The 124,110-nt window shown below is 39.8% G+C and overlaps 5 protein-coding genes across 9 annotated transcripts; 1 reads left to right on the forward strand and 4 right to left on the reverse strand.

Moving 5' to 3' along the window:
- Positions 1 to 4,015: 4,015 nt before the first annotated feature.
- On the reverse strand, positions 4,016 to 35,065 carry LOC137278432 (uncharacterized). 3 transcript variants are annotated; one of them, XM_067810757.1, is made up of 3 exons: positions 34,961 to 35,065; positions 23,702 to 23,742; positions 5,733 to 9,846 (listed from the first exon to the last, which is right to left on the reverse strand). In XM_067810757.1, the coding sequence occupies exons 2-3, from the start codon at positions 23,721 to 23,723 to the stop codon at positions 8,771 to 8,773; spliced, it is 1,098 nt and encodes a 365-aa protein (XP_067666858.1). In that variant the 5' UTR covers positions 23,724 to 23,742; positions 34,961 to 35,065; the 3' UTR covers positions 5,733 to 8,770. The 3 variants fall into 3 exon arrangements, with proteins under 3 accessions (XP_067666857.1, XP_067666858.1, XP_067666859.1); XM_067810756.1 differs by lacking the exon at positions 23,702 to 23,742 and having other exon boundaries at positions 4,016 to 9,846; positions 34,961 to 35,056; XM_067810758.1 differs by lacking the exons at positions 23,702 to 23,742; positions 34,961 to 35,065 and adding an exon at positions 14,207 to 14,255 and having other exon boundaries at positions 8,682 to 9,846.
- A 7,434-nt stretch (positions 35,066 to 42,499) lies between these two features.
- LOC137279028 (putative inhibitor of apoptosis) lies at positions 42,500 to 51,364 on the reverse strand. Its single transcript, XM_067811513.1, has 3 exons — positions 50,867 to 51,364; positions 47,113 to 47,374; positions 42,500 to 43,644 (listed from the first exon to the last, which is right to left on the reverse strand). Exons 1-3 carry the CDS (start codon positions 51,362 to 51,364, stop codon positions 42,611 to 42,613), a joined length of 1,794 nt encoding a protein of 597 aa, XP_067667614.1. The 3' UTR covers positions 42,500 to 42,610.
- A 6,515-nt stretch (positions 51,365 to 57,879) lies between these two features.
- Positions 57,880 to 63,976, reverse strand: LOC137277064 (putative inhibitor of apoptosis). 2 transcript variants are annotated; one of them, XM_067808726.1, is made up of 3 exons: positions 63,860 to 63,976; positions 61,745 to 61,913; positions 57,880 to 59,361 (listed from the first exon to the last, which is right to left on the reverse strand). In XM_067808726.1, the coding sequence occupies exons 2-3, from the start codon at positions 61,911 to 61,913 to the stop codon at positions 58,385 to 58,387; spliced, it is 1,146 nt and encodes a 381-aa protein (XP_067664827.1). In that variant the 5' UTR covers positions 63,860 to 63,976; the 3' UTR covers positions 57,880 to 58,384. The 2 variants fall into 2 exon arrangements, with proteins under 2 accessions (XP_067664827.1, XP_067664826.1); XM_067808725.1 differs by having other exon boundaries at positions 58,091 to 59,361; positions 61,745 to 61,931; positions 63,860 to 63,948.
- Positions 63,977 to 64,345: 369 nt separating this feature from the next.
- Positions 64,346 to 71,812, reverse strand: LOC137277065 (putative inhibitor of apoptosis). Its single transcript, XM_067808727.1, has 3 exons — positions 71,762 to 71,812; positions 69,792 to 69,965; positions 64,346 to 65,469 (listed from the first exon to the last, which is right to left on the reverse strand). The coding sequence occupies exons 2-3, from the start codon at positions 69,949 to 69,951 to the stop codon at positions 64,562 to 64,564; spliced, it is 1,068 nt and encodes a 355-aa protein (XP_067664828.1). The 5' UTR covers positions 69,952 to 69,965; positions 71,762 to 71,812; the 3' UTR covers positions 64,346 to 64,561.
- A 14,223-nt stretch (positions 71,813 to 86,035) lies between these two features.
- LOC137278419 (baculoviral IAP repeat-containing protein 7-A-like) lies at positions 86,036 to 92,383 on the forward strand. 2 transcript variants are annotated; one of them, XM_067810732.1, is made up of 2 exons: positions 86,036 to 86,121; positions 88,186 to 92,383. In XM_067810732.1, exons 1-2 carry the CDS (start codon positions 86,102 to 86,104, stop codon positions 89,162 to 89,164), a joined length of 999 nt encoding a protein of 332 aa, XP_067666833.1. In that variant the 5' UTR covers positions 86,036 to 86,101; the 3' UTR covers positions 89,165 to 92,383. The 2 variants fall into 2 exon arrangements, with proteins under 2 accessions (XP_067666833.1, XP_067666835.1); XM_067810734.1 differs by lacking the exon at positions 86,036 to 86,121 and adding an exon at positions 86,659 to 86,786.
- The last annotated feature ends 31,727 nt before the right edge of the window (positions 92,384 to 124,110 follow it).

The raw sequence follows: 124,110 nt of genomic DNA on the forward strand, positions 1-124,110 counted from the left end.
GCTATGAAGAGGCATAAAACAAGACTCACTCACTCACTCACTTTGTCTGGAGAATAAACCTGTCTGGCTGTAGTTTGACTATCAGCTGATTTTCGCTAACTGAGGTGGACCTGACTTGAGGAAGTGATGAGAGTTAGTGTTACGCAATAACTGACTATGCATGGTGAAAAGAAAGACATCTGGCAGACTGTCAAACAGGACGTAGTATAGGAAGGAATATTTTATGTTATGAATCTTACGGAGTGCAACCAAGTTGTAAAATAACATAACAGTTTATTGCAAGCATGCTACCATTTTGTTTCCTATATTCTCTAGGATTCATTATCACTGCAACACCATATAACCATATTTAAGCTGAATTTGAAGACCAAATAAAGGTCTGTGGAAGGTGGTCAGCTTATCTATGACATACAAAGTGGACAATTCAACTGAAAATGTTTTGTTACTAATTTCAGTGTTATGTCATCAAACAGTAATTTAGATTGGTGACTGTCAGTGTAATCTATGTGTTTAATGGAAATCAGTTTTCACAATGGCTGTGTACTAAACTGCCCAAGTAATTACATAGTCATGTTAATTTACTTTTGGTGTATGAGTTCCATAACAATGCTGGCTTGGATGTTGGATGTATAGTCCTCTTCTCAGAGTGGTGCTGGACAAATTTGGAAATAGGATGGGTTCTCCAGCAGCTGTAGGACATGTGTTGGAACAGTATTCAGGTTGAGAGACAGATGAGGAGAGCTTGCGTAGGATGTAGCTTGTTGGTATTGTAGATAGTAGTGGAGACACAATCATAGCTTATGGTCTCTAGATAGGGTCCTTGCATGATCACGATGTGCCTTATCCCTCCCAGTCTTTCAGATTGTTACTGTCGGCACCCACTCAGAGCTGTAATTCTGGAGTAGATAATGATGATATTTTAGGGTAAAGTCTTGTGAGGTTGTGTTCTGTTGATAAAGTAAGAAGCCATCCTTCTTTATTTTGAGATCCCTTTTCAGAAATGATTAAATTTAAATTCATATATTGGGAAGTAATCGATTGGGTGATGAAATTAATATTTCAAGTTCCAAAATAGAATTTGAAAATTAGTTTGTTTGGTTTTGATAATTTTGGTCCACTGATGTTTTAATAAAGTTACTAGGAAATAATATTGTGAAAACATGGACATGACTGAAGTAGATTTTCCTATACGAAGGTCTCTGAAAACAGTCTTTGTTTTGATCTGTGCACAAAGTACAATGATTGTTTTTGTTTTTTCATGTGTGGACCTGTTACCAAGTCTTGAATAATTGTCAAGATATGAGACATCCTGAAATATCCAGGTAGCATTTCTCTGCTTCAGTGATAGATGCTTTGAAGTACTATAGTTTTGTGTGGACTGACATAATGGCGAAAAAAAAACCCACCCCACCCCATCCTACCCAGAACATTACTACTAGAAGTAGACTGTTAATTTTTAAGAGCCATGCATTTCAACATGAACCACAAACACAGAATAATATATAAAGTCTGTAGCCACTATGTGGCTTTTGAGATGTTCCTTTTTTCTATGGTAATGTGTGGGTATTGGGGGTTATGGCGTGTCCATTACACAGAATGGATGTCAATGTTCCATCATTCTGTGTAGACTTTCTACTGTGTCTCCACTAACTACTTCCTTACCACTTTCTAAGTACCTTGAATAGCTAAGGAATCTCCTTAACATGTGAAACTAGTGATCAATTTTTGTCCAGATGTTAGATAACATCCAGATTTTGTCCAGATTTTAGATAACAAAATAGATATGCGTGTGATTTTGCTAACCAGAAAATGATAAATTGTTAAAATTAAGTCAAAACTATTGTTGAATTTAGTAGCAGTGAAATGTGTAGAAAATATATTAGAAAAGTTTAGAAAGACTTAAAAATTGTGATGAACTGTGACAGATAAGTATCCATAACAGAAGGGAGGTAACTCTACATGTTATTTTTCTGGTTCTTCCAACTTTTACCTCTTTCCAAAGTAAGTAAGTCAGTGTACAACAAGTAAGTGTACAAGGTTATCCACATCGCACAAGGGGATTGTGTTATGAAATAAGCCTTTGTTTGTATGGTTCACTATGCCTAATACTTGATATATTTATCCCTGTACTAATAGTTTACATGTATTGTGCTGCCATCTTGTAGACTTCAGCTGCATGAGTTGAGTGATGTAGACTTAATGGTGAATATTAAAACTTACAAAGAACACCAGGTATTTCAACATAGTGGATTGTGTCTCTTTCAGTGCCAAATTAATGTCCTTGATTTTGATCTATGTTGTCTTGTAAAATTATGCATGTTACATATTAATCATGTGTAATTTAAATCATTTGCTTAGATTATTAACACATTATATGCAACTACTTGAGTTAGTAAAGTAAGGCCTTATGTACATACTCTATGCATTAGGTGAGACACAAGTGCTATACTGACCGTTGATGTCCGTGATTGTCATCAACATTGAGAAGCATTGGCATGTCGCAAAGATGCCTCAGGTCAATTAGCGATGTGATGCTTAGGTATTATTTGGTGAGGAACACCAGAAAATGAGTGAATATGACATGAGCAGTGACTAGGAATAGGACATATCATAAATGTTTCATATTTGATACAGCCATGAAAGTTTAATGGTAAAATCCTTTCCTTATCCTGGTGACAGACATGATTGTACATTTCAGAAAGGCCAGTTTTGAAATATTTCCTAATTCTAATATTTTATAGAACTGATTGGTAGTGAAGAAAGATTTACTAATAAATCAAAATAAGTGAACTTGAATCCTCTGGTTACAAGGATTTCAGATGTATGTGAATATATTTTTCTTATCCACCAAGTTACTTTGAAATGTTTCCCATTGGTGATGAGTATCATGGACTGTCCTGTGGTCAGTGCTTAAAATAACACAGTCTCTCCATCTACAGTAATACTTCATCCTTCATCTTCATTTCAGCACATATTTTGTAAAATATTCATTTGTGAACATTTTCTTAATCATCGTTACCTGTAAATGTACTTTTAAGATACAATAAAAATAAGTCAACTTGATGTTGTAATTTTGTTCCCCAAGTATATTTGTGAATTGTGAAGAAGCATCCTATGAGTGAAGGGCTGACACTTCATACAGCAATGACCTGCCTCTAGTACCTGGTACATAACAGCAATGACCTGCCTCTAGTACCTGGTACATAACAGCAATGACCTGCCTCTAGTACCTGGTACATAACAGCAATGACCTGCCTCTAGTACCTGGTACATAACAGCAATGACCTGCCTCTAGTACCTGGTACATAACAGCAATGACCTGCCTCTAGTACCTGGTACATAACAGCAATGACCTGCCTCTAGTACCTGGTACATAACAGCAAATGACCTGCCTCTAGTACCTGGTACATAACAGCAATGACCTGCCTCTAGTACCTGGTACATAACAGCAAATGACCTGCCTCTAGTACCTGGTACATAACAGCAATGACCTGCCTCTAGTACCTGGTACATAACAGCAAATGACCTGCCTCTAGTACCTGGTACATAACAGCAATGACCTGCCTCTAGTACCTGGTACATAACAGCAAATGACCTGCCTCTAGTACCTGGTACATAACAGCAATGACCTGCCTCTAGTACCTGGTACATAACAGCAATGAGCGAGTTCAATTTTTTGCTGCTTTTAGCACACCAGAAACAGGCTTCATGCATTTAGCCTGGGTCTCCTTTGTAATGAGTGAAACTTGTACAAAGCCTGGCATCTGCTAACATGATCGATTGATCTACGTAATTGGGATACGATGAAATGTACAAACCAACCACAAGATCCTGTTACAGAAAATCAATTCAAATCCGGATGTTCACGAGTTGTGAGGTATGGCATGTTACTGGGCTAACACAACAGACCCACCACACACAGAAAAATGAACAATCATCTGTACCCTATTTCATCTCAATACACATTTGATGTGGATTTAAAATGGTTGTGAATCTCAAAAAACAACACACACACTTTGATTTCAGTTTTATATACCTTCCTTTTGCACAGCCAACAAAACACACATATTTGACTACATCAACACACAAGGGCAAAAAACATCTACACTAACACATACAAAAACATGAAAACCCCTTGTCTCTACAGCATGTTGAGACAAGAAAAGGCAGGAGACTAACACTGCTGAAAATGCCATTAGAAACAGGATTACAAAATTATGAATTGTTACTTAAATGTGATAAAACTCATTCTACAATCACAAGAAATACACTGAAAATGACCGTATAAAAAAATCTGTTTATGAAGTCTATGAACAGCATTTAGAAGTGATATACAGGTGAGAATTTATGGATGTCAACTTTGATATTTTGAGGATGACGTTTCAGAGTATATCCTTACTCCCTCATTCACCTGATTTAAATATTCACTCAAATGTCATGTTCCTCAAAGTAAATAAGTTGCCTTTATCTGTTTATGAATGTCTACGAATCATTCTCAATACCAAATACATTTCCTGCACATGGAACCAAGGACATTTTAATAGGTTAGCATATAACTGAACAAATACATCTAAATTTTCATAGAAATAGTGGAATGAATGCAATAGATTCTTTGTCTTTGGTAGACATGGGCTGATTTCTTCAAATGCATCCACCTAGGAACTGTTCAGTTTTGCTTAATGCTGCTCTGCTTAACAATATTCCAGCCATATCATGGCAGGTGACACCAGAAATGGGGTTCACATATTATACCCATGACGGGAATCAAACTTGGGTCTTTGATCGTGATGAGTGAATGCTTCAACCACCTGGCTACCCCACTACCCCTGCACACTTGTTAGGGTGAAACGTAACAACTCAGCCCCAAAAGATAGTAGAAGAATTTGTACTCAGTTGAGAGTATTACTCAGAAAGCATTATCTAAATTGTAGCATTTGTAATATTCATACTGAGAATTTCTTAGAGTGTTAAATTCGACATGTTAGTATTTTTCATGGCTACCAGATCCCCTTCTTTGATTGACATTCTAGAAGTATTGTAGATGAAGGATGAGGATCATGATCTTAATCCCTTATGTATACAACTATGTACATTACAGTCAGGCCACGTTAATCCGGACACTTCTGTTTTTCATCAAAAACGTTCGGATAGTGAAACGTACGGACTACTGAAACGAACTTTTATGAACACAACTACAGTAGGGTTACTTCCCTTTCACATGGCAATACAAAAACATACAAACGTATACAAGTTTCTAAAGACTTTATTACAGTTTGTAGACATAATAACTTGAATATTCATATAATAACCAATCAATGCATACAATCATGTCTGGATAGATTATACATACACGTAACAAAACTCACTTGTGAAAGAAATCTACATGACGGCAACAGTTCTGAATGGTGGAGCTTTTTGCTTCTTCAACTCGCAAGTGTCACTTAACAATTACCACTGAATGGAGCTTACGGTGCGAAGGGATTATCTGAACCTTTTTGATGTACCGCCGGATTAATGAAGCAAAACTATATGTAATTAGCTAATCTGTTACCGCTGATTAACGTCCGGATACGGAGAGTGAAGCACCGGATTACTCAATCAACAGGTAATGAGTTTACATAGTAAACAAGATTGGTTACAGCTTGCTATTGTTCGGATATCGCGGGAATCGGATTGTCGGGGTCCGGACTAACGCGGCCTGACTGTATATCTACCTATTTAATCCAGTATACTATCTGTGTTATCAACCTCTTCTGTAGTAGATACAATTCATATTTGAATCATCCCTCATCTTTTCTCCAAACATCTAAAATATACATATTAAGTAAAGTTACTTCTCATGTGTCACTTGCTTGATAACAACATTAGAATCCATGTCGAAACACCACCTATACAACAATAAAGAAGTTGCATATCCACAAAAATAGTCCTCAACCATTACCAGATCCCCTTTCCGAGTAGTAATACAAACTTCATCGCCTAGTTCTGGAACTAGACATGAGTAAAACCAGTTTCCCTTGTCAACAAATTTTACAGATGGGCTTTCAAAATATTACTTCATAAGTAAATTATATAACAGCAATTAGATTTCTATTCTTTTGATGTTTTCCAAGAATGCCTCTAAAAAAATCATGAATAAAAATTGATTGAATTGAACTTCACATCAGTAAATCTCATGAACATACATGATATGGTTGATGAAATATAATGATATGGTTTATGAATGTGTGTTCCCCAAACACTTAAGATCATATCACAGCCAACAGGAATGTCAGCATTGTTCGATAAAGTACTGTTCTCCCTCTACTCCCAGGTGCTATCTGATTAAATGACCTTCTGCTGACATTTTATTAATAAGAAAACCACACTATATGTGACAGACAAGGCTTTCAAATTTTGCTAATGGACTACAATCTCAAGTGGTTTGATTGTGATAAGTGCTTATGGTGGTTGACATTCTACAAATGAGAAAACTGAACTTTGTATGAAAATCAATTTAGATGTTAACCATTCTCAAACTTCTGAAGTTTTGAAATCAGGTTAGCTATGCATGAAACATTCCTTGCCCCACCAACTTCTTAATCCCTGTCTTGTCATATAGGCTATGATAAAAGTGAAGAATTTTTAAGGCTACAAACGTTTTGAAAATAAGGCCCCTGGAAGGAAGGTTCCTTTTCAAAATTTGCTTATGGTCTACAATCTCAACTGGCTTGACTTGTGTTCAGTTTTTATTGTCACCTGGTGATTGTGCATTATCAGCTGTTGAAATGAATGGGAGCTTGAAATTTGCCCTTTCAGCAAAATTCACTTACCCAAATTTTGTCTTGATGCATGAAACTGTTTGAGCATATAGATAAAACACAACATTTGCAAGAACACACTATGTTCAAAGTGTCTATCTATCACAGCAGTCAAGTGGCATGTGACAAGTTACAGATAGGTAAGTATGTCAATAGAATGACTGTACCCGGAAATCTGGCAGCTTCTATGAATATTACACCACAACAATACACCACATTTATTGAACACATGAACAAGTTGTAGGGACATAAAAATTCTACTAAATATTACATATATTTCCTGTAAATCTGACATTAGAATTGCGATAATTTATGGACATATATACATCCTCATCCACTGGGACTAGAACTGACATGGATACTCTGTACTGACATGACACAACCGTTACTGGATTAACGTCATGCAGACTCGCTCAAGAATATATATCTATTTTAGACTTTGGTTTATACCCTGAACAGAGATTGTACTTAAACAACTGTTTGTCGAGTGTTACCTGGGAAGATTATCTGAAGTTGAAAGAGACATGCATTACATCTCCTAAAAAATGACCATTGCAGTTTAAGATATGTTGACAACTGCAATAGTACTGCCAGTCTCATGACAATTGTCAACTAAAGCAATGGTACTCAATAGTGCCATGACAATTGCCAACTACTGCAATAGTGTCATGACAATTGCCAACAACTGCCATAATCTCATGACAATTGTCAACTACTGCCATAGTCTTATTACAATTGTCAACTACTGCCATAATCTCACAACAATTCAACAACTGCCATAATCTCATGACAATTGTCAACTACTGCCATAATTTCACAACAATTCAACAACTGCCATAATCTCATGACAATTGTCAACTACTGCCATAGTCTAATAACAACTGTCAACTACTGCAATAGTATCATGACAATTGTCAGCTATTGCACCAGTACCATGGCAATTGTCAACTACTGCAATACTTCTCTAATAGTAGTAAATCAGCCTGGTAACTACATGCATCTATGTAACAGACATGACAGAGCATGGCTACTTCTGGTCCCTAGTCCTGTAGACAGAGACCAATCTTTGGATTCCAAACATGCTGTCAGGTTTTCAACATCACATTCACAAATAATACTGAAACGACGGAAGACATTTCACTTTTCAAATAGACTGTACATCACCTGTATACGGAGACATGACATGAGCATTAAAACTATTATATAAAAAAAAAAATTTCTGTTAATTTATAAAGAAACAAGTGAACAGACACATCAGATCGATAATTGATCAAAATCCAGGAACACGGGCAAAAAGTAATTCTGGATATAATCTAAACTTTAAGTTATGGCCAAACAAAGAAGCTGTCATAAATTCAGTTTTATGTGCATGCAAATGACGTATTACCTCACCAGACAAATAGGGATCCATTCCATAAAGAAATCACAGCGATAAGATGATCTTAAGTAGCATTTTTTTACAACCTTCTATGACAACCATGCAGCTATGATTGCTCTGTGGGACAGGACCTCGGCACTACGGCAATCGTAACCTTGTATTCTTTACCAACCATTTACAACAATCGTGCAGCTGTGACTGCCTTTACGACAATTGTAGCGCTAACATTACTTGGTGGAATATGCCCTGGGCCTAGAGTTTTGAAGCTCACTTAGCGCGAAGATTGTCATGACATACATTTACATTAGCTTATGACTATGTAAGTACTAAGAGAGCTTCGAAAATCTAGGTCCTGACTGCCATTGTACAAAGAAACTTAGTGCTAAGACAACTTTGTAAAAAGAAGATCTTGGATTCCACTGTATAAAGCAATCTCAGAGCTAAGTAGATCGTAACTCCCATAGCTTCACATTGACTTACGACAGAGCTGAGATTGTTTTGTTGAATACAGTCCTGGCAGCTAATTCATGCAGGATGATCACATAATCCCATTAATGCTTAGAAGATATGACTGTCTGTGTGATCCTGCTGATCACTGTGTGAGAGTTATATGTGGGTATATCTGTGCCCCAGGTACCAACACTTTAATATCCAAGGGTCCCTTCAGGGACAGTTTGAAATTGAGATAGGTGTGAATCCAGTGATGTGTAGTAAATGCATATTTGTCCGATCTTTCAACACCTTTCAGTTTAAGATGCATACATGCCTTTTTCTGCAAATCACTGATTTTGTAGAAGTTTGCACATTGCTGTCGCATCCAGAAATGTTTAGCTGGATCTATGGAAGGGAAAAAGTATTCTGCTGGAGCTAAGTATGTCCCATTTATATGACTGGCTGGATAATGATGTGCTCTTAGAAACTGACGATACACAAATGTAATAAAATGAGGACCGGTTGAATCCAGAACGTTCCACATGTGGGAGAAAGAAGGGAGATAATCAATGACCATTTTAAAAAATGGATGACCCTTACGACATGCAATAAAGGCATTGATTATGAGATGTTCGAAGTTGGAATCAAGAATGGAATGTTCGTATGGTTCCTGTGCCAGGATACATGAGTACTTGTAGGTAATAGGGGCTAATGGTTTCAAACTTTCCAAGTCCATATCAGCATAAACCCCTCCATACTCATACAGAATAAAGTAACGCAATGCATCTGCTCGGCGAATTCCTTCAGAATAGTTGTCAAAAACAGGCAGAAAGGAAGGATATTTATCTGCAATTAGCTGTCTTGCACTCTCATCTGTCCACAGAATGTACGTCCAATCTGGGTTGTTGCGTTGCCAGGTTCTCACCCATTTTTCAAACTTTCGGGGTATTTGGGTATCCTTCCATGTTTGATGAATAATTTTTGGAAATTTAGGTTTGCCACTTGTAGGAAAACTCTCCATTTCTTTGATACCCAGTGGTACGAAGTCTTTAGAGATTGGGATCGTGAGGTCGGCAAAGTCGCCATGTTCTCGAATCTGTTCAAATTTAATGAGCCAGTGGAGGATGAATATTAATGTGAATCCGAAAATGAGAGTCTTGCAGGTTGATCTCCTCTTGTCTTCTCGGAAGATGAGGCTGCAGCAGAGGTTCAGCATCCTCCCGAAGCGATGTCGTGCTGGAACAGTAAGTGAATGTGTGAGTTATGCACTGTTTCAGTTACATCACAGTGTGCTACCTTCACATGGGAGGAGAGCACAAGTGATGCATACAATTTCTACTTTGGTAAAGTCAATGCACGCGGGTTCCCATAAACGTGGAAATGTGATAACATAATCAGGACAATCTGAGATTTGATCCCCTAATTACAGTTGTTCTGGAAATAATGCCATCTAAGAAACTATAATGCCTTTGAGAAGACAAATGAGTGAGTGAGTGAGTGAGTTAATATTTAACGTCACATCGGCAACAGACATAGACACATCTATACAGTGTGAGCAATAGCCACTGGGCTGCTAGCTAGAAAAAATCTCCACGATCACTGGTGTGACTGGCTAGTTAATTTTTCATGGGATTCATTTTGCAAATTTATCAATCTCTTTCCGGCTTGTTGAGTTATAATACATTTTTAAATCATACAAGATTATGGCCTGATAAAAGTGTTCATCACATTAGCAGCTTACAGATGAAACCCGTATGACATTCACACACACAGAACAACACAGCCAGTCTGCCAGCCAGACACACTGTAATGGCATTACAACTATCACGAGAGTGTACAGCCACATTACATTGTTAGTGTAATACCACTGTAATATGAGTAAACCAACTTTAAACCTTGGTACAATGTATCCACATACATCAATGTGAACAGAAATGACAGAGCATCGTAACCTTTGGTACCTCACCTTGTAGATAATGAGTCTTTGGATTCCATACATCGGTCTGAGTTTATGAGATCATATTTACATTAAATACATTACTAAATTACATCCAAATGTTACAGATGGAAGACATTTTATCTTTCATATTTTGTCATTCAAATAAATTGTGCATCACCAGTAGATGGTTGTAGTGCAAATTGAGACATGAGCATTTGATGGCTTGTATACAGTGTTTTTTTTAAGCACATATATATTTTCTGGCTAACAGGAATCAGACCAAAATTGTTTGGAGACCAGGTGTATGGAATAAGGAAGTCGTGAACAAAATCTAAAGTTAATTATTGTCAAACACAGAAGAAATTACACAACTTTTGTAAAGTCAGCATTATAAGCACACAAATGACAACTAGGGACCATTAAAAAAAAGTGATTTTAGCACAAAGATGAACTTCACTATCATTCTTAAATGACCATTTAGGACAATCATGCAGCTATGATTACTCTGTGGACAGGGCCTAGGATTTATAAGCTCTCTTTGTGCTAAGATAATCATAAGTACCATACTAACACTAACACATGACTGCCTTAACACTAAGTGATCTTTGAAAATCTAGACCCAGGATCTTAGTACTAAGACAATCAGACTGACAGACAGACATGCACCGAGAGACACACAGACACATACTTTACAGAACATGAATTTTTTAAATCTATTTTGACTGAGTTGTTAAGTCTAACAACTTGTGTCAAAGTTACGTCATCATGTCTTATCCCTTTATTACCAACATGGGTTGATTGTACTTGTCAGAGTTATTCTCAGTATAGTTGTATGACACTTCCCCCAATCTATGAGGACAAACAGGCATCACACATTGTATCCAGGGGTGAACTGTACTCAGATGCTTGGATTGGTTAGTGAATGTTTGAACCACTACGCTCCATCTCCAGAAGTACTTGTACTAAAACTAGACATGCAATAATGTTATTTTCAAGTAAACCAGAACACCAACAGGTTCTCAAACACAATTTGCTTTGACGAGCACTGTGCACATGTCAACTTATTATCCTCAAACTAGGGTGAGTGAGTCAATGAGTTTAGTTTTATACTGCTTTTAGCAATATTCTAGCAATATCATGGTGGAGGAGACTAGAAATGAGCTCTAAATATATATAGGGAACCGAACTTGGATTTTCGGCATGATGACTGAATGTTGAGACCTGGGCTGTTCCGGTCCACTTTCATATTTGGTGAATTGAACTATATCCCTTCAACAAATTCCCTTCGTTTGCTTGTGGTGATTAGGATGGAGTGTTCATAATTATTTTCTTTGAAAGGAATCAGAATACTTGAGTCTGAACTCGGTACAAGATATGCTGAATGGAATATACTAGTATTCAAACGAGGCAGGAAAAGAGCCAACATTCTCATATGTAAAGTGAATGAATTTCACGCTGGTTTTGGCACTATTCCAGCAATATCACGGCAGGGACATCAGAAATGGGCTTCAAACATCGTACCCATGGGGAGGGAACTGAATCTGGGCCTTTGTCATAAAACTTGATTAATATTAATGTAGTCATTTGTCTCTGTCAACTGTCACCATGGTCGAAACATATCAAAGAAATATTTTGTGAATATTTCACATAATATTTCACAAAATGCAATGAATAATACATCACTTGCTGTACCTTATCCAAGGTAAACCTTTTGTACACATAAATTGTCACCATGAGAGCACTAACTTTGATTAATTAACATTCATATATATATCTTACTTTTTGAGAATGACTTTTCATTTCTTATATATTATCTAAAGGCTATCAAATATGTCATCAAACTGTATTTGGTCAATACACAATGCATTTTTACATTTCTTGCATTTCTTCAACAGACACCAGTCCTATTTTAGCTACTGTCACATGACCTTGACTGAGGTAATATTGATGTTTTGGAACCCATAATGCAGCATAATGAGTAAGAAATATGCTCTGGAAGTTGTATAAGAACACTGGTTATAACTTATATGTACTTGCAGCTAATTCTACTTGGAGTAAGAAGTACAACATACTTATCTAAAAAATATTATGTGTAGATGCATATATATTTATAAACATATCTAATTCAAACAAGTGAGACGATATCAGACGAAGACAATACTATGACATGTTACTTTAAACAACATTTCCGTGACATACTGACAGGAAATACTGACAACAATGAAATAGAAACTAAAATAAAAACTACATGGACACATGTTGACTTAATAAGACTTGAATAATGCACTGACAATGAAAAAGGTCATAAATATGTACCATGATATTTCTAACAACAAAGATTTCTAAAAAAGAAAACAAATAAAATATGGTCAATTGCAATTCACCTATGTACCACATTATCTGTACCACATTATCTGAGATGTGACATTTGATTACAGCATACCAGTAATCTGTACAGCACAATCTGAGATGTGACATTTGATCACAGCATACCAGTAATCTGTACAGCACAATCTGAGATGTGACATTTGATTACAGCATACCAGTAATCTGTACAGCACAATCTGAGATGTGACATTTGATCACAGCATACCAGTAATCTGTACAGCACAAACTGAGATGTGGCCCTAGCTTTATGTACAGCACAATCTGAGATGTGACATTTGATCACTGCATACCAGTAATCTGTACAGCACAAACTGAGATGTGGCCCTAGTCTTATGTACAGCACAAACTGAGATGTGGCCCTAGTCTTATGTACAGCACAAACTGAGATGTGGCCCTAGCTTTATGTACAGCACAATCTGAGATGTGACATTTGATCACTGCATACCAGTAATCTGTACAGCACAAACTGAGATGTGGCCCTAGCCTTATGTAAAACACAAACTGAGACGTGGCCCTAGTCTTATGTACATCACAATATGAGATGTGACACTTCTGTACAGCATAATCTGCACTACACAATCTCAGACATGACACTCAGGTACAGCATAATCTGTACGACATAATCTGAGATGTGACTCTTCTGTACAACATGATCTGCACAACATGATCTGAGAGGTTACCACTCAGGTACAGCATAATCTGTAAAACACAATTTGAGATGTGGGGGACACTTAAGTACAACATAATCTGTACAACAAAATCTGAGACGTGACACTCAGGTACAGCATAATCTCTAAGACACAATCTGAGATGTGACATTAATTTTAGGTACAACATGATCTGTACAACACAATCTGAGATGTGACAGTCAGGTGCAGCATAATCTGTACAACATAATCTGAGATGTGACACTTCTGTAATGTGTACAACTCAGTTCATGTGCCTAAAGAATTGTCCCATTTGTGTACAAAACAACCAATGCAGCTGTTTTGGTAGTACCAAACGTCAAGATCTACAAAACTGTATTGCTTAACATATTGTGACTCTTTACATGGCAACAAAATTGCATCACTGCATGAAAACTCCCTCTCTCCCCCCCCCCCCCCCCCCCCAAAAAAAAAAAATAAGCAACAAAAATCAATTCCTACACTACAGCAAACTCACAAATACACCAAGCAAATAATAAGTACTCAGATCAAATTGATGTGCTTTTTAGGAACAAGACATGCAAAACAATCACGATGTCATATTTACTTCACGTCAATTTACCTGTAGAGAACTTCGTAGTCACGTCATGTAAGCTTGCCTGCAAAGTAAGCCTTTTGTTACTGTCAGTATGTCAGTATACTATCCACAGCTGTAGCGCTACCTTATACACCTACTAACATTCCATGATGAATATATGTACACAAAGATATGACCAACGCCCCACTGTAAACCATACTGGGTGTGTTATCAGATCAATGTGCGTACAACTGCAGCTGGTGTGGAAAGCCTCAGTTTGTGTAACTCAGTACAGGATATTTCACAGCCTTACCACGGACACTCACAAAGCAGAAATGAAGCTGTTGAAATAATTGTGTGTCTTCCGAAAGTAAAACCCTGTGCTTCACATTAACTGGTATTCGTAGTCACAGCAGATAACCTTGTGGCACAGAAAGTAGTTAAAATAATTTTGTGAGATTGACACAATACTGAAGACGCAACTACAGACACACTAACACCATTACAGAATCAGGTAACACCTGACTGGCCAGGTGTAATACAAATATGGGCTTGGCAGGTACAGGGAACAATGAGGGAACAAAGAGCACCTCCTTCCTGTTCTGCATGAACGGGATAGTTTGACAGGTATACAACATCCTAACCAGTTTGGTGACTGTGAGTAGTACGTATTGACTGAATCAACCATACAGCAACATGACATCCTTTCATACCGCTTAACATACTTTGAGGATTATTTCTGTCTTTCTAAAACACATCATTGGGGCAACAATTTTTTTTAAGCATACCGGTAATCATGTTCATCAAGAAAGAAAACAACTAAATAATTCCACTAAAAGCAAAAATTGGGAAAAATAAAAAAATTCAACGCATTTACAAATACTCAATGGTTTCATTTGTTTGTTGTGCTACCATTTTACAAACACAAGTGTGGGTGAGTTTTAGGCCAGGTTTTGTGATATTCCAGCAATATCACGGTGAGGGACATCAGAAATGTGCTTCACACATTTTACCCATGTGGGGAATTGAACCCAGGTTTTGATAACTGCAACTCCTCTAAAGATATGAATTCAATAAAGTCATCAAAGCTCAGCAAAATAAATTTGTTAAATCACCTCTTACAACCAGCCGATGTTGCTGGAAATGACTTCTGATTTATGGAAATGAAAACTGCTTGCACCTGGTGCAACCATAATGTTGCACATGACAAAGAACATGTTTTACCTGCTCCTCAGTGTGAGGCTATAGGTAAAGCAGGAGGTTTAGTAACAATGATTTAGACCATTAAATGTAACATAATTATTCTGGGCTGAATAAGATAATCATACCTTTCTTCAAAATTTCCTAATATGAACAGAAAGTACTTCAGTCACTGTCTGTGTAGTCACAAGAATCACAGCACCAAGTCAGTTCCTCATTGTTCCATTTTCAAACTGAGGTCTGTGTTCTTTGAACAGCAAAATATTAACAGGTTGGTCTAAATATGACGTTGTATTGTGTAGTTTCAGGTTTCACCAGCGCAAGTTCTAAATGCTTAAGGCCATTTCTAGTGCTCCCTAATGTGATGTTGCTGTAATATGGCTAAAGAAAGGCACAAAACTAAACTCATTCACTCACTGTAAATGCTTAATTTAAGCACTGAGAGTTAATCTTGAAAGTGGAACATTTATTATTTTGTAAAATAGTAAACAAGTGTTTTCTGTGGGTATTCTAAGTAGATGATGAAAACCAAGGAAGATGTTTGAGCATCACATCTTTTTGTCAAAGGGCATTGTTTTTCTATCCAATTCAGAGGAAACAAAAATGGTGTCACACTCAACAAATGCTCAATTTATGAACCTTGAGCACCTATTTCTTTTTGAAAATCATACTCAGCAAACTTTCAGACATTAATTAGTAAATAGCCTAGAGCAGACCAGACAATAACATGATTGATGCTTATCTATGTGTTTGGGCTATAATCTACCTGTCAGTCAGTCTGACCTCATTCTTAAATTAAGTGCCTCCAACGACAAGCACCTGCTACCGGAGACAGATTCTAAATTCTTCACTAGAGGATTTTACAGAGGTCCAATTGTCAGTGATATTTCAAATGAACTAGTAACATTAAGTATTCATGGTATGGAAGTGAAACATGATGGGATAATTTTAAAAATAAAAAAAACAAAAACAAACAAACAAACAAACAAACAAAAAACTATTAGAGCGAAAACGTTGCCATCATATCATCTAATATTCATCTTGGTATCTCGTTTTTCACCAAAATGGATGTAGACAAAGGCACATATTATTTTATACAGCACAAAGGATAAAGCTGTATTAGCTATCAGCTATCATTTAGCATTGTTGGGAGGATTTTGTCTTATCTTATAATGGAAAAAAAATGTTGCACCTGACATATCGCAACGATGAATACCTGGATTTTAAAAACATGGTGGGTATCTAAAAGTATAGATACCCGCTAGAAAATGGAAATACCCACTTAGTTACAAGTATATGGGTATTATACAAGCACGGCCAAAAGCTTATCTGGAGCTGTGATGTTTAATCGGATCATGTCTGCCTAGCCCCAAACTACTTTGTTGTATAAACAAACACATGGGGCTATGTGGGAATGATTTACACATCAGGGAATAGTCGTACTAAATAAACACAAACTTGTATACAGAGAGATTTAGCCCATGTAAAATGTGTAACTTAGCCAGGATTGAAGATGAATTTCATTTTGTTATGATATGCTCAGCTTATGAAAGCTTAGGATCTGAATACCTACTGTTTGTCTGGACATCCTATAATGTAAAATCTAGTTTTATTAACTTAATGGCATCTAGTGATACAAACATTATTATAAAGCTGCCACTTTATGTTCATATTATGCACTACGTCTGACATGTCAATTGTTGTAAAATGCAAATCTCAACCTGCTGGTTGTATGACCTGCACATGGGTGATATTATAATGTATTAACAGCACCACAACTGTGGAAAGTGTGTAAGTTAGCCATTATTGAAGATGAACTTCATGTTATGATATCCAGTGTATGACCTGAAATGATACCGTTTGCCTGTACATCCTATGATATAAACTTATAAACACAAATGTTATTATTAAGCTACATCATGTTTACTACGCACAAAGTTTGTGACATACACGTTTGTAAACATACAAAGTCCAACCTGCTGCTGTATCATCTGTATATGGCCGGAGGCCACACACTGAATGTGTAGACTGATGCTCAAGCTGTTGATCACATGATTATCTAGTTCAGACTTGACTACAGAATGCAGCTATATTGCTTGAATATTGCTGAGTGCGGCGTTAAACAACAAACAAATCAAACATAACTGACGGACATCTTAATCTGCAGTTTTATTTGCTATATTAATATGTGAATCTTTCGCATGAAGGCTACTTACATTTTTGATTAAATAATCATTGGAGTGTGGCGGACCATTGATAAAACATGGATGTCATACCAGATGCTGATCCACTGTCTGTATGGCATAATCTGTAGCACTACAGATATGTATTAATGAATAAATAGCCCTAGGAAAATTACAGGGATTTTACTGATGATAGCAGGTGGGAGGTGAAGCATGGTGGTGATTCCCTGTATAATGACTCATATGGCAACACAGGTAAATACTGGCAGGTGCAAATTCAAGGCTAAGGAGTGAAAAAGTGAGTGAGTATGATTTTATGTCGGTTTCAGCAATATTTCAGTACTATCAGGGCGGGGGACACCAGAAATGGGCTTCACACATAGTATAAATAAACTTCTTCGGGTCTTCGGTGTGATGAGAGAACACTTTAACCAATAAGCTACCCCACTACCCTCAAGTCTTTGCACCATTGATTTGTTGATTAAACTTGATTCATTTGAACCTTCCAGTGATACAAGTACTATGTCTGACGACTTATCCTGCTATTCAGGGTAGTATTGTTCACAAATGAAACTATTCCAGCTGAAATGAAATGCTATCATAACCTTGGAATTGATTTTCAGGAACCTGCTTTTTCTTAGGGGTGATAGTGCCATCTTAACCTAACCCATGAAGATCGGGGCTAGAATGGGTCTTCAGTAGCCCATGCTTGTCGTAAGAGGCAACATTCTGGATCAGACAACCACATGACTGATTTTGTGTGTAAATCCACATTGTTTGGGGCTGAAGACACATATTAAAATCATGGCACTGAACCTGACCACCAGAACATTCAGATGCCTCCTACAACCAGCATGTTACTGTGGAACTACTCTGGCACATTCATTACACATCAACTTACCGACAAAGAGATGTGAACCAAACTCACTTGTTTCAACCTCAGTGTAGCGAGATGTATTACTAGATGATAATTGTATGAAATAGTGTCAGCCATCATACAGTTTCAGTGCAGTATAACAATGGCTGAGAACCACTGAGAGATAACTGATGTCAAACAGAGGCGTGACATCAAATTCCAGGTCCGTGATTGGCTACTCCACAGTGATAACTTACTTTCTAGATTGCAATTAACTGATAAGTTACCTGAACTTTAGTAGAATACATGTCTGTGTTGAAACGTTACCACAATTATGGTCCTACAGGGGTAGTAAATATTCTTGTGTCTTATCTAGTATTTATGACTGAATTGTTTGTAATGGGTCCACTTCAGGGTTTTATCATGACCAACAAAATCAGGCTTCCTAACTACTGACTTCAGCTGGAAAATTAAGAGTCCTGGTCCCTGACTCTCCAACCTTCGTAGCCCTAAGAATTCTTAGCTTTGATCATAGCTGATGTGTTAAAAATGGGTTTAAAAAGTTTGTAGGGCTACAAATGTTTCGAGAAAAGCTATTGATTTTTTGGCACATAAGAAAGATAACAGCATTCGTGTATGTCAAATCGAAACTATTGGTCTTCCTCACTCTTTTCGGAGATTATAAAACTCACCTTCACACACATACCTTCTAAAACAACTCATAAGGTGAATGGTATTTCACACATGGGTACAGGCCTCTTTATTTTCTCACTCCCTTCATGTCTTTCAAAGATCAAGTCTAGACACACATTTCAGTTGACAACATGAAGAATACAGTGATGCATTCAGCTATGTCTACATTTGCTGTCTCACACTGTGCTGAGCAATATTCATGACAGCCTTGATCAGACAGTCAACTGATTGATATTGTGAGTGACAATCCACATTGTTTGGGTATGAAGATGTGTATTAAATCAAGGCACTGAACCTGACCACCAAAACATTTGGACGCCTCCTACGACCAACTGGTAGCTAGGGAACTATATGAACTCAGAATCACTCACTGGATACAGTCCGTGTTACTAGTGGGGACTGAAGGCTTGGGAATGGTTTAATACAAAACATGTGCAACAAATCTTTGAATGTCATTTAGAAGTGTAAATACATAAGAATGAAGATTTTATGGATATCAACTTCTTTATGAGAGAACACAACGTTTCGGAGTTAATGCTTACTCCTTCATCAGGTGATTGAGAAAGGGATACAGAGGTGTATTTATATGTACAGGTAAAACAATAACAAAGTAACAAGTGGAATGAGTTAACGAAAGCTAGTATAAACAAGCACTGATAGGAAGCCGATAGTTAAGATAACAATGATGGAAGCCAACGGTAATGCATTACAGTTGATTGGATATGTTTACATAACATGATTGGGGATAAGGATGGAAGCCAATGGTGATACATTACGCATGATAGGATGATGTACATAACACACGATAGGGGGTGAGCATGTTTACATGAGGGTTGGTGATGTACAAACACAAGTATGTACTCGGGTAGATAGGCTATACATGAATTACATAGATAGAATGTACACAGGTAGATGAGATTAATTTATCAATAAGTCCCAGGCACTTGGTAGGTACACTCCTTGGTCGCGGTTGATGGCTGGTTTCTGTCTCCGGATCTCGACACCCAGCTCACCATAGACAGCATCATCAACCTCGCCCGCAGCTGCTTTGACACCTCCTACTTCACATTCAATGGTAAGATATACAAGCAGATCCACGGTCTCCCCATGGGCTCACCTCTTTCTCCTCTCATTACAGAAATCTTCATGACCTCCTTCGAGGAAGCAGCCCTCTCCACAGCTCCGTTCCAGCCCCTCTGTTGGTACCGCAAAGTCGACGACACCTTCACCACCATCGCCTATGACAACGACCCCAATGAGCTCCTCAACCACCTCAACGACCAACATCCAAGAATCAAGTTCACCATGGAGACCGAGACCAACCAACACCTGCCCTTCCTTGATGTATCCCTCCACACCACAGACGATGGACTTAGAACCTCAGTATACCGCAAGCCGACGCACACCGACCAGTACATCCACTACAACTCCTGCCACCACCCTCAGATCAAGCAAGCTATCATCGCCACCCTTACCAGACGTGCCAAAGCCCTCTGCCACCCCGATGCCCTAAACAATGAACTGGACCACCTCAGAAAGACATTCACCACACTCAACGGGTACCCTCCCCAGCTCGTCACAGCCACCATCAACAAGACCCTTAAGGACCGAGAACCCCGCCCCAAACCTTCTCCATCACCCATCAGAGTAACCATACCCTACTTTGGCCCCATCAGTCATCAAATATCACGCCTCATCAAGACCAAAGCCAGCATCGATGTCACCTTCTCCAGTGGCAAGACCATCAAGACCTACCTAAAAGCCAACGGTAAAGGACCCAGCTGTGAACACCCTAACCCGAGAGGATGCATCTACCAGATCCCTTGCAACTGTGGCGACCTATACATTGGAGAAACGCTGAGACCAATCAACACCAGAATGAAGGAACATCAGACCTCAGTCAGGAAACTCGACCAGAAATCGGCCATCTCTGAACATATTCTCAAGAACCCTGAACACTCAATTCGATGGGAGGACACTAGGATACTATCTACCAACAACAACAACTGGCGCCAAAGGAAACTGCAAGAGGCCATCGAGATCCGGAGACAGAAACCAGCCATCAACCGCGACCAAGGAGTGTACCTACCAAGTGCCTGGGACTTATTGATAAATTAATCTCATCTACCTGTGTACATTCTATCTATGTAATTCATGTATAGCCTATCTACCCGAGTACATACTTGTGTTTGTACATCACCAACCCTCATGTAAACATGCTCACCCCCTATCGTGTGTTATGTACATCATCCTATCATGCGTAATGTATCACCATTGGCTTCCATCCTTATCCCCAATCATGTTATGTAAACATATCCAATCAACTGTAATGCATTACCGTTGGCTTCCATCATTGTTATCTTAACTATCGGCTTCCTATCAGTGCTTGTTTATACTAGCTTTCGTTAACTCATTCCACTTGTTACTTTGTTATTGTTTTACCTGTACATATAAATACACCTCTGTATCCCTTTCTCAATCACCTGATGAAGGAGTAAGCATTAACTCCGAAACGTTGTGTTCTCTCATAAAGAAGTTGATATCCATAAAATCTTCATTCTTATGTGCAACAAAGACAACAAAACATGCTCAAACACATTTCAAGTTATGTTTGTTCATTTGTAGTGTAACATTTCAATATTTCTGCTACATGGCAGTGGTCAATAAATGATCAAGTCTTGACCACACAATCCGGTGATCAACAGCATGAGCATCGATCTACACAATTAGGATATGGTGACATGTATCAACAAAGTCGGCAAGAATGACCAGCCGATCCTGTAAGCTGCCTTTTACAACAAGCATGGATTCCTGAAGATCAGTTCTAACCCAGATCTTAATGGGTCACATTCCAAGTTATAAAGACAGAAGATGGCACTCATTATCCTCCTGGCAATCCGATAAAACCAGGACTGGCATGCTCAAAGTCAGTTTTCTTTCTCTAAAATGAGTGAATTTAGTTTTATGATGCACTCAGCAATAACTGAGCCTGGACCAGACATTCCAGTAATCAACAATAACATGTGTCAACCAAGTCAGCGAGCCTGACCACCCGATCCTGTTAGTTGCCTCTTATGACAAGCATGGGTTACTGAAGGTCAATTCTAACCTGGATCTTCACGGGTCCTGTCTGTAAAAGGTATGTTAAACTAGATTAAGGTACCAGTATCACACTATGGATGCAGTATATGATCTGTACTAATTTGATTTCAACACATGTGCACACTACATTCATGCAAAAATGCTGGATTGTGACATAAAACCCATCAACACAGCAGCATGAAACAATGGGAACTAACTTAGGGAAATGTCAACACCATATTCTCAACAACAATAAATACATCAAGGCTGAACAGGCAAAACAAAAACTTTCTGTGCTGGTCAAAATTCAGTGCTCACAGGACAATCACTAAACACATTAGCAGCAACAAGAGTCAACACAACAAATAACATGACCATTCATGCTAGCACCAACATACTACCATGCACATGTATGCATACACAGGGATTTCCTTACAAACAACTGACTACAAATCTTGATACTTATTATTTATCATAAATAAACTTTTCCTCAAGTACCTGTACCAATTTCAGGAAAGAAATTCTCAGGAGACTTTGGACACTTGTTTCAACTAGTGCGAAATCTAGCTCCCTGAAGCACTTAGTAAGGGCTAACAACATTTGATTGCCACTTCAGCTGTCAAGGTCATGGCCAATGTGCAGAAACACCCCTAAATCTCGACTTCATCAGAATGTACATTGCACAGGATGAAAGTGAGGTGTTGGACAAATGTCTAAGAAAATGAGAGTGATTAAGAAGCAAAGTTTACAAGAGCCTGAGGAAATTATTTTATTGCAGCTAACAATTTTATTGGCTAAGTTCATAGGACAAGTGGAAACTGTATTTCATCAGCCATCTTAGCTTGTAGCTATCTAGCTTGAACAAGGCAAATATGTTAACCATGTTTATATGTATTATTCAGTTCAATTTTGTAGGGAAACTGAAGCACTGTGAGCTCAGGGATCAATTGAGGTTTATGTAAAACAACTCATGATTTTCACTACTGTGAGCCATAGCTTGTCATGCCAAAGACTTGTTAAATTCCCCATATGGGAACCAGGCAAGGCTGCAACAACTACAAAATGACAAAATATGACAGGTTTTACAAACGTATGGTGAAGAAACGGAATATTTACTTATGAATACTATATGTTTAATATTAATAAATTGAAAAAGTGCATGTCATACAATACATTGCCATAAATGTCATATGTAGCTCACAATTTATAGCTTAATAACCTTGCTGTAAGAGGATTTAGCAAAACAGTGATGCTACTTTGTGCCATGAATATATTTCATTTTGCATATCTCATAAATAAACATCTATGCTCCATTTTCCTAAAGATAATCATAATTACTCGATTCTTGTGACAACAAATAATGAATTGAATTCATGAATGGTTACGGTTTGAATCACAAAATATGCAAGTGAATTGTAACAGGGTTAGTACAAAGTGCTAAAAATAATCTAAATCTATACAATCCAAGTTATTTCTTTCAAGACACAAACATATGCAGTCAACATGCTGTGATAGAAAAAGTTGTACCTCTCACAGCCATGGTTCTCATGATGTCGCTGGTGACTGTGCTGCAATGAAAACATCCATGATGGTCAAGAAGAGGGGACTCCTCTTAAGCAAAGTTGTCAGCAGTAAAGTACCGTTGAAAATAGAGGAAAAAACAAACAAACTGTATTTAGGCTGTTACTGTATATCCCTAAAATTTACACATTTGCAAATATGTTAGTGTTTAGTGAAATGCGTAATACAATTATGATGCATAGAAAAGCTTATTCATTTGTAGAATCTGGCAAAAAATATGACAAGCTGCTGAAAACAATCGATCGAACTATAAATGGCATTCAGGTTGCTCGGGCAAGTATAATGACGGAGTTTGACTCAACTGGCACGAAATACATATGCTGCTAACAGGCACAAGGGGCCATCTCAAAGATATTTACGCTGTTTCATGTATGTTGAATATGTTTCAATTATTGATTAGAAATTTGCATGTCTTTATGGTTTATGTGATAGAGTATGATACCCATAGAAAAGCTTAAATCAGTCATCGCATCAAATGTCTCAAAGTATGTAGGTGACATCACCATCTGAAGGACTGGGTATTATTTGTAAACTGAGGTGATGCGTTAGGGGTACCTTGGGCCTTGAAAGGCCTATATGTGCCCAACACTTAACAAACTATTGTGTTTCTTCCCTGTTTCAAAGGCGAAGTCTAACACAGCTCTTTGTATGCAACCATACATGAAATTATTACTAAGTATTGTGTTCATGAGGATGAGGACTTTTATTGATAGACAACTTCCTTCTTGCAATGGATGTGACGTTTCGGTGTAGATTGTAACACCATTATCAAGCAAAAGGTGCAAATCATATGCACAGGGAGAAATATATACATGCAGGGATGTGAGTTTATACAGTAGAGGATGTTAGAAATACTTTATGGATAAAAACTTTTATATTTCTATGATGCGACGTTTCGGTATAGCTTCTTATAACATTTTCAAGCAAGAGTAAAGCAACAAAGAACAGAACCGGCTTATTTTTACATATAACAGGGACTAACTAAAACAACATAAAGGAATGCATTTAAGGGATTAACAATAACAACAATGGGATGGGTAATAATACAGTAACAAAGGGCGGATGTCAGTGTTGAGGAGGTGGAGCAAGGTATACATAGGGGAAACAGTGGGTAATAATACAGTAACAAAGGGCGGATGTCAGTGTTGAGGAGGTGGAGCAAGGTATACATAGGGGATACAGTGGGTAATAATACAGTAACAAAGGGCGGAGGCCAATGTTGACGAGGCGGAACAAGGTATACATTGGGGAAACAGTGGGTAATAATACAGTAACAAAGGGCGGAGGTCAGTGTTGAGGAGGTGGAGCAAGGCATACATAGGGGATATAGGGGATACAGTGGGTAATAATACAGTAACAAAAGGCGGAGGTCAGTGTTGAGGAGGTGGTGCAAGGTATACATAGGGGATACAGTGGGTAATAATACAGTAACAAAGGGCGGAGGTCAGTGTTGAGGAGGTGGAGCAAGGTATACATAGGGGATACAGTGGGTAATAATACAGTAAAAAAGGGCGGAGGTCAGTGTTGAGGAGGTGGAGCAAGGCATACACAGGGGATACAGTGGGTAATAATACAGTAACAAAGGGCGGAGGTCAGTGTTGAGGAGGTGGAGCAAGGTATACATAGGGGATACAGTGGGTAATAATACAGTAACAAAGGGCGGAGGTCAGTGTTGAGGAGGTGGAGCAAGGCATACATAGGGGATACAGTGGGTAATAATACAGTAACAAAGGGAGGAAGCCAGTGTAGAACTGGGTATACATAGCAGATGGGGTGGGCAGTAATACAATGATAATACGAGGAACCCAGGGTATACATAACATGTGGGGTGAAGCCAAACTATACATAGCAGATAGGGATTAATTGGCAATGATGGCTTTAGTGCCCTGTTCTGTTGTTTTTTTGTGAGTTCATTGTAGGCGGAGGGAATGAGGCATCCTTGGTCTCTGTTGATTCAAGGCCTGTACACTTATTGCTTTACTCTTGCTTGAAAACAAGAAGCTATACCGAATCATCGCATCATAGAAACAAAGAAGTTGTTATCCATAAAGGATTATACTTTTCCATTATCCATCAACTTCTAAAATGCCAATCAAACAAATCAGCAAAGGGTGTGCTGACATGAGGCTTGGTTGTGATGAGAGTGTCTACAGAAAACCATCCCACATGGATCAATATCTACACTTCTTATCTAATCGCCCACAACAAGTGAATGGCATAATCACCATCCTAGCCGGAAGAGCAAAAAACATCAGCTCCACAACCCAAGCCCTTGAAGTCGAGTTAGAACACCTTCGTCATGTGATCATAAATTTTAATCAGGACCCAGCTAACCTTGTCAACACAACAATCAAGGGCACCCTAAACCCAAAGGAAAAACTACCTTGTCAAGTATCAGCCTTGTTCATCATCAGCGTACCATATGTCAATACTATCAGCCACCATATCCGCAGACTACTTAAGAAGGAAGCCAACATAGATGCTGTGTTCCAGAGAGGCACATCAAGTCAGCATATCCTGCAAGCCAACGGTAAACCAGCTACAGGTAACAAAGAAGAACCTTCAGGTGTTGTCTACCACATTCATTTAATGCGAATGTGGTAACTTGTATGTAGGACAAACGTCCCGCTCCCTCAACATGCAAATCAAGGAACATAAGGCATCTGTCAAGAAAAAGACTCCAAATCAGCCATTTCCAACCACATCCAAGCCCATCCAAATCATACCATACTTTGGAAAAACATCAACATCCTAGTTACCATCCAGTCAGATTACAAGACAAGGAAACTCTTAGAAGCAATCAACATGAAACGACTCAGCCCGACAATGAATAGAGATCAAGGTTATTACATCCCTACGGGTTAAGATCAACTAATCAAATCTAATCAAGAATAACCCATCTTTGTCATCTCTTAACACAACCAAGGCTCATGTCAACACACTACACATCAATCTCCTCTTCTGTATAAACTCACATCCAGCCATGTATATATGTCTCCCTGTGCATATGATTTGCATCTCTTGCTTGATAGTGGTGTTAGAATCTACACCGAAACATTGCATCCATTGCAGGAAAGAAGTTGTCTATCAATAAAAGTCCTCATCCTCATCATATCAACTTCTAAAATGCCACTTAAAGAAGCTATAGTGTTCATTGTGAAAATGTTTTTGTTGACCAGTTACTTAAAGGTCACATGCAACGTAAAACACAACTTTGCATATTCTGATACTTTGCGGTAAGCACTCACCGAAACAAATCGTCAAAAACGCCAATTCAACCCATAAAGTTGAAAAAACATGCGATGAAAAAAAAGCCCGCGAAATCGGAGTTCAAACGATTCTCTAATTTTTCCCCACTGCTAGCGGGAAAAGTTTCAACAGATTTGCTGTGCTGCGCTCACAACACATGTGCAGTGAGTAGGTTCATGGAGATTGAAACAGTATGCTTGGTCTGGGGTATGAGGTCGTGAGCAGTGGTCTTATACTGGTTGTGTACATAAACAAGAACATAATCTACTCGTTACATAAAAAAAACATGTTGATTGTGATAAGCAGCCTCTGTCACAGGGAAAACTCCATGTCTGGTTTATTGACACCTATATGCCTGCCTGCCTGTCTGCTAATGACAATGTGAAATGCACAACTTCAATTACTAACCATTTGCAATTTGAAATTCACACCTATCAGGCTCATAAGCCATAAACAAAGAGCTGGTTAAGTGTATTAGCCTATGTCTTGGCATCGTTATGCGTAAGAGCACTGGGTTTGGTATCGTGACAGCTTCATTTCAAGCAATGTAAACCCAAGTACAATGTATTGTACTTTTGATTTGCTATTATAGGCTTATAATTTTGTTTATTTTTTTCATAATCACCCATGCATTTTATATATCATGAACAAGTGATAACAGTATTTGAATTATGTTAGATTTTTTGGTTGCATGTGACCTTTACAGAGCCTGTCATGGTTTTACATGAGCTGGACATTCAATGAGATAGTGCTGAGCTGTTTCTGGGCAGTATCTAAAATACTTCTATACGCCTTCAATCCACACTGTTCTAGCCTGAGGGGAGTTAAAATGACTTCATCTCTGCGACAATGTTTGCTACTTGACAAGCAAAGTACATGTGTTGTCCAGAAGTTTCATTTTCCCATTTAGTGTGCCAAGATGCATTTATTGATGATTAAATGACAGACAAGTAATCTCTTAGAATTCAATAGATTCATAATTCCCCAGGTTGATTCCCCTAAAGGATCATCTTATCTTAGCTGATATCTCTATCCAAATATCTAACCAGAAGCGGACTCCAGAAGCGGTCTGCGACACCCATCCTGATTTTGCTTTGGAAATGACCCCTTCTAACCCTTTGTCTTTATAGACAGACTTCATGGTAGGTACATCCTTAATTATCTTACCTCACACATAAATGTCACTTTTTGATTGGCTGAGTGTTCTTCTCCAATGTGCCCTTCTTACATAAGTTACAAGTGTCATTTCTATGTGTGCTGCTGTGAATGCTGAACTCATCTGGCACTTCAAGACTGTAATTCTTGGTCTAGAATACCACTGAATTATGTATGATATATGGAAATTACTGACGTTTTGCGAAAGCAAATTAATTGAAGGGAGATAATTCTAAATCTGGTCTTCTTGTCTGCAAAATCTAGTGATGGCTACAAAAACTTGTGTACGCATTGAGGTGTTCAGTGAGATAAATATGTTGTTCACGGGTCATTCAGGGCCTATTCGTTGATGCATCCTTGATGTACCCTTCACGTTCAGGGAACATAAACAAGCATTGAGGGTACATCAACCTATTTTCCCCATGTGACCAGTGAACAACCTATATAGTTTCAGTATTAAAGTATTCACTTTACTATATCAGCTATTGTTTATAATGAAGCTAAGCCTTGGGCATTTAAAAAGTATCTTTTGAAATGCAGTATCATTGCACACTAAACTGCATAAAGCCATGGTCTGTTCCAATTAAGTCTCTAAAGATACTGCATTGCTCAGTTCTGCACTAATCTCTCCTCTGTAAAATCATTTTATTATGTTTCCTATGTCTCTACTGTAGGTAGGCCGAACTTAAATTAACAGATACTGCACATTTGAACATATTAACTCCATAAATTGTAGACAAAAATGTGAAACACCATCTCCCCCCCGCAACCCCCACGTTTTTTCTATTTCTAATGTATGCGCAGTGCAAGACAATGAAACTGATTCCTCCTGTAGCTACTCATGCCTTGCTCTTAAGACTCTTCCATGGGCCCCAACAATGGCAAGGGACAGTCGTTTGCACTCATATATACTAATAGTAATATGGGTCAGTTTTCAGGATGGTGCTCAGCTTATCCTTGTTTGCCAGTACTAGCATTTCTCTGTATACAACCAACACTTGTGTATGTACAAAATGGTTGGTGCAGGATGCCTTCAGGCTGTACCTGGTGCAGGTAATAATTACCCTCAAACGCCTTATGTTCTAGCTGTCATTGTGTGTTTTAGTTGGAAAGTAAGTGGCAGGAGGCAACAAGACTTGATACAAGCATAAACATTTGTGTCCTCATTTATCAATTACATAGCAGTAATCAAATAATTCAGATATATAATATATTACAAAATTGAAACAGGATCACTAATAATTATTATCATGAAATCTGGTTTTGTTGAATGTATATGATACTGAGTGCCTGTTACAAAAATTGCTTAAGAAGTATTCATGTTACGTTTTAGAACCAGTGACAATATTTTCAATTTTTGTGAAACCAAAATTTTGATGGTGCAGCCAAACCTATATGCTAGGTTGCACTAACTGTAGGTACTGACCACCACCCCCTCTCACCCTCCCTGTCCCCCCACCCACCAACAACACTCTGATTTATCACCCTCATAACTATTTTGGTGGAACCATCACACACAGAAATGATGCTGACAAATTCTTGAGTAATAACAGGTTCCTGGTATGTAAAAGGGAAGCAACTCTGTACAGTAAACCATAACACCTTAGAGCACCTTGCCACATGCCTTCCAAAACATTTGTCCGTTGGTTCACCAGGTTGTCCAAACCAGCATTATATTTCACATGAAATACACACTGTTCAGTTTTCTTTCTCTAATATTGTGATAGAAACCAGCTACTGGCAACGGCATCAAATTGCATAGATATAGATCAGTTGCAAAACATAGGATCAATAGGATCAATAACATCCTTGGTCCTTTGATGGAAAGGTTTAATGACAATGTGCATTACTCATTAAATAATTCAGAATATTGCTGTGGAAACATGCCATGACAAATAGCAATTAAGAGATATGTAAACTGTTTCCAGTGCAGATGGGGCAGTGGGACAGTCTAATAGTCTAAGCATCCACTCATAAACTTGAACGCCTGGGTTTGATTCCCCATATGGGCAAAAAGTGAGAAAACCCATTTCTGGTGATCCTGCTGTGACATTGCTGGAATATTGCTAAGACCATCCCCTGCCCCGCCCACTCCAAACAAAAAAACGAAAAACATACTAACTCATTCCAATGCAGAGCTAGGTTACTGGTTAACAATTTTTCTAAGATGAGGTACACTGATTTAAGAAACAAAAAAATCTATGTTTTGATGATTCACCACATGGTACAAAGTGAACCCCCTCCCCCCCATTTCTCATGTTCCTTCCGTGATATTGCAGGAATGTTATTGAAGTGGCATAAAACCATACTTACTCCAATGTAGACCTAGGTTATGATTTTTGTCAGATTTTTGTCAGATGTAGTATATTAATTTAAGCAAGAAAATTTGTGTGTTTTGAAATTTGGTGTAGTTTAAGTGTAGAGTAGACATGTCTCATTTAATTCTTATACTGAGCTTCTTGTCATCTCACTACTAAATCTGTCAGGCTTACAGCCTAGGATGTCATTGTCATAAAATCTTTCTTCAATATCAAACATACTATATTTCTTTTGTTAAACCTTTGAGCATGTTTGAGTGATCGAGTTGGGTTTTACACATCTTTCAGCAATAGTCCAGCAATATCATGGCGAGAGGCACCAGAAATGGGCTACACATAATGTACCCATGTGGGGAATTGAACCCAGGTCTTAGGCATGACAAGCGAACACCTTAACCACTAGGCTACATCACTGTGCATGTTTGAATAGGTGCAGGTAAATGAATCAGTGTGTATTTAACAGACAAAGTCTTAAAGAAGAAATATGATAGAGTCATAGTCAGCCATTCTAAATGCTCTAGGAATGAAACTCTCAGCTTTGTGAAACTTCTAAATTTAAGCATAATAGGCTTTTTTAAAGGTTTCTAGTATAATTTGTCATTGTTGATAGGTATGACAACATGCACTGATTAAGGTTTGCCTCAAGCTGTTGCCAGCTTGATATCATATGCACTGAACTGAACACTTTAGAGTCAATTAGCTTACATCCACAGTGTTATCAATAGGCAGCTATCTTGTATAATCTGCATCAATGAGAATACTGTTAAACTATATTCATACAAACAAGCTTAAAACAATCTGACAGATATGATGAACTGTTTTTTGTGTGTTCCATTATTAGCTGTAAACAGTGTGAGAAATGGTTTCCACATTTTGCTAGCCAGTTGTGCCAGTTATGCCTGAGAGATAATGGCCCACAAAATAATTCACTTGCATGAAATTTGAGTGTAGACACAGGTTTCATAATTTTTGCTGTTAATATAATGAGCATTTTTAACATGCCATAATCTTGCATGATTTAAATGTGCTATTACTTTATGAGTCAGAGAAAGCGATATATCCACAAAATGAAAATTCAGTAGGCAGTCAGGCCAGTGATTGTGAATATTTACTGGCCCAACTTGATATTTACTAGCCTTGGGCTAGTGGACCAGAGGCTATTTTACACACTGGCTCTGCAGTGCATATGCGTATGCATACAAGAAACTACATTTATAATACTGGTATATGAAACTTACTAAGGGATTGGTATAGAGAACTTTTACAAAGCACCATCTTCTCACAATCATTAACCAGTTTTTGAATTTAGGGCCACTGCCACTGCCCTTGTATCAATAATAAACGTCAAGATTTTAATGCAACATATGTCATATTTGGGATTTCACTTTCTTAGTAAAGTACAAATTCTAGTACTTTTTCGGTTGAGTCCCATCCGGGATTTGAACCCGCACCCTCAGAGTCAGGCACCTAATCGCCAGTACACAAAGTCAGCCGCCTAGCCCGCTCAGCCACCGCGACTTCCACAAAAATGAAAGTCGGACAACTGGTAGTCTAGACTGCGTACTTTGTGTACCCCTCTGATGAGTGTAAATTGGCACGGCTCTCACGGCCGAAAGCTATGATTACACGATGCCATTTAGAAAGTGGTCAAATGCAACATATGTCATATTTGGGATTCACTTTCTTAGTAAAGTACAAATTCTAGTACTTTTTCGGTTGAGTCCCATCTGGGATTCGAACCCGCACCCTCAGAGTCAGGCACCTAATCGCCAGCACACAAAGTCAGCCGCCTTTGTGGAAGTCGTGGTGGCTGAGCGGGCTAGGCGGCTGACTTTGTGTGCTGGCGATTAGGTGCCTGACACTGAGGGTGCGGGTTCGAATCCCGGATGGGACTCAACCGAAAAAGTACTAGAATTTGTACTTTACTAAGAAAGTGAAATCCCAAATATGACATATGTTGCATTTGACCACTTTCTAAATGGCATCGTGTAATCAAAGATTTTAATGGGCCATTTTTTTTATGCTTATGTGCTAATCCCTGCATGGTTGTCCCTTTAAATATGTCCTAAATGAAGTTTATTGAACATGTTCCTGTCATATGTCAATACTCAACAGTTATACATACATCAGTGATCAAAATAACAACTTGCCGAGGCTGGCAATTTTCATGTCAAACTGCCTGAAAAACATTTCCACCAGCGCAAATATCTATCCAATAAGTTTTAATACTTCCGTTTTGGGAGATTCCTATGAATAACACCTGAGGATATACATTTGATGGCGGGTATCAAGAATGCTCTAGACATCAATAATATCACTGTAACCTTGCCAGGAGTATTCTCGCAGTTGTAAGAAGTAATTTCATTGGATAACGATTGGTTTCTAATGATGCTTTTTAAGCCACGATCTGCTATGAGGATCATACATGTGACCTAAGACGGCCAATCATATTACAGAAATGGACAAGTCCTCATGAAAGGTTTCCATAAAATTGTGATATTCTGAACTTGTTAAGTAAGAAATTGCTACCTATACATAAAATATGAACAATTGTGGGCTAGGTTGTTGCCTGTGACAACAATTTCATAAATGAGACTAATACACCATATCTCAAATTATAGATCATACTTTGTTTGGTCCAGAATTTATAAATATATATTTTATGGTATTTTGATGACAAATGTTGAACATTTGAAAATATGAAAGGTAGCCGTTGTTTCCAGATTATACCTTAAAACTCATTATGACAATGAAAAGTATCTCACGGAAATGGTCCTCGAGCCAGCAGTTGTTAAAATGCAAACGCCCTACTGGCTAGTGAACAGTATTCGCTGCGGAACAGTTGGAGTCAAGACATCAGTATCACATGTGCACAGTTCCCCTCAATAATAATTCGTGTATTTTTCACAACGGTATTTGACAACAATAAAGGACAGCAAAAGAAAATTCTTCATGGTAAGTAATGAAAAACTGAACATAAAGTTATGAACCCTATACATTTTTTAAACTTAGTCAGGGGGATGTCCCATGACCTGCATAATAGCAAATTCAAATATACAAGTGATTATAATTATTTCATTCCCTATCAATCTACTATACACAACACACTTAAATAGTCACACAATCACTTATTTGAGGTTACTGTATGATGTAAATAAATATTATTTCATGAATGGCATGAGAAATTCTTTATGCACTCATTCTCAATATATCGTTGCATTTGACATATTTACCATGAGAAAAACTAAAGTTTATTTCTGATAAAAAGTCTAATGTTTACAAAATATTCAATAAGTAAGGTAACATTTTCCAAAAAGAACAGGATATAACTTGCTTTCATTTTTTCATTACTTAGCATCTCACTTGGGATGTAAATACCACATCAACTGCCCCTGAAATGTACGTCATTTGGGCTCCTATTGAAGGATTTGTGTTCTTTATTCTTTTTATACATACACTTTTGGAATGATGTTTCTTATTATCCCATATGTACAAGACACAAGAGGAATGATTTTGAAAACAACATGAGGCATATGAAAAACGCCAAGATCAGTTGAAATGTGTTTTTTGACAGATTTTTTCATGTCCACTTAATAAAACCTTAATCAACGTTTTGTTGCTTTAAGATATAATGAACATAATGAAGGGTTGAATCAAACCAAACACGTTCTATATTAAAAGACCATTTGTGTTTTTAATGACAACGGTCGAAGGTCAATCACCTTATCTAAAAAAATGCAACTTTCATTTTTCAATCTGATGTAATCAGTAATGTATATTACAACCAAAACTCGTAAATTTCAAAATTGGATTTGGTCAATGACATTTACCCATATTGATATTAAACTAAAACAAAATTATGCTTTTCAATGAAGTTGAACATTGACATTGTTTGATCATGTAAAAAAGAACATGAAATGTTTATGTAACACACATTTCATCAAAATGCTTTACTTGTATTTTCGCACCATACAGAGTCTATCAATCGCCAATTCTGCTCATACTGGTTCTGAATTCTTTCAACATGTCCATTGAAATCATCCACTTGTGAAGATGGTGATAGGTTTCTTTGAAAAATATGTATACTCTGAGACCGGAGACCATAACATACACTCTGTTGAGACTGATCGTTGGTCCAGCTTGTCACTAGTGGCATCACTAGGTGCCAGTGAAATTGCCTCTGCTAAAAAAAATAATCAAAACATAAAAACAACATAAAAAACCCCAAACCCCCATTAAATCTGGTCCTAATGGAGCGATTTGACTAACCAAAAACATTTTAACCAAATGTGCTGGGGTAATTTGCAGCTGCGGCGATTTGACTGGCACCCGGCACCACTAGGTACACTCCGGGTCCTGAAATTATTAACACGAGATGCAAAACCTCGCTGCAGGCATAATGTTATCGGACAATTCAAAATGGAACTGTTTTTTATATCGTGTAGTTCCTGGGCAACAGTGTAAGAATCAATCAAATAATTACCAGGATCAACAGAATGCATTCTAAACCCTGAAGATCGTCTTGAAGTTACACCTTAGCAACTCATTTTGTGCATATGAGCCCGGAAGTGCTCTCATTGGATTTACTGACGGCAACGTGCCAAAACGGCATTTACAAAACCGGTCAAAGTAAAACCCAAAACGGCAAACATCGACCATTAACTTCGCATGTATTCACAATTTCACACTAAATTGTAATTTAAAAAATGTTTAAAAGAAACACATTTACACTTAAGATATTTACTGAAAATTTGAACGTATCTACTGAGGCATCTTTATAGAACATCTTTATTTACAACAGATGTTACCACTTTGAAACTTTTTCAAAATCGTATCGGTATTCAGATAGATAATGTAAGTGGGACAGTTAGACTTGTATTTAGTTTTAACAAAAGTCTTGACTGGATCAAGCCGCAAAATAAACATAACAGTTGTGTAATTGTATATGAGATGTCAGCTACCGTCGGGTTTATTCTGCAATTGCCGAATCTTCAGCCCCACTATATATAGCTCGGGTGCTAGTGATGGTGTTATGCAAAACATAATACAGTCTGGACCAGACAATCCACTGAATTCTGGGTAGGAAAGTGGACTTACTCCAACAGCTAATCACTGTGGTCATCGTACCAACACCATGTTAGGGACCTGGGGCTATGTTTTTGAAGTTCTCTTAGTGTTAAGTACTTTGTTAAGTAAATTAAGACAGTCGTAAGTTAATGTTAATACATTACACTTAAGACTATCTTAACACCAAGAGAACTTCGAAAATGTAGGCCCAGACTAGCACTGGTCTTCAGCGACCCCATTCTATACGAAGTAGGAAGATATGACGAGTAACCTCTGTGGGAAGAGAATGCAGCGACACATGCTTGTGGATTATTTACAGAGCACCGCGATGGAGCTGGAACATTGCTGAGTGCAGTGTTAAACAAGCAAATCCTTCCTTTGTCACTGTTGAGGGCTGGTTATCAGTAGGACGGATATTCTAACTATAATACAATAACATCCCAACAGTGGACGATAGTGTCTCGAAGGGAAGAAATGTATTAAATTAACTGGGTATTTTTTGTTTAAAAATAATTAGATGGCAAGTCCATAAGAAAGTATAGACACCCCCTGAACATTACGGTCAGGCGAATAGTAGCTAGGCTATTATCGAGCCCCTATACTTAGTTCCTTAATTCTGCCTAGCCTCGTCTGCAATGATTTCAAGCCCTGAATCGCCTTAGGTTCAGTTCTGAATCTCTTATCTCACTCGGGCTCCCTTTCAGCTCAAAAGGAAATATTCGTTCACATCGAAATATAAATTTAGAGTCTAAATTATCGCCTACCAAACCTCGCGCAGACGAGTCTGTCGTTGTTTCGTTTGCTGTGATTGGCGCGAAGCAGTGCGTACATTCATCAAATGTTTGCTGCACATAACGGTGACTGGCATATTGTGCCGTGGCCACAAGCCAATTTGTAATGTGCATTAACGGAACTTTCTAATCAGGCTTGAAAACAAACACGTTGATACTAGAATAATTATATGGTGATGTCTTTCAGTATGATTCGCTATAAAACCAAGCAAAGAAAAAACACACACCCCTCCAAACACCCACCAAAAACACACACCCACATTGTGAAAAAACATATGCACGCACATTCGGCTCAGTATCATGGTGGTGACCTGACATGTAAACGCTGAGAATATTGTGAAATACGGATATGGTGATGGATACTCTGACAGTTTAATGTATCGTTTCTTAAGCATCCGATATCAGGAACATTGTGCCGTTTACGAGAGTAAGTTTTAACCATTTCGTTTGTAAGGGAGTTAACTCTTCATACTCTTATTGCCTAGTCTGAACCAAAACAGTACCAGCACAAATTATGATCTTTGTACTTTGCAGCGAACAATACAAGGCAAAACTCAAACACAGAAATGTATTAACTGCCAGCTGGGCAGAACGCAGAGCATCTGAGGATACTCAAGTAACATATTCAGAGATAACATGTGCTCAGAAGCTGTGTTTGTTATTATTTTCATTAGGTTTACTTACATAATTGCATGTTTTATTGGCCTTAATCCCCCCAAGTCCCCAAAGTCTTGAAAAAGCCCCGAGAAAGCCTTGAACAGCCTTAAATTCTGTATACGTACGTGTTCACGTCCGGTTTGCCTATGGGGGTTGAATACACAATTCACCTATGGCTTAAGAGCTGGTATTCTGAAAAGATGCCGTCTTTGTTCACATCATCTCTTTATAACATCAGTCATGTGTTATTTGTGTTTCAACTGAAATCCAGTATTTTCGAGTGCGGTGTTAAGCAATAAACTTAAAATAATACCAACAAACACCACCCCCCCCCCGCCAAAAAAAAGAAAAAAGACAGGAACCAAATAAAACAAAACAAACAGGCTAACAAAAACAAACAAAAAACAAAAAACAACAACCCCAAAACAAAAACAACAACAATTAATTAAATAATAAAATAAAATAAATAAATAAATATCTTCTTCGACAATACTGTAAGGTGAAAATGCTGCTCGAGGTTGTCGTGGTAACTGTTCCGTTTTCATATGGGATATCCATATCACGTGCCTATATCAGGAAGTCATCAGGAAGTGAGACAGCATGATTTATTTAATGAAAACACACACTCAATGTACGATTTAACCGATGAATGTAAATAACTATTGCAATATCACTGTCTGAACAAATGTGAGGGTTAAAGTTGTGTAAGTAAAAACACATTTCAGTTTAGAACGGACAGTGAATGTCGTGACTGTAAGATGTGTGTATTTGATAACTTGTCTATAACAAGATCTATTCCAGTCATAATATTCTAGAAATCAGATTGAAAAAGGAGTATGAGGTTATGATGAAACAAAGTCAAATAAATACAACCCTTGACCCTGGGTGCAGAACACGTGACCTGGTGGCCACAAAGAAGGAAAAGGTCCACGACAGCGTCGTCCTCGCATACCATGCACACACGTCTCATTTTGAGAAGCTTGTTCTCCTCAGCCAACGCCCGATATGATCGTGGAATAGAAAGATCGATGCGAGAAGTAGACGATGTTGTGGCTTGGCTTATGTTCGAAGATGTTGATACTGGAAGAAGCGAAAGTGTGATTTTCTTCTGTATCCACACGACCGTCATCTGTTAATTCAGCCACTGTGCAAACGTCATGAACAGGTTGACGTTAATGATGTGTGTGGTTGACGTTGATGATGTGTGTGGTTGATGTTAATAATGTGTGTGGTTGCCGTTATTGGTGTGTGTGGTTGACGTTAATGATGTATGTGTTGGATGTTAATGATGTATGTGTTGGATGTTAATGATGTGTGTGGTTGCCGTTAATGGTGTGTGTGGTTGACGTTAATGATGTGTGTGTTGGATGTTAATGATGTGTGTGGTCGCCGTTAATGGTGTGTGTGATTGACGTTAATGAAGTGTGTGTTGGATGTTAATGATGTGTGTGTTGGATGTTAATGATGTATGTGTTGGATGTTAATGATGTATGTGTTGGATGTTAATGATGTGTGTGGTTGCCGTTAATGGTGTGTGTGGTTGACGTTAATGATGTGTGTGTTGGATGTTAATAATGTGTGTGGTCGCCGTTATTGGTGTGTGTGGTTGACGTTAATGATGTATGTGTTGGATGTTAATGATGTATGTGTTGGATGTTAATGATGTGTGTGGTTGCCGTTAATGGTGTGTGTGGTTGACGTTAATGATGAGTGTGTTGGATGTTAATGATGTGTGTGGTCGCCGTTAATGGTGTGTGTGGTTGACGTTAATGATGTGTGTGTTGGATGTTAATGATGTGTGTGGTTGCCGTTAATGGTGTGTGTGGTTGACGTTAATGATGTGTGTGTTGGATGTTAATGATGTGTGTGGTTGCCGTTAATGGTGTGTGTGGTTGACGTTAATGATGTTTTGGATGTTAATGATGTGTGTGGTCGCCGTTAATGGTGTGTGTGGTTGACGTTAATGATGTGTGTGTTGGATGTTAATGATGTGTGTGGTCGCCGTTAATGGTGTGTGTGGTTGACGTTAGTGATGTGTGTGTTGGATGTTAATGATGTGTGTGGTTGCCGTTAATGGTGTGTGTGTTTGACGTTAATGATGTATGTGTTGGATGTTAATGATGTGTGTGTTGGATGTTAATGATGTGTGTGGTTGACGTTGATGATGTGTGTGGTTGACGTTGATGATGTGTGTGGTTGACGTTGATGATGTGTGTGGTTGATGTTAATGATGTGTGTGTTGGATGTTAATGATGTGTGTGGTTGCCGTTAATGGTGTGTGTGTTTGACGTTAATGATGTATGTGTTGGATGTTAATGATGTGTGTGTTGGATGTTAATGATGTGTGTGGTTGACGTTGATGATGTGTGTGGTTGACGTTGATGGTGTGTGTGGTTGACGTTAATGATGTGTGTGGTTGACGTTGATGATGTGTGTGGTTGATGTTAATGATGTGTGTGGTTGACGATGATGTGTGTGATTGACGTTGATGATGTGTGTGGTTGACGTTGATGGTGTGTGTGGTTGACGTTGATGATGTGTGTGGTTGACGTTGATGATGTGTGTGGTTGACGTTAATGATGTGTGTGGTTGACGTTGATGATGTATGTGGTTGACGTTAATGATGTGTGTGGTTGACTTTAGTGCGGTGTGTGTTGGATGTTAATGATGTGTGTGGTTGAAGTTAATAATGTGTGAGGTTGACGTTAATGATGTGTGTGGTTGACGGCAATGATGTGTTTGGTTGACGTTAATGATTTGTGTGGTTGACGTTAATGATGTGTGTGATTGACAGCAGTTTGTCTAAATGACATGTATCATATGAACACGAAGAACATATTGTCATTAGTGGCGATGAAGTTCATTACATTTTTTCTCAGTTCTTTCTTCAAACATCATTGGCAAACTTACCTCCCAATCGGCTATGTACGATTTAACGAATTGTCTAGCTGTAAACGAATTAATTTTTAAAAAGCCCGTATAGCTTGTAGTACTATCATGAAAGCTTTACAATCTTCAACGTAAACCATCCTGCCATCACATGTATTCTCAACTGTATATTTGTATTTCATATGCCAAGTATCGATGCCTAGGCGGAATAACAGTTCTGTTCAGTGACAATGTCTTAAATATACTGACCGGCAAAAGAAACGCAAGTTTCGAAAGAAATGAAGTCTGATAAAAATAAGCGTTCATGTTTGTCTCCTATTTAAAACTTGACGAAATGCCAGAGTTGCGTTGCGTTTCTTTTGGTGTTGAGTGTATAAGATAGTCGTCAAAATGAGGAGACTACTGTCTCCTGGACCACAGTTACAGTATGTCCAACTCCGTTTCCGATTCCGATTAGTCGCCTCTTACGACAAGTATCGATTAAAGACCAATTTTGACCCGGATCTTCACCGAAATGTTGTTTCATGAAACCCACCACTTGGACACAGGTTTCCCATTGGTCATACTTATCAACACATTAATGCCAACGTGGTGAAAATTACAGGAACCACGTACGTGTCAGAGACAAGCACACGCCGTGCTGGACATGTGGAACAGCATGAAGTAGGCGACACTGTTGTGCAGGTCACATCGTGCACTCGATAACTCGGAAGGCGGACATCCTTGTCGTGGAAGCAGAACGTAATACAATAACATAATTTGAAAGAGGTGGGACATAGCTCCAACACATCCTTCAATGAAATAAAATTAACAACCAATAATAGGGAAATCGCAGCGTTAGTGAATGAATGTGGTTTTAAGCCGCTTTCAGCAATATTCCAGCAATATCACGGCAAGGGTCACCTGAAATGGTCTTCACACATGTACCCATGTTGGGAATCGAACCCGGGCTCCACACCGGAAATCTAGAGAACCGATAAAACGTCAGGCAATAACTATAGACGCCGGTGGATTGTGGATGTATGTCTGTAATGCTTAATGTGACTGTTTATCACAGTAGGATGTGGTATAGTCAAGAGTCTGCGCGTTGATCAACAGCCGTACCAAATGACCGCTTTTGGCTACATTCCATCTGCCTCTTCCAGACTTACTTGGGATTTTGTTTAACAATGTTATTGTGCAGTCGTGTGCATTTGAGCCTTTCATTTCACTGAAAATTCAGCACCATTACAACCTTCAAAACGTCCTCCAGCGAACCCCTGGGAGTTACCTCCCTTTTCCCTGCGGCATGCATTCATAACTACTCTTGTCACTCCGGCTCACGTTGCATACCGCTAGAGAAACTGGAGTTATCTCACTTACATCAAAATCCTTTACTGAACATACACAAAGTACTTTCACAATATGTATGTTACAATTTCGTACTACTGGATATATTTTTTGCAATCTATATTTTTTACATCATCTCCTATTCCTCAGATTGTTACAGTAATGTCCATGACCCTTTTCAGTTTGTAATTAAATGTTAGAATGTAAAGTAATGCCACTGCCACTGGCAACGGTAAAATACGTGCCGAAACCACACAATTAGAGGCAAAGACATGTAAATGGTATGCATGAGGAAAACGATTTTGTTAGCTGTATAACGAAACACCCGTCAATATTCCAGTTGTGTGATGATTGTACGGATATATTAGAACATATTGCTATACAATGACATACATTAAGTTATCATGTCTGTCCGATTCCGTTAGTTGCCTCGTATGACAAGCATATTTTGCTAAGACGGATTCAGTGACGGATGTCCCCGAGTCTCATGGTGACGTCACCAGAAAGAACGCTACGTACTGCACGTGCAGGGCATGGCAATGAGGAATTTTCTACACTAAATCAGGCTCTACTATACCAAATCAGAGTCGAATACAGATTGAGTGCTGAATCAGAAATCTGACAAATCAGATTGGATGAGTTTGTGTAAGATCTCTGTCTTGTGAAATATACATCCATCCATTCCGAGTGAGTGTGGTTTTACGGCGCTTTTAGCAACATGCTATAACAAGCACGCCGAACATTTGTCATATGTGATCAATAATATGTCTTGACCATTGTTAGACACGTTTGCCAGTTCTAGTGAGTGAGGTCAGGTTTACGCCGCTTTTGGCACTTTTCCAGCAATATCACGGCGAAATGAGCTTCACTTACAGTACTCATGTGGGGAATCGAACCCGGGTCTTCGGCGTGACAAGCAAACGCTTTAACCACTAGGCTACCCCACCGCCCTCATTGGTAATAAATTGAGCACAACGAATCATCTTCGATTATGCAGGGTGCAACATAACCTTTATAGATATTAAATCCTGTAAAAGTCGCTACGGTTTTGAAGGAAAAGAGAACTATTGTGGAGTGTTTAGTAGGTGTTTATTGTACCAGATATCCTCTTTCATAAAAATATAGATAAAAACACATGAAACAGATGTAATCATTCAGTAAATAAATAAAATAACTAGAACTGACTGTCTATAATACAACAAATAACAAGTTTCAGTAAACTGAAAGATGACTGAGGTGGACATCTCATGTCGTTATACATATACATGTGTCCATTCCTTTTGGCACGATCTCACCTTTTAAACTTAACAATGACGGAATTGTAAATAAATTTAGACAAAACATTTTTGTTGCCACACATTTTCTCTCAGGTTACATTGCATTGTGTTTTACACAATGTTCTATGGCAAAAATACCTTCACCGTTCCAAGTATTGTTTTTCTACACACACAACAGTCAGTAACTTTAGGTGCACAAAGAGAGCACGTGACCAGATGGCCACAGGGTAGGAACAGTTCACTGACGACCTCAGTCTTGCATATCTTGCACGTCCGTCTCTCTCTCAGACGTCTGTTCTGCTCAGCCAGTGACAGAGAAGAAAGAACTATTGAGTCTTCAGTTGACGTTTGGACCGGATTCGTGTCTGAAGAGGATCTAGTTGTTGGTGGGGAAGATGTGTTATTGCTTCTTGACTTTTGTTCTGAGGTGGGAACACTGCGTCCTGAAGAAGGGTTATGTCCTTCAAGTTGCATCGGTGGTGCTACTGGAGACGTCAAGTCATCTGACGTTGTCTGACTTGTTATGGAACTGGCTGATTTAAACTTATCTTGGTACGTGGCTCCAGTAGTTGCTATGCAATGCATGAGGTCTGTGACGGTGACGTCTTGGCTTGCACCTGAAGGTTTACTTGGGTTCTGTTTGACCACCTGACTTGTCAGAGAGCCTGTTGATGGTTGTGTATTCCTTACTTCCTCCGTCTTCACTCCGGCTTGGTCATTTGCCGCCGTGGAACCCGTCCTCGTGGCGACTCCAAGCTGGTTTAGGTCTGTTTTGTTGATGAACTGACAGTGTTCCGAGTATCTCTGATGTTCGGCCACAGGATCATGTTCTTCCTCCCAGTCTCTCAGAGTTATCCCACACTGGAAACACGTGACCCTGTCAGCTGACCCGATGTAGAAGAAGCCTGCTGATGCCAGTTCCTCGGGAGTTTTGGGGACATATCGTCTCGGCCAGCCAACGAAGGAGTCTAGCCGTGCTTGTAGAGATTGGTAATTGGGATGTTTTGGAGGCGGAGTTTGTCCCAACTTCCGGTACAAGGAGACGATGAAGGGGCAGTGGGTTCTCCTGGTGGCATGTTCGTGTAGGGCGTCATCTGTGTCTGTCCAGTTGAAGAGCTTCAGGCCACAGCGTTCACACTCCACCTTGTCTCCGATACCTAGAACATCGTACGTATGACTCAAAATGAGAAAATATATATATGGAAAATATACGTGGAGGCAATATTCATAACAGGAAAGATATCCCTCTTTGAAGCTTACAACGGTCTGTCAGCTATTTGCTGGAGAGTCGTTCTCCCGGCCCTCGAATGAATGTCCAGTATACCATGCTAATTAGGGGTGGGCGGTGGGCGGTGTTTTGTCATTTTATACTCCATTCACTAGTCCAATATCAACCGTGCTGATTGTTTTAAAAGTTTAAATACAGATTTACTTACCTTTCGTTTTCATTGACAGTTCTTCCACGTCATCCCGTCTTCACTTAACAACATTTTCTCATGGCGGCTTAGGACACATCTTATCTGATAGTTAAGGTCATTGGTACATGATAATGACTATGTCTGGGTAGAACATGATCAAAATGTCATCGTAAAACGGATGACAATACATTTAATTCATGAGCATGTACGGGTTCATTTAGATGGCTTAGAAAATAGACACCACTGTAATGGGACATAATTCATGCTGCAACGATGTATTCTTGGCGGTTACACATCACGTGACCCGTGAAGGTCCCGGGGTAGAATAGGCCTTCAGCAACCCATGCTTGCCATAAAAGGTGACTATGCTTGTCGTAAGAGGCGACTAACGGGATCGGGTGGTCAGGCTCACTGACTTGGTTGACTCATGTCATCGGTTCCCAATTGCGCAGATCGATGCTCATGTTGTTGATCACTGGATTGTCTGGTCCAGACTCGATTATTTACAGACCGTCGCCATATAGCTGGAATATTGCTAAGTGCGACGTAAAACTAAACTCACTCACTCACTCACATCACGTGACAGGAAATGACGTGGCACTTGTGAAACTGTCAAAGATTGGACACTGTTGAAAATGCTTAATGCACGGATGATATATACGCTTGCTTAAACAAGATGCTCCCTCAAGAAAAGTTTCAAAACATGGTTGCACTAGATAGCATTCTCTGCTATATTTCCCAGTAAAAGGATATTTTCATTAACAAGTTACTGAAATTGAAATGATGAATGAACAAATCTTTAAAAAGCATACTTAAGCAATGACAAAATAACTCTTTCAGCACAAGTCATTATTCTAAACTGACGGGCAAAAGAAACTATACCAATACAAATTTGTGAAAATATAACAAGAAGAAAAGTCAAAATTTATGTAATTCATTGTTTAACCTCTCATTTGTCAATGGATATTCATAAAATTTACAGCGTTTGGGGTTGACATTAGAAATGTACAAACGTTTAAATGAAGGTGTGATTTATAAATTTGTAGTTTGTTAAGAGACTTATTAGAGCTTGTTGAAATGATAAGATCAGATCATAGGACACAGTTCAATGTCAGTAATGGGTATGTTCCATATGCATTGATCTTAGAGAGTTAATCAATCGCCGATTAACGTTGTTTCCAATGGCCTGCCACTCCACTATCAATGCATTTACAGAGTCTTGACGATTTGCAGGTGGCGGGTTACGTGAACGAATTTGTCTGTCTCGGTGATCACACAAGAGTTCAATCGGTCTGGGGATAGAACTGGCCCTGGCAGAACATTCACGTTATTAGGCTGGAGAAAGTCTTGTACGAACCTGGCAGAATGTGACCTGGCGTTACCTTGCGCCGATGTTGCTGTAAAAATGGCAGCACAACATGACGCAAAACCTGACGCTGTTGTAACGCTGGGCTGATAAGTTTGCATCTGTGCCGTCAAATCTCTGCATATGCCGCCCCAGACCATAACACTCCTTCCATCATAAGGAATTGTGTCTTGAATGGTGCTGGTCCCTCACCTCTACGGCGGCAGACTCGAATCCGACCATCTGCAAGGAATAACTGAAAACAGCTTTCGTCTGTAGACAGACTTCGTTGCCAATTCCGTTTCTGCCAATGGTGCACAGTGCGGGCCCACCTCAGTCTGTCACGTCGATAACGAGGGGTCAAGGTCATCCCACGGAATGGTCGATAAGCACGAATACCATGGTGTCTCAGTCGTCTGGTAACTGTTTTTCGACTAACCACATGATTCAACGATGTTGCTGCTGATGACGTCACAGTGATGAAGCGATTACAAAGATGCAATAAACAAAGGTACCGGTCTTCATTATTGGTGGTAAATCGTGGTCTTCCGCTCCTTGGCCTGTCAGGGGTGCTACCTGTTTGTCCGTCTTGTTTGCAACCTGGCTATATTGTTGTTCGAGTGCAACGGAAGATTCTTGTCACATGAGCATGCCAGGCCCCCAGTTGGAGCATACCAATCGCCCTCTCGCGCTGTTCTGCAGTTTATCTCGGCATGTCAGTTGAAGTAATCTTCTTGTTTATGGTCTTGGAATACTGACTGCAGGGTTTTTATACCCATTACCATTTCGATCATGTGATGTTTGTGCCTTGTATATTTCATCTCTAAAACTGATTTTCGCAGGAACCAGTGCATTTTCGTGCTCAAATCGTTGTGTGTTGTTTATTGTGATATGTTCATGTAATCTGGTAACGGACTTCAATTAAAATATTCAAGATAATGCAATTGGAAATTTGGTATAGTTTCTTTTGCCGATCAGTTTATTTAGCTATAAAATGTTAGGTACCAGCCACTGAAGTTAAATATTGCATGTTAGTGGTGTATGCACACATTGAATGCAAGGATGCTAGCTCCGAAAATAACGGTCAGGATGGACCTGAATGCTAAGTGATATCTGGGAACAGGTTTTGGCGATCAACGCTAGCTTTGACCGACCGTATTTCATAATCGAGTTGGATCTTAGATTCGAACCCACGATCACCGTCACGACACAATCACTCGACCACCCGTGTCCTCGCTTCCCGGTTAGTTTGTTAAAACTCTATTAATGTTTACTTGTTTTTGTTCGCTTAAAAACGTGATCATCTGATATTCGATTGGGAAGACAATTACACATGTATATATTCAGAGTTTCACATGTCGAATGTCGAACTGCAACGGGAATTAAACCCAGAATTTACCAGTGTCAGGCGATCACACGGCCCACAGTCACACCAACCGAACGGGATTTCCCTGTGGGTTGGACACACCGACAACGAATTTCAAACTCATGAGAACTAACCGTTCTGAAGGGGAGACCCGTTTTGGTCATAATAGAACATTAAGACTGCTGACATGTCGTAAAAAGCCTGAAGAAAATTTCTTGTTTCTCGTCAAACCCGGACCAATTTAATTTTCTGCACAGACCGATGCTCATACTGTTGACCACATGGTCGTCTACTCCAGACTCGATTATTGCGCTACAATAGCTGGAATATTGCTGAGTACAACAAACAAGCAATAAATTTCTCAATCTTCCTCTATAAAAATAATATATATTTCATTTCTAATGATACTGGTGTGTGCAGAAACAACGAAAAATACGAGAAACAATGACATATTTTATTCAGGCAGGCTGCATAAAAACAATCAATTTACATGTACCTGTAAAGGTGAATCCTGCCCTCGCTAAAATGTGTCTATCTTTCTTTCCCGCCCAACTATCGTCATACGTTGCGAGACGGCGCGTGAAACTGTCACTCCCCGAGTCTGTACCGCCCCACTCACGCGCTGCCCAGGTGTCAGTAGGAATCATTGAACTATCGGTGCTTCTGATGTGCTGTCGCAGTGACGGTGTAACCGTTCTGATTATGTCACGTTCCTTACACCATTTGATAAAGACGGTATCCCTTCGAGAAATTTCCAGCTAAATATAGCCAACCAATGGTAAAAAGATGACGTCATATGGTAATGTTTACGGAAGATTGGGGGAAAGTTTTATATGTGAATTTCATTTTGAAACAGTGTGGACAAACATCAGTATTACTCGGTAACTTGTGGGTTTTGGCAGCGTATTTTGTAAATTGAAAGATCAAATAGTACAAATCTGAACAGTCGTTGAATGAATACAGGGATACTTTCAAGACACATCTCGAGAGTTCGCGATGGTATATTTATAGAATTGACCTACTTACGTCATATCACGGCTCACTATTGAAAAAGGAAGAAAACAGCGTAGGTTACACTGTTTATTATAACTTTTGACGTTGACTTTTTACTGTTTGCATTTATGAAGAGGAATTTCTGTAGTTTTCTCGTCGACATGGCAAAACAGACGGCTCAATGGAATTATACTGTTAAACTGTTTATCTTTTGTTGGTGACATGGAATGGTTCTGAACAGCCAATGAATGTGGGTGAGACGAGTGTATATTGCGATATCCCGGGATTTCTGGCCCTGTAATACCACACGTACTCACACTAGGTTAAGTACAGTTGGTCATGTTCACACTGTCATAACAGTACAGTTATTTCGACATATGAAATTTATTGCTGTTGCTCATTATACTGGAATAATTCTAGATATCTAGCTCTGTGTAGAGAAATAAGTTCATTGTGAAACATTTCAGTAAATATTCCACTCATAACCATTTTGTCTTTCGGAGTAAGAACATTCATATAATTAGATATCTCAGTCTTTTGCTATATCATGAAAATACTAACCCGACTGTAGATATAATACAACATGGCGGATGATCAGTGTGCGAAATAGCCACCGGAAAGCTAGCGCAGCAGAATCTCTACAATCACTGGCCGGACTGGACAGTGAATTTTCATGCGGCCATACGCTTTTAAATTATGCAAGATAATGGCCTGATAAAAATCTTCACCATATAACAGTTCCATCATCATATTATTTGAGCACAAGCAAAATGTTTCAGAAATTCAGAAATGTTTTTTTCTTATTATTATTATATTATTTTATCTTTGTGCAATCTTTTGCGTAATTTCTTTATATTTAGATATGGGGCTAGTGAATTATGTTGGCTAGCAAAATTTGGAGACTATTTCGCACGCTCTGCAAGATCATGCTTCAATATGTATTTTGGTAAGGGAGGTCTTATACTGAGTAAAACAGGGTCTCTCTCTGTCTTCCTGTACTGAAGTTATCCCTGAATCAGAATATTCTCATGTCTGCAGCCACTTCCGTATCTTGTTTTTACAAATGAAGATTTTTCCGGTCGCCTTCAATACCAGGACATTCGTAATTGATAATTGAGCGTGCTTCGTGTTTCCATTATCATGTAAGGGACCATTCATAATATATAAAATATGGATAGAAGGGATTATGATGATATTTAGGGGGTCACCCATTATGAGTGTGTGAGTGAGTGAGTGAGTGTGTGTGTGAGAGTGACTGTGTGAGTGAGTGAGTGAGTGAGTGTGTGTGTGTGTGTGTGTGTGTGTGTGTGTGTGTGTCTGTCTGTCTGTCTGTCTAGGGATGGGTGGGGGTGGGCATAACTTTTGCACACGTTCTGGAGGGTTGTTCCTTGACTTTGTACATGACAAGCAGGGGGGAGGGTGTCACTTACCTTGTAAATTAATTTTAGTGGGGAGGTTCCTTCACATTGTACATGCAACTCCATAAAAATCACCATCGCATCCCCTCGCCATAAATTATGAACGGTCCCTAATGCATGCATTTGGCGAATGAATCTCGGATTTTTTTTCAATCGACAGGAAAGTAAACGAAATTTCCAAAACTTGAAAAAATATCCCGAGATAATTGATTTATGTTGTATGAGTTAGTGATGAAGGAGGCGGATTTTGTAGAACACATGTTCGCCCACACTCCGTATTGTTACCACGTCGTGTCACTACATTCGCATAGAATCACATATGGAGCTAAGCAGAGCCTTTAATTTGTCATGAGCTCAGTAGTGCGTATTAATAATTCTGAGTCAGCACATTTTGCTTTCCACCGATTCCCCACTTACTCCTCCACACTTTTACTTGATTCAAAATCAGCACATATATGTTATTCATCAACAACAATAAATGCCTTAATGTTGTCAATGGAATTTTGGCCGTCACGTGATTACTATTTTACGTAACTTGTTAGTGGCGGTTAAGCAGAACATGATCACACTCGAGGTAACCAAAACAATCCAACAAATATCCCAGCAAACAATCAACCCCACCTTTTAAGAATATTTATACATGGTCATTCTATAAAACACAGACAATGAGTGTACTTAACATGTCACAATTTAATTCTGAACTCACAAAAAGTTGAACATCAAACATGCAGTTGTTATTATATGTGCAAAGGATGAAAAAATGAGAATTTGTTTCCTCCCAGAAAACTCAAAATTTAAGTTTAAACTCGGTCGTCCATGGGCCTGCCATGGTCCATGAGCGGGAATATTTCCTTAAACACAAACTACATGTTTTACCATGTTTTGGAGGTTGTTCATGGATAAAAGTATGTTTGTAAGTATCGTGACACAAAATTCATATCGACTTAATTCGATAATTTTGAGCGATTTTAAAAATAATCTCGCCCATGGGTGAAATACATTTCGGCCATAGGCTGGAATATTTCCTTTTACCCCAAATACATCTTTTCCCATGTTTCGGAGGATTTAAATAAATGAAAGTACATTTATGAATATAATGATACAAATTTCAACTCATTCCGCTAATTGTGAGCGATTTAAAAAAAATCTCGCCCATTGGCGAAAAACATTTTGGCCCAAGGACAAGAAAATTTACTTGTACTCAAAATACATGTTTTCCCATGTTTTGCAGGTTGTAAGCGAATGCAAGCATATTTCTGAGTGTCATGACACGAAATTCAACTCATTTCAACTTAATTCTGCTAATATGTTGTCTTGTTATCTCTCAATTCACTATGCAACACAGTAACGGAAATTATCGTGATCTCTCATTCTCGTGATCGACGGAATGTCCCTCACAGTATTAAAAGGTTACCATACTTTTTATGTTAGAAATGTTTTAACTGTTCCAAGGATTGTCTTCCCGCAAACGCAACAATCAGCCACTTTTGACGCACAATCCAAGCACGTGACCAGATGGCCGCAGGGCAAAAAAAGCATGTTGGCAGCCTCCATCTGGCATACCCTGCACGTGCGTTTTTCTTTCAAACGCCTGTTCTCCTCGGCCAAGTGTTGAGAATTTATAGTTATTGAGGTTATATTTGGAGGAGAGTTTGGTTGTTTGTTACCATCTTCAGAATGATGTCCAGGGGCAAAAAGGTGATGACCCTCAAGGGTCGAGGTGCGTGCTGCAAAAGAAGAATGCTCTGTATCGGGTCTCGGCAATGATGCTAAGGAATTGGAGAGTGCACCTGTCCTGGTCTGACAATTTCCACGAATGTCTTCATTATCTCTTCTTACTGTTGTATTTAGGTCTAGATTTGCTTCACTGGCAGTACAGTTGTCTAACAGCTGTGGGTTTGTGGTTGTTCCTTGTAGTGTCCTTGTGGCGACTCCAAGCTGGTTTAGGTCTGTTTTGTTGATGAACTGACAGTGTTCCGAGTATCTCTGATGTTCCGCCACAGGATCATGTTCTTCCTCCCAGTCTCTCAGAGTTATCCCACACTGGAAACACGTGACCCGGTCAGCTGACCCAATGTAGAAGAAGCCTGCTGATGCCAGTTCCTCGGGAGTTTTGGGGACATATCTTCTCGGCCAGCCAACGAAGGAGTCTAGCCGTGCTTGTAGAGATTGGTACTTGGGATGTTTTGGAGGCGGAGTTTGTCCCAACTTCCGGTACAAGGAGACGATGAAGGGGCAGTGGGTTCTCCTGGTGGCATGTTCGTGTAGGGCGTCATCTGTGTCTGTCCAGTTGAAGAGTTTCAGACCACAGCGTTCACACTCCACCTTGTCTCCCATACCTGTGTAATGATATTTATCAATTCTTCTGTGCAAAATTGTTTTCGGACCTGAGAGAATTTTATAAACAATTGTTTAACACTTTGGGCACGTTAGCGATGTACTGGTAGGAATTATATATCATTGTTATCTTACCTTTTGTCGGAAGCACTAGGCACCTGTCATTGTTATACCCTTGATCACGCAAGAGCAACACATAACACACATTATCTTACCTCACACATAAATGTTGTTTTCTGATTGGCTAAGCGCTCTTCTATTATTTTCAGTTTACCCCACTCATGCCAATGACAACTCACTCGGTACTTCGTGGTAAAGTACTGTCGGAAATCTTTTCACGTTTATCTCTACTATTCATGTAGTTTATATGCGTGTGGAGTATTGTTTCGGCCCAATTACATTTCCAGTGGTAGAGAGATAGGTAACGTGAAAAAAGGACTTTGACGAGGAGGGATTAGTGCAGAAACGAGCAATGCGGATTTTTTGTAAGGTCAAAGTGACATATTTGGAATAGACTACTGCTAGACACATATTAGATGATCCTGCGCACTAAACGCATTTGTGACAAGAGAGGCGGTACAACGAATTGGGCGAGTACACATGGCTGCTACAGGTAGCTTGACGATTATGCACGTGGAATACATGCTAACCGTGACATGAAATCAACACCGCTACTGATTAACACCTGTCTCGCTACTGTTTTACACCTGCTATAACAATTCATGCATGAAACGCACGGGGAAAATGAACTTCTCGATATTTATCAGACAAAATGTCTCCCTCTTGTTTCAAGTGGATCGTTCTGTGGGGCGTTCCCAAGTATGCAAATTGGGGTCATTTGTCAGGTCGTGGATCATCTTATACGTGTTTACCAGTATGTCTCTATGCAAATACGTGCGCAATGGCATTGTATTATAAATTAAAGGGCACTTTTTGAATGCCCATTTTGAAATTAGACTTGTCTACATTATAAACGATAGTTGTCATAGAAATAATAACTTTCGTGCTGAAACTATAAAGGATGAAGCTACCATGGAGTCTCACTATCACTATACAAAGAAACAGGTAGAAGGGGTCGTCTCAAATGCAAAACCAGGACGGGTGTCGCAGACGATCTCGCGATGGTTGGGATCGGGTTAGGGGATAGAGATATCAGATAAGATATGATAATCCCTTTGGGGAATTATGATGTGTGTATGATAACAATTTACAAATAATATCCAGTTATGTCGATCTCCGGGTGTTCACGCCACCTGTATATTTTGAGACATGTAATAAGATGCTTTTCTGTGGGTATCAGGTATCATGAAACGTCACGAGAGAAAAAGATGTAAGATCTTAATCAACAGATGGGACATATTTAACACACATGAAAAAGTCAAGCACAAAATATCTTTGAGGTGACCCTTGCACATGCATTTCGGCGCATGCATGACTGGTCGAGCGACCTAAGAGCCATATATAGTCCGATCTGTTGTTTTCAGCAGCTATCGTATTTTTTCTAAGTTTTGCCCGATTTTACGTACATAAACAAACATCGAAGGCACATCAACCTTTGCCCCCTTCATGACCAGTGAACAACTTCGATTAATTCTATGTTTATCTGCCGGGGTGAAGGATTTATTTCATATTGGAATTTCGACCACTAGGGGTCGATTCTTAGGTGGATAGATGTCAGGAATGGTTCAGGGAATAAAATTTTCCTGTAATGTGCTTGATAACTCTTGATCACTACCCAAGCGATAGATCTCGCTTGAGAGTAATAATCGTTTTGCCATTCGTTGATTTTCGTCCAATATATTCTTCTAAAACTGTTTTAAATATAATGATGTAGTATGTCTGTATTAATTACAATGGTTTGTTATTGCCTACCAGTTGGTTTTAAGAAAGTAATGTTGTCAAATGCAGAGTTGTTTACGCTATATTTCAAAAATATTAACGTGATTTAACCTGAGTTGTCTTTGAAATATCGTAATATTGTGAAATACTCATTTCAAATGTATACCTGTGAAGACAAACCCGGCCCTCGCTAGAATTTGGCTGTCTTTTCTGCCCGACCATCTGTCACCATATGTCCAGAGACGTCGCGTGAAGCCGTCAGTCTCATCGTACGACCCGCCCCCTTCACGGGTGTCTGACAGTGTCCTTGTAGTGTCGGTGCTTGAAACTTTAATTTGTTCAGTTTGATACATGTCCGATGACCCTTAACACAGAAGTTATGACAATGTCGACATTTGAAGTAATTAATATACGGCAGACTAGTGCATGTCGTATCATGAAACTCAACCGGTACTAAAAATAGATCATTATTAGTGTTGATAGCTACCGGGTAAATATAGGTGACTGGGCACTGCGGGATTACGCAATTTGATTGGCTGTTCAGTGTGTGTGTGTGTTGTTATGAATGGGATTTATGTTACAACCATTGCATACTCAGGAATAACAAGGCTAGCATGGTGTTAGGAAGTAACGGTTTGTCCATACTGACGAGAATAACAAAGAATTTGGTAGATACTGTACCCGAGGGACTTCCTATTAATAATTTATCTCTTCCTCAATCAAAAAAATACTCCCCTAAAACCGTCGCACACACTCCTTTTATATCAATTTTCCCCTTTTCCGTTCTGTCACCAAACATAGAAGAATTTTAACAGAAAATAGAACAACTACAAATACTGTATACAGTTCTGTAGGTCCCACCATTAACAGTACTTTAGCTGTAGAAGCACTGACTTCGTTTCAGAGCACCTCAGGCTGGCATACACGCTAGAACACTTAACATAGAAATTCTTGTCTTTCATACTTTTCAGGAATAATATGGAATAAATAATTTGTTTCGGTTTCTTACTGACAAGTTCACAGGGGCGTGTTTCGCTTAGAAACAGCGTTAGAAAGACATATATGTCTACCCTAGTACTATATAAAAGGAATAGTACTATAGGGTCTGTACGCCTATATGTCTTTCTAACACTGTTTCTAAGCGAAACACGCCCGTGGACACGTTACCTTATGCAAGCGATTTCCAATCACAAAGGCAAAGTCAAGTAATATCACTCATAATTATTGTATTTTCAATACATATATGTTAGGAAGTAAGAATTTGATACCTCTAATCGTTATAGGGTAATAGCTGAAGTGAGTTTGTCCTTTCTCGTCGCAGGTCTGTCTTCAAAAGTTAAGCGGCCATGTCCTTTTCCATCGGAATCACATGCTGCCAAGTAATCGCCCATTCGCACATTCTTTCCCAACACAAGTCACTTGTCACATCTTCCTACGAAAGATATCTGAGGAGAGAAAGCCAGTCACGGTGATGGCTGATTTGTTTGGATTTTATTGCGCAGATTTCCACATTTTAAATAATTTTCACGTATGAATATTTAACCAATATGAATCATTCAAATATTTTTCAAGATTATCTTTTAAAATCCACAGATACGATGCAAGTTTCCCGACGATCTTGTTATAGTTCAGAAAGTGCCACACGTGAGCTAAAATGATTAATAATGTGTAATGGGTAATGTTTGTGTAACGAAACCGAAAATCTGAACGTACGCAATGTGTTCAGACATGTCCGTCATGTGAATTGGTTGAAAACTAACATTTTATCGCAAGGGCGGATGCAGCTTTTTCAGGAAACAAATAGTCCCGGAACATGTCGTTTTTGAGAGACACACAAACCATCAAAATTTAAAAATACATACAGATGAAGGCAGGCAAAGTCTTAACGTAAGTCGGGCATTTTGTGAAAGTTCAGAGTTATTTCTGGCATATTATTGGAATAGGGTGTGAGTAATCATGAAGGCTAGATGATTTATGTATAGTTGAGAGGGGTGAATACTTATGAATTCATTTCCTACCGCGAACACTGTGAATGTATTTCATTGTACTCAATCGCTGCAGTTGTCGATATCCATAGTTCAAGCGAAGAACCGCATTAATATGTCAACAGTACAACACGAGTTACGTCCCTTCTCCCCTCTTGGGTAAATACCCATACGAAGAACAAGGTGTATTTATACGATTTTTGTCACATGAATATGGGAATGTGTGACTGTTTAGATCGGAGTCAGACACGTCACGCGTATGAAGCATAAGCTATCACGAATACATTATATGTTGCATGTGAAATCAAAACAATAGATGTTCGACGTCTTCCTGTTTAATTAAGCTTAATACGTCATTCTGATCATTATAGCTGTTAAAGTAACAATTAAACTCGGACCACTCATTGTCTGCTACGTATTACTAAAAGTTTTCGCAGAGAAATTCAGCCCTTACGTGGATGTGTATGCCACTGAATGGCAGAGGTCTCTAGACTCCACGATCCTGTGACTGATATTATGAGCAACAATCCACACCATCGTGGTTCTCTGCCAAGGGGTCAGCCAAGTGCCCGACACCGGCCTCCTGATCTAGTAAAGTACATAGTAAGGTGTGAAGCCTGTACGTAAATCTAAACAGCAGGACCTCAATTTTTGAAAATTCCAGACTAGTGGCTTAAACATACCGTTAGTTAAACCATAGTTGAAAAGCTTACACGTCGTTGTTTGTATATGCTTGAATAATGATAATAAGAGGAACAGTTAAGATAAGACAAGACAAGATAAACTTCAATGTCCGACAAGGTAAATTTGTCTTGCATTCAAAGAGACAATACAAAGCATATGACAACAAATATGATTTAAAGTACATATACACAATGTTATTATAAGTTAATTCTAATATATTGACGAATCATAACATAATCAAAGTACACGATATTGTAGTCCCTTGTGCCTCATCACAGATTACACTATTACAGTTTTGGAGGAAGTTTTATGCTGTATGGGACAAACGATTTTCAAGTTCTATTAGTTTTGTAATGCATGATTTTGAAGGTTGTCAGGAGGTAGAAATTCGTAACATTCATTTAAAATGTGTGATGGATCCGATTGAGAGGCCAGAGCTTTCTCCTTAACTCTTCAGTCTTGCTGAACAGGTAGAGGTTCGAAACTAAAGTCACAAAGTTTGCTGGTTCTGTTTTATGTTTTAACTTACAATTTTGTCGAGTATGTTTTATTTTGTAATAGTATGTGAGAGGAAGATAGCAATACCGGGTATGAAAGCAGAAAGTTAACAAACTATGAATGTTTGGTAGTATTATTTTAAGATAATAGTGTCTATATTATGTGATCTCACTTTTCGCAGAAGGAAAAGCATATGTTGTGCTTTCCCATAAACACGATGTGAATTTGATTTCCCTTAAAGTTTAGTATCAATGATAGTACCCAGTAAGTGAGTGAGTTTACTTTTACGCCGCACTCAGGAAGATAGTACCCAGATAATTATGCTCTTCTACTGTTTCTACTTCCTGTTTCTCAACACATATTTGTTCCAATTTGTTTTTCTTTCTGCTCGGAACTCAGTTTTCATTCCCTTCTTTAGTTCTGTTACTTGTGACGTTTCTTTCGGTGACACTTCCAACTTGAGCTTTGACCAAGGGAGATAATTCACTTTATTACAACGAATGAGACTGACCATATTATCACCGTAATAAAGCAACTGATGTATTTCTTGAGTGATGACGGTGTTACTGTATTTCTCGAAGTTTCGCATTCACTGTAATAAAAAATGGGTATATCCTATCTCCTATAATCCTACAGAAAACTTATCATAAGACAACAATCTGGCGTTTCAAACATATTTCCCACGAACGCGAGGTGAACTATGAACTCATGCACGGAGATATATTCTTAAAAGCATTCTGATATACCTGAAGTTCGATCCACTTCACATAAAAGATACAATTATGTAGTTTGATTTTATTTCATTCCCCACGTTTGCTTGAGTAGATTTCGTTCAGATACAAAACAGATTAAAACAGATTTTCTGGAGAATGTATCTGGGTTTGAGATGCTTTTTCTCTAGTATCCACTGATACATTGGGATACAGTTGCTGCAGAAAGGTTCAACGAGGTGAGGTTGGGTGAGGTGAGGTGAGGTGAGGTGAGGTGAGGTGAGGTGAGGTGGCATTTAACGCCGTACTTGACAATATTTCTTTCATAAGCCGTGCGTGCGTGCGTGCGTGCGTGCGTGAGTTTCTGTGGCTGTTGTATACTTGCCCAGTCCTACACTTTTTTACACTGCTAGATCGCTGACACACCAAGCCACAGTTAAACATGAATACCCCACACAAACACATTGTATTTACTCCGAACCGACCAGTCCTTGTTGTACCCATTAATGTCTGTAAATAACTGAGCCTTGACCAGACAACCCAGTGATCAGCAATGTGGGCATCAGTTGCATTTGGGATACGATGTTATGCAGCAATCCAATTCAGCAAACCTGGTCACCCGATTTCGTTAGTCGAGTCTCACGACATGCATGGGCAACTGAAGATCAGTTCAAAAGAGGATCTTCCAAACCTGATGAAGGTGAAAGCTACAGGCCTGTAGAGCAACCTTCGTCAGATACCAAGCTGACATGTATGAAAACATTTCTTAAATGTGTTAAAGAATGCATGACGAATTGCGGGCTTTTTGTGTCACCGTTTTACTAAATTAAAAACAAAATCCTTATATTTGACAAGAAGATTTGTTTTCAGTGTTAGAGTTAACAGATGTCTCTCCTCACATTTTCACCGTTGAAACGGATAAGATGTCATACGTCCCCGAATTTGGTGAGGAAAAGTATGCACCGATATTTGATGATGTTTACCAGAACAAAGAAGAAAGTGTTATTAGATGATGATTCTGATGTAACTTTATATGGGTATTGCAATTGTGAATGTTTACAATATTTGGATAATGTCTTATTTTTAGGGTTTAACATTCTGTGGCCCGCGAGAGCCACGTTCACACTCGTCGTTTTAGTCAATGCATCCAGTTGAAAATTGGTGTTGGACGGTAAAAATACCGTAATGATTGACAAATGCTTGAAATGTCATCCGTCTAAAATATCATTTAAAAGGGAACGCCCTTTGAACCTAAAATACGGCGTTCGACACTGTTTTAATTATTTTCTGTAATTTCATTGTTCTTAGGAGAAAAACGTTCTAACTGTTCCAAGTATTGTCTTACTACATACAATACAATCAATACACTTGGATGCGCACCCTGAACACGTGACCAGATGACCACAAGGCAAGAACAGTACACCTACAACCTCGTTCCGACACACCCTGCATGTGCTTTTTTCACGGAGACGCCTGTTCTCGCCAACCAATCGCTGAGAGGCAGGTGTGACAAGAGAGCCTTGTCGCCCTGGTAGTGCTCCATGTGTATCTGTGGGACATGACACAGTCCCAGCACCATCCCCGGCCAAACCATTTGCACTACCCGTAGGTGTGGTTCTTCGTTGCAAACATTTTGCTGTAGAAGAATCCTCTTCTAATATTTGCCGTGTTGAAAGATTCAAACCTCCAAGGATTTCGCTGACAGTTGGATTAATCGCAGAAGACGTGGTTTGTATTCCACAAGCCTTTTCTGAAGTGTTGGTTACAAAATAGCTATCGTCAATGCTATCAGTTGTTTTCTGTCTGACAGCGCCATTCGTCAGAAGACCTCCAGGTTGGTCACCAGTCTTTCCTTCTTCCGTTCTCGTGGCGACTCCAAGCTGGTTTAGGTCTGTCTTGTTGATGAACTGACAGTGTTCCGAGTATCTCTGATGTTCCGCCACAGGATCATGTTCTTCCTCCCAGTCTCTCAGAGTTATCCCACACTGGAAACACGTAACCCGGTCAGCTGACCCAATGTAGAAGAAGCCTGCTGATGCCAGTTCCTCGGGAGTTTTGGGGACATATCTTCTCGGCCAGCCAACGAAGGAGTCTAGCCGTGCTTGTAGAGACTGGTACTTGGGATGTTTTGGAGGCGGAGTCTGTCCCAACTTCCGGTACAAGGAGACGATGAAGGGGCAGTGGGTTCTCCTGGTGGCATGTTCGTGTAAGGCGTCATCTGTGTCTGTCCAGTTGAAGAGCTTCAGACCACAGCGTTCACACTCCACCTTGTCTCCGATGCCTGGGAAGGAAACAAAAGTCGTTTCAAACAAAAATGAATAAATAAATAAATAAAACCGACACGAGCCTTTCCATATTTGGCAGAAGGAGAGTCCAGCATATACTACGAAGACTGCCGAAGACCCGGGATCGATTCCCACGGGCACAATTGTAAAGCCCTTTTCTGGTGTCCCCTGCTGTGGTATTGCTAGAATGTTGCTAAGAGCGGCGTAAAGGTAAATTCACTCTCTGATATAAAACGGATCAGCGTGAAATCTCAGTCACTCCTGATGATAAGCCGTATGTGTTAAGCGTTAAGCCTACGTACATGTCCCTAGTTTATAATTAGTTGGTGTCGATAATGACTCGATATCATACCATACCATGTGAAAAAATATGTCAATAGTTGTACCCGGTAGTCAACGGCGTGTGAACAGTTTTACCCGGTAGTCACAAAGCTAAGGGGGATCCACCCAACAACCTAGTCATTCGTGTAACGTCCTGTTTTCACATCCAATCAAAAGAATTTCAGAAACCTTAAGCACGTTTGTGTAGTTTAGCTTGTGCATGTATATTGTTAATCACTGGATTGTCTGGCCCAAACTGGATTAGTTACAGACAAACCCCATATTGCTGGACTAATGCTGTATGCAGCATCAAACAACAAACAAAACCTGCGTGTTTTGACAAAACGTAAACAAGGAAGAGGAAGATTCTTTCGTATTTGTATTAGGTGTTACATTGCTTTATTGCACTCTCATAGACTATAGCTCTTATACCACCACACATGCGTCATGAAGTCTCCAGTGATGAGCTGAGGAGAGTAGAAGCCCAGTTACCATCTTTGTGAGAGTCTATGGTTCAGTGAGTAAATCCATTTTTACGCCGCTTTTAGCAATATGCCAGCATTATCACGGCATGGGACACCATAAATGGGGAATCGAACTCGGGTCTTCGGCGTGACGAACGCCGTAACCACTAGAATACCCCAACCGCCCCTCTATGGATCTGGACCTAGATTTACGAAGCTCTCTTTGCGCTAAGATAGTCATAAGTTAATATTAATGTATGACACTTACGACTATCTTAGCGCTAAGAGAGCTTCGAAAATCTAGGCCCTGACTACAATCGATAAACTTGGTCAGTGCAATCTTATCAAATTCCCAGGATGTTTGGTATTTGCTTATGCTTTCAGTCGCGGTTTGCTTGGCCCAGATACAATCATTTATAACAGAGGCTGACTGCCGTGGTAGACCATTCACTACGGACGTATAGCGCCGAACATAAAACGTCATGTTAAACGAAAATGTTGCTGGTCCTGTGAACATGTAACCAGCCCTGTATTAAAATAGGAAACGGAGGTTAGGTGTTAAAATATTATTATCAAAGAATTAGTTATAGTGAGGTAAACTTAAACGTATGCAAAATCAAATTTTACAAAGTATAACTTGGTGGTCACTGTTGATTCATTTATTGTCACCGCCACCTGAATGAGACAAACAGGCAAAATCAGAATGGTAAGTATCTACATGTTCTTCAGGCAATTAGCACGGGGGATTTCTGTCTTTTTTCCTTGTGGAAAGTAGACATGCGCAACAGCAAATTTAATAAAATCAACTTGGTCACTGAAAGCATTCTTTAGACCAATCACGCTTTAGTGATTTAGATGAAAGGGTGGGGTGAGTGTCATTAAACTATTAAACTATGACATACTTTTCAGCCTATCCGAAGTTTCTTGAGTGAAAGTGAAAATGGATACCACAGACAACTTTGGTTACACTGAATTCTAATTCTTTGTTTCATAAGAAAATGGTATTTAGAAACGCATTTTAATTTAACCTTTAATAACACCGACATTTTAGGCAGCATACGTTAACTAAGAGATTACAGAATGACCCAGTGTGATGAGGTCGTAAGATGATTCACAATGCGACAGTCACTGGTTCACTGGTTACACCTGGGTTTTTTGGCGTACATTCAGTGTAGTTCTGTAACTCTCAATGCGATTGATATAATACCAATTCCATACCAGATCGCCAATGTGTTCTAGCAGCAGGGCCTCCACGATTCCAGGTTTCCGTTTGTAAGAGCTCGCTGTACGACAGAGCACGCGATACGACGTGTTTGCAAGGATTAGAAAGGGGCGTAGTGTTGCGATATAGAAAGTGCTTAGACTTATCAAATCATACTCGTTAATGTCTATGTATCCACTTAACTGTATTAGTCCAAATATTCTGGACTGATTATCGCACTACGTTGTGCAAGAGGTCGGAACCCAGTAAACAGGAAACGAAACTGTTTAGTAATCAATGTTTTGACTTGCGAGCCAACTCTTATCCACTGGGCTTCCTGATCGTCTCCCTGGAGGTAACAAATTTTAACAGTTACACATTTCATTCACATACCAGTAAATGTGAAACCAGCTCTGGCCAGTACTGCTTTGTCCTTCTTCCCTTTCCAACGGCGTCCGTCTTGTCCATAGGTCTGTAGTCGGTGCTGGACATTCTCTCCGATCTCCCTTGACCACAACACCGAGTCATCAAAGTCTGAGGGACGTTTGGGACCAGCGGACATCTAATACATGCAGTGTATCTGTTTAAACCGATATAAGGTCATTTTGGTTTACTTGTATTTTATTTGTATTTTTTTATTTTATGAGCTACTCTCAACGGGGGTAGAGTGAGAGAGTGAATGAGTGAGTGAGTGAAAACGGTTTCCGACGCTTTTAGCAATGTTTGGCAATATGGCGGGTGATACCAGAAAAGTGTACATTTCACCCATCTGGGTAATCGAACCGGGTCGATGGCGGGACGAGCAAACGCTTTAACTAGGCTCCTCCACCGTACTGAAAATTGGAGGAAAATGAAGTTACTGAAATACCATCGTCAGTTTTTTGTATCTTTTAATTACTGTTCTTTCTTTACAAAGAAAGATATTATTGTTGATAAGCATCCATCTTGACAGTAATCATTTCCTTTCATGGGTAGGTGACTTTGTTGGGTGTATTACCAAATATGGTCGGTTATATCGCGCCAGCCTCATGTTGGAGAAAAGCCGGAAGTGAGTCAGTTTACAGATATGTTTACAACTTTGGTGTATCGAACACGTGTATGGATCGGTACTTTTGATTGTGAAACCCAGAATTAGTATTGGGACGAATAGGGATTGGAACGAATAGGGATTGGAGCCACAGGTCACAGTTTTCTGGCACTCCTAAGGGACGTAACTCTGTACAGCCAACTGTGGAGCCTCAGACATCTAGCCTACCCGTTCTCCATCCGTTCACATCCAGGTAGAGGTACATGTAGATAGTAACAGATCGTCAAACGAGTCAGAACATAAATAAATAAATAAATAAATAAATAAATTAGCGAGCAAAAGAGACGCCAAAATAAAAACGACTGTAAATTGTTAAAATAGCTGTCAGTCTGTTTGAAAATAGCGAAAAACACATCTCTCAAACACAGCATGTCTACTCCCAGAGAACACTTGCACTTGCATTTCGTATTTTATGAATAAAAAAACCCCGCCGAATTTACACGAATGAAACGGAAACTGTGCAAATTAAAGTATAAAGCTAACCAGGTTTATTCTCTCACACCATTTAATAGATTGACAACCAGGAACATGCCTCGTTTAACACAAGAGCAGAGGGAGAGAGCAATCAGTATGTTACGGATGGAACAGACGCAAGAGATGACACGTCACATGTCTACGACAGACTGTAATGCAGACAGGCCCAAGAGTGGTATACCGAAGCTCACTACCGAAAAGAGGACCGGCATTTACGTCTTTTTCACTTGAGAAACCGCTACATCACTGTAACGTCATCAAAAGCCAACAGCCTTTGACGTACATTCAGGAGACAGACTGTGGCCAGACGACTCCGCATTCATGGTTTCCGTGCCAATCGACCTTTCAAGGGCATGACGTTGACGTGCCAACGTCGACGTGCCACTTTGAGATGAAACAGGACTGTGCGACACTGGCAGCAGCGAAACTGGCGAAGAGTGAACATTACTGACGAACGCAAGTTACAAGATCTGTCCCAAGTTGAGAACACGTGCACCTTTGGGAATAATTGAGACGTCATTTTCGGAAACGCCAGAATCAGCCATGGACGAGGAACGCTTTAGCACCTGCCTTGCGAAAGGAATGGCGTCGGATCCCTAATCATGACGTCAAAAGACTCACCTATTCATTTGGACGCCGGGTTCGGACCTAAATCACTGCTTGGGGTCGCCACACCCGGTATTGAACAATATGTGCTGCCCAGAAAGTTGTAAACGCTCCCAATCGATTCTGCACTGGGACCTAATACTGGATAATGCACCCAAGTGTCATTCATGTGATAATAGATCGCGAACTACGTTCTTTCTTCTTGCTATCCATTAAATACTACTGTTGAATGATTGCTTTTACAAACATTTAATGTTTTGCTTAAGTTTAGTTTTAGACCAAAAAAAAAAATTGGTGGCTTTTCTTTTGGCCGCTAGCTGTAAGTTAAAAGAGAGTCTTACCTATACGTGATCACATTTCACAGTTTGTTGATTAGAGGTAACGTATCCCAAGGCCCTTATGTACACGCAGACAGTGAAGGTAGACTACCTCCCCATCTGACAGTTGTCATGGGTTTTGTATGTACATCATGTGACAGTAGGGTTTGCCTGTAGATATATATAGATCACCCTATCAGGTCACCTTATAAGGACATACAGAGGTATCAGGGATGTATTACTCGTGTGCGTTAACGCGGAACATAGTATGCATAGATACCCTAAATAGGCAGGACAGCATGTTCTGTGTATGGATCAACGGTATTGACATCTCAGCAATGTATTACCTACATTTCGAATTCGCCCCAAAGCTTTATCGGCATTTACACTTACCATTATATAGTAAATGTTGGATGGTAAATGTCCATCGTTGGTGTATCTTCTTCATATATATCCCAGCAGTAATAACTAGATGACAGTGTGGAACTAACAAAAACAACGGAGATTAGATTTAGTTTGAGCGTAATGCATTTTATTGATTACTCGAGGTTAACAATAACGTGTCACACAACTTCCAGTTGCGTGTATGGCATACATAACATCATCATTGTTTAGTGAATGAAAAAGGTCATTTCTACCCGAAAAACAGTGACAAACAGTTAAGGGCACATTATAAAAAATATTTGTATACATCATATTTTAATTCGCAAGGATAGAGTGAACATATTATGAAAAATACGTTTTGACTGTGCCAAGTATTGTTTTGCTACAGACGATACAATCTGCTATCGTTGGCGCGCACCTTGAACACGTGACTAGGTGACCACAGGGCAGAAAGAGTACACCAACAGACTCGTTGCGACACATCCTGCACGTGTTTTTGTCACGGAGACTCCTGTTCTCGTCAACCAGCCGTTGTGACCTCTGTTTTCCTGGTTCGGAGCCCAGTGTATGTATAGAATCCGAAACTGGGGAATCCGCATTATCCGGGGACGCTGATTTAAGATTAGATGTTGTTGAGGAACCCACTTGACTGCTGACCTTTTGGCTGACTTGACCTTGGGCTGGCTTGACCACGGAGGATGTTTGTATGGAGCAAAAGCTGTTGACCAGTGAAACATTATGACCACCAGTATGGGAGGTACTTCCGGGGACATCTGTTGACGTGGGATCCGTCCTCACTTTGGCTTGGTCATTTCCCGCCGTGGAACCCGTCCTCGTGGCGACTCCAAGCTGGTTCAGGTCTGTCTTGTTGATGAACTGACAGTGTTCCGAGTATCTCTGATGTTCCGCCACAGGATCATGTTCTTCCTCCCAGTCTCTCAGAGTTATCCCACACTGGAAACACGTGACCCGGTCAGCTGACCCGATGTAGAAGAAGCCTGCTGATGCCAGTTCCTCGGAAGTTTTGGGGACATATCTTCTCGGCCAGCCAACGAAGGAGTCTAGCCGTGCTTGTAGAGATTGGTACTTGGGATGTTTTGGAGGCGGAGTTTGTCCCAACTTCCGGTACAAGGAGACGATGAAGGGGCAATGGGCCCTCCTGGTGGCATGTTCGTGTAGGGCGTCATCTGTGTCCGTCCAGTTGAAGAGTTTCAGACCACAGAGTTCACACTCCACCTTGTCTTCGATGCCTGTGGAAGACAAAATAGGATTCGATGATGTGAATATACCATGAAAATACACATATTGCTTTGCACTCTTACCTTTTTGAAACTTGGACATCAACATTAACGTATCTCAGCTATATATAGACTGTGCAAACTGTAATCAACTCAGAGAAAGCACATGTAAATTTTCACCCAGAGAAAGTGAACAGGTGGTAAGCTGTATACGTCCAGACTTGTTCGGTTTACAAATGTACATGTACTCACATATATGGAGTCAAAAAAGAAACTTCACAAAATGTAATTTTTAAAAATAATGAAGAATTTGTCTCTGATGATACATCTATGTATCCGAAATGGGATCCCTATCTGTCGACTCTAGAAAAAACGTTAGTTAAAACCCACTCAGACCCATCCATTCGTTGTGCAAATGACGCTAGTGCCAAATCACATTTTGCACGTGCAGTCGATCACGTGATGTTCGCACCGAAGTTTTCTTCATTTGCGTGTGCTTGCATTGGACACTTTTAAACCATAGTTCTAACGGTACTGTAAATGCCACGGATGTCAAATGTGCAACGTGAACGTGCCGTTGGCATAATGCCAGCGGGAAGATCAGTTACTGACGTCGCAAAAGAGCAATGGGATGTAACCGTCGTACTGTGTATGACTTGCGAGGTCGTCTACAACAAACTGGCACCACTTCTGATCGCCCAAGGTCGGATCGTCCACGTGTGACGTCACGAGCAGAAGCCCGTCAAATCGTCCTACGTCACCTACGTGACTGATTTCTGCAAGCTACACGAACCAGGGCTGAGATGTTTAGAGGTCGACTGTCCTCACAGACCATTCAAAATCGGTTGCGGGCTGCCAATCCCCATTCTCGACGTCCATATTGTAACTTGACATTCTGTATACCGATGTTTTGGAACGGCGGTGTAGCCTAATGGAACTGATTGTGGCACTGTCAGTGCATCGAGTATGTCACACAGACCTCAGCAATGAAACAATAACAATTTAACCATCATACTACCTCTTGTATTTCAGAGTGCCCTGAAGAAAGAATGTGCAGTTCCTTTTTTTTGACTCATTATATATGAAATTAAAAGTAGTATCGTTGCGTTCTTTACCATCCTTTGATCATTTATCGCGGTAACTGTTTAAAATGTTAAACAAATAAATCACGCATCGACATATGATGTGTAAGACCACAGGCAAACTGTAGCGCAAATGGGGCTGCGCAACACAGAGAATATGACAAGTCTTCTGATATGCGAGCGAAGCGAGCAAAGGTTGCCAACGTACTTCCATCGCTTCGGATCGAAAAATATTTTTCATGTCAAAATAAAATATCACCACCATCAAAGGTACACTCCCATTTCCTCACTTGGTTGTGCTCTCAGATTTTCTACCCCATGTTTAATAATTACTCTCGTGAAATATGTTTTATTCATCATTTTAAGCGCCACGCGTGGTATTCAGATCGTTCTTCGCCTCCATTACCCCTGCCAGCTTCAGGTTGAATGGAGTGACGGAACAAGAATAAGCAGAAATTAAAAAGAAATACCATACTGCCTAATTTTATCATGAACCTGTCGGAGTTTATCTGTCATTGCTGTCGTCTCCATTGTTAGAATTTTCATAACATTTATTCTCCATAGAAACACTTCTGGTTTAATAGGCGAATGAAGCAGGGGAGGTAACTGTAAGTATTCCATATGGAATAATATCCTCCTGTTCCTTCAATCCGTTGAACCGGAAGATGGAAGGGGGAATACAGGCGAAGAGTGGGCTGATATACCACCTATATAGCTTAAAATGTTGAATAAAATATTTCAAGTGAGTAATTGTTCAACATGGGGTTGGAAATGTGAGAGCACAACCCAATGAAGAAATGGGTATATACTTTTGATAGTGGCGATATCTTATTTTGACATGAAAAATATTTTTCGAACCGAAGCGAGGATAGTACGTGCCAACCTTTGCTCGCGTCGCTCGCACAAGAATACTGGTCATTTTCTGTATGCTGCGTAACCGACTTGCGTTACAGTTTGCCCGTGGTTAGACTAGGCTTTCAATGTACATCAGGCAGCACATCTTTGGAGTTTTTAATAATAATGAATGTTATGAGGAGTGAGTCATAATAATACTTGTGAAGAATATACGGATATATCTTTTTGAGTGTGTGTGTGTGTATGTGTGTACACATGTGCATGTATATGTGTGAGTGTGTGTACGTGTATGTGTGTGTGTACGTATGTGTGCCTGTGCGTGTGTGTGTGATTTCGACGCATACCTACCAGATTGTGGATAGATATATATATATAGATTATATATGTGAACGTTTTACAATATTAAATTTGTTGTTTTGTGTTTTCCATGGGCATACCACGTGTATCAAATCCAAATGTTTCTGAAATGATTTACAGTCATATAAATAATGTTTGTATATAACTGAGTTCATTTGTTTGTTGTTTAAGGCCGCCATGGACAATATCAAACGAACCTATGTTATTTGTTCATACTCGAGTGTGGACCAATGACCGGCCACGGTAAGTGAGTAAGTGAGTGAGCTGTTACCTTATTGTGGGAGGGGATCCCAATGTTTATCATTTTTTATCAGTGCTGACAAATATGAAGTCAAGCAGTGTAAATCGAGATTCAATGACAGGCTGACTCCTGAGACCTCGCTCCTGAATACATACTGGCTTGCAAAAATACACACATGGCACTCCAAAAGATAACGTAACTATTGTGTAATATAAGTGTTTAACACATTGTGTACTTTCTTTTAAACGTCAGTTTACTCAGTGTACTGTGAGAGCGATACCCAAATAGGGAAACCTACTATACCAATCGATTTTAAGTTACAAGGAATTACTCCTGTGACACTGTATACATTTAGAATCTCAATCAAAATCAGAATTAATGTCCTAAAAAATATTGCAACGCAAACGCATTTCTGTCCCATGAATTGAGTGAATATGGTTTTTTACTCTATAACCATTAGGCTACCCCACCGCCCCCTTAAATTGAAGAGTCACCTATTATTTAGCAATACAGTGATTGATGCATTCTATAATATAGTACAAGCAGTAAGCTATAGAAATATGCTCATGAATTATCTTGCGATCAGCTCCTTAGCACTTACTCATCGCATGACTTGCACACCGCGGTCAATAACCTGCGGTAACGCCTGTATGACACACCGTCTTATAGATAAATCTTTTGTAATATCGTCCTAGTGTAACTTCACTGAAGATCAATACATGTCATGGTATGGTTAGATAATCCATCTATTGTACCAGGGTGGACTTTCTATCCATGAATTACCTTTTACTGCGCAGATTTGACGTATCACGTGATGTCGACCCCATGTTTTGTTGTCACTACTCACGTGTTTGTGTCACTATAAACACGCTGGGGTGATTTGGTGTTGTGTTTGTCATATGACATACCGTCAAGTGATCATTAGGTCATTTATATCAGACTATGTACTACAAAACATTTCTATTGTCTACAGGCGTACACACCGCTCATAATAGCAACAAGTCGTTACGTGAAACGGTGTTGTTTAACGCCGCACTTGATAAAAAAGCTTTAGCGTAAGTTGATTTTTACAGAACCTAAACAGAAGAAAATGATAGTTTGGAGTACACATGGCAATTTGGCTTCCACGTTCAGGTAAATGATAAACACTGAAATGACGTAGTAAGAAAATTCCTTGTGCGCTCATTTCTCGGAGAATAGTTTCGTATACCCCGTGTTTCGGGAAAGCGAATTCCCCAAGGCATAAGGAGACGCGGTGGGCGAGCACCAGGCAAGTGAATTAGATCCAGTGAGCTTGGAGGTGCCGAGATCGAGCCCACATGTGACCGGTGTAAAACCTTAGAGTCAGCTTTGTGTGCGGACGTTTTTTTTCTTGTTGTGACAACCCCAAGTGTACATTGCACAACCCTGTGTACTTAAAAAGAACCCATGAATCCATTGGTATATGACCAGATGGTGGCCACATGAATACATGTGAACACCTAGCTGCGGGGAAAGCAACGTGCAGCAAAATTGGACAAAGTACTGTGACTATGTGCCCCTGTCCACCCAGCTGGGGATGGGAACCTCGTAATAATGGGAACACCGGAATAACTTGGTGTGCTTAGTGGCTGCAAGAGTTGTGTGATCCCCAGGGAGTTGAGATGGGCAATACGACGGTGACGTTGAGATTGATATCCAATGATCGAGGGAAAAATACCAGGGTCTTCAGCATGTACTAGCTGTGTGGATGTGTGCGCTATGTGTGACTCGAAGAGTTCTATGATAGTAGTCGTGTATAACCCGGCACGCCGCAATACCTGTGTATATGAACCCTGCTTTAGCCAGGGTCTCCTTATCCTTCCGCCCTGTCCATCTGTGGTCAAACGTCTCTGCCCTGTGTGTAGCACCGTCCGTGACATCGCTGACCCCATGTGCTGCTGCTACGGTCAGGTCGGACAGACCACGCCCAGATGACATTCACTATTGTGTCTCTGTTAAATCATATAGAACATCTTCATATATTCTCACTGACATAAATTATTAAATAAAATAATATAATTTTATGAATTTTTGTTGGACGTTTTATTCAAACATGGTAAGTTCGGGACCAGATGCTGTTTTCTACTGCCAGCGTTAAGAAGGCACACATTTGTGTTATTTAAAGTCACATTGACTGCAATCACAGAAAGGAAAAGGTAAGTTGGTGGTATGAAAAGTTAAGTCCCTTTGTGTATCAGGATTTGCTTGCCTTAGGTAGCAGAAACCATATTGACGAACTCAAAAAAGTATTAACTCTGTACTGTGGAATTATAATAATCTTGATATGTGTTTCAACACCTGTTTAGCTAACACTCCCACACGACTGTGTTTTGTACTGCTGGCGATGTACAATTCAGCAAAAGCAACAACAACACAAATAACAACCACAACAACAACTTCGACTGTGACATTCTATGTAGATCACTGTAAAAGATATTTTTTCAAAATATTTGTTTATCAGGTATTTACGTCAGTTATGATATAACTGAAACCCCGTCCACACAAGTCACAAACAGTTTGGGTGGGCTGTAGATAATGACACCCTGCTTTGTTATATGTCATTCGTTAATCCTGACGAATAATCTGGTACTGTCCGGATTAACACAGATCATTGCATTCAAATGATTTACCCAAAGATCTTAGCTGAATCACGCACTCCCTTGTGTTGCACGTGCTTCCGATTGTCAATAGCGATCATGAAGAGATAAACATCTGACTTACGTATAAACTGAAACCAGGAACAGAACACATTGAGATGCGTGAAATTGTACATCACTATAGACACTGATTACCGTTAGGATGCCTCTACAAATGCACGCACGCACGCACGCACGCACGCACACACGCACACATAAACAATTTTCACGGGTGAATGTTTCTATCACAAATGTTTGATCTTACCTCTACATTTTTTTTAAACCGTAAACGCAGATTTTATTGTTGTAATACGACAAAGGCTTGCATTTAAAAACAAGATTGTTATGCATTTAATGTAAGAAAATACAATACATCATGACTGAAATGTTTTTTTTCTCACTGAAAGTTACAAAACAAAAACAGAAACGATTTTGCATCTTTCTTTTCAACGAATTAGTCATTTGTTTATACTATTTTTAGGCACAAATGAAAACGTATAACAAACGTCACCTTTTGAGGTGCATGTACATAGTCCCACATCCGGTGAATAAGAAATAGATAATTGTCTCTGATATATATTGTTTGAAGTTTGTCTCCGTTGACCAAGTGGTAACTCGAAACCTCATATGTTTAAGTAGTACTTCCCAGGAAGTTGAGAGAGGAACTGGTAGAACAAACTAATTCGTTGACCAGAGCTACTAGGTTCGTTTGTTTGTTGGTTTACCCCGCTCTATTCCAGCAATATTCCAGCTATGTGCGGTCTGTAAATAATCGAGTCTATACGTGTGTCTACCAATGAAAACGTTTTTGTCATGATAAATACTTGGTTCTTGAGATACAACGTTCACGATCTGTTTAGACGATAATATAACGCATTTTACGTGAATGTGCGAGTCACTATCAGAATGGAATATCGAATCGATAGAACGTAACCCTCGCAGAGCAACGACAAACAAAAACATGAACATTTTATCAACTGCAAAAATACACCTGGGGCTATGACCGCCTGGCTTGAACACTCTCAAGAGTTAACTGAAAATTGTGCAGCTAATACAAAGGTTAGTGTTAACGGAATTACCTCCCTTTTAGTAATTCGGAAGTTCTGCCTCACCTGGGACACATGTCGATCTCAGCTGGCCAGGACAGTGCCAAGCGTGGAACTGAACACCTAGGTATCAAATCCTTTTATATATGCAATCCACATCCAGATATAGACCTTATGGTTACCTCAAGGTGTGTCTATCTAGGTGAGGCACCTCTTTATACCTTTATACCTGTGTTATATTCCGAGACACGTCATATCCCTATTCTTACCTGTGACAAATCTGTACTGTTAACCTTTATGTCTGGACTGGAACCGCTCCCCGTTCGCACTCATTGACCATGAGATTAAAGAACACACGCACGCACGCGCACATGCTAATTTCCAATTTAAGTTAAGATTTTGTCTGGGTTCATCTGAATATAATATACAATTTTGTTGGTTCGTGCATATCTTCAAAATAGATGCGTTCTTGGACTACTTGATTTAAATGTGTGATATTAGCTTATTACAGTTTTACAAAAAGTACAAAATTTCAGTTTCTCGGTAACGTCACAAATTCACAATACTTTAGATGCTGGAAGATCAGGAACGTATGAGGTTTGATTGACAAACAGTGTGTTAATTGTTTGTGCTGACACATTTCAGGGATATTTGATCAAATAATCCTATAGAATACATTACAACTAAACCTGTTGACTGGTCATACTTGACAGATGTTCTATCTACAAACATGGAATGTATTGGCAGGAAACGATCACCAAAAAAGTTATTTGTCGACGTCTTATGCGACTTAGGAATGAAAATAGCAATGGGGAAATCCTGAGTTGATAATGGAGACTGAAGGCATTTATCTGACCTGTGACCAAGTCCAGCCATAGAAATTAGCATACCGTATTAATCGTATTAGGTACATCGCTGTCGTCTGTTCAACAATCTTTTGTGGGCATTCCGGTCACGATCTCTGCTCACAAGACCTAGAACACAAGTAAAGGTATCGTCAGAGATCGTGATCGGTTGTCTGCTGACATGTCCGAACATGATATAGCATGCGAAATGAAAGATCAAGGTGTGCTGTATGTGAAGCGCTTTTCAACCCGAAAAAACAAAGAAACATTATAAACGAATACCTATCTTTTTTATCGCCAAATGCTCAAAAAAATCACTGAAGCCAGGTTACTGCAATATCCAAGTTGAAACCTACACCTCCAACCCGCTCAGGTGTTTTAAATGCCAGAAATATGGACACGGTGTATCTACCTGCACATTGTTGCGTGTGCTCACTGTGGTGAGAAGACACACACAACAGAAGATTGTGACAGTGACTTTACAAAAAAGGCACCAACTGCTCAGGCGACCATTCATCTTCGTCAAAACAGTGTCCAATATGGAAAGAGCAAATGGCGATTAACAAAATAAAGTTTACCCAAAATGTTTCTGGTGAAGAGATCTGACCTTCCAGAAAGTTATGCTGCAGTAGCAAAATCATCATCTGAATCCAGCTCTAAAATAACAAAATCATCCACAGGATGCCAAACTACCTTGACTTGGGTCAGCTCCGACTCCCCACAGGTTTTATACCCTGCTATATCATCCCAGACTCAGGAAGATCTCTGGAAGACATGGACGTATCTGAAAACGTCCATTCTAAGGCACATTGCTTGTCGCCCTCAAAAAAGTGCGGGGTTGATCCCCAATAAATCCCCGCGAAAGATAGTTTATTCCAATAATATTGTACAGTGGAACTGCAGAGGACTGAGGACTAACTTACATGAATTACAGCTATTAGTCCAAGATTTTACACCTTCAGCGTTATGTCCCCAAGAGACATATTTAAAACAGACAGATACATTTGACCTTCGTCATTTTAATGCATATCATTGTTTTTCATCTCCGGGTGATAGGGCCACTGGCGGATCATACATTCTAGTCACTCAAAACGTTATTCAAAGCCCTGTTCCACTTATTACTACTATGCAGGATGTTACAGTGAGAATTACTTTACATGTAGCGTTTACACTATGCTCTCTCTATATTTCGCCGTCTTCGACGTTTGCCAAAACTGATCTTCAAGTTCTATATGACCAACACCCGAAGCCCTGTATTATAATGGGAGATTTAAATGGGCACAACCCATTTAAACTAATGAATTACGATATAAACAAGAATATAATCAACTAAAACATAGATATAGTAATTATAAATCCTTATTTACCGATGGGTCCAAGGATGGTGGCGCAGTGGATTGTGCCACTGTCATTGGCTCCAGAACAATATCTTCTAGATTACCAGATAATAGTTCTATTTTTACAGCTGAAGCTAACGCCATATTAACGTAAACAATATATAATCTATTCAGACTCTCTTTCTTGTCTTCAGGCGTTTAAACATTTATCATGTAAACATCCACTTTTAATTGATATTATTGAATTGTATAATAATCTTGCTACTGGCCAATATGACATCGTCTTCTGTTGGTTACCCAGCCACGTAGGCATTTCTGGTAACACAATGGCCGATCTTGCTGCCAAGACAGCACTCAACAAATCTGTGGCACCACTTCTTATTCCATACTCTGATTACAAAGCGAGCATTAGAACCTACATCCGTGATCTGATGCAGAAGAAGTGGGACACCCAAGTAGGTATAAATAAATTACATGAAATAAAACCGTATATTGGTTATACCCACTTGGGCTGTCACGATATGGCTGAGATATTGCCGATGTGACGGTAAATATTAACTCACTCACTCGCTAACGAATTAGAATATAAACAAGAATATATTCAATTAAAAACTAAATACAGCAATTACAAACCCTTATTTATAGATGGTTCCAAGGACGGTGGTGCAGTAGCATGTGCCACTGTCATTGGATCCAGAACAATATCTTCTAGAATTGCAGATAACAGCTCTATTTTTACTGCAGAAGCAAATGCCATATTAACAGCTCTCAAATATATTCAAAGACACCCTAAACGTAAACAATATATAATCTATTCAGACTCTCTTTCTTGTCTTCAGGCGATTTAAAATATTTCTTGTAAACATCCACTTTTAATCGAAATTATTGAATGGTATAATGATGCTGCTACTGGCCAATACGACATCGTCTTTTGTTGGTTACCCAGCCACGTAGGCATTTCTGGTAACACACTGGCTGACCTTACTGCTAAAGCAGCACTCAACAAATCTGTGACACCACTTCTTATTCCACACACTGATTATAAAGCTATCATTAGGTCTTACATCCGTGATCTGATGCAGAAGAAGTGGGACACTCAAGTAGGTATCAACAAATTACATGAAATAAAACCCTACATTGGTTACACCTACTTGGGTTGTCAGTCCAGATTTGAAGAGGTCGTCATGCGACGATGTCGTATTGGCCACACACGATATACACATGAATATTTGCTTAAAGGTGAAGATCCTCAGTTTTGTATCCCTTGTGATGAAAGAATCACCGTCAAGCATGTCTTGCTTGACTGTGTTGAATATTCCATCACAAGGGATAACTTTTTTAAATCAAGAACTCTGAAGGATGTTTTAGTAATGTTAGTGCTCATTTAATCATTGCGTTTTTAAAAGAATTAGACATGTGACATGTTTTGTGAATAGATTAATATTTTCTGATTGGAAGTTGAATTAGCAGCTACGATTGTTAGTGGCTGTATCCTCGAAGGGGGTTGAAGTACCGTGAAATTATTGTCCTCCTGTGAGGGTATGTAAGTCCAAAAACAGTTGAAGTCAAATTTAATTTTCCACTTTTTTAGCCGTAGAATATGTGTCATTTTAAATTGTGGCTAATCTTGCATACAGTCACTGAGGGAATGGTGTAAATCCAGCTATGGACCATGCAGGTAGCAGAGGTACTGTAAGTCCCCACGGCCCCTAGTATGGTGATCTACCTTCTGTTGTTGGCGATCTATAGCCTGTTTTTATATTGTACTGTCCAAATAGTGATAATATTAGTTTTTTCCACGCTAACTATGGCAGTCTAGTTGTTTTACTGTCCTTCGTCGACAGGTTCTTCATAATATGCATGTATATTCCTTTTTATGTCACGTATGTTCTCGTCACGATATGGCTGCAATATTGCCGACGTGACGTTATATTAATATTAACTCACTCACTCATCCGTGAACCATGTACCTTTCAAAATGGTTCGTCGGCGTCTCGAAGAATATTGATTTTAACCGCTGGTCATTAATTCTTTACCCTCCAGGTCGCTTATTACGTCGTTTGTGGTAATGCGTTTGTACAAAACACACTCAGGGGTATAAAATATCCACAATTTCGCATACAAAACGTAAGTTTTACAAAGAGCATGCACTTTGTGTTTTATCACGCCCACCCCCAAAACGACCTTTCACCTCTCCAGTGTTGATCCAGGTTACATAGTATACATGTATTAGAGTAGCTTTATTCGCTGGGCTACCCCACCGCTCATGAAGTATTAGAGAAATACTGACACAACGTGTTTATTGTAACTATTCTACCTCAGAAATTACTTTAGTACTTCAGACACGAGGACTTCGTGAAATAAAACAGAAATCTTGATTAGAGTTAACTTGCTTGGCTGGATCGGGAAATAACAGGGTAACGTCGATGACGCGGAAATGGTTCAATTTTAGCACATTATTTTCAAATACCGATTTGACGTTTCATCTAATGATCTGATGCGGCAAGGTGGCTGTCTCAACTACATATCTCTTGCAAAATACGATTAAATATTTCCGTAAATATCATAAACAATTAATTGAAGAATTCACTCGGATTTAATGATGGAAGTACAATTAATAATAATTAATCATTAATAGATTTGAATGATGTGTCTATCACAGATATGCTACTCAGTCTGATAATCAGACTTGATGACAGGACGTAGATGAAACAATAATCTGTGAAATTGGCTGCATATCGTTAAACCTCCTCGTATGTTTGGTAATTGATGAATTATTATTTCATTACTCTCAACTGTAGGAATGTCCTGCTCAGTGTGTCATGTCGTATTTAATATCTCACCTTGGATGATCACAACTCACTTGGAGATAGTGAGTTTAGTTTGCCGCTTTCATCCATATCCCAGGAATATCACGGGGGGGGACATCAGACTACACCCTTCAAAGACAAGCGGTATAGATCTACTACAGAGTTAGATAGTGTAGTGCTAGTGGGCTGGCTGTCATGAATATAGTGTTGTGGACCCACTGATGGACTTCTGCAGCCCGGGATAACGGGATACTTGCGAGTAGGCCGAGCGAATGAATGAGAGATTTATAGGCGCTTCGACTCGTACAGGAAGGTAAGATACATTTCACGGATCACGATCCGCGTTACGACAACTGTCAAGCTTTAACTAAGATTTCCGATAATCTTTAGTGTGCTTGTTAATATATATAGAAGTGTAAAATTGTTTATTGGAGATTACATGCACGTGCACACTGTGTTTTAATGAAATCAATATATAAAGGCCTTTCATGGATGTGTCCTGTTAAATTCTGAACATACAACCGGCACATTGTTGGCTGGAGATTACATGCATTTGTACAATATGTAACATGATGTTTCAATAAATTCAATCCAGACCTTTGATGGATGTTTCCAGTTAAATACTAAACCCGTGACACTGACAGCAGGAGATTGCATACACTTATAGTGTATGGCGATTACACAACGCGGATCGCGGGAGAACTGTGCAGCGATCACAGAACACGGATCGGCGGTGTCCTCGTTAGGCCTACATTTGGCGCGATTTGACCCAATATCGTGTGTATGTACATACAGACATGTGGTATGAAAATGACATTGAGTGACTGATCTCTGCCAGGCTGACATGCAGTAAGACATCGAGTGGCCATCAACGTAATGCCAATTAAAAGTCAAGGCACTATGTGGAGAAGAGTGTATACCCTATGTGGATGTTGTTTTTACCGAAGCTATCAGGTACCGTGAATTGTTGAAAGTTATGCGTATACTTTATATATCAACAGGTGGTGACGTAATCGCCGAGTGGTTAAAACGTACGTTGAAGACCTCGGCTCGGTTCATCTTAAACTGTATTGGCAATTATGATGCTAACAACTACCTTATTTAAATTTAAGTTTAGAGCGAGTGAGCGCGATTTAGTTTTAGCAATATTCCATCAATATCACAGCTGGGGAGACGCGAAATGGACTTCACACACTGTACCCTTGTGAGGAATCGAACTCGGGTCTTCAGCTTGACGAACGAACGCTTTAACCACTGGGCTTCGTATAGAATGAAAACTTAAAGTAAATTACTCATACGAACACGTAATCCCTTACAGTTTCATATCGGCATACAATGATTGAAATATTTTTAGTGACCAGATTAAAAGGCGACTGTGCTTGTAAGAGGCGACTAACGGGATCGGGTGCTGAGGCTCGCTGATTTGGTTGACACATGTCATCGGTTACCAATTGCGCGGATCGATGCTCATTTTGTTGGTCACTGGATTGTCTGGTCCAGACTCGATTGTTTACAAACCGCCGCCACATAGCTGGAATATTGCTGAGTGCGGTGTAAAACTAACCTCACTCACTCACTCATTAGTGACCACATATATTCAACGAGTGTGTAATCTCCCTTTGTTCCAGTGTGTTCCGCCTGACCAGGACTGGCTGGATCTGTTGACCGAGGAACAGAGACAGTCATGTGTAACAGAGAGGATATTGTTTCTGGTGTCCAAGCATATCGGTAGAGGATGGGAGGTGCTGGGCATAGAACTGGGACTGCCTTATGTGTATGTAGACAGGTGCGTGGCACCCAACTCGTCACGTCAGATGCAAACGCTAGCCATGCTGAACACCTGGAGGCAAATGATGGGCACACGTGCCACCATGGAAGAACTGATCACGGCTCTACAGAGGAGTATTTCTGGGTGTACTGTCGACATGTTTGCAATCCTTAGAGACATTAGTGATAAGTAATGATATACGACATATTACTCATTGGTTAGCTCGGAAGCTGATCCGTAAAGTTTGTTAGTGTCATCATCATTGCTGTGTCTCCATCACTTGAGGGGCGTTGGGGTAGCCTAGCGGTTTAAGCATTTGCTTGTCACGCCAAAGACCATATGGGTACAATGTGTGAAGCCCATTTCTGGTGTCCCTCGCCGTGATATAGCTGGAATATTGCTAAAAGCAGCGTAAAAATATCGTCACTTGAACATGCAGGAATAGCGATCATAATGGAAGTGAAATGTTCATATACAAAGATTCAGGAATCACTGTGGACACCATAATCATGTCAGTTCAGTTGTCGTGCTCTGGGTGTGAACTTGAAGCCGGGTACGTGGATATTCACGTAAACAGAAGCGTTTTCGAACTTCTCGAAATAGTAACTCACCCTCATATTGGCAGCTATGTCTCTGAGCAAATAGTTTTGCTTAACTAAATGCCTGAGGCTTAGTTAGGAAAGAATTGTTATGGGAGTGTCGCGCCCATGCTCCATTTCCTTGTTACAAAGGGAAGTAACTCCGACCGTTACATTTCACGGATTATTTGTGTACATAATATACTTATAGGTGATGAAGTACATATTTTATTACTATATACCACAAACACAATAAACACTTGAATATACTTTTACAGAATGTCTTTCATAAACATTCATGTATGGTTGTGCTATTCACTTGAACAGTTCATATACATATGATGACAGTCACACAACTATTCACTACCCGGATCGACGTGTACGTAACACAACGTTTGCGTATTGTTCATTTTGTAGTCGGCAAATATTGTACCGCAAAAAATATGTACATCCTAGACAGGGGTGGTGTTGTGGCTAAAGCGTTCGTTCGTCACGCCGAAGATCCGGGTTCGATTCTCCACATGGGTACGATGTGTAAATGTGTAAACCCCATTTCTGCAACTCCCCGTCTTGATATTGCTGGAATATTCCTAGAAGCAGCGTAAAACTAAAATTAGTCAATGGAAATGACAATGGCAAACGTGTCTATGCTCTCTCAAAAGAGATTTATCAGTGTGGTTGTTATAGCATATATACGAACTGATGTACATTCATGAAGCAATAGTCACAAGCCCATTTCATTCATTTTGTCATGAAAACATAATATTTGAAATAAATCAAATGCTGGCTGTCATGGGCAATGTGGATCAGGCGTTAATAACGATACATTAACACTAGCCAGTAGACCGTGTGTACCTACCACACGCCAGGAGCATGCACTTGAAGTGCTTGAGACGATTTGTGGTTGCAGGACATAACGTTTATACAGTATTAACTTTGAAGGGCTACATCCTGCGTTCTTTATACTGTCCGAGACAGGGTTTGACAAAGTTCCGTAAACTTTTTTTTTTGTAATTAAAATATCTACTCTTAAAATGTATCCGAGTTCATTCGAATTGTTTGTAAACACTTTCATTGATATATCATTTAGTCATCTTATGCATTTTGCATGTAATGCTTTGTTATACACATGTACCACCGATGGTGGATTATTTTGAGCAATAAAAAATGCTGCTGCTGATGACGCTAGCTTAAAATGGTCAGCCCAATAACTTTTCACTACATTGATATATTCATCACATTTTCTTATCTTGTGATATTTATTGTTATGCTTGCTGTACATGTATAGATAAACTGAGGGAAACAAATAAGGAAACACTACTTCACCCCACTGTTCCTCTGTTTATTCACACATTCTCACCTAAGTGCGAGATAAAATTTGTGCAAAAATCGGAAAAGAAATAAAGAACACGTGTGCATCATCTGTTTCCCTGAGTATTTACCCGACCATACAAGCCAAAGAAATAGGGATCAGGTGCCGCTTATTATAAACCAATGAAACTGTTATCTGAAGATATATACAGTGCCTGTTACTTATATCAGGCTAGATATATCACGCCTTGATGAATATAACCCAGGATGTTTCATTGTGAATACATTCATCTTTCACTTTTTGTTTCAGTAGTTGTAAACTGTGAATTTTCATGGTCTAAAACACATCTGGGTTTATATCAGCTTTTGTTTTATAAATCTATCACTGTGGTAACAAAATAATCCCACTCCATTCTACTGTTTATAAATACGCGCACGCACGCACGCATTTCTATTGCAAATGTTAGAGAATGATGTTACGATAGATTCCGTAAATATTAGACATTAGTCAAAGCTGGTAATATTTCCATATGTAACATATGTCATATTTGGGATTATTTCCATAGTTTAAATGCCAACTTGGTAACAATGCCTGTGCCAACTATTTACCAACAAATCTGCCAATTCCCAGTCTTTAATGCCATTGTTTCGTAAGTTTACCACAATGCCTCATTCTCGTGCATGATCGTGACATATCTTTATTAATCATCTATTCTATTCTACCATCATCTATGGTGACGCTGCTCGTCGTGCATGTAAGATGTCTTGCAAGATAATGCTGAGGAATGTTTGTGTTATTTTAACACTTTTGCTGATATTTGAACACTTCACTGGTGTGTGTTCAAAATGGACTGTCATGGACGCCAGCAATGGCGGACCAAGCCCGACGCAAGTTCGTCACTACGAGCGGACAGAACTACTGAAGCTCCGGAACGACACGGATATCAGCTCGCTCAAAATGGATTTACCACCGGAATGTGAGAACGAGAAAGCCCGAGGACACGTAAGAGAGGTAAGAGGGGTGGAGTGAGACGCCGGGTGAGAGCCAGACAGAACAGACCCCCTCTACCCACACTACTTCTGGCCAATGTACGCAGCTTACGGAAACAATTCTCGGAGCTTGAAACGTGCGTGAAATTTCCCCACCAATTTAAGGACAGTTGCCTCCTATGTTTCTCGGAAACCTAGTTAACAGAGAGTATTGACAGTGCTAACCTTTGCCTCGATGGATTTAGTGCCCCAATTCGACAGGACAGAGACGAAGCAAGATCTAGTAAATCTAGTGGAGGCGGTGTATGCATGTATGTCAACTCTAAATGGTGCACAAATTATGTGGTACGGGATACTCTCTGTACGCCTGTTATAGAACTGTTATGTGTGTCTTTCAGACCGTTCTATCTCCCCCGGGAATTCGGACAGGTATTTGTAACAATGGTTTATATTCCACCCGATGGAAATAACAAACATGTTACAGATGCATTGTGTGATTCTGTTAACAAAATGGATATGCTATCAGCGGATGCTCCCAAACTTATCCTCGGGGACTTTAATAGCTGTAGTCTAAAGTCATCGCTACCACACCTATATCAGTATGTGAACTGTAAAACATGAGGTGAGAAAACAATTGACCTTTGTTATGGGACTATCAAAAATGCCTAGTATAAAACGTGTTGTCAGCCACCTATAGGAACATCGGACCACCACACGCTGTTTATTTAATCCCAGCTTACAAACAGAAACTTAAATCCGAAAAAAAACAGTGGAAAAATCAGTGGAAGACCTTGATAAGTTGAAAGCGTGCTTTGACAGTACAGCTTGGGATGTATTCGAGCAGGACTCTGATAGTGTTGACGAACTGTGTGATGTTGTAACCTCTTACATAAACTTCAGCGTGGACTCTATTATACCATCTTAAACAATCAAGATCTATCCCAACAACAAACCATGGGTGACAAAAGAACTGAAATCTTTGTTGTGTGAGAAGAAACGTGCGTTCTGTGCTGGAGACAAACGTGGAGTTAAATCAGTGCAAAGGGATATTGCACGCTGTTCCAAGGAGTGTAAGATTCGTTATCAGGAAAAACTAGAATCTAAATTCCGAGAAAACAATCTTCGGGACGGATGGAAATGTCTCAAAACCATTCTGGGAACTAATAAGAAACAATCGGAGATCAATGTGAGTGACAGTTTTGCATTTGCTAACGAGCTTAATGACTTTTATTCACGTTTCGATGTTAATGATTTCTCGGATGAAAGAAGTGTTATTCTGGATAACCTGGCTGTCAGTGATCACCTTGACATTTCTGCTGATGACGTGAGAGAAACATTCAGAAACTTGAACTGTCGCAAAAGTGCCGGTCCAGATAAATTAGCTCCTGTGATTCTTAAGGAATGTTGTGATCAGTTATGCAACATATTTCAATGTGTTTCCAAAAAAACTCTTCTCCAACATCAGATACCTGTCATATGGAAAACATCTCACATTGTTCCACTTCCGAAGATACAAAATCCCAGAGTGTGTAATGACTATCGTCCAGCTGCCCTTACGTCTGTAGCCATGAAGAGTCTTGAACGGATTATCAAAAAGCTACTAATGCGGGAAGTAGAAGACCAACTCGACCCACTCCAGTGTGCCTACAGACAGACGGGGTACAGACGACGCTACGCTTACTCTCCTGAACCTCATCTACAAACATCTGGAAACCAGTGGTGCATAGGTTAGAATCCTCTTCGCGGACTTCTCATCTGCTTTTAACACTATTCAACCCCATTTGCTTCTGTCAAAACTTTCGAATTTGTGTGTAAACAGTAACTTAGTCAAATGGATAAACGCCTTTATGATTGACAGACCTCAGTGTGTTACTGTGAACGGAATGAAGTCTTCCACTGCCAACCTGTCTACTGGAGCACCACAAGGATGTGTTTTATCACCCATTCTGTTTATAATTTACACGAACGACTGTGTTAGTAAAGCAACAAACTTGTTTTAACATCAGAGTTGCTGATGATGCAGCTATTGTTTCACTTCTTAAATCTGCTGACCTTGACTACAAAAATGAAGTATGTAACTTTACAAATTGGTGTAAAGACAACTTTTTGATCTTAAATACTAAGAAAACAAAAGAAATGATTATTGATTTCAGAAAAACTTGTGATCCTTTGGCCCAGATTTCAATCAACAACGAAGATATTGAAATTGTAAACACATACAAGTATTTGGGCACTGTTCTTGATTCAAAATTATCCTGGAACGATAACGTTGATTATGTTTACAAGAAAGGTCAGCAGCGGCTGTACTTCCTTCGTCGTTTAAACACTTTTAGAATTGATTGTTCACTCATGGTTTCTACAAAACCTTTACACAAAGTATTTTAACTTTTAATCTTCTTTGTTGGTTTGGTAACCTGTCTGTTCAAAGGAAAGCTAAACTCAACAAATTGTTGACACAGCACACAAAATCATTGGCTCAGATTCAATAACTCCTATCGGCCAAATTTACGAGCAGCAAATTGTTAAAAAAGTGCAGAAAATTGTAAATGACAGCTCTTACATTCTCTATTATGATTTTGAATTTCTTCCATCAGGACGCCGTCTGCGCATGCCGATAGCCAGAACAAACAGGTTCCGTCATTCTTTTGTACCAGCTGGTATTCGCTATTTTAACAACAGTTAATATTTTTTATAACTTTTTTTACCATCTTATCCCATGGGGCTTCTTTTGTACAAACTGTTTTCACCTTTTATCGCAGCATGTTAGTCCTATTTTACTGGAATATCTTAGTGCTCTTTGTATGGTATTTATCTATATGCGCATGGTTTTAGCGTTCTTGTAAAGTATGTTGTGATTCAGTGTTTTGTTTACGATGTAACCCCAAAAAAATTCCCTCGGGATAATAAAGTATTATCTTATCTTATCTTATCTTATCTTATTCTCTTATTAGCATTCATGTATTGTTTTCGCAGCAAATACTCTTTAAGTAGATTCCAAATAAATACACGTACTGTGATTATTGAATGTGTATTGTTTTGACTGATTAAAATTCAATGCATGACAGGTATGAATCCACTATCCCAGCCCTTACAACATGACAAATAGTCGAGTACCTTTGATAGGTCAGTATAGGTTGATTGTCACCTACTTGTAGATAACCACAATGGCGGCCGAAGATCCAGCTGGTAAGAATTGGTGTTCAGTAACCCATGCTTGTCTGCAGACTAACGAGCTCGGATGGTCAGGCTTGCTGACGTGGTTGATGCATGCCGCCGTATCCCAACTGCGTAGATTGATGCGCATGCTGCTGATCACTGGATTGTCTGGTTCAGACTCGAAAATGTACAGACCAGCGCCTTTTGCCTTTGATATTGCGGCATGCTGGGTGTTGAGTTGACCAGCCAACCAACCGAAAACCAACCAACCAAATAACCAACCAACCACCCAGCCAACCAACCAACCAACCAACCAACCAACCAGCCAGCCAACCAACCAACCAACCAACCAGCCAGTCAAGCAGTCAATCAACCAACCAACCAACCAACCAACCAACCAACCAACTAACCACAACCACAGTGACATGATCAAATACCCTTTAAGCATCTCTTACCCCTATCGTAGGGTGGGGGGTCCTCGGAATCCATGATATAGCTGTCTGTGTCTGTATATATTCTTGACCTTGAAATATGTCTCGAACTGGAAGCTGTGTCTCTGAGGACACATACGAGTATTGCCAGGTAGGAAACGGTGCTTTGTAGTATCGAGTGTATGAGTGAGTGTGCATAGTTTTACGCCGCTTTTAACAACATTCCAGCAACATCACTGCAGGGGACACCTCATATATATATATGAGGCTTTAGGGATTATGATTAAAGCATTCTCTTGCCATGCAGGAGGCTCAGGTTCCATTCCCCACCTAGGTACCATGTGTGAAGTCTATTGCTGGTGTCCCCTGCAGATACAGACACATACAGCTATATCATGGATTCCGAGGACCCCCCACCCTACGATAGGGGTAAGAATATATATATATATATATAAACAAGAGTAGATCCAGGCATATGTGGGGCTGTGTGGGTACAATATGTGAAGCCATTTCTTGTATCCCTGATATTGCTGGAATATTGATAAAGGCAGCGTAAACCTCTACTGCTTACTTCAGACATATCACATGTAGGATTTATGTAGGCAATAACTGCACTGTTTGATTCAAATATCGACACTGGCACGCCTAAAAATCAAATCCTGCTCTGAATGCTGATTGGATGAGAGTGATGTCACACGTTGGATATTCCCATGAGCTAATAATAACTCCAGCTCAGGGAAATATGAGAAAAAGGCAGAGAAACCTTCCGGGTTGTCGTGTGGCTGACCTGATTCTATTTTTTGAAAATTATACGCTCTTATTGTCCTAAAACACTGAAGCAAAAATATCTCAATGAGCTTAAATGACAAAATTTAATGAAAAGCTATGAATAATGACAAGGTGATCTCATCGGAAACAAAGGACAAACAATGATGTTGCTGCTCAAAAGGCCCGCTCTTATGTGGAGCAACTAATTTATATATCTGTTTACATCTGGTACTGTCTGTGGATCCAACCTTAATAATTTCTTGCATTATATGTGCAAGCTCTGTGTCTTGTTCAGTCTTGTTATCTTTCTTCGAATCTTTTTCAAATCAACCGATAAGTCATTCTCGGAAAAACCGTCACGTGATCTGACCTCCGCTACAGCAACGCCTGTTTCCCTATAGCAGCAAAGCGAATGTACAGTACTGAGTTAAGGTAATCACTTATTTGCTGTTTTCGCCTATTTTCTGTAATATTTAATCATGCACTTATGTACTCATTGACACGGTGGGTTGATAACCGATTGCACATGTACAGTTTCACAGCGACACTTAACCAAGACTCCGGTTTTACATTGTTGGTGCTTGGTATTCGGTAAATGCGTACATTATTAGCCCCTTCTCGAAAACACCCGGTGTTTGCTGTTCGTTGTGTAGAAGTTCCTGTTAATGTCTTGAACATACTCCAGCGTCGACCACACTAACAAGTGATAGGTCACTTCAGAAATGTTAATTTTGCATTAAGTGTACGCTGTTTAGATAGAGAGATTCTGCTGTTTATACGTAAAGAGAAAATACTCATCATAATTCTTGAAAGCTTCTGGCTTTCCGAAGAACCTAGACGACGCCAACCCACTACCAGAAATATCGACCCAGTTCAAGTATAAACGTGCAAGCAACGTTTCGAAAGTAATGTCAGTCATTGTCATCAAATATAGACATGTCATGCACACGTCACAATATTGAACTCCGCAAAACGAAAGTAAAGTGTCGTTCCCTCGATATGGAGTCAGGAAGAGATGGTTCCTGAATTTGCCGTTTAGTTGTGTTTAACCTCCACAGAGCACCAGTTTGGTATCAAAGGCATCGGTACTAGCCCAGGTATGACCTGCTTTAGTTGTAGTATTCTCTGAATTGGCATTAATATGCAGACTGTGCATCCCTGTATAAACACTGTAAATGCTTACATGCAGTTGCAGACTGTAAACCCATGTATGTAGACTGCAATCCCCTGTTTGCAAAATATGCACCCCTGTATGCAGACTTTATACCCCTGTATGCAGACTGAAAACCCTTGTATGCAGACTGTAAACCCCTATGTAGACTGCGTACACTTTATACAGACTGTAAACCATATGTGTGTACTGTACACCTCTAAGAACACATTTCTGTTTTTAACACAAATATTGAACATATGCATTTATAACCGATAAGATAAATTTGCCGAATATTTATTGCTCAGTAGTCAAAGCATACGGAACCACAAATGCCGATTGTGCAGGGTGTAATCCTTCATTGTTATCATTAACTAAGCCACGACTTATCTCCCTTTATGACCGTCCAGGAAAAAATCATGGCGAAAAGCTTTGCGTCTCATTCTGCTGAAGACTGAATGTTGGTTTTTAAAGATAAGCTAAATAAAGAGATCTGAAGGGAAATAAATTCGTCGCACGATGTTTTGAAAGGTTGTACGGGACTGTAAAACCCTTGTAAATTCCGTATTTCTTAAGCATGTGTACATCTCTGCGCCTCAGGAAATGTCCCGTCCCCCCTTTTAAAAAAAACCGTGTTACTAATAGTATAAGAAATGTGAATATTTTAGGAACTGTTTTCTGCTGGACTTTAAGGAGATATACACTGGCAAAGACAAACATTTCATTATGTGTGATGACAAAATCTTTCAGAATCGTGCATACATGTGGATGTTTTTTTTAATCTGTTAACAGCAACCCCCCAAATATCTTGTCATTCACTCAAGCGAATTTACACATGTTCAGTGTAAATCATTTTTTCCCCCTCCTTAGGGTGTGTTAAAGTATCTGTCAGGTCAAAGTCGCTGTATGTTCAGCTAAGTATTATCACCACATACACAAAAGTGTCAATATATAAATGGGAATTGACTTCTTTGTACGAATACAGACAATATAGATACTGTTGACTTCGCTGCAGGGTTTGTTACAGATTACAGACATGTTTGTGTTTGAGTGTAGATATAATCATGCTTTTATCAACATATTCTGGGCAATATTACAAGTTTATGTCAAGAGCTGATTAGAGTATTTTGAATGTGTGTCGTCCGGCCAGTTAACACCTTGTAGCACTGGTACAACCACACCATTCTTTTACGTTCCACAGAGGCCGTTCCGTTGCATAAATTTTAAACAAACGGTTTACACATTTTAATTTGTACATGTTCTTGAATGACCTATTAATGCCACTTCATACGTCCCTGTTTCATCATCACAATCATCATAAATACTTATGATCACTATTTTGGTAGGACTCATGGCTGCAAGAGTAAACAAATGGATGGAAGGAAACATGCCGGACATTTTGAGGCTAAATCGCACAGTGCAGACCCCAAACATCCGGGATACAAACTCCTTAAGTCTCGTCTTGACTCCTTCGTTGGCTGGCCGAGAAGATATGTTCCCAAAACTCCAGAGGAACTGGCATCGGCGGGCTTTTTCTACATCGGGTCAGCTGACCGGGTCACCTGTTTCCAGTGTGGGATAACTCTGAGAGACTGGGAGGAAGAACATGATCCTGTGACGGAACATCAGAGATACTCGGAACACTGTCAGTTCATCAGCAAGACAGACCTAAACCAGCTTGGAGTCGCCACGAGGAAGCTAGGAGCAGCACAAGCGGGCAGTCAGTCTGACTACTCCGGTCACCAGAACAGCAGAGAAGCGTTCACGGAACAGGTTACAGAGAACATCAGTAGGGAATGCTCTACAGGAGGACACACCCGAGAAAGAGAAACAGATGAAACATGCATGAATGCAGCAATTGGCGGGGCAGTTCCAAACAATCAGAGCCGGAATTCCAGCAACCCATGCGTATCTGCAGGAACGTGTGGTCAAGACGTAAACGGTTGGTCTGAAAGATGGACGCTATATTTAGTCAAATCGTTATCTGGTAACGAGGAAGTGAAATATTCAGTCAACAATGTCACGAATATGTTTAATGACAGCCTGTCAATGGAATCCGAGAGGGAATCTGTGACCAAAGGAGCCGACGGTTGTTCCCCCAGTGGGAAGAGATCCGGAAGAAATACAGCCACTAGATCAGTTAAATCTGAAAACAGGAGGCTGCGCGCGCAGGTTATATGTCGATTGTGTCAAACAGCGGAAGTTAACGTGGTATTTCTTCCGTGCGGCCATCTTATCACGTGCGCTCCCTGCTCTGAACGTGTAGAAACGTGTCCCGTGTGCACGAAGATAATAGCTGGAACAGTCAAAGCTTTCATGGCATAGGTATGACAATGCTAAAGTTTACTCTTAGTATGCAGTATACATACACAATAGTTTGTAGTGGATCATATCATCTATATCGCCATTCTAATATGATAACTACCCGTAACCAGTTCACCAGCCATTGTTCTGTTTCGGAAGTGACGTCACCAGCTCCGCTGCTACAGCACAATATTTGTCTCACAAATGGGAGTGAGAAAGTATATTTTTACGCCGTTTTTAGTAATATTCCAGCAATAACACGGCGGGGAACCCCAGCTTCCCACAATGAACCCATGTAGGGAATGGAACCCGAGTCGTCGGGGTTACTCTTTAAGCATTAGCCTACCCCATCGCCCCCTCGCCAATGAGAGGTAATAGTCTGGACGGACAATAGTAGATACCATACCGAAACATGGGTCTCATTAACCTACTTCATAATTTTCTCTTGTGAAAGTGAAAATAGACACCACAAACAACTCTGGTTACACTGAATTCCAATTCCTTGTTTCATAAGAACATGGCATTTACAAATGAATTTTAAACATTAATAACACTGTGTTTCTATATTTCATGTCCAGGTTTAGGCAGCATACCTTAACTAAGAAATCACTGATGCCCCTCTTAGCTGAGGTCGTAAAATGATTCACAATGCATATGGATCACTGGTTATAACTGTTGTGTGTTGTTTTCGCATGTTCAGTGTGGTTCTGCAACGCACAATGAGACTGATATAATATCAATTCCGTACCAGACCCCCAAAGGTTTCTAGCGGCAGAGCCTCGTTTTGAGATTTGATTTCCTGGTTTCCCTTTGTCAGAACTCGTTGTACGACAGAGTACGCTGTATGACGTGTTTGCAAGGATTAGAAGGACCGTAGTGTTACAATATATAAGTACTTAGACTTATCAAATCATACTTATTAATATTTATGCATGCACTAAGATCCGCAGTAGGACGGAACCCGGTACACAGGAAACGAGACTGTTCTGTGTTTTGACTTCAGCTAACGCTTTAACTACTAGGCTACACCACCGCCCCCACGTGATATTATGCACGATAAAGACAACCTTTGAAGCTGGCATCAGCCATAAAGATATCGTGCATGAAAGACAGCTGTTTCTACAAATATCAACTTGAAGATATCATGTTTGTAAATGACACCTGTGGCAGCAAACATCAACTTAAAGATATCATGTTTGTGAATGACACCTGTGGCAGCTAACAGCAACTTTAAGGTATAATGTTTGTCAATGACACATGTCCTAGCGGAAATCAACATAAAGATATTCATGTTTGTGAATGACACCTGTGGCAGCTAACATCAGTTTAAAGGTATAATGTTTGTCAATGACACCTGTGGCAGCTAACATCAACTTAAAGATATCATGTTTGTCAACGACACATGTACCAACGGGAATCAACATAAGGATATCATGTTTCTCATTGACACCAGTGGCAGCTAACATCAACTTAAAAACATTATGTTTTCTATGGCACCTGTGGCAGCTAACATCAGCTTAAAGATGTCATGTTTGTGAATGACACCTGTGGGTGTTAACGTCAACTTAAACATATCATGTTTGTGAATGATACCTGTGGCAGCTAACATCATTTTAAAGATCTCATATTTGTAAATGACACATATAAGAGCGGAAATCAACATACAGATATTCATGTTTGTGAATGACACCTGTGGCAGCTAACATCAACTTAAAGATATCATGTCTGTCAATGACATCTGTGACAACTTGAATCATTATAAAGATATTCACACGTTTGTCAATTACACCTGTGACAGCTAAGATCAACTTAGAGATATCAATATAAAGATATCAGATAACATAAAGATATTCATGTTTGTCACTGACACCTATGGTTGCTAACATTAGCTTAGAGATATCATGTTTGTCAATGACACCTGTATCGGGTAAACGTAAGGGTGATGTATTGGAGAATGTTATAACATCTCTATAAGACGACAGATATACACGTATATGTCTATGTTTATTACCCATACGGGCGAGGAAATCCAGTGTCTTTTTGATATTTGCAAAGTGTGCAGTCTAGTGATTCTTATTGTTGATTGGTCAGCTAAGCGGAGTAGAAATTTGATTGGGCGACGGAAGTACTTTTCATGTATCAGTTTCATTGACAAGAAAATATATAGGTTAAATAACATGAATACTCTTTTTATTAGATATTATTTTGCAATAAAATTGCGCTATAAATAGCTGTCTTTTTAAAATGAATAACAGTAAAAAAAAACCAACAAAAACAATCGTTTGAATATTGTTTGTAAACAAACATTGCCGCCATTAGGCTAATCCCAACCCCGAAAACATCCCATCTAGACCCTTTTTCACAATGGTGTACCGCATCAAATCGTTCCCGGGTACAGAGCTTTTGTTTTTCAATTAACGAGAAACAAGACCAGTCCATCAATGAATTGTCAAGCCCTTATAACCCCACCACTCGGCCTGTTCATCCTCTGCCTCAGAGAGCCACCATGACGTAACAGTTGCCAAGTCTCGTCACTGTGAACATTATTTCAACTCGGGCATAACTCCCGTAATAACTCGTTCCTCGTTGGTTATTCTGTAACATTTCATGTTTCGACCATGATAACATCGCTGTAAAGCGACGTGTACCAATACTGGAGGTCGCAGATCGTAACATTTTAACAACGTATGGGATATACAAATGGGATATATTGTTGTCTGTTTTTTATTTTGTATTTTTATTGGCTTGATAAATAGATATGTGCTACTCCTCAGCAGATATATGCTTCGGGGATATGGTAAAATTATACGTTAATTGTGCTAGTTTTAAGGCAGCAAATAGACAAGTCCCTATGTAACATGCCCTGGAAAATATATACATGTACTTGATAAAGAAGGTAAGTCCAAACATTGACACACGTTATCAAAGTGTTCCAGGACTTTAAAGAACTTTCGTTGAAAATATGCTCAAGCAAACGAATAAGGGAACACCAGAATGCAATACAAAGCTTGTGAAAAAAACCGGAAAAGAATAGAGGAAGTTTCCATGAGTACTCAAAAGACTTAAGATAAAAACACAACCGTGATACGCCTGTCAGCACACCAGTATCGAAGAAAACAGAACTCGTTTGCTTCTTGTAGCTATCGTAACTATCAGACAAGCGTATCATGCAAGAATGTATGTATCATTCCTATATGTATCAGTTTCAGTTTGTTTTAATAAATGTGTCTACAAATGTCATCAAACATAATTCGACTCATACTTACCTTAATTTATCTAATCTATAGCCATTAGAATTAGTCATGACTTTCTCACGTGTTCGAAGGAAACAAAAAACACACAAAAAAACAACAACGTAGATGTGCTAAACTGGAAAGAACAGAAAAGCACTTTCACTCCGAAATAATATGAACCGCGCACGGGTCGGCATCACAAGGGACGTAACTCGTGACGGCATACTGCTGATTGAAACCAACGATTGCCTCCCTCAAGCCGTGCCTCTCATCCGCAGCTGGGATCGATCCAAGTTTTGTATAACACTCAATCATCTGTTGTCACACGACCTCAATGTGAAGATGGTTACATCTCTTTTTGTTGCACCACAGATGAAATTTGATGATTTGTTGAAAGCACTGGCTCCGTACTTAATAACATTAAACTCTGGACGGAGATGTATAGTGCTTCTTCTGGTTCAAAAGACCTATTTCTCAACGCGCGAGGACGGGACGGAAAAAGGCACATGTTGTCATGTATGAAACTTAACAAATGTAATTTAAATTCTGCGTTGTTTGAGATGGGTCCCAGTGGATGAAAAAGATGCTAAAATACCACTCCGTCTTATGTGTTCTGTTCACCAATGGTTAGAAAAAATATGTATTTGATGAGAAAAAAGTCTGGCTCTTCTTGGTGTTGTGGTGATATACGTACGGTCCTTCCGCAAATGCCCATGCAGGGCGACCAGCTCCGCCCACCGCCGTTCCAACTAACCGTATTCCATCTCACTGAATGACATCAGTAGGTAGATGACCTTCCAGGAATAATTTCCTTGTGGAAAGAAGCGACTATCGGGATCGGGTGATCAGGCTCGCTTACTTAGTTGATGCATGTCATCGTTACCAATTTGGGTAGGTCGATGCCCCAGGAGTCTCATTTAATCACTACTTGGTCCAGACTCGATTACGCGCAAATTATCATTGTGCAGCTGGCGGCGTTAAACAAACAAACAAACAAACAAACATGATTTATACCAGTGGTATGTCCATGGAAAATACAAAACAAAAAATAATTCTACATGGTTGTAGTATTTATGCTACCTAACATCCATATGGAAGTTGCCAGGTATATGTGTGAGGTATCATTCGAAACGATACACATGCACGCACGCGCGCACGGACGGACGCACGGACGCACCTCGGTTGGGAATAGTAAACAATGGCCCAATACATTACTCATCAGTGTTTTTTTGTCATGTCCTGATAGGTTGAGATAAAAAGAGAACACAACGTGTATAAATTATACGTTACATCGGAATTAGTCCGAATATTTTCTGAGTCAGCATAAACAGAAAGAGGTGGAAAGGTGGAATATTGCGGAAATATTGAGATAAATATGCTCAGAAATATTTGCCAGCTATCTGCATTTCTTTCTTCCGTCAGTGCAATTTGCACGCGTGGCATGGTTTTATCTATAAACATGGCTGAGTAGAGTAAATTGGCAGACAACAACCATATCGAAATATGACGTTGAAATTAAAATTGAAAATTCTTTTACTTTCACTTGAATTTTTTCATGTATGGAAATAGGTTTGGGGCAAAGTCTTGCTCAAGTATAGATATAAGAAAAAGTATTTCATGAAAAATCTAGAATCACGTTCTTTGCACATTGTGAATCAAGTGTTGCCATACGTCCCCATGTAAATGGGCAAAAGACAGTTCACATTCATCTGAACACATCTTATAGATTTCACATGAACATTTCTTGAGCATTAAGCACACTCGAAAGTTTCTTGCCTGTCCAATGGACAGTCGCCCTAACTTTATTTTAAAAAGGACATGCAGTTTGTTGTCTTGAAATTACATTTACATAAAGAGACGTGAATTAAACCTTGTGTCCGTCTCTTTAATTCGAATCTTTGTTAACTAATGTCAGATAAGTTTGCTTCGGCCGTTTTGACGTCTCGTAAATTTGAAGTGAGTGAATGGATTTCCGACATCTCCGGAAAGAAGAGCTGCTGCTCAACTATTTGGGTAAACCTTAGTTCCATTTTTTGTAGGACATTTGCAGCAGAATTCTCATCGGTTCACAGATCGTTATGACGACTTGAGAGGTTTATAAAAAAGACAATAAAACCCAAGTTATGTTCAGTACTGATGCCATCCTCTAAGTGTTAATGCACCCTTTAGAGTAAGAGCCCTACTTGAAAAAGACAGGAATATTCACTAGAATCGGCATATTCTGTCCGAATTAACGCCAAGACGTCAGTTCAATCATCACAAAACATCAAGACTCTAGGGCTCTCTACTTTAAAACCTCACAGATTGAATTTTGAACATAACAGATTCAGTATTTTAAAAACAACGACGCTTAATTGTTAATTAAGTTTTGATGACTCTTAGTTTTAACAATCTTAAACCCCTTAGGTAAAGTGTTAAATGTAATTACAAATGCAAATTCCTTTCAGAAATGGCGCGTCAGCACCTGGATCAACTTAAGAAAGTGCAGTTTGTTCCGTTTTGACATGTTCTGTTACCAGTAAAGCCGTTAAATTGTTTACGTCTGCCAGCGCGTGCTGTGTGGAAACATGCAACAGCACGTGCTACGCGAGAAGCAGACGATGCAAGATGGCTGCCTCGCGTTGCGTTCTGACGTCTGCCAGCGGTCGAGCAAGCCACGTGGTTGACTGTGTTGAATAAATGTTTAAGTGTTAGAGGTTGGCTTTTCCCACCTTAGGCATGTTTTGTGAATTGATTTAATTGATCTGAAGATTGGCAACAAGATACACACATGTTTTCCGTTACTTCAGAGGAAGAGGGGCTCGCAAACAATCAGCTGATGGTTCTGGGCTTAAAGGGTAGTCAAAACACACATGGCGCCAGCATTGAGCTCTCATGCTCCATGTGAGAAGTCTACACGCAGGTGAACTGTCGGTGTTAATAAGTTTTGATGTTCTTAGAAGTGCCATTTGGCTCAAATTGCGACGAGACCGAGGCTGAGTCTTTCCTCAATTATAAAGAAAGTACCATGGCTACCGACGGAATCTAGATTTGATAGTAAATTATCATTGAAGTTCATGGTGCTGTAAGCTACACAATGATGTTCTCCGTCTATCTGTATGTCCCCTTATATCATATCCCCTGAATATTACAGTATTTAAGAGACATATCATCTATTACACCAGCCTGCCCATTTACCACACAGCGACTCTCATACAGCTGAGGCACTTCCATCAAACACGTCCTGTTCTTTAAAGTATGTTGTTTAAAAGACAGAAAATATTGAATTTGAAATCTATTGTGCAAAATCGATTTTGTAAATCACGGTTGCTACCCAGTCTTTATTGATCTACGTGATAATATCTTGGGCAAAGTACCACACACAAGGAAGACATAATTTCAATCCTTTGAGGGCTTGGAAGACTTCAGCTGTCATGGACGTAGTTACTGTACCAGATGTTGGAGAGTCTTTCTGTTCACTCGGACGTAGAGGAAACACGAAAAAGCCCAGACTCTCTATCTACATGTATATCTTCCCATTCTCCTGCCAGATTGGATAAGTGATCCTCTGTCTGTTTGTTTTGCGTCTTCTTTTGGCAGGAGGACCGACTCAGGAAGTATCTATGACACATTGTAAATACCCCCTACTAAGAGAGTTGAGGTCTTGTAACCCCCGCAGTTGTCTAGGTTTTAGGTGAAGCTATTTTGAACAGGGACTTTCTGCGTTTTGTTGATCTGTGTATCGAGGTAAAGAGAGGCTTGGAGCGCCCTCTGTCGGCTCACAGCCAGTGCCAACATGCAGTGACTAGTGTACTGTTTGCGCATGTCCGTTTTCAGCTCATGCATGCGCAAGGCAGATGTGTAATCATAACTTGCATGCATTCTCTGGCAAAGACGTATTTAAGTTGCAGTGTTTTGGTGTCTGGAAAACTGTTAATCACTGGATTGTCTGTTCCAGAGTAGACTGTTTACATATAGCCTTCACGGCTTCAAACACCCAAAAAGAAAAGAAACTGTTTTGGTGAGTGAATGAATGAATGTTGTTTTACGGCTCAGGCAGTACTATTCTATGCACATATAAGCGTGTACATGCAGCCATTGAAGGCAGTGGTTGATAGCACGATAAGTACATCGTTGTTGACACGATAACATACAAGTAGCGAGATTAACAGTTGGACGTAGTTCCCCCGACTCAAGACCAGCAAGGGTGTATTTTGTCACGCCTCTAACCGGAAGAGTTCCTGTAACAATCCTTAGTCCCGGATCAAGACGTGTATAGCGATCTGTCCGTGGGCATCGTACACGGAATGCGTTGCAGATATGTCACACGTGTATAGCGATCTGTCAGTGGGCATCATACACGAGATGTGTAGCAGTTATATCAAACGAAACCTATAATATATATTCAAACCTGCCATGAGATTTCCGAAGATGTGTATGCAAGTTTGTTCTAAATAGATTTATATAAAAATAACTTAAGATGATAAAACAAAATATTCAAAGCCTGGCAAATCAATTATTACGTACACATTTTATACATGTACAGTGTGAATAACCCTCGCCCTTAAATTTGTGCACAAAATCAATGCCCTCCCATAATGTTAAAACATGATTTGAAAATATATGTGACCCCTCTTAAGATCACCATCATCGTCACCCAACTCCCCACCCCCCACCCCATAAATTATAAACGCTCCATCCCAAATTCATCCTTATTGGAACTTTCTAAAACCTTGTCAATGAGATATTATTTGAGCTCTGTTATCTTATTCCGACCGCTTTAGATACTAATCGTGATGAACCATTGGTTTTCCTGCTCCGGATTGAACCATTCTGAGGCTGCTGCGTTCTAGCTAACATATGACTGAGGGACTGTTACGAGATCTTAGGCATGCGAGAGTTTTGTGAAACGGTGCCAATGGCCCCATGCAGTTTCTCTACGACAGTCGTAACTCCCACACTATAACATTGACTTACGACTATCGTGGTGCTACGATCGCCTAGAGGCACGGGGCCCTGCGAAACAAGGAAACACCATGCGTGATTCCTGTTGTTCCGACCCCACCATGACATTCCTGTAATGGTGTTACATGCAGCGTTGAACGCCAGCCCCTGATCTTATGATAACGACGCCATATCATAGGGTATGGTTTTTCATTTGAACAGATTGATTTATAATTTGATAATGGTTAAAAACCCCTGCTTTCAAAATAGCGTCATCAATGCAGTTGTTTGATCCCCTGCATGACCACTAATGTATCAGTGATAATGGATCTTATCCTTTAATCTTCTACATCTTGGCACTCATCTAGAACTGTCCTCATAGATATGGATAGAAGGTTTGGAGGCAGTACCTAATGCATTACTCACTGCTTAGAGGCCGAGTCAATATCATGTATACACACCGCCCATCGCTGCCCAGACTGGACAGTCTGAACCAACACCATCAGGACATGGTCCAGTAGGTCAGCTGAAGTGTAATCAGACACCTTTCATCAGCCAGTCCCTTGGTCATTAATTGACCAAGCAAGCTGAAATAACATCACATCTTCATTTCAATCGGCAAGCAATCATTTCATCTGTATCAGCCACTGTAACGGGGTGATGTGAGATCAAGATACTGAGTCACCATCTGAATGTTATCACAATGAAGATAGCCGAAGAAAAGACAGCATTTCTCCATAATGACATTTATCAGTGCCACTCTTCATGACCATTTGAGAATGCATGCGTATTGTCTGTTCCCATCTGCTGTTTTATGCTACTTATCTTTATTTTCGTTTGAGGCCTATCTGTGATGTCAAACGGGAATGTGGATTCGTTTAACGTTAACACCGCCAGCCAAGGGGCGATTACTCTTGTATGAGATAAACGTGTTCTTGGGAGTTGTGTAAAGGATTTATCTTAAAGTTTAGGCGTCGTCTGATAAGTATAAACACTCACTGACATTAGCAGTATATGAGAATTCTTTTCACTGGATTTAGTTATTTCTTCAGAGGAGCCTCCACCTGCCGCCACATTTCGTGTTGACAATACTCCGTCACAACATACATGCATAGTTAATGTACACGTGCGGTGAGAGGTCACACAGTTCAGGGGCGTTCGTGTTTGCATATTTATCTCTTAAATTAGCTGGCCGAGAAAAAGAAAAGCGATATTCAATCGACTAGTAATTCATTTCTGTGGATCACAGGCCTGGTTGTGGCTGAATAGTGTTGAATCTAGCACGTTTGAGAAATAAATAGCTCCTAAATCTGGACGTCAGCAAACTTTTGACCCGCCGTATTGTTTTTCTGTCGGCGTAGACGCCAGGACTGTTTCAAGTCTGATTGAAGAGACATTTCTTGGTCACTTGAAAATGGATTTGTACACTCGTAAATTTCCTTGCTAATTTCGCTTGCACGAATTTGATTTTCGTATTCTTGATTAACAATTACATATTCAGGCAGTTGGTTTTTTTTTTGTCTGGCAATGCTATTTCTGTCGTAAGGGAAACGTCTTATAAAAGCTTTCTCTGTTTTCCCTTGTTTTCGCTGAAGCTTATTTTCTTTCAGCTCTAAGTACAACCATTCAGCATAAAGCTTCTTGATGCAGCCTAATATGATCCTGAAGATGAAGACGACCATAAGATGTAAACAGTGTTAGCACATGAGAAGAAGGGAAACATGCGTTTGTGGAACAGACAGCAATCTACGCCAAAGGCTGCGTTAAGTTGGAGGAACACTACAGTGTCACTATTGATTCGTGGACATCTGATAATTAGTGTGATAAATCCAGGTGTAAATATAGACTTGATTTTGAGGTGATGTTGATGACACTCACATCAGACTGTCGCACCGGCACGTCCCCGTCAGCATTAACACTGAGCTTTTTGTAATAGATGATCTTACGAGTAGTGACATCGCCACATAGCTACGTAGAGGCAGAGGCACAGTCACACCATTACGGGCTGACTGACAGGGTGATACTGATTTTTTAAAAAGTGAAGTTTCAGAAAAAACTTACGTATAATTAGTTTTTATCAATTACATTTACGTGCCTCTATACTTGTTATCCGATCAACACTCACTAGTTAGAGTCTTCGATCATCACATAAGCGACATTAAATATTCTTTCTTTCTTCGATCAAGTCTCAATCACTCACTCAAACACCCCAAAACGTTTTCACTATTAAACTGACCCAGTAGTAATCTTTGACTCTTACTGAAACCAGTGGTAATTTTAACCTCTCTCTGAACCCAGTAGTAACCTTTGACCTCTCACTGAACCCAGTAGTAACCTTTGATCTCTCACTGAACTCATTAGTAACCTTTGATCTCTCACTGAACACAGCAGTAACCCGTGACCTCCCAATGAACACAGCAGTACCCCTTAACCTCCAACTAAGCACAGCAGTAACCTTTAACCTCCCAGTGAACTCAGCAGTAACCCTTAATCTCCAACTAAAGACAACAGTAGTCCTTGAACTCCCAGTGACCACAGCAGTAACCCTTGACATCTAACTAAACAGTTATAACGTTTTATCTCACAGTGAGTACAGCAGTAACCCTTGACCTCCCAGTGAACACAGCAGTAACCCTTGACCTCCGTCTAAACACAGGTGTAACATCTCTCACTGAAATCAGTAGTGGTGCCACCCCACGTCTCTCTTTTCACAGAGTAACCCATGTCCACTCCCTTCACGCCTCTCATCCACAAAATATGTCGCTGCGAAGTCCTGACGGTTGTGACACAGACAGATAGGTGGTTTTTCATAGGTCGCTTGGATGACTCCGGAAATGTGTAAACTAATGGCTATTGTGTCCGACGCTTGTATGCGTCATATGTCTGAGCGCTTGATGATTACCGGTGTGGCTTCACGTCCAGATGGGGACGCAATGTCAAAGCTGTAAGATCCATTACTGTCACCGTCTTAAGCTACCCTTGGTTGAAGCGCTGCTGAAGATACTGTTATTTTGAAATGATGCATTTGTTGACCCGACAGTCTTGACCCTTCACACCCATCTGTTGGTGTCTGGGGACGACAAGGCCAGTCAACCTTATTACCTATTGAACTTGCGGGGAACTGAGGTTCGCTCCAAACAGGAAATTAAAGTTGCGTAAAGTCATGAAAAAATAACACAGAGATATTAGCTTGCATTACGTATTTGACAAGGTTTGAATTGGAACATCCATCTGGTGCCAGTGACAGTCATAAACGTTCCAATGATTGAGTCTTGAAGTGTGATGACACGACACTGGGGTTAACACCGTGTTCAGTAGTAATGCACGTATGCTGCTTGAACAGTGAACGCGCTCGCGTGTTTGTTTGTCTGTGTTTGTGTGCGCGCTCGCGTGCGTGCGTGGGGGTTTTGGGCTTTTTTCTGTATTGCATGTGTGTATGTTTGACATGAACATCTCCTCTTTTAAATGCTGAGAGAGACGGACAGTTAGAGAGAGAGAGAGAGAGAGAGAGAGAGAGAGAGAGAGAGAGAGAGAGAGAGAGAGAGAGAGAGAGAGAGAGAGAGAGAGAGAGAGAGAGAGAGAGTGTTACAGACAGAAGCACACACACACATGCACACATCAACACGCCCCCCGCAAAAAAAACCCCAAAAAACAAAGCAAACCAATAAACAAAAACAAAAAAACCCAGAACAACCCCCCCCCAAAAAAAAACCAAAAAAAAAACAATAAAAAAGCCAAAGCAGAGAAACAGAAGCAGACTGAAGACACAAAACAATTGAAACTAGAAACACTCAAGACATACATGTCCCCGTCACACACACACACACACGCACACACACACATGCGCGCACACGCACACGAACACGCACACACACATGCGCGCGCGATTAGAAGGTTGCAATTTTCTGAATTATATATTACAAATACATATCTCATTACATATAAGCCACGTCAAATACATGCATTTCTGATACTTATGGAGCATGACAAAACATTCCCTCAGAAACCCCCAGAAATCTCTGATGTCTGGAGAAGCATGTCTATAATTGACGTAAGTGTCCTGTCACAACATCTGTCTCTTCTGGTGAGATGCTGCCTCATGCATTACCATGATGGATCCTCAGTCGTGACCTGTACAAGGAGGGTATATTTGTATAATCTTGTTTCGCTGCCATGGAGTCTGAAGGTGATAATTATACCTTCCTAAACCCTTTACCACATGTAATCTAATTACTGGCTTGGTTACCTTACTTGCATCTCAGGTTCACAATGTAGTCGACCGAGGTTTGTTACAACCCTTACACTTTACGATAGGTAGTAGCTATCGTATGCTATTAGTAGCTGTGGAGTTGTTAGCCGTCATGAGCACATGAGTTATTGCACTTGTGTGTAGGGCAATACACCTTGTTATCATACCCAAGAGATACAAACTCGTGGGTTATTTATGGATACTACTGACGAGGGAGCTGTTCATTATCAATATTGCTTTCGACTATTTTGGTTTACCCTACAAACTGTGTCTATTCTGTCGTGATTCATTCATTATATATATTATTGTGGAGGTCAAACGTGTATTAGTTATGTGTGATGAATCAAAACTTTACGCTAGGAACCCAAAACTTTACAAACCTCATGTCAAAGTAACTTGTTGTGCACATCTAACAAAAAAGTATAAAAAGTTACCTTTGCAATGGCCAGAACATAAAAATGTACGTTTTGTGATTTGAAGAAAATGTATCGTTAATACGTGTGAAATATTACAGGCTGTAGCAAATACAGTTATTTGTATCAAACGAGTATCGAGGGAGAGGGTTTTGGATGAGTCAGTATTTAGTAAAGGTAGGTATTATTTTGGATATGTACCTCTTCGCAAATTATCATCTTTCAGGCACAAAACAACCAAAAGAATGAAATCCTGCAGATACTGATATTTATAATCAGCTTGTTTGTAAATTCTCATTCATATTAATCTCCGACTATATTCTACCACTTTGGGAGACGGTATCCGAACGTATTTGACAGATACAATTAGTACGCCACATGTTCCCATATCAATCTCGAGCCTTCTTCCCCTGAGTAGGTAGCTGCCATAATGATCTGTCTACTCAGACCTGTCTTCTCAGACCTGTGTAAGACTGTCCAGAGAGTATAACGACCTTGGTGGCAAGTGTATAGGTGCCGAAAATCGTTAGATGTTCAAGGATCCGCTGTCGTTATTTCGAATCTCACCTTCTCCCCATAAGGCTGTTTTTCAGCATACGTGCTTCACTTGGACAAAACATAAAACTACTTTTTAAAAGAGGCCTAGGCCCTTCCGGTTCTTTCAGCTATAGTTAATCATAAAATGACCCACTTTGCATTGATTTGAATAAATCGGGTGTCCTAAATTAAATGTTTTACAGTACTGAGATACTTAACAAAGCAAGGTTATACTCAACTATGATCTCTTTAAAATTTACGTTGTGCAAGTGATTGTCATAATTATTTTATATGCACCATTTGCATGCTGTGACGGTTAAATAAACAAGCAACATAATTTGCTGATGACATTAAGCGCCAGTGATTGAAACTCATGTACACCATTATCACCGACGAATTTAACTTAAAGTGAAATGTTTACCTCCTATAACCATTATTAGAGTGTATATGTGGCTTGTTTGTTTGACAATACAAAAACATTGCGTTGTTTAAAGTCCATCGCGTTGGAGCTTATCTCTGACAGACTGTGATGTAGAGCAACATTCACTCGCTCAGTAATGTGGAACTTCAGAGACACCGACAGGTTTGTAAGCGTTAAGAGGTATATAACGAAATTATAATACCTCTAAATTTAAAACCGAACGCGTAGCGCAATTAACATAAATACTGCAAGTTTATATGGCATTATTATCTTTCATTTAATTATTTGAACTTCATTGAACTGTAGTGTTGTAGTGATTTCATTGTCCTTATCTCATCGTGGCAAATCTCAGAATCTGAATATACTTAATTCATCAATATAGAAAGACTATCAGTCCACTTAACACAACCCTTTTCTGTCCTATTACACGTTAACGCACCCTAGGGAAGAAGCTAAGGCATAGTCACTCGATTCCACTACAGGACTTTACCATTCCACATTTCCCCAGTGGGCTCAGACCATAGCATACCCAAACCCCTTCGATTTGCAGGATTCCAATAGATCTACTTTTGTCGGAAACGTTGGCCTTGTAGACAGCTGACAAACGATCGGGAACCTAAGACCAGGATCAAGAGTACGTCTTTGTGCTCCCTACTTTGCAGTGTTTGGTTCTTGGGATTTTGACGGATTAAATTCCTACTATTGAACGCAAAAAGTACATAGAGTTCTTTTTATCAACCTCTTGGGCACATCTCAATGGCTGAAGGGGCATTTCGATCCGTTACCCCTGTCTTTAGAGTAACCATTTTCAGAGACTTGTATTTAGCGAGGCCGAATTTGAATTGTCTGCAGTAGAGATGATCTCATGTCTGGCAACAGACATTGCCTCGGTGTTTGCTCAGTCTGTTTTTTTGCCTCTGAAACTGATGTTTTTACTCAAACTTAATGTAGAAAAAAAGTTTAATTTGACGTTGAATTCGTGATAAGAAAAGTGTTGCAACCTATTTTTGTAGACTGAAGTTTAAGATTATTTTTCGATGACTCCTTTCTCCTAAGCAGTAGCGAAGGATCACAGCGGCTGATCTAGAATGGGTTAAACTGATCCACTATGGACTCGTCATTACTTCAGACAGATTAAAAAAACCCAGTGAAATCTGTGTAACGAGTACTCATACCGTCATGCAAAACGAGTTTGACCCAGCGGTTTTGAATATTATCAAAGTATCTCTATGATGCAACTGTCTAAAACCTAAAGTCCACATGGCAAACTGACGACACTCGAATAAAGATTTTCTGTATGTTTCTTCTTTTTTCATCACAATTTAGATATACTTACTTTTGTCGATCGTTTCCTGTAATTTACAAACCCATTTTAAGTTTTGCTGAGCTTTCTGCACGTCAATAGATTTTAACTAGGACTATAATGGTTTTCAAAATAAGCCTAAGTTTATCCGTGTCAGTTAAAATGTAGAGAATCACGGTGTACTTTGCCTCTTGTGATGAGATGAATCCCTTGTTTTAACACAAATTGGTATTTTTCGTAATCTGGTGAGTAAACCGAAAAATTCAAACTACGTATCTCATCACAATGTATAAAAATGTAATTGAGGTATATCAAAAGAGTAAAGAGTTTATTAGAAAGTTAGGCCGAATGGACAACAACGTCTTTGTGTTGTGATATACGTGTTGTGGTTCTCCGTCGCTGCAAATGGCCACATGCAATGTTTGCATTAGTCAGACGGGACAGAAATTGTGAAAGAGTTATCTCCCTTATTTGTTGGCAAACATGACAGTTCTGATCGTTCGTAACGTTTCGGGATAGGACACTTTTTACAGAAGGCTGTCTTTTCCTACAACTACGTTAAGCAGGACAACAAAATGTATGAAGAAACTCATCATCATTCATACCACTTTCTGCTAATGTGTATTGAAAGATACACACTCGCCAGCTACTTCTACAGCAACCTGGTATTACATTTATAATATAAATATGATAATGAATCTCTGATGGTTATCAAGTGAACACTACACAATTAGTAAAGAGGTAGCCCCACTTCTTGCTGAACATAATACAGCACTCCTCAAACACTTATAACCTGTGTGTGATTGTCACCAGTAGTGCTTGTGGAATGTTGTGGATCAATGAAAAAAATATACACAATTGCCAGAATGTCTTGTTAAATCCCCAATGAACAATTGCAGAAATATGCCAAACTAAAACGTGAAATAACATTGAAGTGATTATCAAGCAATCTGCAAACTCGTCACCATTTAAAAGCCTTGTGTTGATTATGTCGTAATGTTTACTGTCAAATCTGCATTGAAACCTGTCTTTGGGCATGCCAGTGCACCACTGAAGGTGGCTTCCATCTGTGTAATCCCTTTTACAATCTCCTATTAACAATACATGCCATGCTGGATTTTATAGTATAAGAAATCTCTCATTTCCGTGAGCACCTGTCGCCATCGTCTTTAAGAATCTTAGATTACATTCGGAACTATTGAGGTTATGGATTGTTAGAAGCAGATGGTTGTGCAACCAGTAAGGTGTTTATGTTGTGTCCCCTCTATGCTAATGTGGAAATGATTTTTGTCAGGTTGTTGGTGATGTCTTTCTCAGCTGGATGGACTCTCTAGGTGTTGATTGAACTCATCTGAATTTGGGTGAGGTGAGGCGTGATGGTGTTTAACGTCCCGTTCAGGATTATTGCACTTATATAGGGGCATCATACTCATGTGTGCTTGTTGCATTCCGGACTTCCAGTTTTATTGTGCTGGTCTAATGAGATACCATGCATTCTGTCCTCGCCCACCACTCTTTCTTTTATTACCGAATATCGCGCCCCAGGCACGACAACACGAAGAATTTTCAACGTCTTTGCTTTCAACGTTTGCTTTCAGGGCGGACACGTCAGCGGTCTCTGAATTTGGGGGTGTAAAGGGGTTGGTTAGGTTGTTGATTTACTTCGCACTCAGCAATATTCCAGCAATATGGCGGCGGTCTGTAAATAATCGGGTCTGGACCTCACAATCCAGTGATCAACAGCATGAGCATGAAACCACGCAACTGGGATACGGTGACGAGTGTTAACCAAGTTTACCGCTCAATCCAGTTAGTCGGATTGACCGTTGCGATGATTGATCAATTATTGGGTGTAATTTGTAGACTAATGTCAAATTCTCGATAACGTATGTCAGTACAGTGGAAGCTGTAAAAACCGGCATTCGTCCAACCCGGCAAGTTGTCACCCCGGGCATCAAATCTTAGTCCCACACGTGACTTGTTCATTTATCATCAGCTCTACAATCCGGCACATTGTCTAACCTGGATTATTTATTCAGTCCCAGTGAGTGCTGGTTTAGACAGATTGCACTGTAGTGACATATGTTTTTTTCACCCAGTAAAGAGCTTAGGGGTAGCCCAATGGTTTAAAGCGTTCGGAAGACCCCTGTTCAATTCCCTAACATTGTTGGAATATTGCTAAGAGAAATGCAAAACAAAAGTCATTCTCTAACTATAAAAGTGTTATTTGTGAAAATCTTACATCATTGTGGTTTCGAAGTAGTTACTTGCTGGTGACCCTTCTGACTTACGTGTCAACCCAGTCACCAAATCTACAGCAATACTTCATCTGAAGTTCCCCAACTTTGTACAAGAACGCATCACCTGAGTCATTCAGCTGTAAGTCACGTAATGTTTCACAAAATTACCTTCTTTTTACCACTCTAAACATCACTCTAAATTGTCTTGTCACGGAGACATTATTGCCGAGGTTTTAGGGGTAATCCAAGACATACCAATATAGACTCAACTCGCTTTGCAGAATCCATTGATTTTACCATAAATCTGATCCACGGAACGCCCGTTGCCAATCACATGGAGTCGACATGTGTCAGAGCAGTGCTTCCCCCTTGCAAATCAAGACAAAACTGCACAGGTCGGGGAACACATCCTAGGTCGAATATGATTTATTCGTCTAGGGTTACCAAGATACCGTCCTTTAACAGCGGGGTTCAACAATCGTTATTTTTGTATTTACATATAGATGGCCCCCTATCGACAGCCGGGCTCTTTTCCAAGCAGATGATCCATTGTTTAGGATATTAATGATATTCGCTTTCTCTGGATTCGTTTCAAGTAGAGTCTTATGAAAATCGTGGTCCGGAGATTGCATGTGACGCCTCAAACGTCGCCGCCATAAGGTCTCCCTATCATGCTAGAAATGAAAACAAGGTAATAAATTGTCCAAACTTTGCTCTCTTTTATATTGGGTTACCACGAAGAGGTATGAGATAGTATGCCTTGGGTACGTAAAGTGCCAACTGAGAACAATAATATATGCGCGTGTCATATTTGCTGTAATGCATACCAGAAATGAAAGTCCAGTCGGAGTAAAAGAGTCGAGTAAAACAGTAAATGAATAGAAACGAGTTGCATATAGAAAACCATTGAAATGTTCGTAACAATACAACCACGTTGGGTTGGTTGGTTCGTTGTCAACGCCGCACTCAGCAACATTCCATCTATATGACCGCTGACTGTATATTCGCGTCAAGAGCAGACAATCCTGTGTTCTCAACATCCGTTGTGATATTATACCATGTGTGAACCATGTCAGCGATCCTGGTGACCACCCGATCCCGTTAGTCACTTCTTCTGTCAAGCGTGGTTGCTGAAGACATTCTTTAAGTAATGTACTAATGTTGACTGTGGTGAGTAACTCGATTATCCGATGAAACAAATTATAGTGCGTGCAAAATTTGGAAAATGTTAATCATAAGCCTATATCACTGATGACACTGAATCATTGATGACTCCAGGTGTTTGCGAAGAGGGTAAGCATAAGAAGAAGGTAAAGATCTGAATCAGATGTAATTTAGTGTTTTATTGCATTCGGTATCGACTAGGATAATCAGTGTTCCCAGTAAACGTTCCTGGGAATTATGTCATAGCAGGCGGTTTCCTTTCTCTAAATCGAATTTAACCGTATGTATGATATGTATGTAGGTTAAGGTCGATAACACCGTAGGTTCATTTGGGAGTGAACTTTTGAAAAGCAGGGTTCGCAATTATTACCATAAAAACGTACGTGAAGATAAAGGAATTACGATGTGTATCCATCTAACTTTAACTGGAAACTCTCTAGACATCAGGTTCAGAAGGTTTTGTCTACCACACAGCTGAGTAGACGCAATAAACATTTTACATCGAAGTATTCTGACATTTAAAATCCTACTGCAACATTCGTACCCTTGCTATTCAACATGTAAACTGACAGGCAAAAGAAAGTGTACATCCATGTATACCCCCCAAAATAACAAACCGAAACTTCTTACTCGGCACCAATATAGTGATTGTTTTAGGCACTTAAAGCTTTTGTCGTGCTGAATAAAGTTTGACAACATGTGGACTGTTTATTCCAATCCATATTATTTCAGTGTATACCTTTAGTTCATAGCTGTGACTACAGACGTAAGCGCTCTGACGATATAAAATGACCATGGTCTTCTACTGTTTCAGACGATGTTCTGCGCATATGAAGGCAGAGAAAAATGTTGCATATACATTAGTCCACTTACACATTTATACACTGGTCAATGCCTGATTTCCTGAGATCGATTTCCAGCTTTGAACCCTTTTGACTCATATTGTCCAGAGTCTGTAAAAAAACCCAACTCCCCCATATTCCATCACTGATAATAACGGGCCGTTACTAATGGACTGATATCACATCTCCGAGGGACATTTTCATATCCTAGGTTAAGAGAAACCTGTGCACTGTAATTCCATTGTCATCTTCCCCGTGAGAGAACGAACGGAGTTGTTTGGCGCGGGAAGTAACTAAAGCAAACGTTTCTGTCTCATTCTACCGGGTACCCACTGACTGCTTGGTGGCACGACTCGACCCTGAAGCATATGTTGTCAAACAATGAACTCATTTTGAAAATATCATTCCAAAATATAAAACTGACCAAACACTTTCCACATCCATAAGAAATCTCAATTGCATGATTCCGACAATATATCATGAACATGTGATTATGACTCACTATTTAATAGTGAAAATGATACCGTCTGTTCCGGGTGACTAGATGATAGTCTGCTGTGTCCATCGTACTACTTAGTTGATTAGTCATCTTGAGGTCATCGCCATGCTGCAATATAGAGGTATTTCCGCCATCTCCTTGCTGTTCATAGTGTCATCGATGGTAAATTAACGGGCGGACCAATGGTATTGTTTTAACCATTCATGTATTACATTTCACTTAGGCCCTGACTTATTCTCCAGACATCGTACCACCTAAACCTGTTGGTTATCACCACTGGAGTTGTAGCTGTTAAATGGCGCACATTCAAGGTAACCAATGTAGTCACGCTACTGCATTTAGCTGCCGCACATGTGATTACTGAGGTAACAAGCCCAACTTCCAGGATTGCCTGTTTTGGTCAGATAACATATTGCCACATACAGCGTGTTACGTGTGAAGTGTGAGTTTGATTAAATGTCAAGTTGAAGGATCAGTCGAACTTAGCCCGCGGGAGTGTTGATGCCGTGAATTGCCCATTGAGAAAGGACGCGGATTGCAGTTTCAGTACTTTGGCTTAGACTTTCGGTGGAGAGGGAATACCCCCTGCCCACCTTAAAACTAACAATAATAAATGAACTCGCTTTCTATCCCCTACATTATTTGTCGGCGATCAATAGCCTGCTTTTATATTGCAATGCTCCAAATAGTCAAATAATGTTGGACCCATGAAGGTCCCGGGGTAGACTAGGCCATCAGCAACCCATGCTTGCCATAAAAGGCGACTGTGCTTGTCGTAAGAGGCGACTAACGGGATCGGGTGGTCATGCTCGCTGACTTGGTTGACACTTCATCGGTTCCCAATTGTGCAGATCGATGCACATGTTGTTGATCACTGGCTTGTCTGGTCCAGACTCGATTATTTACAGCTACCACAACTTCCGAGCGGGCTAGGCGGCTGACTTTGTGTGCTGGTGATTAGGTGCCTGACTCTGAGGGTGCGGGTTCGAATCCCGGATGGGACTCAACCAAACAAAGTACTAGAATTTGTACCTTACTGAGAAAGTGAAATCCCAAATATGACATATGTTGCATGTGACCACTTTCTGAGTGGCATCGAGTAATACTAGATATTCCAGTTGTTTTACTGTATTTTGTCGACACACTTTATACCCAAATTTTAGCTGTTGTTAACATATTACCTGTTTTAGTCACGATATGGCTTCAATATTGCCGATGCGACTTTAAATTTGACTTTTATTGTCTGAAGCCCATTTCTGGTGTAATCCGCCGTTATATTTGGTGGTGTTGCTAAAAGCGGCCTAAAACCATATTCACTCACTACTCAAATGTTCTGGCTCAGTCATGTCAATTGACATTAATTTTTGTGTGAACTCCCCTGAGGGCAAATAATTGCTTTTTTGAATTTGGAGGGAACAAATTAGTTTCTCCCAGGAATCACCCACAGAACGGACCTTTATCCTGAGATTCCTCTGTGAAGCGCGGGTTTACATCAGTGCGCTCGAATCTTGTATTCCTAATAAGTATTCACAAATGTCGATTGAAAAATTCAAAATGGGTGTCAGGCATACCGTGTCTTGAACTGTGAAAGAAGCTGAATGTTGAAATTTGCTCCCGTCAGTGTCAGTGTTCAACTTCACAATACTTATATAGGGTTAATCAATAAGTAAAATAACGTCTGGTAACATTTATCAAAAGTTTAGAAAAAGCATGTCGAAAGGCTAAAACCGTCTTCAAATTTATGATACGTTTCAAACACGAGGGTCCAGACATAGTTATTGCTCCCTAACCTGAAAAGCTCAGACACTCGCTATTAAATTATGTTTAGGGTAAAACTGAATAGTGCCCGAAGCTTCTTACATGCAACGTCTTCGGTTGTGGGACATGGATGACGTAACTGGGGGACAGAAGCACGCGCTACTGAGAGCATCTACTGTGTCAGTTCAAGAAGAATGTTCGAATTCACAAAATCCATCTCTCGTTGAACAATTTAATATATACCAGACAATATGAGCGAGACAACGAGGGCAAATATGTCATTTGTCAAGATAACTGGCGCTCCAACGTCCGGGATCGTCTTTCATAAGTGAAAGCATAAATCCGAAATTCAAGCATAACCGAGGCGGTTATTGCCGTGCATTGCCAAATCTAGCTTTGTAATTCATTGATAATAATTTCCTGCAGCTATCCATCACATCGTATTGAAATACTGAGTAATTTACATTGTCATTTCAATACCATATGGAATCGTTTATAAATTTAGCTTGTCAGCCGAGATGTGATAGTGGATCATATTATTATTATGCCTGTCATCTGCTACCGATTTTGCTTTCAAATCTCAGTTCAAGTGTGTAATGAGAACGCATGGCAGCCATGAGTTATTATCTTGGTAATTTTTGATTCCACGATCGGTAACCCGTGTCTGGTCTATCGGGAGGGTCGATGTCTTTGTTTCTGAGAAATTAGGACAAGAAAGAGATGTTCAATAAAAGGGCTCCTTTCTTCATCGTCAGCTTACAGCCAAGTGTCTCAGTACAATGTTAAATAACGAGGCTCCCTCATCTAAAATTGATTTTCTCATCTAGCTTCAGTTCGTTGACAGTTTTACATGTAAATACACACCACAAGTGCGGACAGGTAGTTATTGAGATGTTGGTGTCTGAATGACTTGTTATTTTCCAGCAGAAACATATTGCAAATTACACGGACAAAATAGTGGGATATTATGAATTGCACACTGAGGACATAATGCCACATTCTTAAAATGGTCCAAAAATGGATGCGAGTTACACAAACGGAATTAGATGCTGTTATTATGTATTCACAAATTGAAGAGGTTTAAGGGGAATTCATTCAACGAACCATCGATGGGACCGAAATCCGTTAATGTAAGGAACTGGTCTCATTATGCCTGAAAGTTTTCATCGTCAGTACAGACATGCGAAGCTATTTTCTCTGGGGTTTATTTATCCGAACAGATCCGTGAAGATATGGGTTAGAACTGATCTTCAGTAAGCCATACGCGACTAACGGGATCGGGTGGTCAGACTCGCTGACTTAGTTGGCACATGCCAATAGCGTGGACCGATGGAATGTAGCTGAGTGTGGCGTTAAACAACAGCAACAACAACAACAACAACAGCAGCAGCAACAACAACAACAACAGCAGCAGCAGCAGCAGCAACAACAACAATCAGTCAGTCAATCAATCAATCAACCAATTAACATTTACCAGTATATACAATCATCTAAAAAATATCCGACACATATAGCCTTCAAGAAATCACTTTAACGGGTAAAAGCTTTTATCTGAATGATTTATCTTCTGAGCGTCTTGTGGCCATTCTTTGACCTCACTGTCACCTGACCGCATCCAGAGACATTCGAAATCAGTCAAAATAGTTAGATTTGATACAGGTTTGAACAAATTCCGGTCGATACGATGTCAAACGCCCAGGTCAGCAAGATGCCATCATACACATGTTACGTGACCGTGAGACTAGATGACCGTCTATATTGTCCAGCATAATGACATCCCGTGGAAATACCGTGCGCAATATAGATTTGGAAGCATACATTTTCCAATCCCGTGGGTATATATGTATATATTGACTGCCCACTGATCACAAAGAAGTGGCGGTGGGCGAGATGGATATTTACAGACTTTATGATAAAGAGACCTAATTCCAGACACGATATCGCGATACGAAACAGTCGGGAAGGGGTCAGCTTTGTTTGATTGGTCACACGAGCTGACATCAATCCCAGGACAGTAATTTCAATGGTGAGGGAAAACTTCGAACTGGCGCGTTAATCAAATCAATCAATCTGAACTCGTGTATATCTCAACGTTCCCGTGCATCGAACACATGTTAACAAGATGTCGTTCCTAGGAGAGCGGCAAGGGGAGGTAATGAGAGAGTCTGGCGCTGGAATTCAATTAGGCTCTCCTGGGAACAAGTGTAATTTGTTGCAACCCGCCATGATGGGTGGTCATCTGCGGTAAGGGATGACCAAGGATGGTCAGTTAGCGTTGTAGTGGTGTATTAGGCACCGTAATGGCACTACTGGATGTATCGCTCAGTTAAGGTCGTAGAACAGTTTATCACGTCAGTGTAAGACAGGACATATCTCGTTATACTCGGCAGTGTTCCACTACAACCGCACATACCCACGTAACTAGCGCTTGCTCCAGGGTGTTGGTATTATTTTAAAAAGATCATTTAAAAGACTTTTGTAGAAGAACCAAGGAGTATATTTTAGTAATAAATGGTCGACATTTTAGCCCTTTTGAAGCTAGAATATATTTTGTAACTGAATATGAAGTCAAAAGCTACCTGTTTTAGAAGTAGAACGAAATATATTTTGGTAATAGAATAAGAGCTAAACCTTTTCGCTAGCCGGAAGCAAGAATGTATTATGTAAGGTATATAAAGTCAAAGTGTCAGCAAATTGTTAAGGAAGCATTTTTGCCTCTGATAATGGTTGTTACATATATATGTAGATCATGAATTAAAAGTAATATTGCTACAAAATAACGTCAAAATAATTGTGATCTATAAATGGTTAGGTGTGTTTAAGTAGTAACGATAATTTTGTAACTTGCGTTTATTTCTCACAATTAAAGACCTAACAAATAGTTCCGTCTGTCTATATTTGGAATTCCCCTCTTTGATGGAGTGTGCCTGTATAAAATGTCTCTATCTGTGTAATCAGTCGTCCCCTTGAGACAGGTGTAGAAATACTGCTCCGCCCCTCTCAAATACCCCAAGCCACACTGCATCTTTCAGTATCAAGTAGGGTCTCACAAAGAATTCCCCTCCGGCTACCGTGTGATTGTTGTGCTGCTTTTGTGAAATAAATAGACGTCTGCCACTTCCATTGCTTGCTGAACCCCTTTGTCGGAAGGAGACGGAGTTTCACTGGCTTATCTCGGAGCCCTCCGGCAATTCCCGACCGCTTCGGAATGTCTGGTTGCATGTGGAGACGTGTTAGGTGCAAGATCCTCCGAGACTGTTGTATGCCCACCACGTGGATCTTGTCGTCAAACTGAATCGACTGTTGTAATGAGAATCTAAACGATAGGGTATATAATATGGTAGTACTGTTTGTAGATATCGAGTGATCTTAAACTCAGCTGAAACAGACTCGTGAAATATACATCATCTGACTTTAGCGGCTGGTGATTGTTCAGACAATTACCCTCAATAAATGTCGTATTGTATTGTCAATAATGGAACGTATTGCTCTCGCGCCAGCTGAAATATGTTCGATGTATTTATCAATCATATAAATCATGTGAATATTCCCATTAATCATCCATAGTTTGCATGGGGAGAGAAGTTAACCCTTTTAACTGAATCGTAAGTGTTCAAATTAAAAGGCGGTGGGGTAGCCTTTTGGTTAAAGACCCAGGTTTGAGTTTCCTCGTGGTTACAATGTGTGGAGCCCTTTTCTGGAGTCCCCTCCGTGATATTGCTGGATTATTGCTGAAAGCAACGTAAACAACACTCACTCCAAATTAAAAAGGGGGTATTACCAGATTTTGTTGGAAAGATAATATTTAAACAGTAATTATAGAAAGAAACGCACCCATTCAAAATTTCATACACAGAAATTCGTATACTCATTTGTCGATCAAACGTCTCTCCAAATCTCTGCCTCAAAGGCGGACCATAATGCTAAATCCGGTCAAAGTAGGGCTTCCTTCATAGTCAAATTAAGTGTTTGAAACAGGTGTAATTTTACACTCTGTGGGACCCGTGAAGGCTTCGGGGTAGACTTGGTCTTCAGCAACCCATGCTTGCCACAATAAGCGACTATGCTTCTCGTAAGAGGCGACTAACGGGATCGGGTGGTCAGGCTGGCTGACTTGGTTGACACATGTCATCGGTTCCCATTTGAGCAGATCGATGCTCATGTTGTTGATCACTGGATTGTCTGGTCCAGACTCGATTATTTGCAGACCGCCTCCATATTGCTGTAATATTGCTGAATGTGTCGTTAAACAGCCAACCACCAACCAACCAACGTAAGGAAATATTGCATTCCTTCCTCCACTGTACATTTGTTACGAAACGTGGTGACCACATATTGTAGTCACTAGTCTGTTTTCAGTTTCAGGACATTTCGACATAAATGAAACTAAGTAAATCTGAATTTTTCGATCAAAACAAGTCAAAGTGCTGGAATACCTCATTGGCAATGTCTAGAGACAAACATGTGGGCAAGCAGGAGGCATCCCCATGGAGACTGATCTGTTTCTTAATGCAGATGAATCGGAATTCTACTCGGACTGGCAAAACTGAAACATGAGACGTTGGCCACGATTTCAGGTGTAAGTATATCAGTAATCTGATATCGTTCAGTAATGGTCAAATAGCCTACTTCGTTCCGTCGATTTATCCACTCGAGCCAGAAATGAGGAAGACCTGCGAACCACCTCATCATTTTGATATTTAAGACATTTGGCGGAAGAGCCTTCACACATACTGCTGCCTTTGAATGAAACGCTCTCCCATTTGATCTGAAATCAACTCCAACTCTAGCTTGTTTCAAGAAGATAATCTAATCTGAAGACCTGTTTGTAAACATGTGATATATGTGAATCTTGTGTTATAGATTTGAGCACACTCCAGCGTGGAGTTTAGCGAAATATAAGAATCAGTATTTTATTATTATTAAGACCTTGGCGTGCAGATACAGTTTGATAGCAAATTCTCTTCATGTGTGTACGTCAAGAAGAATCACTTCAACTCCCCGACAGTAACATCATCATCATCATCATCATCATCATCATCATCATCATCATCAAACCTCTGCTCAAGAGGTTGATAAATGCAGATAACAGCATTCAAGTTCACCTAATGCTCCTCTTCAGTCCGCGTTTTGGTAGATTTGCCATGAATTAATTACTTTTTTGAATTTTTTGATTGCACATCTAGAAAGTAGGGGCCAGGTAACCATATTCCACATCTAGAAAGTAGGGGTCAGGTGACAATATTCCACATCTAGAAAGTAGGGGTCAGGTGACACTATTCCACATCTAGAAAGTAGGGGTCAGGTGACAATATTCCACATCTAGAAAGTAGGGGTCAGGTGACAATATTCCACATCTAGAAAGTAGGGGTCAGGTGACAATATTCCACATCTAGAAAGTAGGGGTCAGGTGACAATATTCCACATCTAGAAAGTAGGGGTCAGATGACAATATTCCACATCTAGAAAGTAGGGGTCAGGTGACAATATTCCACATCTAGAAAGTAGGGGTCAGGTGACAATATTCCACATCTAGAAAGTAGGGGTCAGGTAACACTATTCCACATCTAGAAAGTAGGGGTCAGGTGACAGTCCGCCATGCCTCTAAAACAGGGGTCGGGTAAGAATACTGCATGTCTCTATATACGGGTCGGGCACAAATACTGCATGTCTCTAGTAAACAGGCACCAGGGAGCAATACTGCATTGTCTCTATAAAAGAGGGGTCAGGGAACAATACTGCATGTCTCTATAAAACAGGGGTCAGGAAACACGAGAGCATGTCTCTGCCAGGGAACAATACTACATGTCTCCATTGAAAAGGGGTCGGATAACAATACTGTATGTCTCTAGGAAACAGGGGCCGGATAACACAATACTGTATGTCTCTAAGAAACAGGGGTTGGATAACAATATAAGTTGTTCACTGGTCACGAGGGGAACATGCGTCAATGTACCCTCGATGTTTGTTTATGTTCCCTGAGCCCTTCGGGGATACATCAATCCGTAGGCCCAGAGGGACCTGTGAACATCGTACTTATCTTACCGAACACTTCAATGTTAATTCTGAAGTGTTTGAAGCTTGGGTATTGGATCGACCACTTCTTGCGTCTTGCTGTTCATCCCGTAGGTATTGTCTCAGTCGCCGCGGTGTAATTCCACTTCTTAATATTCACATGGACTATAATTTAACGTAGCCATCGCTAGATTTTGCAACGGACACATGAAAAACATTTAGAGTTATCTCACTTCTGTCGATTTGCATTCGCAAAACATCGGTAGTTTCCGTGCATCATGCATGATGCAGTGTTATTCGAGATAACTACCACGAAGTACCGAATGAGTAGCTAATGGGATTGGGGTGTATTGCAATACACTTCGCTTGTCCATGTGGATACATTGAAAATTATAGAACAGCGCTTTGTCAATCAGAAAACCACATTTATGTGTGAGGTAAGATAATACTGCATGTCCCTATAAAACGAATCGTCTCTGTAAAACAGCTGGGATTTCACAATACTGCAGTTGTCTATAAAACAGGGGTCAGGTAACAATACTGTGTGCCTGTATAAAACAGGGGTTTCACAAAACTGCATGTGTCTACAAACCTGGATTCAGGTAACACTATTGTATGTCTCTATAAAACAGGGGTTAGGTAACAGTACTGTATGTCTCTATAAAACAAGGGTCGGATAACAATACTGCATATGTCTATAAAACAGGGGTCGGGTAACAATATTGCATGTCTCTTTTAAATAGGGGTCGGGTAACAATACCGTATGTCTCTGTAAAACAGGGCCTTCACAATACTGCATGTGTTTATACAACAGGAGTTAGGTAACAATACTGTATGCCTCTATAAAACAGGGGTCGGGTAACAATACTGCATGTGTCTATAAAACAGGGGTCGGATAACAATACTGCATGTCTCTATAAAACAGGGGTTAGGTAACAATACTGTATGTCTCTATAAAACAAGGGTCGGATAACAATACTGTATGTCTCTGTAAAACAGGGGTTTCACAATACTGCATGTGTCTATAAAACAGGGGTTAGGTAACAATACTGCATGTCTGTAAAATATATGTAGGGTTCGGGTAACAATACATTTGTTGAAAGTAAGGGTCAGCTCACAATGCTGCACTAAATGGGCAAGATGACGGGATGCTCGGCTCCGATTTCCCACACAGTCGGAGACATCTATGTTTTGCGAAATAAAACGCAATGCATTGTGTATTGCACGGGTTAATAATCTTTGGGCTTGTCTTCATTCCAGACAATAAAAGAGCAAATCCATTCTTGTATTTCATTGTTGTTTCCTGATCTAATTTAGATTCTGTCTCATCAGACAGACCCGTCCGCTTGTCTCCACATCGTGCGTGACAGAGAGCGCCCCGAGGAGCTCAGTAAACACATGCAGGGACGGATAGTGGCGGCAGCGATGGTAGCACTGCTCAACCCCACCTCTTCTCTTGGCTGCCAGACACGGACGTGTCGACATGTCAGAATAATGATGTTGGAACATAACTTTAGACATAGAGTGGGAACCGTACAGTTGACCCTGCTGTAAGCAGAGATTTCTTGTGACTATGGAAACGAGCTTTTGGCTTTTACTTTATACCAAGAGTGATAAAGGTATTGCCACATATGTTGTGGTGATGCTACACGCATATTTTCAACATATTCATAATATAAAAAGGTACACGAAATGATCTTAGGTCAGAATTATACAGTTAGTTAACGGGTGGTTTTTGAGAAAAATATTAGAAGGCACTTATTGTTTCCAAACTCGACCAGTGCTGACGCAGTGATTGCATCTGCCAGTATGTCAACGGTCTAGTTAAGTCGGATGGACGTAAACTTGACAGAGTGAGTGCGTGAGTATTGCATAATGTAGCGATAGCAATCCTCAGCTATTCACAGCGATATACGCATTTTCTAAACAATATGTTAGACTTTTATGTTATAAAAGTGATGTAAAAATTAATAAAAAAACACAAACACATATAAAGGTAAAATTGGACTAGTGACATAAATATGTATATCTGATCGAATAGTTTTATTTTTTGTAAAATGCTAAAATCACGTGTTTCGAAACTGTTCTTAAAAGCTCCGATACATTGGGAAAATAATGATAGAAACTATGTAAGATATGCGGCGGTACTAACTTCTACCTGTTTGATGACTTGTCCAACGCCCCTCAACGTGATTGAATGTGACAGTCTGCCCATGGTCTAATAAAGGTACCAACCGTGAAGATCCGGGTTAGAATTGATGTTCAGTAACCGATGCTTGTGGTAAGAGGCTACTAACGGGATCAGGTGGTCAGACTCGCTGACTTGGTTGACACATCTTTTCCCAAATGCGTAGCTCGATGCTCATGCTGTAGATCACTGGATTGCCTGGTCAAGACTCGATTGTTTAAAGGCCACCGCCATATAACTGGAATACTTCGAGTGCGGCATAACTCCTAGTCAAGATACCAACTCCTACCTATTACATCACAGTTTTGACGTACCTCCATTCATGTGGTTGCACTTGTTGATCTGTCCCTCGTCATGTCAAGTTAGGGACTTACATCCCGTTCTGTGACACTGTTACCAACTGTACCACAAGATGGTGGCATGTGTTACGCTGACTGTCATGCTGTTGATCACTGGATTTTCTTGTCCAGCCTCGATTATTTACAGACGGCCGCCATATAGCTGGAATATTGCTGAGTGTGGCGTAAAACTAAATTCACTCACTCAGACCTGAAGACATGTCAAGTTCTCTTTTGTACTGGATTCCATACAACTCTGCTCGCTTGGCCCAGCAAATGTATTAAGTTCCAAATACAATCAATGAAGGTCTTTCACCATATTCACATAAGTATTGCAGATAAGTAGAATTAATCCGATAAGGTTTCCAAAAACTCCAAGAATTTCTCATATTTTGCCCACAGAGGATAAACGTTCGCTCGCACGTTGAAATAATACGGAAACATTCTTTCAACACAGATCTTATCTGAAAGTCTTACATTAACAAAATACGTTCAGGTAAATCACAACAACTTAAGAGGCTCTCTCCTTCGAAAACATTTTACCCCGGATCCATCAAAGTTGCTCTTGCATACACAGGACGTGAGAATTTGCTTGATTCCAGACAGATATGTGCATTGAGCGTGGTGTTTATGTTGAATTTCAGGGACGCTGAACAAAGGGCAGCAGATAAGAGATGCTGCAAACGTTTCGCGAGTGTCTGTCATCAGCGTCTTCGACATCTGCACTCGACATCAGCATCCAAGTCGCGACGAGCAGCAGGAACCTGATATATCGTCTATGATCACTACCTCATGACTTCCGGATGATGTTCCGATTGTACAAGTGAACAAGTAGTTTTTTGTTGAAGAGAAAACGTGTTCTTCAACACCGAACATGCATGTATGAATAATTTTGTTCAGAAATGATGGATCATGTTATTGGCTTATTCTCAATAGCCTCCGAATGGGATTCTCCCTTACTTTAAGTATTCTCATTATCATAAGAATAAACTTGTAAACACATTTAAAAACCTTATGCAGTGTATTCTCATTACTTAGTGACATAAATCTCTCATTATTGTCATACAGTTTTAAACCCCTCTGCAAAGGAGTCTACCTTACGCAGATTATTATCATGATCATTAGAGTAAAATTTTGAACATTTCTAAAAACCTCCGCAGTGGATTCTTGCCTTACGCAGCGATTACAGAAAGAATTTCATCGCTTTATTGTTTATGTACATCAAGTGTATATGTATAGCCTTGACGTATTCGCGCAAATTTCAGTAAGAGTGCTCAGTGTCCTTGTTAATTCTAACATGCTCATTTCTGTGTCACTATTGATGCATCGGTGTATTAGTCGAGCATGGCTGCACAATAATACATGTCTCAGATGTGAAATTTCTAAATCAGAAAACACCCTAACACAAATTGCATGCATGCTTCTTCTATTTACCGCGTTTTCTTAAAATTATCATGATTGTCAAATCTACAATTTCGATTCATATAAAACCTAAAAAACCGCTCCTGGAAAAGTCACCAAACATAAAATCGTTGAATTTGAACCTCACAAACAACAGTCATAAAAATTGGTGACACATTAATAACATACTTTTGTTTTCGTTTTGCAAAAATGGCCAGCTGTGTTCAGGAAGATAGTATTCCAGAGGTATCTCACCGCTGATCAGTGTAATTATGCCCTGATTTCTCATCGTGCCATTGATATCACAGTTGAGACAGGGAAGAGTAAATAACGATGATCACCAATTATTCTTACCTATCAAGGCTGGAACGGTTTGCCTCCATATCCCTTTCTAACTTGGAACCAAATTTGTTTACTAAGAAAATTCTCATGTTGGCTACAGGAGGTCCAAGGCACAAATTTCTAAAGACCAATAAGAACCGATTCCTTGACCAGTGACGGTGATATTCTTCAGCCATGTTGGCTGATATTTCTCAGAGTTGACCCGCCTATTGACGTGAAGTACTTTAGAAAACACGCCAGAAGACGGGAGTGGAAAGCAAACAGTTCGTCCATCACTTCTGCCAGCTGTGGCGCCCTAAATCTCGCAAAGTCTCGCTATCTTCAACATGTCTGCGTGAGATGAAAGGGACATTGCACACCGTGACCTTGTCGACAATCCTAGTTAAGCAGTGAATGCTTTTGGATCCATATTGTGTGACGTTCTGATCTGTAGGTAGAAACGTACGTGTCGGAGTGGAACCTCCGAGGTATTACTTCTTTGATGGAGAGTATGTCTACATCAAACATATAAGCAACATGTCAGAAGAATTGAACACAACATCTCACTGATCTGTTATCACATTGCATAATGTTATTCCCGACAGCTTCATGTAAACAGTATTCTCGCCGTTGTTGACATCAGTCACTGCTTTTGGTTCAAATGGCTCTGTGTTTATTTCATCAATGTCTTTCTTGACGTGTAGATGCCCATTTTGACTATTATTTTAATACATGTTTAGCGAGTTTAACACATTGTGAGCGAGTAAGTGAGTTTAGTTTTAGACTGCATTTAGCAATATTCCAGCAATATCACAGCGTGAGACACCAGAAATGGGCGTCACACATTGCGCCAATGTGGGGAACGGAACCGAGTGTTCGACCACTAGGTTATCACGCCGCCCCAGATCATTGTGGGTACTGCGATACCGGTGCTGAATGCACCATTCAGTCTCTCTTATAAATGTACAAGTATGTTAAAAGGAAATTCATTTGTTAAAGACATAAATAGCATACAGTAGAGAACGTTCTCTACTAGAATCCAACTAGCCTTAATGTATATGTGCGTCATTTCATAAGGTTTGATAACAAAGTAGAACCCAGTTTTATATGTCTATGAATATAAAAGAATTGCTTAGGATGCTACGTTTCTATAAGAAAATAACTGCATCAACTAGAATATATCATAACAACCGCAAGTATCAAGTATTATTAAGTTTTATTACTAGTTACACAGCGCTGTCCTCACCACGAACTCTAGTTAACCGTGCCTTGTCTGAATTGATGTGAAGGATTTAGATTAATTAGAAACTATGAAAAAACATTTCAAACAGAACCGAAGCTTGAATATTCTGTGTAATAGATATTCGTTTTTTGGTGACGAGATTAGTTTTCCAGTCCTGTCAGACAAGTAGTTCATTTGCAGCTTTTTCGTGCAAATAGAGTAAGGCCAAAGATATTCATATCGACAGGCCGGTGTGGCTGATAACAAGTATGGCGGTAAACCTGTCAATTTCTATTACCAAAGAAGCGCAAACAGTCAGAGATATCCGATAAATAGGTCAGAGTTGCATAACGTCTGATTTCATCTCCACGCCGAAGTCTGCTAAAAGGAATATCAACATAAAAGCAATGCATTTTCTTCTTGGAGCTCACTTTTCCTTGTCCTTGAATTTGCCGATCAAATCAGCTTGCATCGCCATCTTCTCAATCCGTTTAAACAGATCTTGTGCTTTTCACTGCTGATGTCGGAGTGACGGGAAGGTTATATGAAAAATATGTGATGCTAGTGTGTGATGCTAGTTCATATATGAATCAGTTATTTCAGAATTCCACGTTCAGGCAACTAAGACCTGTCAATTGTCGTCATACATGTCTATCGTTGGCATAGAACAGAACTTTGTGCTCATATGTCACACGGTACCGTCAAATCATTTTGTATAATCAAATGTCCACAGGCAGAATATTTATAGTTTAACTTTTTGAAAGGACAGATATTTGGGTGTTGTAAATAATAAGATATATACTGCCAGTTATACAACCAGCCTCTCCTCTATGTTGACCTCAACACACGTGAGTAGACCAATAACAACTTTCTGAAATGAACATATTTTACAGAACAAAATGTTCATGAAGCTGATAATAAACTTAATGAAAAGGAACCCAGAAACTTTCTTCATTTTCCGAAACTTCAGAAATCTAAGCTTGTCGCATGTTCTGGACTTGTATGAACGTTCTTGGGTGTACTGGCTTTAAAATCTGTATGACCGACAAACATGTCTTCCTGGGGACCTTCTGGGACCGTGGGTGAACACATGTCACCGAATTCTTAAAATTCTTACCGTTATGTACCGCACTGATATATGCTTATATATGATATTGTGGATTTCATGTAAGAAAAGCCGACAGGTTTGCAATTGTTTGATTCAACATACCTTCAAATGAATACTTTTTCGCCTCTCCGTCTTAGTACTTTGCGAAAAAAGGGCTTGGGATTTAAAAGCAAGAAAATCATGCACACTACATATAGACTTTACCCCAGCAAAACCCGTCATTGTGGCCCCACCACGCCCCAGTTTAACTCGGAACTCTGAATGAGGTAGGCGTCTGTTAAATGCACGTTGACGGACAGCTGGAGAGTTGCCAAGGGGAGTTAATTCTGTTGCTAATGCAGCTAGTGACCTTAATTACACCCCATATTGTGAAACACAAACACCTACTGTTGCTGCAGCTTTGAAGATGGTTACTGTGCTCTGTTGTTGCCAGTCTCTGGTGTGGGGTACTCGTGCTGGAACTCAGGTGGCCTGAACGTTACCATCCTTGCCTGGACCTGCCCACTACCTTATAGCTCCTAACGGTTCTCTCCAGAACTGTTGTTTGTGAAGTCATTAAATAGCTCGTCAGAATAGGTGTAACGTCGGATTCTTTCTATGGGGATCGGGAAAATACTGATTTTATATGGAAACCCTTAAAACAGATAGGTTAGGCCACGACAAATTATTGGTACAAAGTACATAGAAATGTTATACTTGGTGAGGGAACTAGGTGGTGGCAAAACCTCCCTTATACCAACACCCGGTGTCAACACTTTAACAATAGCTACTGTATTGTAAGAAAATGTATAT

Source organism: Haliotis asinina, chromosome 3 (genome assembly GCF_037392515.1).
Source record: "Haliotis asinina isolate JCU_RB_2024 chromosome 3, JCU_Hal_asi_v2, whole genome shotgun sequence".
Lineage (NCBI taxonomy): Eukaryota > Metazoa > Mollusca > Gastropoda > Lepetellida > Haliotidae > Haliotis > Haliotis asinina.

What these genes read in the sequence shown, in the direction of transcription:
- LOC137278432 (XM_067810757.1), bottom strand. Translation starts at nt 23,723, where the DNA reads ATGAGAACCATGGCTGTGAGAG. An exon ending in GAGAACCATGGCTGTGAGAG is followed by an intron (nt 9,847 to 23,701) that starts GTACAACTTTTT and finishes TTACTGTTCCAG; the next exon opens with CACGACATCGCTTCGGGAGG.
- LOC137279028 (XM_067811513.1), bottom strand. Translation starts at nt 51,364, where the DNA reads ATGGGAGACAAGGTGGAGTGTGAACGCTGTGGTCTGAAACTCTTCAAC. An exon ending in ATCTAGACCTAAATACAACA is followed by an intron (nt 47,375 to 50,866) that starts GTAAGAAGAGAT and finishes GGCTATATTTAG; the next exon opens with CTGGAAATTTCTCGAAGGGA. An exon ending in GGCAGGATTCACCTTTACAG is followed by an intron (nt 43,645 to 47,112) that starts GTACATGTAAAT and finishes ACGATGTTCTAG; the next exon opens with GTATCGGAGACAAGGTGGAG.
- LOC137277064 (XM_067808726.1), bottom strand. Translation starts at nt 61,913, where the DNA reads ATGTCCGCTGGTCCCAAACGTCCCTCAGACTTTGATGACTCGGTGTTG. An exon ending in AGCTGGTTTCACATTTACTG is followed by an intron (nt 59,362 to 61,744) that starts GTATGTGAATGA and finishes TTTCCTTCCCAG; the next exon opens with GCATCGGAGACAAGGTGGAG.
- LOC137277065 (XM_067808727.1), bottom strand. Translation starts at nt 69,951, where the DNA reads ATGTCATCTGGGCGTGGTCTGTCCGACCTGACCGTAGCAGCAGCACAT. An exon ending in AGCAGGGTTCATATACACAG is followed by an intron (nt 65,470 to 69,791) that starts GTATTGCGGCGT and finishes TGTCTTCCACAG; the next exon opens with GCATCGAAGACAAGGTGGAG.
- LOC137278419 (XM_067810732.1), top strand. Translation starts at nt 86,102, where the DNA reads ATGTACAGTACTGAGTTAAG. An exon ending in ATGTACAGTACTGAGTTAAG is followed by an intron (nt 86,122 to 88,185) that starts GTAATCACTTAT and finishes CTATTTTGGTAG; the next exon opens with GACTCATGGCTGCAAGAGTA.